Source organism: Caloenas nicobarica, chromosome 7, assembly GCF_036013445.1.
Source record: "Caloenas nicobarica isolate bCalNic1 chromosome 7, bCalNic1.hap1, whole genome shotgun sequence".
In the NCBI taxonomy this organism is placed as follows: domain Eukaryota; kingdom Metazoa; phylum Chordata; class Aves; order Columbiformes; family Columbidae; genus Caloenas; species Caloenas nicobarica.
This window is the reverse complement of record NC_088251.1, coordinates 27,430,048-27,544,033: the sequence shown is the minus strand read 5'-3', so window position 1 is coordinate 27,544,033 and position 113,986 is coordinate 27,430,048. Positions and strand designations below refer to the sequence as shown.

At 40.2% G+C, this 113,986-nt stretch overlaps 3 protein-coding genes across 4 annotated transcripts; 2 read left to right on the top strand and 1 right to left on the bottom strand.

The window, feature by feature from the left end:
- The first annotated feature begins 3,832 nt into the window (after positions 1 to 3,832).
- PRXL2A (peroxiredoxin like 2A) lies at positions 3,833 to 15,893 on the top strand. Its single transcript, XM_065638881.1, has 6 exons — positions 3,833 to 3,896; positions 9,944 to 10,123; positions 10,489 to 10,580; positions 13,880 to 14,020; positions 15,109 to 15,273; positions 15,411 to 15,893. Exons 2-6 carry the CDS (start codon positions 9,946 to 9,948, stop codon positions 15,507 to 15,509), a joined length of 675 nt encoding a protein of 224 aa, XP_065494953.1. The 5' UTR covers positions 3,833 to 3,896; positions 9,944 to 9,945; the 3' UTR covers positions 15,510 to 15,893.
- A 6,713-nt stretch (positions 15,894 to 22,606) lies between these two features.
- On the top strand, positions 22,607 to 60,665 carry TSPAN14 (tetraspanin 14). 2 transcript variants are annotated; one of them, XM_065639044.1, is made up of 9 exons: positions 22,607 to 22,874; positions 37,782 to 37,879; positions 46,416 to 46,466; positions 51,894 to 52,040; positions 52,936 to 53,037; positions 55,767 to 55,892; positions 56,887 to 56,931; positions 57,424 to 57,543; positions 59,458 to 60,665. In XM_065639044.1, exons 2-9 carry the CDS (start codon positions 37,799 to 37,801, stop codon positions 59,527 to 59,529), a joined length of 744 nt encoding a protein of 247 aa, XP_065495116.1. In that variant the 5' UTR covers positions 22,607 to 22,874; positions 37,782 to 37,798; the 3' UTR covers positions 59,530 to 60,665. The 2 variants fall into 2 exon arrangements, with proteins under 2 accessions (XP_065495116.1, XP_065495115.1); XM_065639043.1 differs by having other exon boundaries at positions 52,867 to 53,037.
- A 4,810-nt stretch (positions 60,666 to 65,475) lies between these two features.
- LOC135990830 (rap1 GTPase-GDP dissociation stimulator 1-like) lies at positions 65,476 to 87,298 on the bottom strand. Its single transcript, XM_065638925.1, has 12 exons — positions 87,190 to 87,298; positions 86,217 to 86,339; positions 85,933 to 86,058; positions 83,215 to 83,343; positions 81,424 to 81,549; positions 80,631 to 80,774; positions 76,215 to 76,349; positions 72,965 to 73,090; positions 69,032 to 69,171; positions 68,023 to 68,149; positions 66,824 to 66,952; positions 65,476 to 65,609 (listed from the first exon to the last, which is right to left on the bottom strand). Exons 3-12 carry the CDS (start codon positions 86,051 to 86,053, stop codon positions 65,476 to 65,478), a joined length of 1,311 nt encoding a protein of 436 aa, XP_065494997.1. The 5' UTR covers positions 86,054 to 86,058; positions 86,217 to 86,339; positions 87,190 to 87,298.
- Between the last annotated feature and the right edge of the window lie 26,688 nt (positions 87,299 to 113,986).

Sequence of the window (113,986 nt, the reverse complement as noted above, 5' to 3'; positions counted from 1 at the left end):
GATGTCCTGATCTTGCAGAAGTGCAGTTGCTGCCTTTTTAGTGCTATCAGTGGGTATTTGGGGATGTTAAACAGCCTGAAGCTTGGTCACTATTCTAGTGGCTTGAATTGTCATTAAGAAGATCTTTTTACTAGCCCTCAGTGTCCTACCTAGTATGAGAAAAACTAAAAAATTGGAGTAGAATAACAGTACCTATACTGCACTGCAGTAAATGAGACAAAGAGAGACTATAGGGCACCAAGATTGAATTTTGCTTTAATTACACTTAAATGATATAAAGATATTAAAGACTGAAGGACACATGGAAAGATTAATGGCCTCATCTGCTCTTTCCAAAGGCTTTGGTTATGTATTGTATTGTTGTAAATGGTAGGCTTTTCTGTGATTCAGCGTTTATTAGGGTATTGCCAAAAAGGATTTGTATAAACATCTGTATACCTGTTAAAAAGACTTGCTGATTTTTTTTTTCTTCCTGTTCTTGTCCAGGTGGAGGGTGTTGTACCAATCTGTTCTTGGTGTTCCATGGTGAACTGCTCCTATGGGTGAAACTGATTTCAAAAGGCCTGTAGGTCCTTTGGTATCTTCAGTGACTACTGCACCCTGATCTTAAGATAAATCTAAGATACTGTGTCCAGGCTGTCTGTAGACAAACAGGTGGTTTTATTTCCCGAGAATCAGGATGAGGTTGAAACCACCACCATGTGAGTAGGTATCACCCTACAGCCTCCAAACAAGAGAGAGTTTTTCCTGGTCTAGTTGAAACATATGTCTGAATCTGTGTAGATATGCCTTTAGAAGCACATGGGTGAAAAGTTCAAGCTGTATTTTTGCATATCTTCATCCAATCTTACTATCTCAATACCAAAATCTTAATTAATGTGGAAATCTTTCTACAGACATAGGGCCTAATCCTGCCTTAGCCCACCACTGTCTGTTTCCTCATTGCTTTTGAGATCTCCTGTTTCCTGATGGAAAAGACAGTTTGTTTAAGCCATTTGTCTAACAACGCCCTTGGTCTAAAGCTGGTCTATAGAAGCATGATCCAACAAGAAATAGAAATAATTAACTTCTGAAATAACACACAGCTTTGTCGTTCTGTACATGAATTGAAAGTTTCGTAATGCTAGATCATGTTTTAGCATAGGTACTGATACAGTTGCATGCTGGGTGACCTATGCACAGGCATGCTAGGGAAATTTAATTAACTGATATACAAGCAATTTGCAGACTGATACTTTTCAGTTTAGCTGCTATAAAACTGAATTATGAAAGCAGGAAGAGAAGGGCTCAATGTGCTTTTTAAGAGCACGATTCAAAACCCGAGAACTAGAAGTTTAAATGTTGGTGCCTGTTCATCTGTGGAATATTCTGTTCATGTGTTAGCAACTTTATTATATTTTTTAAACAGGAAAAATGTGTGAATAACATCTGAATAGGTATATGGAAAAGCTAACCTGTTACAGATCCATCATAATATGATTTTATCAAGAAACAAAAACAGAAAACCAGAGAAGTCAAATTAACGTTGAGCTTTCCTGCCAATATCTCACTACCTTTCTAAAGCAATAAAGCCGAAGAGTCTAGTAAGGACAAAGTGATTGTTGCTGCAACTCTACTTAACACAGTAGCTTTTCATGGAAAGCAAGCCTTTCTGGACATGTTGTCAGACAAAGTAGGATTCCAGTATTTTTGTTGGAACCACTGTTCTTTGGGTTCTGTGTCTACTAGAAGTGTGCATGCATTCAAGGGATTTTACTGCCTTATAAAGCAGGAAGATATTTTTGGGTGGAATCCAGATGTGCGGGCTCAGATTTTTCTGCTTTTTTCCTTTTTATGATAGGGACAAATGAAGTCAGTCACTTCTATTATTAACTACTTATTGTTCTTGCCTGACGCATTGTCATGGACTCCTACTTGGAGCAAAGAATAAATAAAAAGATGTTTTTGTCTTTGGGTGTTTTTTCCCCCTCAGAAATACTGGCTACCTTTGAATTGTGAAGGTCAGCTGCCAGATTGCTAGAGGTGTAATGTACGGAAGTATCATTAAGAAAAGTTTTTTTGGCTTGTGTGCTTACTATGGCAACAAAAATAATGGAGCTGCAATTCTATCATTGCCAAATGTTGACAGCTGGAGCCACAACCATTATAAAATTCAGAAGAAAGGAATTTTCACAGCCTGCAGAAATTAAGGATTTAATTACATGATGATGGCTGACAATGTTTCAATTTTTTTTTGGGGCATGTTTTTCTGAAGATTGCTGTGTCACAGTGGCGGAGATACATACATTCTAATGTTGATTGTGTTTCAGAAATGGTGAGAAAGCCACTTCAGAATATTATGGTTGGTGTTGACAGAGAACCTTCCCACACTGCTTAAGGAGAAAAGTAGAGATATTGTTTGGCTTCATGTATTTCCAAGGAAAAAAAAGTAGCGTCAAACCCTACAGTCCTCCCAGATTCCTCAGCTCTTTCAGGTAATCTGATAATGCTGTTTCTGCCATGAAGTCTCTTTAGGTTATTTAATTGCTGAGAGCTGAGTGACTTTAGTGCTTTTTTATAATCCATTTGATTTCTAAAAGCATGTGTATAGATAAAAGCATAGCTAATCACAACTTTGGTCAAGAAAACCCAAAATCTTTTCCCTGCAACTGCCTGAGACTGTGCTGCTCTGACATGTACTGAGCAAAATGTTTTGCAATGGGGCTCTGTCTTCTGAAGCAGCTGTTCTGTGTGGCTGGCCAGCAGCGGGGCTGCTGTGCTCCCTGGAGAAGATGGCCAGGGGACATGGTGTGGTCTTGTGCTGGAAGGGGCTCTGTAGAGTGCCTGAGGAGCCTTCCCAGTGGCACGTTGCCTTCAGTTTGATCTGTGCTGTGTTAGAACCACAATGCTGTTGTTGCTTCCAATTAGAAGAGACCTTATTTTGTGGTGAGATCTCCCTAAAAAAACCAAACCAAACAAAAAAATAACAACAAAACCACCTTCGCACTGAAGATAAACAGAAACTGCAAATTAAAGGATAAACCGAGCAGGTTTAACCAGAGTGGCTGGTGGCTCCCAGTTGGGAGATAGATAAGAAAGGGCCATTTGGTCTAGGTAAGTTTGGGACATGCTGCAAAACTGTGTCTCAGTCATTTGGAATGTAGACTCTGGGGCCACCATTGCAGAGGTTACGTTCATTCTTCTGAGCTGCTGTTGTGTTACTGGCCAGACTGTACTGTCATTGCTGCTACCTTTTTGTTTGGTTTTTGGTATTTGAAGTGCCAGGTTAACTGGAGACCTCAGGAAATAGTCCTAAGGTAGTGAAGACAAGTCCTCCTGAGTTTCTGTCTGGAGCAGCACCTAATGAGCACAAGCAACTGGGGAGTGTGTTCATTAACAGATGTTGTGACATGTTACTGGCTGGCTTATCTGAGCAAGTACATTCTTGAACGTCATACATCTGTAAGCACTCTTAAGTGCCCCATTGATCAGACTGCTTCAGTGATAAGCTCACTATATTATTGGACTTAAGTCGTTATGTTTGGGGTTTTTTTTTTGCCTTAAATATATTTAAGCACTGTACCTTCCACATATTTTGTTTCTTCCTTTGTTTAGCCAGAAACTAAAAAAATCCCAGTGACAGGAAAATGGGTTTTTATTTCTTTCAGCCTCTAACGGTGGGGATAATCAATCCCGGTCGGCGCAGCGGCCCCCTTGGACCCCGTGGGGGACGCGGCACAGAGTCCCGGGACCGCTGGTCGCAAGGACGCCCAGCGCTGCCGCCGCTCCCCGCTGCGCGGCGGGCGCGGTGCCTGAGCGGCGCGCACCGGGGGCGGTGCCTGCGCGCCGCACGTGCCCGGCGGCGGCCGCGGAGCCGGGCGCGGCGGTGCGGAGCGGCGGCGGTGCGGAGCGGCGCCGTGAGTGCGGGCGTGGGGGGCCGCCGGGCGGGGAGGGGCGCGGGAACCGCCGGCGCAGCGGCCGCGGCGGGGGGCTGTCCCACAGCGCCGCCGGGCCTGCGCCGCCCTCCCTGCACCGCCCTCCCGCTGGTGTGTTGCCCCGGCCCGGCCTGCCCGGCGGCAGCTCTTCTCTCCGTGCCCGCTGGTCTGCTGTGTCCCGGGCGCAGGACGTGCCGGCGGGCTGGCCCTGCCAGCGCAGCGGGGGAGGGGGCGCGCAGCCGTTACCGACCCCTGGGAGCTGAGCGGCTGGGGCGGCCGTGCGGGCAGCGGCAGCGCGGGGCAGGCGCCCGGGCGCTGCGGGGTGAGGGCTCCTCCCGCCCCAGCCGAGCGGCCGGGACGGCGGTGTGACCCGCTGCTTCCCCGCGGTGCTGCGGGGCCTGAAACTCCGTTTGTGCCCGACCTTGTGATTGAATCTGTTGGTTGATCCCAGCTTGCTTATGTAACTTAAGCTGGTGTAAGTAGGCACGACCGTGAAAGACAAAGAGACTCCCAGCTTGATCCCTCGTGTCATTCCTAACGCGCTGGTTTGGTTTCGGGTGCGATTGCAGTACTCCGACTTTACACGTCACTGAATGCACCTTCAGGCTGCTTGAAGCATCAGTGCAGGGTCCTCCCAGGCTTCTCTTCCAGAGCCACAGGGTCAGTTTCCCCATCAGACCTGGTTCAGAGCAGACAACAGAAAAGGCAAACCAGGTTGTGGGGAAATTGTTCTCACCTGGGCGTATCCACTGAGACTAATCTATTAGAGCCCAATTTATGCATAGAGCCGCCTCTGTGCTGTTGGTTGGAATTGAAGCATGTATTGATTATCTTGTATTTTTCCCTTTAGTAACACATAATTTTGTTGTTAGGAATTGTTTTACGTGAGGAATGTGAAAGTTAAAATACAAGCAAGGCCTAGGAATCCAAAAAAAGCGGTAAAATAATTCTTAATTTAAGCTTGAATCTGCAGGAGTCACGGCTGAATCGGAACAGGAGGGGCCACTTGCTGCCTAGCAAGTCGCTGTGTTTTTGATGATCACTGATTTGTGTTATTAGTGGGTCTGTTGGTGTTCCACTTCCCCCACCTCTGCGGATTGCCACAGCCACAGCTGTCCTGCTCTGGATCCCCAGCAGTGAGTTTAGCCTGTAGCATCTTCACATAAGTATTTTTGCAGTTCTGTGCTCCACTACTTCTATCTCTGTGGTATATCCACTTTGCTGATTGAGCAGAAATTTGGATTTTCCCTTGCACAATATCTAGCTGCCTGTTCCCTCTGAATACACTTAGAGAGTTGAAAAGTTTCCAGAGTGTTGTGCCAGAGCTCTTTGCTCTCCCTTGCTCAAAAGAAAAGGGTTGTTGAGCCAGTGCGTTTCTTTAAAACATTCTCAGAATGAGAGAGATTATTTGGTCTAACAACTAACTTCCTTTCGAAGGAAAGAGGTATGGTTTGCTAGCTTGACACAGCAACTAGACCCAAGTGCAGTGTTTTACTGAATTCAGTAATGAAACATGCGCTGGCTGGGAAGAAACCTAAAAAGATTAATGTTATTCTCAACACAAGGAGTTGTTTGTTACAGGATCTTTACAATGGCGAAAAAGAAAATCCCTCATGTTGTGAAAATTCCATAACATTCATGCCATAAAAAATGTTAGGAGGTTTCTTCGTGCATTGATTTTGACATTTAAAGGACAAATTATGTCGGAAGGGACCTCTGAAGTTTCTCCAGTCGAATCTCCACTTAAAGCAGGGTTAATTTTGAAGACTGGTCAGGTTGCTCTATTTTGTAATCCTTAATGGTATTTAAAAGCTCATGAAATCTTGATGAGCATGTTGCCAGTTTATTGTGAATTATAAATTTTCTTCATAGGTTTTAGGTTACAAAGATATTTGTAATCATATGACTCATTTCTGGGGGAATGTCTCATAAAAAAATCGTCAGCTCGATTTATATTTGGGATATACAAGTTGTGACAAAGCTCTGAAAGATTTTTAGGCTTAGTACAGAATGTCTTGGGAAAGTTGGGAGTGGGAGAGAAAGGAAGAATAAGCAACGGTCAGCACATACCCACTGGGGGTATGTGCTAGTGCAGTCAGTTTGTGAGAGCGCCCACTGAGCGTTTCCACTTTTGCTCAGCTGTCGTCTTAGGAAAAGTATGTAAGTAAATCTGTGTGTTACCCAGAGTTTTACTGACAACTTGAAACACGGATTCTCCAGTCTTTTTGACACAGCTGCAGCGGGTCCTGTTTACACTGTTAAAATAAATGTTTAAGGATAGCTGTCCTCTTAATGACAATTTTTTGTCTGGCTGTGGGTGGGAGGGAAGTGAGACATCTAGAAAACCATGTTTGAACTGGTCTTGACACAAAGTGAAGACCATCAACGGGCACTTTCAACAGGATTAAGACTAAGCTTGTTTAAATTCTGGTTAGCTGAGTACTGAAAGACCATGAAACAACTCACTGTTATGTTGGAGATCTCTTGTGGTCACCACAAAAACACACAAAAAGATGTTTTTCCCTTTTTCTTTGGCCTCTGCACTCTTTAAAGAGAAGTTTGTTCCCTTCTGGAGGTTTTAGCAGAGTTAGGAGCTTGCAGATCTGATAGTTCAGAGAAAATGATGCTCTTTCGTGAAGGGATGTTGCCACTAAAGCAGGTAGCTGAGCATAGAAGCACTGGGTTAATTCACCAGTGCAGCCTCTATACAGAAACATTTTTCTAACATTGTGCATTGTAATGGCTTTTTAATTGTTTCCAGGGCTGTTTGTATTGTGGCGTGCAGCATGAGTGCAGTTAGAAGTAGAATAGGCTGAAACTTAGGGAAAATATTACTTGTAAAAATGCGCAGTTCTACGGAAAAACACACTTTAGCATGCAGATCTTCAAGTTCAGCGCTGTGTTCCCAGCTTCAGAAAAGCTTTCCATAATTCCTGTTTGCTGTGCCCACCCACCCCATGTGCTCAGTTAAAAAAAAATTTAAAAAAAAAAAGCTGAATGATTAAGATATCTGTAAAACAATCTTGCCGTGGATTGGACAGCTGTTCTTTCGTCACCGCCGCTGGGGGAGGACTGTGGCAGGGGTTGCTGATAGACGCGAGAGTCAGGTCCTGGCTGCACGGCCAAGGCTCCAGAGCTGGGCTCCTGCCCAGTCCTGCCCACAGCCACCCGTGGCACAGCCCTTTGGCTTCTCTCCTGCCTGCGCTTGCGTCCGGGGAGCTGGCGGCGGCTGATGCTCTGCAGGCTGCATGGGTTCTGGTGAGTGTGAGCATGCACACGGTACGGGCTGATGGAATGTGCTGTTGTGTCTGCTCCTTGTGGATTATGGTTTACGGGATGCTTTGCTGTATCTTCTTATTGTGGATTGCTGTTCGATGTTTAAAAACTCTTAGAGTTCGATCACAAGGCAGTAGCGCTTCTATTTCAAGGTGGGGTGGAGGGTTATGAAGTTATTTTTGAGCTTCAGATTTCCTTAATAAACAGCAGCTAAACAGAAAGGAAGCTGCTAGTTGCAAGTGCTCAGCTGTTTTCCATTTAGTCTCTTCACTTGGGGTTCAATGACATAGATGTGGCAGGGCTCAGACTGTCTTGTTAGCAAATACTTTAATAATCCTGGCTGCTGTTTCCCGTATGTATTTTTCAAAGGAGCTCACTATGATGTTTGCTTAGCAGAGGAAGAATTTCAGTATTGCTCTGTAGAGCTGCTTCTTCAATTCTCCTATTTATTTAAATAGCAAAAGATTTGCGTATTTTAATAGCTTTTTTTTTTGTCACTGAGTGGAGACCAGAGTCCAATTAAACTAAAAAGGTGTGTTGACTAGGCTTAATGATCTCTTGTCTATCAACTACAACTGAGTGGAAGCTGGCTTTTAGCAATGCTAATAATGCTAATAAAAATAAAAAGCTATATGAGAACTACTCATTAATCAGTTGCCACAAGTTTGGCAACATTTTTGTACACAAATTACATGCAGAAGAGATTAATACTTAGGTTTTACTGCCTGCCCGCCCCCCCCCCGCCCCCCCCAGCCCCGTAAATAAGAATTAAGAGAAAAACAGTTCTTGACCAGGCGAGATTCAAGTCCGAAGAACAGCTGGATAACCAAACTCTAGGAGGGAGCAGGGCTATAGCCTTTTGGGTATGCCACAGAGATTTTAAGTCTTAGCACAAAGATGTTGCTGCGTTACAGCAATACATTTTGAGTTACAATTTGGTCATTCCACAGGTTAAGGTCAGAATGGTCTCTGATATGAGTCAGAGGCAGATATCAAAAAATTGTCATTGCAGTATGACTTTATGTTTGAAAAAAGTATGTAGAGAAAGCAGATAAGGTCAAGGAAGGTTTCACTTGGTTAGAAGTAAGTGGTGAAATGGGATAGAATCTGTTCTCATATCTGTGTTATGTTTGTGTAAACTGGCCTTGTTTCCTTCTCAGGATCAAGGATTACTCACGTTTCTAGATACTGTGATACCGTCTTCCTTGAAACCAAGTAAGCTGTTAAAAGAACAAAGCAATCTTTTTTCAAAATGTTTTCTAGCTATTTCTGCAGGTAGGCAGTTGGTTGTATTTGCTGCTCGGTATTCTGGAGCTAGTTTTAAGGATGGAAAGGGATTTTTTTCCCAGAAAATTCTGGGCACCATGGCTCTGACACAAAAGTGAGGAGCTACTCCTAGTTCTTACTTTCTGAATTCTGGCAACAGCTAGCTGTGGGGATAAAGATGATGTGTGTCTCCGGTTTATTGCCAGTCACAGTTCAAAACAGTAATATTTTCCCATATTTATGAGAGGGAAAAAGCCTTTCCCATAAAGAGGTGTACACAGACAGCAATATTTACCAAAACTTTCTCTCAGGGAATAGTGTTTTGCAGATGGCTCTGGGAAAAATTTGGATCTCCGTATTGTGTAATACTAAAGTTGGGTGACTGCACATGTACAGCCCTTTGTAACACAGAACTGTTGTGTTGGAAGTGTACAGTGACTTCTTACACTGCCAAAACTCCAGTGACTCTTGTACCAGTTATTGCTTGGAGCTGGGTCTTGAATTTTGTCCATGAGGCAGGGCTAAGTGTGCTTTCCTGCATCCTCAAAACTGATACTGCCCCACATGTGAAACATGTGCAAGGGTCAGGACCGAGGTTGTGGATGGGTGGTGGTTAAATACAATTGCCACCGAACTACAATCACTGGTAACAAAAAGCAGTGTTTGTACTTTACCACTTGAGCAAGCATTTGCAATGGCTTCCATTGCAATGTTATCAGTTCTGAGTGATGGGTGTGAGTGTAAGTTGTTTGTTCCTGATGTCATTTCTGCTTCAGCAAGAGTGGATATTGGTTAAAATATAGAAGGTGCTGTCCAGGGCATGTTCATAATGTTGGATCACTCTGTCTAACAAAATGCTTGCAAGTCTACGTATTTCTGTCTGCAGGCATGACCGATAAGCTCCAGTTTTGGCTTGGTGCCTTCTTTGGTTCTAGTGTGCAACTGTAAGGAACAGGAAAGGTTCCCAGTTGTGGTGAGCCAGATATGGCTTTTTTTTTTACGAAGTCTTCTGTGGTATATTTGTAAAATTGACTGTTTAATATAGATTAGTGGGGAAAAAAACCAAAACCAAACAATTTAATCTACAAACATGTTTCTTTTGAAAGAAACCACTGTCTTACTGTAATAATTTAAGTTACTGGCTCACACAGAAGCGATCTTATTAGAGGCACTTTATTACACACATATACTTCAGTCATCTTTCTCCCCATTGCATCTCAGCACTTTAATCATGAATGCTTTTGTCAGTCCAACAGTAGGAAAGGTACGAATATCTTGTTAATAGTTTTGTTGTGGATGAGGTGCAGAACTGGAACGTAATCTAGATCTTCTAAAACCCACTTCAGTACATTAATAAATATACAGATGATCTCCAGTCGAACCAAAAATATCCATGTGAGCTTTTAGTTTTTGTTTTAATCCAGTTCCTCCTTGTCTGGCATCATTGATGTCCAGTGTTAGAGCTGCTTTCTTCTTTCTCTTTCCAGAAATGTCCTTCCTGCCTGACTTCGGGATCTTCACCATGGGCATATGGTCTATTGGTCTTGGAGCCATTGGCGCAGCTGTGACAGGGATCGTCCTTGCTAACACTGACTTTTTTTTGTCCAAGCCAGAAAAGGCTACATTGGAGTTTTTGGAGGAGATACAGCTGAAAACTTTGGGAACAGGTAAGATTCTGGATGTTTCAGCCCACATTCTTTGATAATTGGGCTTTTATAAGAACCTTTGGAAGGCCGAGGTCAGAAGAATTTTTATTAGTCTTTCCTAGTTATAACATGTAGTTGAGTGTCCTTGATAGCAGATAATTCTGGTGAAGGAAAAGCAACCAAAACTGATGTTTCTGAATGAAACATGACACACTTCTAAAAATCAAAGCAATAATACACTGTTATGCATATAGAATTCTTTTCTGATAGAACTGTATTTGAATGTGGAATTCTCTGCAGTGCTTTGTGTTAGTCCTTAAAGCATTAACCATTATAAACAACAATGGCTGATATTATTGTTGATGCTGTTTCTCCTCTCTAAACAGAACAAAGAACATTCAAAGCAGGTGAACTATGGAAGAAGAATGGTGCAGTGATCATGGCTGTGCGAAGACCTGGATGTTTTTTGTGCAGAGAGGTACTTGCTGGCCTTGGGGATTAATTAGGAAGAGTTGAGCTCTACTTACATATATTCCCTTTAAATAAAGGGAGGGAGTGACTAGGACAGTCATCAGATACATCTGAAGTATCTGAAGGGTGTTGTTTTCTAGCCCAGACTGGTCACCAGCTAACAGCACGCTTAGTTTTCTTTGCAGCTGGTTTGTATAGTCTAGGTCCTGAGCATTTTCCTTCTGAAGGCAATGGTTATGTTATTTTAACATCCGCCAGGGACCTAGCTCATGGTAATTAGAAAGGGAGATTACACCAAATCCAATTGGTATTGAGTCTTATGAACTAGTTGTATTCCATATGTCCAAAATAAATCTGTGTGAGCCAGGTAGTCTCTGGTCAAAAGCAGCCCAAGACTGGGCTGGCAGAAAGCCATCAGATAAAGCTCTTCAGCAAAAAAGAGATGTGCATAAAGGGGAGTCCCTCACTGTTCTGGATGCTGTACGTGAGGCAGAAAGGTAAGGAGCCTGAAGACAAGGAGTTACTGTTTCATAACAAGGTGGGTTGGAAAACAAAATTTGATCCTTAGGCTCCTTGGGTGGGCGTGGGAGGACACACTTGAAATATGATTTGAATGCACCATGTGCCTGGGAACAGCCATAACTTGCATCTTGCCCATTATTTCTCCCATAGCTATGGGGAAAAATAGCTGTTATGTTGTTACTCACTACTGGATAACATGGAGTGATTAATACTGCAACCACTTACGTAAGGGATCTGCTCCCATCAGTAGTAACTGCCTAAGTATGTGTAGAATTCATGGAAGGTTAAAGTATTTTGCTCTCTGAACAGGTGTAGCATAGGCAGGAGGAGAATGTGCTACGTGCCTGGCTCTGCCTTTTGCATGCATTCAGACAAGAATTCTTTTTTTTTTTTTTTTAGTGCTGACTTCATAAGTAGAAGTAAAGAGCCCAATTCAAAGAATTGTGGGGTTTTTTTGTCTTTCAGGAAAAAAATCAAGGAGAGAGCAATTTAATTTAATTTTTTAATTCTTATTTTTGGTTCAAAACTTCAAATTTTTAATAGAGGGAGTCACATTACTGATCAGCTAATTAGAGCAATGAATTATTTTATATTTTAACTGTCAAAGTGTTTGAAAAAGCTTTTAAATTGTCTAAACGGAAGTTATTTTTTATTGTTGTATACTCAAGGCATTTTCGTGAGTTGACTCTTGCCTTTCTCCTAAGAAGAGTTCAGTTGCCCTTTACTATGACGGCTGCTTCTTTCCCCGCTGTCACTGACTCTGAGCTGGTGGAATGGTTCAATAAAGGTGACTTGCCGTATCTGTTAACCTGCAGGCAGAAGGTTTTTATTTTTTTGCAAAAGACAAAATACACTTGCTTCCCACTATCTTACACCTTGGAAATGATGTTGAACTTTGCCGTTGTTGACACCACCAAGAAGGAACATCTATTTCCCTGGACACAGTGGTGGGGTTGAAAAGTGGCCATTGTACCTCGAATCATGGCCCTGATACCACTGGTGAGGACGTGTGCTTCCATTATCCACTGCAAAAGATGTCACAAATCCTACTGGAACGATGCCTTTGGATCCTTGAAAACTGAGGCGTGTAGACTTAAGAAATACAGAGTCTTTTATCTATGTCATCTGCATCCCAAATCATCAGATTCCTTTCTTGTTATTTAAGATAGACTTGTGTTTAACAGGACTGCACTTCTACATCTCATAGTCTGGATCTGGCCACGTAGTGATCCAATGCTTCAGTCATCATGAAGTGCCTTGGGCTTGCCCAAGATTGTAGGTATCAACTCAAGCAGTCTAAAGTAGAAGAGCCATAGTTGAACTATCAGAGGGACAAACTGAAATGGGTTTTTGGGTGGAGAGAGAAGTATTCTGCTAGGCTGTGCTTGTCTGCTTTTACAAAAACAAAAGAACATTTTCACAGACTTGATGAAATAGTCACAGCCCCATGGTAAGGCTGTACAGATGTTATGTGCTGTAACTTGCCCACAAGAATAGACTTCTTTGCTTTCTCTTATTGTATAATTTTAAAATAGCAATAAAGAAAAACAAATCGAGGCTAGTCCCAAGATGCTGCTTCAAGTCTAATCTCTTGAGAATTGTAAAACTTAACTATGCTTTCCTGCTCTCTTCCTTCCCAAAAGCCAAGCAAGGAGACACAAAATAAACCCCACCAAATTGCTGAAGTGCCTTTCTCCAAAAGGCTAATCAAGGTTTGATGGTATCGCTGTCTCTCCAGAGATAGCGTAAGCGATGGTCCTTTAACTCTCACCACTCACTACTCAGTGTTTCCATGCGATGCTGATTCATCCTTTTTCATTTCCTCTGAAGATGAGTGAAGTAGTGAACTGGAAAGCTGCCCTTACCCTTTCACCTACTGATGTCTTTCTCTAATGTCTTTTCTCCTGTCTGTTCAACCCATCTGTCTGCTACTTCATATGCAGTAAATTCTAGATGTCCTGCAAGCCTTTGAGTTAAGACGTTATGGTTTAGTGGCTGAGGGTGTTCATGTAAAGTGTGTCCATTTTTTAAAGTGTGGAGTTCCTTGTGGGAGTTTTGTCCAGTGAAAATGACCTTTCTCCATTGGAGGTGAGAAAAAAAACATTTTCAGTGTGCACTTGGATCTGTTGGAAGCCTCAGAGGTCTTTGTACAAACTGTGGGAGCTGGGATTCCTTCAGCAGAACAAAAAACCCAGCACATGAGTGGTGACACACCAGAAAAAGCAGTATTGCTTCTGATACTGAAGGTGTTTGAAGAAATTCCCTGATTATTTTCACTGGAGAATCTAGGAAGGAGAGTGCATCTTCATTACTTAGCCTGCTTCTTCACAGAGTGCTCGAAATGCTTCGCAAAAGGGCTGATAATGATGTGTTACTGCTTGGAAAAAAAGTATTGGAAATTCTGGCCTGGGAAAGTGAAGTGTTGTGCAGGCAGGTTTTTTTTCTTTACTGTTCTGTAAATGTTTTAAAATATAGATAAAGGGCACAGGCAAGGTCTGTCTACAGCTTTGAGTTAAAAATATGATTTCTCCAGGATTTTAATATTTTGTCCGGTAAATGCTCAAAAAATCTCCTTCCTCTGTGCTTAATGAAGAAAATTTTAGGTAATCTAATGAAGACCTGCCTAGGAGTAGAGCTAGCTTAAATGTCTGATTTACAGGTCTGTTTCTCTTTTGCCCCTCAAGCTAGAATTTACATACAATTTCTGATGCTCTTGAACTTCAGGGTGAAGCTTTCCAACCTCCATTTACTGCCTGAAATGTTTGGATTTTTTTCCTTCCTTAGGAGGCTTCTGAGCTCTCCTCTCTGAAACCTCAGCTGTCCAAGTTGGGCGTCCCTCTCTATGCTGTTGTGAAAGAGAAGATAGGGACTGAAGTGGAGGATTTTCAGCATTATTTCAAAGGAGAAATCTTTCTGGATGAAAAGGTATAGTCAAGTCGGTGTACTCCTTTTGTTTAAAAACAAGCTTATGAATGTCCTCTTTGAAGAGCTTGTATAAATAATATAGATAGAATGTGGTCTGAATGAAAAAGGATTTAGTAGCATTGTAGTTTAAGAAGTTAATTAGCTTTGCTTTTATATATATATATATATATATCCTGCTCAGCTTACAAACTGCTCTGTAGCTATGCATTAATAACATGCTCTTGTAGGATTATTCTTCCCTTCCCCTTTAACAGGTAAACAATATGGCCTATTGATATTTATTCCTTCTTCCACTGGCCGTGTGACTTGCTGATGTGTTTGATGTATGAATCAAGGTCTGAAGGTGACAGACACAATTAATTCAAGATATACAGGCCACATTGCAGTGATGTGGCCTGTCTCAGTACACTGGCTGTACCGTACACATGCTGTATTGCCAGTCTCATGTACTGCAAAACCACAGCCCTGCTTACTCCTTCTTAACCCAGAAGGCACATTTAGAAATCATTTGGCTTTGGAAGGAAAAAGAATATGTGATACTCAAAATCAACTAGAAGATACCTTTATTTTGTGTCCCCACTCTGCCTGTGTGAAAGAATCAGACTCATTATTTAAAAAACAAACAAACAAAGACAAAACCCAAACAACACCACCAGAAAACAAAACAAAACCAACAAAACAAAAAAGAAACAGATGGCTAATAAAAGTTTCAGGACTTGGCACCACTGTTACCTCTTTACCAGCATCTTTATTGCCATGCTTCCAAAATAAGAAAAAGAAATGTTTTTCACAAAAGACTCTTGTTGTCAGCAATAGGGATGTAGGTGTATATGGAGCTTAAATACCTGTGGATCAGCCTAAAATCCACCTGAATGGTGGCAGTATGACTAGCTGGCTGTGTGGAGGTGAGTGATCAGGTAGTGTGCTAAAGAGGTTAGTTCAGGTGCAAATTCTTTTTAGCTCTGCCTGGTGAGCTTTTGTGTGTTGTGACCTTTCTTGGATACAGAGTTGGCTAGTTTCTTGAATTTCATTTGGGAGGAAAAGTCCTTTTCACTTCGTTTGCTGAGATATTTTCTATTTCCCTGTAGAAAGGCTTCTATGGTCCACACAGACGGAAGATGATGATGTCAGGCTTCTTCCGCTTTGGAGTCTGGCAAAATTTCTTCCGTGCTTGGAAAAATGGATATAGTGGTAACCTGGAAGGAGAAGGATTCACCCTGGGAGGAGTGTTTGTGATTGGAGCAGGAAGACAGGTACTGCAGGCAATCTAGGAGGCTTTCATGTCTCCTGTGAGACCAAAAGTTTATTTTCCGTAATTGTTTAGTTGCTGGTCAGTTCATCTCCCATAGGGAGACTAATGTATGAACTTCTCTCTTGTGTCTTTGACTAGGGTGTTTTATTGGAACATCGTGAGAAAGAATTTGGAGACAAAGTCAGCCTTCCGTCTGTTCTCGAAGCTGCTGAGAAGATAAAACCACAAGCTTCATAAGCAGAAAAATAGTTGCACATGTTTCTGATCACAGCTTGAAATGTAGAATGCATCTGTTTCTTGAATGTGCAGTTTAATTGCTTCTTAACTATTTAGTGATCAATGCAGAGGAAACATTCTCTGTTCAAACAAAGAAAATGATGAAAATCCTTGTGGACAGTTTTTTAGTTGCTTTGCAGCCTTTCAGGTGGTCAGGATTTCAACTGCTCTTTTGTGTCTGACTGTATTAATGAAAGGCTGGGTCTAAAATCTGACCTAGCCTAGATGTTTTCAGTCAGAGGCAGCGAGTTGAAAACCTGTCTACCTAGAGGAGCAAAACTGCCAAGGCTGTAGTCATGGAGTACCAGCTGAGGTTGAAGGATAATAAATCTTTATGTAAATGAAGGGCCTTTGCTTTTTACTTTATCATTACCATGTAAAAACATCTGTGTTTCTAGAAGACTAACTCCTGTCAGTCTTAGATTCTGCATTCAAGACATGCCACTCTATCTGCCCAGTAAGTTTCTTGTTAGTTAACTACTGCCTCTAGATTTTCCAGCTCTTTATTTGATTACCTGCAAGGAAGATTGGAAACTTCTAATGTTCACTTCGGAAAAAAGTTGTGGCTTGAGGGCAAGTTCCTTCTTGTGGTTAAGATTCTTAAAAAAAGGGAACAATATCAGAGAGCAGATTAGGTAGAGTTTCCATCCTGGCTTGAGTTCTGCAGTAGAATGGCTGGGCTCTTACTCCTCAAAATAGATGTAGTGTTGCACAGTATGATCCATGAGAGCCAGTACCATACACAGCCATATATATGTACGTAAACTGATATAGGAACAGGACAGCATGAATAATTTTCCAAATGTGCTGATGTTTCAAAGTCTAAAAAAAATGTTAACATTGCACTTCAAGAGGATTATCAAGTGTTGCGTATCCTTCATTAGCTGGTGTATATAGAAGGCTTGGAAACTTTGGAAAAATGTGCGGACTAGAACATAGTAAGCTAGCAAAAGCACTAAAGGGAAGGATTCTTTTGTCCTGACAGCAGATCAATATGAACTGTTGTTCTGCTTTCTTCTGGCCTTAAAATTAATTAAACCTTCATGTATTGTCAGTCTGTTCTTCACAGTTCCTTGAAACAACACTAGCAGTGAGGATTTTGAGTGATTCAGATGTTCACCAAGATGTTTCATTTGAAAACTAAATGGAAATTGGGCTCACGTATGCTACTATCAGCTGAAATTTCTGTTTGACTGTTTTGGAGGATGGAGGAAGGACCAGGAGTTTGGAGAGTACAGCAGCAAAAACTACAGCAAATTGACTCCCTGATGCAGATCTTCTCTATAAAGGCTCTCCTAGGAGTGATGGACGGGTGCAGAGAACCGTGTATTGTCTCTATCTGTGTTCTGAGCTGCCTGGGGAAGTATGTCCATAAGATGGTGTCAAAAAGCTCTTGGGTGCTCAAAGACATGAGATGACTGACTGGAGGTGGGCTCCCCAGAATGGCAGCCAGAGCAGCCAGACAGCTGCCAAGAGTTTGCTGCATGAAATAAGGAATTGTGCCTGAGGGCTTTTTGTCCTGGGTTTTACTACTGAAAAGAAGTGCCGGTATCTTGAGTGCTTGCCTGACACAAGGCGCCTAAAACTCTTCTACAGACCTGCAAAGTTGAAAGCCTTGTGTAAGTGGTCACTTGTCTGCAGTAGGCGTATTGTTATTTCAGAGTGCAAGTGGTAGAAAATACAAAAGAGTTGCTAAAAAAGGTGGGTGTGAGCTATGGTTTCTTATGGTTGCAAGATGCTATTAATTACCGTTATTTCTTACAAGAGGAGGAGAATTCTGGATCATGGCTCCTAAAGACCTTTTTGAGGTTTCTTTCTAGTGGGAACTAGAAAGCTTTGCCATTTGCAGAGGACAGATCTTGCACAGAGACAGGCAAAGAAGGTACTGATCTTAGGCATGGATTTCAGGCCTTGTTCCGAGGGCTGTTTATGCATTTCACATAAACATGAAACGTAAAAGGCATAAACAGTCCTTGGAGAATGGGGTGGAAGCCAGATAAATTCCAAGAAGTTTAAGATAAAGCAAAGTGCCTTTAGAGCCTGCTAAATCTGGAGAGCATCTACTTACAATTTTGCGTACGTGCAGTTGAATTCCACCCACTCCAACAGAGCTGGCCCCTGGTCCTTTCAGTGGGACTGCAGAAGGTCCTAGATGGTAAGGATGCCACCGAGTAGCAGCCCTGCTGTTTAGGCCGCCCAGAGGGACTGTGTTTTGTGATCTTGGAAGTGGAAACAGAAGACATCACGTCCAGCATTTAGAATGTTTAGCTGAAGTGTAATGGCTGTTAAACATAAAAATCACTAATGCTACAACATGATGAAATGCTCCTTTAGTGTAGAAACATTTTTAGAAACACCCATGAAGTCTTTTTGAGGGTGTTTATTAAAATACTTACAGACACTCTGTCAGCTTCAGCAAAGTGACATGTACATTAACCACAACAGACCTCGGCCTGGGAGTGTGTTTTGCTGCTGTTCACAGTGATAGTTCCCATAAACAGCCAGCGGGACAGCGAACTTCTTGATTTGAAAGTTGTGTAAGCTTATCCACATTTCAAAGTTTTCTAACTCCATCTTTCAGAGATCAAGTCAAAATTTGGAGCCACAAAAGGTCCAAATGATATGTGAAAATATTCTGAATAATTATTATTGATAAATCTGGTTTTTTTAAGCCAGCCTTGGGATTATTTGGAGTTGAGTCATCCTTTCTAAACTCCATGTTGACAAAACACAAATGGAGAGGATAAAAAATATGCAGTGCCAAGGAGCTAGGAACAGTTAATGGGAATTGGAAATGGGCAGTCTTGAAGAAATAAAAATGACAGCAAAATAGTAAAGGAGGAACAAACGAATTCTGAGTGAATTTCTAATGCTGGAGACTGCAAGGTCTGAATATCTGTTTTTTAAAAATGTTTAAATGTAGAATGTTCATTGAAAAAATTTTTTCATAGTTGATTTTGTTGTACCAACAGCTACCTCTGCTGGCCCAGTTCCTTATATGCATTTAATTTTTTTTTCTAACACAAAATGTAGACAAAATCTAAATCTCTTCTCAGTGCATCAAATTTCACATCACAGTTCAACACTCAGATGGTTACTGGAAATTCTTTTTTATTCATTTTTTTTTAATTCTGGGCTTGAAAAACAAAACTCCCCTGTAGTAATTTCAATCAACTCTCCCTTGTTTGTAAGCCTGTTCATGGTTTTTTTTCAGTACAAAACCAGGGTTAATAGAGAAAAAATTAAGGAAAATGCTGTGAAGTCAATGGGGTAGGTGTAATATAGGAAGGTGCTTTTTACTTGAACTTTTAAAAATACCAATTACATTTCTTACCTGCAGTGCTCCTTCAAAACCACTAGAAAGATGGTCTGCCTCAGAGGGTGTTTTCTGTTTTTTTCCTGTTCTGCATTTGTGATGCCCCGTGTGGTTTATCCATTCCCACGCCTGCCAAACCGCCTGCAGTTGGTGCCATTTGCAAATGTCTACAGAGACAAGGGTGCCCAGGCATCCCTGCGGTTTTCTGATGCGTTTCCTGTAACGCACCGTGGCAGAAAGAAAAGAATGAGCGAATTTCTTTTTCTCTCTGAACCGCTGGATGTCACTGCTGCCCCAGCTGAAATGAAGGTCAGGCGCAAACCCGAGTTTTTTTCTGCAGTAAAAGATTTGCATAACAAAGATGCCAGGGAGAGACCACTGTAGATTCTGATTAGTTTAGGGGAAAGCTGTTAGAAAATACATCTACTCCTGCCATCTTTTTACTTGTGTGGACAAAAAGTCCTTTTTAAAATAAGAAACTTAAAGGAAGGACATTCTGTGTTCAATGATAGAGTCTGTGGTATACTGATATTTCTAAATGAGTGTGGAGGGAATAAATTATTAACACACTCGATGTAATCCTTACTAATGTCTTATTGTTCAGTAATGTATCTTTTAGATACTGCCAGTGCCTGAGTGGCTTCCCTTATCCTGCAGACTTGGGCCCGAGGCTGCTGCAGCGGAGCTGGAGCAGATGGGGGCAACAGCCCTTTGGTAACCACACGGGGAGCTGGCGAGATGGACAAAATACTGTGGAAACATGATGGATATGGTTAAATCACTGTTTTGGTCTAATGCACTCTTATTTTATTTAAGTTCCATCCTAATTTATTTTTCTTGTTCTAATTGATCTTGAAAATGTTACCCAGGTTTTCTCTAAAATATTTCTACTTTCTGTTTTAGGTCCAGCTACTGATTTCTTAGGATTTGAAGTTACTTAAAGTCTCTCAGTAGCTTCTGTGGGCTTTTTTCCTTGCCCACTCCTGTCTCTCTTTACCTCATAATTATCAAAACCACATGGTAAATCCAACTTGGACTCTGATTTCCAGAAACCTCCCTGCATAAATACAAATTTCTTCTCTGAAAAGTTGTGTTTGATGACAATGCTAACGCTGAACAGATACGGTGGAATTGGTGAAGAGCTCTGGTCATGACATTTTCCACCAGCTACTCCTCATAATGGATCACTCATTAATTTCAGGAAAAGTTTTGTAGTCGTCGGGGGAAACAGCATTGACAAACATCAGCCTGCACAAGTTCACTAAAAAATCGGATTTTCCGTTTTCATTCCTGCAGTATTGCTACACCCTTTTACTGCTGAAGTGGCTGTCTTTTAAAAGCCTTCCAATTTGCCCTAGCACTTAGTTGATGTTTCTGTGATGGATGAGATTTTTACCATAATTTTCTTGGCAACACGGTGAAGCACACAGAACAGAGATAATGTCAAAGGCAAATAAATGGGACGTAGAGAGTCTGTTTGAACTATTTCCATGCTAATAGGGAACATGGTCCATTCAACTGCTCTGCAAACTGCTAACACTAACCATTTTATGCGACTATTTTAAATTGCAAGAGAATGTTATTCTACTGCAGAATGCCCTTCCTGATTCCACAGTCCTTACATCCCGAAGCTCCTGAATTTCCCTGAAATTTCTCATTTCCCCTGGTGAATCTCAGCATTTACTATTGTATTCCCTATCTTCCCATCTCTTACAGAAGCAGCACACTGGAGCTTTCTGCGTTGGCTCTGGACTTTCTGGAGATGTGACTCATAAAGATGACTTAAGTACTTCTGAGATGGAGAAAGGATCTCTTCTAGTTCTTTTTACCACCTGATAATCCCATGGCCTTTCCTATTGCCCCTTCCTCTCTTAGATCCTCCCTAAAATTCAGGTGATTCTTCTTCTAGCATCTTCTTTCAGCTTTACCAGTCAATTTAACCTTACTTTGGTGTCTAAGAAGCCTCGAGCGAGCTCAGGAAACCCTGAAAACCCCTGGCTTTTTTTTTTTTTTTTAAAAAAAACCAACACAACAAAACAAAACCAAAAAAACCCCAAAAAACAAACACATGTCTTTGAAGAACTGTGTGTATGGGATGAGAAGGAATCTTGATAACATGACCAGCAGGTGGGTCACACACTGGTGTGTACCCTCTTTCTCTGACTTCAGATGGGTGTGGGTGAGGGGAACTGTGTGTTTATGCCATATGAATTCTAGCATGGTTTTGGTTGTCAGCCTTGATCTAGTGCAGAATTATCACACAAGAGAAGCACTAAGCTCACTCTGTTTAACTGCTCAACTGCTCCTTTCACCCTTTAGCCGAACGCTCAGTGGGGTTGTTGTCATCTTTGCGAGTGGCGCTTGCTCCTGATCTAGGAGGAATAAGGAAGTCTGCAAAGTCCAAGCCCTGGAGCAGGTAATAATGCTGCTGGTGTTGAACCACCTTCCTTAGCTTTGCTTTCCTGTGCACAAATATATTATCATAGTTAGTGAGGCACCAAAGAAAATAGTTTTGCTCTGTATATGAGGAAGAGAATGAAGATGACGTGTGTTTCCCTGTGTCAAGAGAGATCATAAGGTACAGAAAGGAGGGAACAGGAACAGTGCATGGCAGTTAGAAGCTAAGCTAGACACTGGCGTACAAAGAGCTACTGCTGAGGAAAGCTTTGGTTTCCTGTCCGTGTCCTTATCGCTGTTACTCAGCATACACCCCCAGCCTGCTTCCCGAAATCCTCGTACCTATCTGCCCTATCTGCGTTTGATCTACGCACCAGAAAGGCAGGAACACCTTTCTGCCGTAATTTCGGAGGACGGGGAGGACAAGATGCAAAACTTTGATGGGTCCAGCAAAGCGGCGGGGGCCCGCGGGCAGCGGCCCCCCCGCGGGCAGCCGCCCCCCCGCGGCGGCAGCGGCCCCCCCGCAGCGGCAGGCCGGCCCGCAGCGGCAGAGGCCCCCCCGCAGCGGCAGCCCGGCCCGCAGCGGCAGCGGCCCCCCCGCAGCGGCAGGCCGGCCCGCAGCGGCAGCGGCCCCCCCGCAGCGGCAGGCCGGCCCGCAGGCGCCCGTGTGAGGGCAGCGCTCAGCGCGGCGAGCGGCCGGTGGCGGTGGGGAGGGCGCGCCCGCACCTGCCAGGCGATGGCTGCCGCAGGTGTGAGCTATCGCTTGCTCTCCACACGGGTTTAAAAAGCGCGGGTCAGCCCCTCCTTTCCCTCCCGCCTCAAAACAGATTTAAAAGCCCTGGGACGTCTGGAGACTCAAAATACTCTTCGGGGTCGTTTTATTTTTTACCTCGCCTCCTGGCTTTCCAGGTAACACTCGATTCTACCTTCAATATTACCCCCGAAAGTGCTGTTCCTGGCACGCTGGTTCTCGCCCCGAAAGCCCCGGCCGGGGAGGACGAGGGGCCGGGCCCGCCGCGGGGCCGCCTTTCCCAGCCGCTTCCGCGGCGCGGGGACGCGGCCATCTCGGCCAGAAAACTGGTCTGAAATACAAGAGCTGAGAGCCGTACCGAGCGGCACGGATCTGCCTCCAGCCCAGCGGCCTGCGGGGGCTCGCCCGCTGGGAAGGGGCGGCAGGGAGGTGAGGGGCGGCCGTTCCCGCTGCTGGGGCGGGGCGGGGGCCGCCGGCTCCGCCCGGCTCGGAGGTGCCCGGGGGACGCCTGTGGGGGCCACACCCGGCGAGGCCGCCCGGGGCCCCGCAGAGCGCGGCAGGCCTCCTGCGCCTTCCCTTTGTGTGCAGCACGGCTGCGTGCGGGCAGCGGGCGTGGCCGGAGGGACGGGCGCGCATTTCCGCGCTGCCTCGGCCCCCAGCGGGAGCGCGGCGGCGGGGCGGGCCGCTGGAGCGGGAGCCTGGGAGCTGGTGAGCGGCCGCGCTAAGGCGGAGAGGGTCCGGGAGCGCCGCCGAGCCATGTCCATGGACTAGCCGAGGCAGCGCAGGGATCCCCGAGTACGCCGGCCGCCGCCTCGCCCTCCTCCCAACTTGGCGAAACTTGGCGAGCAGGCTGCTGCCCCCGGTGAGTCTCCGCCCCGCCGCCGGCCCGGGCATCCCTCCCAGCCGCCTGCCCCGGGGGTCGCGCTGCGTCCCCGCCGTGCGGATGCCCCTTTCCCCCCGCCTTTGAGCGCCGGAATATTGACCTCCCCGGGAGAACGGCTCGTCCCTGCGAGCTGGCAGCCGTTGAACCGGGCGGGAGCCAGCGCTGCCCGGCTGCCGTCCCTCGGGGCGGGCAGGAGCGCCCGGGCTGCCTGAGCTTCCCGAAAACGCGGGGCCGCGGCGAGCCGCTGCCATTGTCCTTGGCCATTAAAGGAAGCGGCGAGGCCGGGCGAGGTTTCCTCTGGGAGTTCACGCAAAGTTAGTTCGTTGAGTGAGGTGCCGCAAGGAAAAAAAAAAAATATATATATATATATTTTTTTTTTTTTTTAGAAAAAGGCGTTTCGGGGTGCTGCAGCCGCGGGGCGGCGTTTGGCCGCTCCTTGCTCCGCTGTAGCACCGGTTGCTCCAGCCCCTGCCCTCAGTCCGGGCGTTGCTGTTGGCAGAAGCAACTTCCCTGTGTGTGCGCGAAGATCGAGGCCTGGGACTTTCTTTCTCTCTCTTTTTTTTTTTTTAATTTTAACTGTAATTGCTTGTAATGTATGTTAGCGAGGGAGCTCTGTGACACCCTTTCAGCTCCCTGCCGAAGCTGAGGTGACGCTGCGCTCGGCGCCTGTTTCGGCTCCTGTGGGGTCCTGGGGTGGGTGTTTGCAAATTGACACATCACCACTTCCCGTTGGGTCATTTACCTTTTACCTGGTTGTCTGTGTAGTTTCAGGTGAATCTTTTATTTCTGGTCGGTGACTGCTACAGAGCAGTGCTGAGAAGCTGCTGCACGGAGATCCTATGAGGAGAGTCCGAATAAAATGCATTGTGCATGGTTAAAGTGGCAAACGTGTGGAGTGGTTGTTTTTTGTGTTTGTGGTTTGTTTTTTTTTTTTCCCTCTTCATGAACTTTTTTTTTTTAAGAAAGGGAATAGCTCTTCTGTATTTCTAGAGAGAAGGTTTAAGCCAAGCTGGAAAAGTCTTGGTGGTATTCTTGTCTAACTTCAGTACTGGCTTTTTTTTTGTCTGTGTCTGTAGAACAGACCAGTTTTACACTTGCAGAGTGTCTGCATAAGACTGATAAGCATGTGTCTGACTTTATCTCACATACTCAATGTAGACTTAGTGTTTTCATTTCGAGCCTTTCTGAATAAACAAACCACTGTAAAAATAAGTTACTCGTGTTGGGTTTTCCTTTCCTTAGCAGGTCATCAAAGGTGGTGGTGGAGGGAAGGATATCTTAAGATAACTGTCAGGGTAGGATTTTTCCAGCGCTGCTTTTATTTTATTTATTAATTTTTTTAATAGGGACATAAAGCTTGTGACCTGGAGCTCTGGCTAAAATACTCCAGCTCCTAGAGAATGGAAGTACAGGGTATATCTTGTTAATAAATGTTCTGTGGGGTGACGATCTTCTCTCTGGCTGTCTCTGTCGGTGAGTTAGGCATCAGTACTCGTGTGCTCTTATGACTTCCTGGGCTGCTTTATAGTTACAATAAATGTGTGAAAGTTTAAATGCTTAGGTATGGATGGGTATATATTTGGCATATGGATATATACCACTATCTGCTTGATGGAGGCATTGTGTGAGGGGAGAAGGGGTCAGGTGGGACTTCTAGTAATTGGTGTGAAGTAGGAATGAGCTGGAGGGGAAATGACTTCGCAGTTTTTGGTTGTCTTTTTAAACAAATCAAATACACTTGTTGAAATGGTGTTCTTTATCTATCCTCTGGCTAATGACACTCGAAGAAGGTACTTTTAGGTGATATATGTCTTTTAGCTCTGTTTTTGCAGAGTAGGGAAGGATGAGCATAGTGATGTTGCCTGTCCTTAGTTGCCTGTCCTTAGTTTCCTATGCAAAATTGCAATGCCACTGAAACAGCGGTTTTTAGAAATAGCTTTCCCAAAGTTTGGAAATGCATTTATGATAGTGTTGAAAAACAATGTGCAAGTTAGTTACACAGTTGGCTTTTTGCTTTATTTTTGTTGACCTTGCTCATAGATGGATCAGACCCTGCTAAAAGTGAGGCCGAGAACTAAATCAAAATCACTTGAAGTTGCTCTTCTCTGTTGTGTGCTCTGTGTGATTTTTATTTAGTGTAAGTTGATCCAGTTAGCTCCCTTTGTAGCTTCCTTTATGTCAAAGCATTGTTTCCAGTCCCCAGGTAAGACGACCAAATCAGAAAAACTCGCACTTGAGTCTTGAGTCTTGTTCTTGTCTGTGGGCATAGGCTTTGCCTGACTTTTAGTGCATTGCAGAATAATTTGGTTTATGCTGTTTTCCTGTTTAAAGCCTCTTTCCTCTCTTCCCTGCCCCCTTGTGAGATGGGATGAAGGGAGGTAGGTGCAGAAAAGAAAGAAAAAAATTATCTTTCGTGAGTACTATGTTAGAAGCAATGGCTGTGCAAGAGCCTTCATGTAGGTAACTTACCTGACAGGACTGAAATTGGGTATGTTCTGGGCTACCTTTTGCTAGATTTGGGCCTCGTAGTACTTAATGAAAGGATCATAAAAAGCTCTTGCTCTAAGCCCTGAAATGCAATCTAATTGGGGCACTTTCCTTGGTCTAGAAGATATGACTTTTTTTCTCTTAAATGTTGCAAGAAAATTGTTGACATGATGTGTTATGAATTTGATCCTGTGTGGGATGCAAATGTCTAGATAATCTGGATGAAGAAGTTTAAATTGTAGATTAACTTGTAACGAAACAACTGAAGAGTAAGCTTTTTGATCCCCTATAGGTTGTTTTGTCTTGAGGCTGACCTCTGAGTTTCTTAGAGGGTAGTTATACTTAATTGATGAAGATTTGATGTGCGGCTACCAGTTGGCCATTACCTGTAAATGGATGTTTGGAAATAAAGGGGAAGGGGGGGAGTTTTTCTGCTGACAAACTCCTCCAGTTAATGCTCAGTCTTCCGTCAAGTTTCCCATCATGTGTGGCACAGTTTGAACACTGCTGAGTGTGAATAAATTAAACTCTTGTTCTAATCTTACTGTGTTAAATTAGAAATGCTATTGAGGTGTGTGTGGGGGGGAAGTGGACTTCATAGAGCTATTGTCAAAACTGTTCCTACGGATTGTCCCTTTCTGTAATTTTCTGCTTTTACAAAAGCAAATGCCGCTTGGATGGGGTATGGTGAAATATGTGGGTTTCAGACACCAGACAAAGGAGACACTTAGTGCCTCATATGTGAGTCGAGAATGCCTTTACTTGTGGGCTTTTTGTGCCATGCTGCTTTGCACTGTGGCTTCCTGGGTCACAACTTCCTGTTTCTGGTAGAACAGACTTTTGTACTTTGGCATCTGTGGTGCATTTCCAAGGCTAACAGGCTGCAATTCGCAAAATCCACGAACGTGCAACAGTTCTCACGTTGTTTCAAGCCCTTTCACTGAAGTACCTAAGAGAAAGTATATCAAATCCTCAAACAAGAATTTTCTTTACTTCTGAGTAAATGTTGCAGGCTGCTGCTAAAGGGGAATTAAGAAATGGTCCTTTTTGCAGGTGGCTTCTGATTGTATGTCCGAAAGATGGTCACGTGTCTTCCTCACTAGCATTGCACAGTCCTAAAATCGATGGCTCTCCTAGAGCTGTGGTGTTGGGAGCTCGTGCGAGGGTATTGATGGGCAGCTTGGGCAGGAACCTGATCCTTTGCCTTGACCCTTTGGCTCATGCTCAGCCAAAAGCATCTGATAAAGGAAAGGTTAAGAACAATGTCAGAGATTATCAGACTCAAGCTCATCAGGTTTAGATACGTGTGGGTTTTAAAGTGTAATAGTTTGGGCCCCCCCCCCGGAAAGACTGAGATCTGATTTTTAATCGAGCAGTAAAAAAAAACACAAGAGGGTAAAAAACCTGAAGCGTCTAGATTCAGATGACTTCATTTTGAAAACAGCCACAATTTAATTACTTAAATATAGTTGAATGTCTTGTATTTCACTTTTTTTTTTGCATTGTAAAACAGCTTCTCTTTATTCTGGATGACTAAACAAAACCTGTTTTCAGTATGGTCAGTGAGCTGAAAAAGCATCATTGGGTAAATTTACCTGTTTTAGTCATATCACAAGTGAGGGTTACAGCAAAGGACTTAACCTGCGGAAAATGGTGGTTGCCAAATATTGACAGGATAACAGATTTATTTTCTTTTCTCATTCAAAGTGTGCCTTGGCCCCTGTTTCGAAGGGAAGACCAGCGCTTGTGCTTCAGTGCTTCCTGTCTCTGTTCCTTTTTGGGGAACAAAGCAACAGTATTTTATCCCTTTCCTTGTAGTAAAGCTTGTATGTGAAATGTGCAAGTGAATGAATTTCTGTTCTTATTTAGAGTGCCTACTTGCACGCGTTTCATCTGAGAGCTGTTTTAGTGCCTTTGTCTTTAGAAGTCTGTGCAAAAGCTGAAAATTTTAGGGCTGTCTTCATCCTTAATCTGAACCTGAATGTGAAGGGCAAAGGTGTAATAAACAGAGCTTTGCTCCCTCTTGTTCTTTGCAGCAAGTGTTGTTGAATGTTGTCCTGGTATTACAACGGAGCTTTTCTGTTTTGCGCTCCCAGTCTAGAGAGCAGGCATTTATAACAGACTGATAAAGTCTTCCATGTGCAGCCCCTGATGTAGTTGGGGCTCTTCCTTTAGCACTGACATGCTCAGGCACTTACTGAGCTTGTGCGTGCCTATAAGCTTTGACTTTTTTTAATGGGTTGTTTTATTTTGGTGTTTCCATTCTGTTTCTGACAGGTTGCTAGTGTACAACCCCAAATTTGTTTAAGTGGCCTAACAGCCCTTTCCAGAAATCTCTTCTCCTGTTATAAAGGTTTCTGTTTCCTGCTCAAACACTAAATAATGGATAATTGAGTCTCTCTGGAAAGGTGTTTTCTCTACATAATTGATGGATTTGGAGGTAACAAGGCAGTTTCTAGTTGCTGCAGTTGCAGCTACAGGAAGCAGTAGGAAGCCCGGTATTCAGAGGCAGCTGAATGTTGTGAATTGTAATATTTCAAAAAAGCATGATTTGTTCTACTTCAAGAGCTGTCTGCTCTTGCTTCAGGCTATGAAATCAGTGCTGAAACATGAGCAGTGACATCTAGAAACTCCTGGAATAGAAAACAAAGGGAATAGCCTCAAGTAACTTGCATCTGAAGGAAGACACCTGAGATGCTGGACTTCTGTCTCTTTTGCAACAGCAGGCTTCTGGCTGCCAGGATAAGGAGCTGATTCTCTTGATGCACATTTCTTTTCCCTCAACAATTTGTTATTAAATGGTGCTCAGGGAAATACTTCCTGTTGTGTAGAATATGAATGCAGTAGTATAGCTACACATAATAAAGGCTAGAAAACAGCAAAGCTTTCTACCCTGCCCTAAGTATTCAGTTACTTCGGCTTGACTGTGTGGCAAACCTGTGGAGGAGGAAGGTTCATCTAAAAAGTTGTCTGACTTGAAACTAATAGGCAATTAGTGAAATGAATTTCATAAGACAACAAAGTGGCTTTCTTTGCAAAGTGTACAGTGTGCTGGTGTTGCAAAGGATATTTTGATGAAGCAGTCATAGCAGTGGTTTGCATCTGCAGAGCAGAAGAGAGTTTGGCTGAAAGACCTTGTCCAGCTGAGACAATCGAGAAGGGAAGGTGGTGCTCAGCTCTGTTTTTTTTCCTGAGGTGTGCTGCTTGTGTCACCAGTCATGCTGTCAGCCTGTTAAGATGGTAGTTTCCTGTGCTCTCTTTTTTTTTCCCTCTGGAGATTTGTGTTTTTTCCCCCTTTTATTAAAGGCAGAGATTTGGAAGTGTTTGTGTCTAACCTCTGCACCTTCCAATTCTGCTGGTGCATTTCCTGTTAGCTATTGCAGAGACTGATGTCTGCATTGGAAGGAGCTCTGACAGTGTCACTTCATGGCCTTTGCTGCCTTGATCTCTGTGGTGTTCTTGGCATACTCCTGAGAGGTGGAAAGCCTGTTTTCCCTCCTTCCCCTGGGGTGGATGCAGAGTTTTTCCAGGGAGATGGTAGAGGGTTTCTCACGACCTGCACAGTCACTGGTTCTGGGGGAAGGGCTGGTGCTGTTCAAGCATGGGCTGGGCAGCCTGGGGCAGCTTTGGTTTTTGTCTTTTTTATTCTTTTTCCTTGTGTTGTGGTAGCGTGTGCAGGGTGCTCTGTGAACCTACCTGTCACGTCTCCTGAAGCATTGGCTTATTTCTGTGTCTTTGGGCTGAGACATCTAGTCTGCTGAAGAGCTGGCAGAGGTTGGGATCACGGGGTGTTCGGTGAATGCCATTTTGTCACGTCTCTAATGTTTTCCTGTGTTGTGTTAGAGGCTTACCTGCTAGCTGGTTTTTGGAAGTCACAAGTGTATTTCTTTATGGGAAAGTCCGTTGGTAAGGAGAACAATTACATGATGATTAAGCTGTCTATGTGGCCACAAAGAGCTATTTTCTTTTGTGGCTTGTGAGCTGGTGATTATCCTGGTCAGCGTGTAAATAAGGTTCTCCTGGGTGTGTTGTGAATGCGATTGGTGCATGAGGGGGAGGGCAGCAAAAGAAAGCAAGCTTCGAAAGTGTTGCCCCTAAACCCAACATGCATTAGCACCCCATCCCCCCAATAAGTAGGTTCTGTGGTGCAGGAAAGGTGCCTCGTTTGGAATGAGTGTTCCTCTGGCGTTTGAAAGTGTGGGTCCTGTTACTTGGGTTGAGAAGGGAGAAAAATCTGAGTTTTTTGAATTGATTCAGCTCCACATCATTGCTTAGCCGGGACAAGTGATGGGGGTGGGAAGAAAACACCAAAACAAACCGCCACAAATTATATGCTTACTTCTTTAGTGTATATTACTATAATCAGTCTCCTGTTTTTCTCTCTTGTGAAAAAAAGAAAATGAAGGGGTATCCTTTTTGACTGAAATGTAAGTGGAGACTTGAACAAGTGGCATTCCTGGAAACAGAAGAAAGCCACAATATGTCTGAAAGTTTAGGATGTTCTCTGAAGAAAGAGTGGATTTGTTAGCAAAGAAGGTTTGTGGTTTCCTGTCTTCTCTAAGTTGTAACTTATTTTGTGATATAAAGTGTTATAGCAAATGGAGGACCTGTTTTGTTCTTGAAACATTTTGGTCTGTATGGAGATGTGGGAGGGAGCAGACAACGTGTATGGAATAGGTTCTGTTGCTGTTGAGTCACTAAATAGAAATAAAATTCCCCGATCACTAAATAAAGATAAAATTATTCCCTAAACTGGAAGTTCTGGCTCCTCAAATTATTTACTTTGTAAGGGTTCCAAAACCTTCTGTTGGAAGGAGAAAAAGTCGAATTACATGCTTGCTTTAATTTGAGACCTTGAGTTTTGCCACGCTGCTGTTGGTGTTATAGGGAGTGCGTGTGTATCTGCCCTCATGAAAGCAGTAAAAAGCAGCTAGGGAGTTTTGATCAGCTAAGATTGTTGTGGCTACTTGTTCTAGCAGGCTTTGCTCCATAGAGTGAATAAACTCCTGGTTGAAATGACTGACACACTTCTATGTGTTTCACAATACCTGGACTTTCTGTAAAGTCAAAGGAAAATGTAGCATGTGGTTTGTGTATACTGTGTAAGTTACAACACGGGCAAGCTCTTATTCAGGTGAAACTGGTCAATGGCTTTGTTAAAATTTTTGTAGGCATGAAAGATTTTTTCTAGACTTTCCCAAGATGTTGATGAGCCATCCATTGAACTGTAGTGGTGGTATCTAGTGCTGGTTTTGCTTATCCTGGTGTAATCTGACTGCGTTTTAACTTGCATGAGCAAGGGTTATCCCTTAGTGCTTCTGATGATAAGGTCAGTGAAGGCCCTATGTGCTGTACTCTGCTGCTTCCTGCAATTCTTAAATACTTATGAAGAGCCTGGCAGTTTACAGGAAGACCCTTCTCTCCTAATGTCTTTCAGTCTTCTGCTCATGTCTGGAAAATTGGAGCTTTTAGAGATGGTTTACTTGTGACATTTCCTTTTCTTTCCGTTTCCTGTGCTATCTCCTACTTTAAGTTAGAATACGGAGTATACACTTTATTTTTGGTCAGCTACTTTCCCTTAAACTAGGTAAGAGATCCATGGCTTTCAGTCAGTGCCTTTGTTAAGTGCTGCTCTATGTTGGAGCAGAAAGTCTCTATGTGGTGTTCACTTACTACTTTAGTGAACCTGAGGTCAGTGGAGCAGAAGTAGCTTAAACTTAATAAAATTCAGTGGATAGCTGAGTAGAGTTGTACCTCTCCTCAGTGTCAATTACTAAAAATATTTGCTGTTTGAATTTACATGGTCAATACTTGCATTCTACAGTGTCATTAGTTTTCATTCTGACTAGTTTGTATAAGAGAAAAAATATGGAAGTTTAGAAGATGCTTTTGTTTTGTGGATTTTTTTTTTAGCATTACTAGTAGCTTATATAGCTAAGTAGGAAGAAAGACTTTACCACGTGAAAGCAAGGCCAGCCAGCTGTATCTTTTGGTAGCTTCTATGTGGAGAACAGTGAAAAGTGAAATTGTTACAGCCACTCTTGTGCTCTGTCACTGCTCTTTAATTGCTGTGGGGGCAATCCCTAATTCTGCTTGCCTTTTTCCAGCTCCTTCTTTAGTGTGTTTCTGTTAGTTTAAGAAATCAAGTGGAGCTGAAAATATCCCATGAATGGCGGCTTGATGAGCTGCTTGAATGGCAGTTTTGTGGTGCGGAGCTCTTATGCCATAGTATTGGTGATATTAGTCAAGTGGGCAGTTCAGAAGAGGTTAAAAGATGGCACTTATTGATGCCCATGAGGATTATTTTTCAGAATTTAAAGTGCCTACATTCTGAATGTTAGTCTAAGTTCAGAGTACTTTTATATTTCAGATGCAACTACTCACCCACATGGAAGTAGTGGCTTGGCCAAAAGCATGTGCATAACTTCAATGTGAATTATCTGTAGAGCTTCAGTGGAGCTCTTCTGAATCACTGCTTCCCCCCTTTGGGTTTAGGAACACTGGTGCATGTTCATTACAGGTTTTCTGAAGTTGCAATTTGTGCTGTAGTGAGTAAAACCTGGTCACTGAAACCTGAAACTCTTCCTGTTTTATAGGAAACTGGATCAGCTCAGAGGGATTGTTTTGTAGAATTTGTATTGGAGCAACTTGTGCTTGAAATACTCTTCAAATAATTTGAGGACTTTGAGTCTTCAGCACACTGCAAAAATAAGAGCCCCAGAACATGGTATCGTAAGAAATCTGGCTCTGGTCATGTTTTCCATTGAGTTCAGAGATCTGTTATCTGCCATTACTTTTCCTAGTAAAAGAGGGGTAACCTATTAGCAATATCTGTCTTGCTTCATGAGTCTTTCAGGTTACAAAATACTCTTTTGTTGAATAAACTTAGGTTTCCTCTAAGAATGAGCAAGGATTTCTCTGCTCTTCTGGACTGCAGCGGAAATAAATACATTGTACTTGTATTCCTTAAGAGAAGCTTGTATTTTCTTTATGGGGCCCTGGTCAGAGTTCCTTGGAGACAAAATTACAAATACGAAGATGACACATGCTTGCAGGGAGTTCCTGAATCATTGGCAGGGCTACTGCCTCTGTCTCTAGGAACAGATTAGCCTGTGAGAGCTTGAAATCCTGTCAGTTTTTCTTGCCTTTCTTGCACCAGCTCAGTCCTTACAGGTGAAGATTTGGTGCCCAGCACCCAAATGTTGTACTCACACTGCACTGGTGGTCAGCTTCTCTCTGGGATGTGGAAAGAGCAATTTGTAGGTGCCTCTTAGTAGCTCTGTTTTCAGAAGATCCTAAGAAAAAAATCTCAGAACTATCCCTGGTTAGGGATAAGTCTTTCTTTCAACTTCACACACACACACAAACGCTATTGATTGAGCACCTCCAAAGAATATGACAATTATTTTTAATAGCACCGTGTCTTGAATGAATGAACTAATGCTTTTTTATATAGATTTGGTGTTGTTGGAGTAATGAAATTAAGTAGTCGTATCAAAACAAATGATAGGTTGAAGTGCGTCTCTTGCAGCATTTAAAAAAATTCTTTTTGCTCTTCAGAGTGTTCTTTTGACTGTTCATTTGCTTCACCAGCTTCATACAGACTTGATGCTTTGTATTGAAGAATGATGGGGGCAGCAGCTGACAGCTTACAAAATGAATTTTTTTTCTTTTTCCTTTTTTTTTTTTTTTTTTTTTGCATTGGTTCTGTCCCTTTTCCCCAAGCTTCATCCATTTGTGCATTAGCTTCAAGTGTGGTGCTGGTGTAGGCTGGCATTGCAGGGCTGCTACATTTCCATGAGTATTTTCAGAAGCTAGCACTGCTTCTGGCTTCCCATCCTTGTTCTTCTGCAGCCTCCTGACTGTCGCCACGCTGGCATTTGGATGGCTCTAGGGAGGTAGATTGGAAGGCTTAAAACTCTTTTCTTCTTGGTGTGTGGTATGAGATCACAGGATCAGTCTGAGGATTTGCTGTTTGATTGCTTGCGCTACTGAGTAGGATGATTAATGGTTGTAGATTTGGGGGTCGGGCGCAGGACTATGAGTGGTGGCAGTACTGGCTGAACCTGGAGTTTGAGTGTGCTTTAGGTCTGCCTTGTAAAGTTAAAGGATCGAAAGAATTTGTGGACCTAAATCTAGAGATGTGCAGTAGTGTTCTGGGTGTTCTTGTTCTAGATTTAACATATTGTGAGGATCTCCCTGCATATCCAAATTAGATTGTTTAATATATCACAGCTTCTGTTTTATGAGAGTTAAAAATCTATAGACTATGAATATCACTACTGTAGCATTTTGAAGGTAAGAGTGGAATCTGTGGGTGTAGAAATGCTTTGGAAATGGCAGTAGCCTCTTAATGAATGACTACATTTTTTTTTTCCCCTCGCTAAAGCTGTAAACACAGAGGAAAATTATATATTCTGCTAAAGCAGCAGTGCTCTGTATTTAATTTTTAGAAATTCCTCTTGTCGTGAGTGGGTGCTGTCAGCTGACACAATGTGACTTGCTTTGTCTGAAACACAGTAGAGAAAGTTACTAGTCTGCACTGCCCACATACTACTTTAATCTTACTAGTGTTTTGTAGTATTGCCTAACCATACTTATGTAGCTTTTGATGTAAATTAGATAAAATACTGATGCAGCAGATTTCTAGACTGCTAACAGATGTCTCCTGCATTAGGAAACATGACTGCTTTTAGTGTAAACATGGGGAAGGTGGCTGTGTGGCCTTGAGTGGATTGCTTGGTCTGTTTGTAGGGTTAGGGGAAAAAGTCAGATGCACCTACACTTTAATTATGTCAGAATGTAACTCCCACATCAGTAGTGATTAGATTGCTCCATATGGTCTTTGGTGATCTGTCAAGAAAGAACCAAAAGACTCTTGATGAGGATAAGCAGAGAGTAAGTCGAATCTGCTCTTAATATAGGCAGGTGTTCCAGCAGGTAACATCTGTCTGGGGAGCCGCATGCTATTATAGGACAACGTTTTGCAACAAGGAACCGGTACTGGCAGTACTAGACCTCCTGTCATTTCAGAGGAAAAAAGGCAGCATTTTGCTTTTTCATTCTGTGAAAATGCTGTGATTGGTATTGACTGAGGCATCTTGCCAGTTGTATGGGGAAGTGGGGAGAAATACCTTACAAACTGGTGGTCAAAATGAGGAGGTAGGGAATGGTGCTTATCAGTAAGGGTACTTTTGATGCTCTTATTCCTGTGAATAGTTTCTCTGGAGTTGGGACTTGAACAGTTGGGTGCAAGTCTCAGTGCCAGGGAGGGCAACCTAACAAAAAGTAAGACTTGATACTGTGTATTTTAAGTCCTGAAATGTTATGCTTGCCTTTCTGCCTCAGATTATATTTTAAGGTGCTTTGTCTAGTAGAACCCGATTTTTATGGAATTTAACGACGTGCTAGCTAAATGCCACCTGCTGCCTTCTCTTTTGTAGTGGTAGCAGCAGCAAAAGCAGTGTTTCTTAGTAGTATCAGCGTTTTACAGTTGCTGGTTCTGTCTTACCAGGATACTGATTTTTCACGGGACGGAGGGCAGAATGGTGATGGAAGCCTCCATGTGCCTGCACGGAATGTGTTTGTGCTGACAGCCAACGTGTTGCTGTAATACAGGCTCACACTGATGCATGAGGAGGCTTGGACTCTGCGCAGATTAGTGGGGTTCTGCTGTTGTTTCCTAGTGTCCCCTATTTTCTCTCTCTTCACAAGACCCATCAGACTTACTGACTTGGACTAGTGCATGACTATTGTTTGCAGAAAGATAAATTTTCATTTGGAGCTAGACCGAAATGAAGTTGAGAAACCCAAGTGTTTGCTCCTTCTCTTGTTTTATCTCAGCTGCAGGCATAAAAAAGCATGTCAGGAGAGTGGTGTTTAAACAGGTTTTCTTTACTATACCTCATAATAGTAAAATTCTTAAATGTAATCTGTGAAGTTGGATGCGTTGAAAAGATCAGTAACTGAAGCTGAGCCACGGCGTGAGGAAACAAAACCGTCTACTCTTTAGGAATGTATATTGCAAAACTCAGCTTGTGTAAATGATTGGGTCACATGTAGGAAGGTCCTTTCCAGTCAATGCCTGGACTGCCATAAGTACAATATTCTTTGTTTTAAGAAAGGGTAAGTGTGTTTTGGTATAAGTGAACCGTTGGCATTAGAACGTAGTTGCAAGGTGAGGTTTTGGAAGGCAAAACAACTTCTCTTTGTTATTTGGTCAAAACCATATATATACCATTTAATCTTTCTTCAGACTCTGCCATTTCTCTGAAACCAGTTAAGCAGTTTCATCCTGTGTGTTCAGCCCCTTTACTGGGCCTATTGAGGAAAAAGTGTTTTATAGTTTCGACTTAATTCAGTTTTACTCATATGGAATCAGGAAGAGTAATTCCTTCCTTTAATGATTTTTCTGTTGCTACTCTGTCCAGATGCACTAAAGTTGACTGTGAGCAATGTATATTAAGCAATCTGCATAGGTAGCAAATGTGTGAAGCTATTTAGGTGATGTCTGTCTTTATTACATACAAATTTTTCTACTTCATGTCAAGAGGATCAGTTATGACTTGTGTGACACTGACCAACTTTCAGTAGGATCTGAACATTTATATTATGCACATGTAGACCACCTTAGCTTGAAAAAAGCGGAAATTATTCTCTTTCCATAGGTCTTGTAATCTTACTTTAGTATGCCAAGTCACATGATTTTCCAACTGTTTTTTCTGTAACTACTTACAACTATGGAGCTTTTCTACATGGTCTCCGAATTTGTGAAGACTGTTTGATTTGGTTGGGCAGCAAAGAAACTTCCTGGCTGGGGTTGAAGAGGAGCGGTGGATGCGTCTGAACCAAGGAGGGACTCTGCTTCCAGGTGGAAGCGAAGCCTGGCATGAGGAGCCCTCTGTAAGGAAAATCAAAGACTTTTGGGGATCTCTGTCCATAGTCTCCTGGGCTGGAGATGTCTGTTGTGTGTCCTTGATGTGTTTGTGTGTGGTTTTAGCTTCAGGGGAAAAAATGTTTAAGGCAAGGTTTGAAATATTTGTGCTGAGACTTCAAAAAAATAAGCTCCTCCAATTAGGCAATGATGGGTAGTACTCTGTAGTTGTACTGTAAAATAATAAATATTTCACTTAAAAGCTAAAGCAAGCTGTTTATTGTATTGAATGGGACTATCAAAGCTGACAGGTATTTAGTTCTGTTCCTTCTTTCAGTAGTATTAATTTTTTTTATACCCAGGTGCAGACTGCCTTCTAAAACAAACAAAAAAAACCAACCAAAACCAAACCAAAGTTTCCCTTTTCGCAGCTGTGGATGGTGTGGAAAATCTTCAGTTTTGTGTTTGGTGGTGCTTGGTTTCAGGCTTCACTGCGTAGGCTTGGCTTTTGCACGCTCCGTGTGAATATCCAGGTCAGAATAGTCCTTGAAGTCTTTCTCTTCGTTACGAGGTGGTTGAAAATTCTCTATGCTTGCTTCCCTGTTGCGTGCTTTTCACTGACATCTTGTGGGAGAAGAAAACATTTACTTCAAACAAGTGGAGGGTCAAAATGCGGAACTGCTTATTGTCTGTCACAGGCAGCACTCATGCGGTCAGTCCTCTAGAATGCGAGGGCTGTGTGAGTCCTTTGTCTTCCCTGCTCCAGCTCTCAATTTAACAGCTTGTCCTCTGTTTGTGGCTTTAGTTTTTTCTATGCATGGCATTTCTGCAGAGGTGGTTCAGTTATGATACTCTGAAAAGCTGTAGTTCTCTGCAATACTTGAGGAACAGTTGCAGTTGAACCTTATCTCTAGTATGAAAGGAAGCAAGAAAACCAAATGCTGCAAAGCAGATCAGCTTTTTCATGGTCGGGCTTTTGTTCTTGTGAATAAAACCTCTTATGGGGTACTGATTTGGTAAAGAAACATAAAAGTATGGAAAAGACGGAGTACAACTGCCTATTGTAATTAGCAATCTGTAGACACTGAGATTTTCCAGGTTTTCCACTTCTAACGTCTTGCTAGCTGGATCGTTGGATGTGTAATCCACAGGGTGCGTGTTTAGGCTTTTGCGTAAGTCCAAGCAGCTGTCTGTGTAAGTAAAATGGTTTTGAAAGAGTGAGAAAGCGGATGAATGTCAGCTTGATGATGCAGATCTTCCTAGGCTAACTGTATAGCTAGTTTCCTTTTTGGGTGTCCCTCCCTGTTACCACATAAGGGTGCTTAAAGAAGACAGGATTATTAAGCAACAAATACTTAGAGGGAGTTTAGGGTCAGTAGAAGTTTCTGAGCTGACTTTGAACATATATCTGAATGGCATACGGTGCAGGTTACTATAGTTTCTTTTCTCAACAGAGCAAAAGAAAAAAAATCCTCTACTGAAATATTTCACTGCCTAATTCTTCTCATTCTTATTATTCTGTGCAGACGCTGTGCTATAGAAGATGCACTATTACCGATATTCTAGTGCAGAAGTCAGCTGTTGGTACAAATACCTGCTCTTCAGCTACAACATTATCTTTTGGGTGAGTACAAATTGTAGACACTGAAGCAGTTTAGTCATACCTCAGTTTTTTTAACTTCCTGCATATTTCTTCAAGAGAACAGGCTGAAGTGTTTACCTGAAAGCAGGAAGCTGATGTATGGTATGTCCTGGGTGTTTTGGAATTGAAGAAGCCTGTCCCATGTAAGAAAGTAATTATTAATGAAAATGATGTGGATCTTCACAATCTTTCCCTTGCCCCTTCCTCCTATCTTACCTTCTAAGTGAAGATAAAGGAGTGAAGCAGATAAAACTGTTTTTCTTATTGTGTGGTTTGGTTGTGGTGGTTTTTTTTTTTCCGATGGAGAAAGGGAATATCTACTTAAAGGATTTGTCAAAAGAAAATAGTATCATCTCTACTGTTGCTGACAAGGCTTCTGTCTTTTGAATGATGGAGGCCAATAAATGCTGATTGTGTTCTGGCACAGGTTAAAGCTACCTTTAAGTGCACTTAAGTGGTATGTTAAGTTGCTTCTCTGTTAAGAGAAGTCTCTGCTCCTTTCAAATAATCTCCTTTCAGATAATCTTTGATCTCTGTGTTGGGGTGGTGTAGCTGTAAATACACTATGCAGAAGAAAGGAGCTACCTCAGAGATGTCTCAACAGCTGGAATTAAAACATAGTCAGGATCTTAAATGTCATGCTCTGTGGGCAGCAAAATTGTCTGATACTGTCTTGAAATACTTAGCTAGGGTCTAGCCTACCTATAATGTTTGTTTAGAATTTTGAATGCAAGAAGGGTGCAAAACCAGGCATGTACATGCTTTTGGATGTGTACATTGATCAAGATCGTTGAATCAACTACCTCAGAAAATGGGTATTCAAAGTTTGATGCGTAATGTTGTACTAGAAATAGTTAACATGTCTGTGAGGGGGAGCGGAAGGTTAGGATGCAGTTCAGATATAAACTTGATAATTCTTTTCAGGACTTGCAGGTCAAATGTTAGGGGTTTGCACATGCGGTCATGGAGAAATGCAGATACAGTGACTTGCCCGGTGCTAGCAGCTTAGTTTAATGTTCTGAATCAGAGTTTAAATATTTCTTAGTATGGATAGCATCTTCTAAAGATGTTTACATTTTTTCAAAGCCGAAAGGATCAGATAGTAAGAGTGAAAGTCTGATATGTGGTTGAAGCAACTTATTTAAGCTAAGAGTAAAAATTGATTCTCCTGATCCTGGCTTGTCTGCGATCAGTAGACATGCTAGAGATGACTATATTAATTCCGTTTACTTACTGTGATTTCTTAAACCACGTCAACTTTTTACTACCTAAAATTTAAGATATACAGAATTATTACCCGAATCTGTATTTAACTTCGGTAAAAAGAGGGGTTTAGTATCTGCACATAAATTGCAGGCTGCAGAATCTTGTTTGTACTCGTCAGTGAGTACTTGGTATTTTGCTTGATTAACCCACATAAGCTTCTGGTAAACTAGGTTTGCGTTTCTGCACATTTTGTCTGCTTTGGCAGTATTTAAAGTAGAAAGTAAACTTTTTTGAAAGCTGTATGTATGATGGACAGAAGTCTGAACTAATTTAGAATAACAGAAAAGTCTCTGATTGGAACTTCTGGAGGTCATCTGGTCCAATTTTCTGTTGAAAGGATGACTTGTAGGATGGGAAATAACTGAAGAGAAGAGCTGGGAGTCTGTGCACTTCTTACTCATCAATTTTTCTTCCGTCTTCAACCTAATAAAAATGTAAGAAGGCCAGGTAATACTGAAACTGCAATGTCTGGGTATTGCTGTTGAAAACTGCAGAAATCTGCTACTGTTGCTACTTCTTGTTTACTAGTGCCATGTTTTAACATGATATGCAGCATTGAGCCACAGGAGAGTTTATCCTTGTGTGGATAACAAGGCGGAAAAGATGTGTGTGGTTTGTGTAGAAGCTTTTTTCTAGTGAGGGTTAATTTACCATAGTATTGCCATAGTGCAAATGTTTGTTAGTGATGTTGTGTTGGTTTTTTTTTTCTTCTCTCCCTGCTAGCAATTGAGTATTCCCCTCATGGCCTCATGTGTCAAAAAGTATGTGCTCAAATAACTACAGAGCTGGTGGCCTTTATCTTCTTCTATTATATATAGTAGAGCTCCCATGTCCATGTAGTGGAGTGTGGTGCAATGAGAAGTGATGTTTGTCAAGCTGTTCTGCTTTTCAGAGAAATGACTGTGTATGTGGGTGGCTGCTCTTCACATAGTGTGGGGGACATGTGAGAAAGTGACGGGCTCTTGTTCATGCATATATTAGGATTGTTCTAGACCTTTGCTTTCTTTCTAGTGACTGTCTCTTGAAGTGGGTTCTATTACTGGTTTTGATGGGTAAACAACCTTTGAAAAACTGAAATTTTTTTTGTCTTTACTGGGAAGACAGTAAAGAATTTGCTTGTGCCTTTTCACAGGAATTAATTTGATCTCTTCTTTTTTATTCTCTGCAGAGTCATTACATTCCACTTTTTTCAAATTTCTTTTTTTACTGTATTCTCTTTAAATTAATGATGAAAATCCAATGATTTTTTTTTCTTTTCCTTAAATAAACATTGTTGAATAGATTCCAAAAAAAATGGGGAGTTTGAAATGCAGCTTGTGTGTTTCAGCTGATCTGTTGGCTGAAAGAATTGGTGTTCTGAGCGGGTACTAGCAGTCTTGGTAGCTTGCTCAATGAACGGTCTGAGGCTTTTGCAGAAAAGTTATCATTAAGCTGACCTAGTAAATTATGTGTAACTACAGGTCTTTTGATAAGAGAGTGGCACCTGTAGTTGTGGAACAAACGATGTCAATGCAGAGTGGGAGGGCAGACACTCCCGTGAGCAATGCATAAATCATTTAGCTCACAGTGATTCAGGAGCCTATAACATCTGGCTGGGGTGACTCGTCTGTAACAATCTCTTTAATTGGACAAATCCATAGTGTATAGAGCAAAGTAAATTTTCTATGTGCCTTGAACTGAAGAACTACAAAATCAGAAGGGAAATGGAACTGGGTCTCAAAAAAGCAGCATTTAAGGAGGGAACATTAGTCTTGCTTTGCTTTTCTTGGCTTGTAGGACAGGTGCTTGTGGGAGCTTGTTTTGTGTTTGTGTCAGTGAGGGTGGCTGCTGTATGCTGAGTATGAGGGGTGGTGTTCAGCTAGGTGTGCAGACAGCCTGTAGCCACTTTGAGCTGTTACTGGAGGTATGATGGTAACTCACCCCTATATCAACTCATGGCAGTTTATTCAGAAGCCAGGTAATTTGCATGTAAATAGAGTTGTATTTGTTCTTCTGTCAGGCTTACTAGAGATGCATATGTTGACTGTTGACTACCCTGTCGTAACTCTAAAGATAATATCGGTGACTGTATAAAAGCTAAAGTGTGTAAGTTAAAGCACATAGTGACTTAGTGAGTGGCGTACAGAATATTTAGACTAAAGTGGGTTGTTCCTCTTCAGTTTGTGTCATGTTTCAAATACAGTTCACATAGATTGGGGTACAACAAACTGCTGAACTTGGAGGACAAATATGACTATTTTGGTAATGGCAAGCTCACAGTTTAATCAGCCCTTAGAAATCTGTAAATCTTCATTATTTGGAAGACTTCTTTTTTTTTTTCTTTTTTCAGGTTGGAAACTTGGCAACAGAAGGTTGAGTTCTGCTGGCTACTTGTGTATGACCAGCTTGAAAAACCACTGTTCTTTGTGCTTGGCTTTCCCTTGTAAGAAAGGGAAGGGAGGTCATAGTCAGACTCTGTCTTCCTAGGCATGATTTTAATGTGGGATTACTTTATTTTCATCTTTATGTTTAAGCACGCTAATAAGATTGAACTTCTCCAAGTACGCTTGTTTTACTGAGTAGTGATGAGGCAGTGTTGGAACCATTAAGACAGCCCTGCAGGGAGTGCTCAGAATTTTAAGTGAAATTGCCTTATTATAGCAAGGCTGGACCTCCTTTGGAGTTTTAAAGCTTTTTTTTTTTTTTTTTTTTTGGCAAAATAGCTTCATTGTCATAATGAAATCAAAAGACTGCAGTAATGCAAGGCGAAGAGCTTGATTTGTGCACCTTTCTGTTCTGAGTCATTTTGTGGTTGAGCCTGTGAAAGCCCCAGCGGAGGGAGGAGGTGGGGGTGACAGCTGCCCCGGGGGGAACACAGAGGTGCCCTCTCTGGGGGTGCTGCACTGCCCTGTGCCTTCCAGCCTGCACTTGGCAAGGCACATGGAATAAAAGGAGGTGTTCTCAGTCATCTGCTTTTGGTGCTTGCTTCTTTGTTTACCGTTGAAGGGGTTTTTTTAGGGTAGTCCAAGAATTGCACCTCAGCCAGGACGTGGCTATTTCAATGAATTGTGAAGGATTGCACGTGTGCTCTGCCAGAGCCGTTTAGATTGTGTATGAGATCACTGTCTCGGATGAATTGAGAGAAGGTGATAAAATAGCTTTTAGCTGCTGTCATCTTGATTTGTCTTCTAATGCTCTGTAGCTTTGTGTGTGGCTCCTAAGGATTTTTTTTTTTTTTTTTTTTGAGGGGAAAAAAGCTTCGCTCGTGTTCTCAGAGATGTGGCATCTTTGCTCTGAATGTGATGATGAAGGGCAAAAATTCTCTTAAGCTCTGGAAAAGAACTCTGAGCTCTTTTTCTTTTTTTTTACAGTGAAGACGCAGGTTAGGATAAGATCTTCTTGGCTTTGCAGTGTGTGGTGTTTTTCAGGAACATCTAAAACAGAAAGGCTGTTGCAGGAAGAGGAAAGAATCCACTACCATGTGGTTTCCTGACCCTGAGAGGAAAAATCTGGGAAAAAACAAGGGCAGGAAGGAAGTGCTGTTGGCTACTCCAGCATGGGTGGAGCTACAATGTAAAATAGGATTGTCCAGGGGATGGAAAAAGCATTCTCTGTAAGAATAACATTTTTGTGCTTACAAAAACTGAGCACAAGAGGAATACATTCCCATTGCTTCTAATCAGACCTTGAAGCAGGCTAACCCCAAATCAGTTTGTGTGCAAGGGCTGTCTTGCAAGAATTATGTTTAACCGCAACCTAGATTTGATAAACAAATTTGATCTGTTTTCTCAGTTAGTAGGGTGATTCTAATAGCATAGACAAAGGAATTTTAAGTGTAATTGGGAACAGATAATGCTTAAGCTAAGTGGTCTTGTTCACGGTGTCTGTGAGTTGGCGTCACTAGTGTACATCTCCTGAGCAGGGCCGCAGCTTGATGCAATATGTTAATAATGTCGAATTTTCAGTTCTAAAGCAGGAAATGACCAAATGCTGGTTGCTAGTTTTAGTTTCCTGTTCAAAGAGGTACAGTTGAGCTGCTTTGTGTATATTTCTGTCTAATCTTTCATGAAGTATATGGTGTGAATGACTGGCGTAGAAGTGAGTTTGTTCTTGCTTATATGTCATCCAGATTCTGGTGAAAGGCGAATTTCAAAATGCCTCTTTTGGAATAGCTGGCTTGCTCACTTCCCATGGAAACGCTTTCAGTTAGCATTGCTACTTCTCAGCTGCCTGTTATGCCATCCATGTGGCCCGTCAGTTCAGTAAGCTGATGAAGGTTAAAATGTTCAGTTCAGGCTGGATCGGTTCCCTGGTTTGCCGCATAGCTGTCACTTGAACGTCTCCGTGCAAGAGTGGGAAAGAGAATATTTTCCTGGTGGTCGTTATCTGCAGGACTCTGGGTATACTCCAGTCATGCTAGCTTCTGAGGTGGTTTTATGACCACGGTGCATTTTACAATAGTTTTCAATAAGATTCTTTAAAGTATCTTGCACGTGGTGTTGAAAGCAGAGAGATCTCATTTGGCTAGGTAACTATGTAATTGTGCCTGTAAATGTAGTAGCTGATGGCTTTGTTTCTTCAAGTACATCATACTTCACTGTTTTTTGCTACAGAAACCTAATGTATGTGGTTTGGCTGCTTCTAGTGAGAATTATGAATCACTTGTCCTAGCTAAGTTTTAGATTTATCCATGTTGATTCTATGAGACTAAGTTTATTTTTCTGCTGATTAAGCTGGTTGACTTGTAGATAGCTTGCATAGGCGGTCATGGAAATAACTTTGCAAAAGTAGTGTAGTTTCGCGAAACCGAATGCTTTATAAAAACATGAGAGCAGTGTCCATGTTCAGAGGTGAGAATGAAGCATGCTAGTGAAAAATCTACTTAATCAAGAATCTATTACAATTTAATTAAGATGACAATTATAATAAAAGGCAGCCAGTCTGAAGAGGCCACCTTATTTGTATATTCAACAGCACAGTAATAGTGTTACACTAATGTTACTTTGCTATATAGAATGTGGAAGATGTGTGTCTTCCCAGTTCTTTTTTTTTTTTTCCCCGATTTGTTTAGAAAAAGTTCCTAAAGATCCAGCTGTGCCTACTGTGTAATTTACCCTGATTACTGCAAATTATACCAGCTGTCTTCACCTGTCTCACAACATTCCTGGAGCATTTGGAATAAGAAAGGGTGAAAGATGTATCAATTGCACTCACTGTGTAACTTAATGACATACGCATTTGATTATTTATGTACATATATACTTGTTTTTTTCCATGTTGCTGCTTAATCTGAAAATCACTGGGTTAAGATTTAGGGGGTAATCTGGGTAAATATTATGTTTAAATCCATGTGGGTTTTAATGGCATTTTTAAAGTTGTGCTTTGATCCAAATCATCACTTTAAAGGTACTTAGCTTTTTGAGAGTCTGAGATGAGTAGTCATTGTGCTGTTGCTTATTAAGCAGTATCTGGAAATTTAGCTTAGCACTGCTTTGCCCAGTTGTAACTCTTTCCATGTATTAGTAGTGGGTTTGGTTAGTTAATCTGCGTGCTTAAATCCTAAAATATGGTATGTAATACTTCATGCCTAGAGGGAAGTGTCTAACATCATTTGAGTAATGTTTACAAAATGACATGAATGACACTTGCAGCCCTTCTTTGCTTTCCTTTCCCCGACTCCCCCCAGCAGAGTAAACCAAGAACAACTTCATTTGCCCTGGGTGCAGTGTAGGATAAGCAGGCGGTGAACCCAGCAGTTGTTAAAATCTACACTTATATTTTCCTGTGTGTCCGTAAGAAAGTCCCGTTTTTGCTTCTTACCTGTGCTGGGGGGAATTGCTTATAATGCTCGTTTAGTTCGTGGGAGGTGCTGCGTTTCCTAGAGGAAAGGACCCTGTTTTCAAGCTGTTTTTTCAGTTGTTGGGATTTACTTGCCAATGTGTATAAGGCCTTGGAGTGGGGAACAACCTCAGTCCTTTATGTAGAATCATAGAATAATTTATGTTGGAAAACACCGTTAAGCTTGAGTCCAACTGTAAACCTGGCGCTGCCAATTCCACCACTGAACCGTGTTCCGAAGCCCACATCTACTTGTCTTAAAAGATACCTCCAGGGATGGTGACTCAACCACTTCCCTAGGCAGCCTGTTCCAGTGCGTGTTAACTCTTTCAGTGAAAAATTTGTCCTAATATCCCATCTAAACCTCCCTGGCACAACCTGCAGCCATTTCCTCTTGTCCTATCACTTCTTACTTGGGAGAAGAGACCAACACCCTCCATGCTACACCCTCCTTTCAGGTAGTTGTAGACAGCAATAAGGTCTCCCCTCAGCCTCCTTTTCTCCAGGCTGAACAGCCCCAGTTCCCTCAGCCGCTCCTCATCAGACTTGCGCTCCAGGCCCCTCACCAGTTTCTTTGCTGTTCTTTGGACACACTCCAGGATCTCACTGTCTCAAGGTTACATGGCCACAGCAGGGTGGAATGCCATTTTAAGTAATGAGGGGGAGTTGCCCTCAGTTTGTAAAGAGGTCATTTTAGTCTGATTATTGAAATTGGATATTAAAGACCAACAGCCTGAGAATGGAGAAAGGGAGTAAAAGGCTAGAACAAGGAACTCTTGCTTCATTTGGATGATCATAATTTGAAATATTTATTATTCAAACATGAATTTGTGTAGGGTTTGTATGCTGTCAATTAGATTTGTTGTTTATTGAAAGTTTATTGGGTGGACCATTACTTCAGCTTAATTCAAAATGGCTTAAACAAGGCAAGGATTCAGAACACAAACTGCATCTAATTAGAGAAGAGGCTAATGTAATGAGCCAAGACACTGTGATGTTACGAAGAGCCAAGCATGGCTACTGTCAGGGTAATACTATAAAATGCCTAAATAGGGAGTAAGCTCAAAATGCATTAAATATCCCGAAAACTTCATTGGTGTGCAGGCAAAAAGTTTAGAGCAAGTCCTTGGGACAAGGATAACTTCCACTTGCACAGTACTGTGTGGAATTGTTAATTTAGTACTGTGTGCTTCTTCAGTAATTATGAATGATCAAATGGAATACTTCTTCAAAGTAGTTTATAAAATGCAAGAATGCTATAGAATAAAACCACCTTTTTCAAAGAGATTCACTCATGGGGAGGAATGTCCCCCATTACTGTTGTCTGAGATTACAGGCAATATTTGTTTTACTTAAGCAACAGTGTTACTCACTAAGTGTTTGAGAATGTGTTGATTAGTATATGTAATTCTGTCTGTTTGTTTGTTTGTTTTAGTTAGCTGGGGTGGCCTTCCTTGCCGCTGGACTGTGGGCGTGGAGTGAAAAGGTAAGGACAGAAATGACTGGTCTTACGCTGGTTGCTGCCCCCCCACCCCAGTAAAACTACTCCCTCAGGAAGCAGCAGAGGTTAAATGTAGCATCTGAGCTCAGGACTCTGTTCAAATGATCTAAGCTGAGCTCAGTTGGAGTTTCATTCTTGTCCCTGGTCAGGTGTTAAGCTGTAGCCCTTGATGTTTAGACCTTTTTTGTAAACTTGTAAGAGCAGGATGCCAGGGAGAATTTAATCTTTATGAATAGTCTTTATAAACAGATTCTCGTTTGAAAACATGCTTTCTAAAACATGCTTATCTACCCACCTCTTTTTATTAAAAACAAGAAGTATTTTGGAGGAATGTAAAAGACATCTCTTTTTATATTAAAATAAACCCCACATGCAACTCTGGACTACTTCAGAAAGTTGGTCCCAGTCTTCAGGCCATCTGTTGTCTTTCACTTCACTCCCCATGGAGTTGCTTGAGTGATTGTGTCTCCGTGTAGAAGAACAAAATTGGGGAATGTGATCTAGCTGAATAACACTCTTATTTTTGGCAAAGGCTTCTTTCAGCTGAATCGTTTCCTAAATCAGAGGAAGTTAGTGTGGGCATGTACCTACAGAGTTCTCTTGTTACACGAGAAAAGATGGTATAGGTATGGAAATGAATGGTTCATCCCCTTGCTATGAATGTAAAAGCATGGCTTTAATATGACTGCAAGCAGTAGGAAAATGTGACAATTACTAGCAGATTTAGTGATCTGCATCTTAATTAACAGCGGAGGGCAGGTGCTCACTATTCAGTTGTGCTGCTGGGTAGGGACACTTAAATTAGCATCGTAATGTAAGATTTCCTTCATCAGAGTGCTTATATGCAGCAGCTACCTGCGTAAAGAGAGATTCTGGGATTCCTCTATTTCTTGGAAGTGAAGGCGTTTTATGATGATCTTAACACTGGGGTATTTATTCTCCTTCTCCCTGCTCCCTATGTGTGTGCAGACATTCTCACAACTAGATTAGTGATACCATCGATATGTGGTAAGCAGTCTGTCTCCACACACAAATGCATTTACTTCCTATTCTGTTGTTATAATATTTTCTTTCTAACCCTTTAGGGCGGTTGTTTAACCTGTCTTGAATTTGTATTCTTGCTTTATCTTCTGTAAAGAAGCGCATAGGATCTGTGTAATTGGAAATGACGAGCTCACAACTACCTCCAGTTGCCAGATGGACTTTATGGTACACTGGAGTTACTAAAGATGAAGGCAGACTTGTTCTGTTATTTCTTAAGTTTTGCCTGAACTATTTCTGCTCTCTGTCCTATCTTGCAAATAAGTGCTTCAAAGCTTTTCCTGTGGTTTTGAACTTCTGAATGGCTCATGAAATCTGGACATTATTTTTCATGTCTGTTTTTCTTGTATGGACAGTCTCTCATGCTAGTGCCATTCTTCAGCCAAAGAGCCTGTATGGATCTGTCTGTTTACAGAGAGATGAACAATAGATGGGAAGTAAGGGAAAAACATTCCAGAAGCTGTGCTGCAGTGGGAGACCCAAAGATAAACTACAGGTGGTGGAAGAGTTTTAAATATCTTGTCTCTTAGTGCAACATGAAGTACATTGGCTCCCTTTAAATTCTCTGTTTATTCTTACATTCTTTTTTCCCCTAGGAGTACACTTTAGACTCATTCCTCAGCAGTCTTTTTTTGTAGGTAGATCATGCGGATCTCTTTTAGTTGATGGTATATTGAAATGAGAATGCTCATTTGTGAGAAATGTTGAAAGTAACTACTTGTAAAAATGTTACCCATCCTGGTTTACTTTACCTGTTTGAGGCAAATCCAGTCTCTTTCACTGGTATATCTAACCAGCCTATCCTTATAATCTTATAAATGGATTTTGTTATTCTGAATAGTAATGTAAAAGTTTAATTGCATAAAATCTTAGAAGTTTACACAATAAAAACTGGATAGATGTTAATCTCTCACCCAAGAGATATTGCAAAAATTACTAATAAGGTGAATTATAATAAACTGTTAATAGAAGCAAGGCAAATAACACTGCGCCCTTCAGGAAAACAGTTTTTATTGGTGAAATCATTTCAAAAAGCTTGCAAAGTAAGATCTGGGAAACTAGGGGCTAGTCAGCCTAACTTCATCCCAGCAAGTTTGTGGCTAATAACAAATGGAGAAGGGAGCAGGGCAGTCTGCTTCAAAACAAGACTGCTACTTAGAGAGACTTCAAGAGCATGGAGAAATGGGTTGACAAGAACCTTATGAAAGTTTATTTAAAAAAAAAAAGGTAAGTGCAAAATCCCATGCCTGAGGTGGAGCAACCCCATGCATCAGTATGGGTTGGGGGCTGACTGCCTAGAAAGCAGCTTTGTGAGGAAAAAACCTTGAGCTCGTGTTGATCAGTAAGTTGAACATCAAGTGCACCCTCATGTCAGCCAACAGCGCTCTGGGCTGTATTAGCACCAGTGTGGCCAGTGGTTGGGGAGGGAGCTTCTGTGTTCTTTAGACTGCTGATCTTCGTACACAGAGGTATGTAAACTGTCTCACTCTCTGTGCATCTAACTTGTTTTGTAATCGATGGCAGTGTGATATTGTGACAATCAACATCCAGTTTACAGAACTTCATTATGAGAAATCAGCTCTGTCCTTGAGATGTATTTGTAGTTTCCATACTAGTGTATCTCAAACCAGTCACTGGTTTGGCATTTGTTGGTGGGCTGTATTAGAGATTTTTTTTTTCTTTCTTTCTTTCTAAAGATAATCTGTGTTTGCCTTCTGTTGCCAACACACTTCTGATGAGATGGTGGCATAATGCTTACAAATGTTAAAAGAAAGTGGAAAACAAGTTAAGCATGTAGAGTTGAGCTCTTAATTCACTGTCCTAAGTGACTGAAAGGAAGACTTCAAGGCTGAGTTTTATTCTTTGATTTTTTTGACACTGACTTCAGGTATCAGACTTCATTGCTGTGTACCTGTAGGAAATCTGGGTGCCGTTGTAAAGGGCAGCCTGTACTTCAAAAAGCTTTTACCATCTTGCAGATGACACAACCAGAAGCATCCTTAGAGAGATGAGTAAGACAGAATGAGACAGTTCCCTGAATTAATTATCTTGTTTACTTCCTTCACTTAACATCTTTCGTTAGGCAGAACTCCCCCCCCACCCCCCGCCTTCTTGTTAAAAGAGAATGTTGTAAACATCAAATGTGAACATGAAGAAACTGTTGTGAACCAGCAACATCTGAGGGTGAATAAAAGAGCCCAGTTCCTGCTGACTTTTCTCCATGACATGCTTTGATCAGAGGAAGTTTTCTGCCAAGAGATGTTGCTTGAGCAAGTGACATTGTCTGAAAAAAAGCTTGAGTTTTGGCGTGGGAAGGAGATGGCTGCAAATAGTTGTGAAAGTTTCACCATCCTGGTCACACAGTGTTTGGTTTTATAGTGCATTGGTTCTGCAAAGGCACTGAATTAACCTGGCTAATCATGACATGTATTGACTGTGAGGTCTGAGCCAAGGTTTGATTAGGTGGAACTCTCATAATTATCCTAGTAGACAAGTTTGATAGTTAGCTGTGAGGTCTTATCATTTTAAGAACGGAAATGTGTCACTGGTGACACTAACTAGAAGTCTTTGCTTCCCAAGACTTTCTCAAAGTATAAACCACAACTGTTTTTAATAGGCTGTTTCAGCTGTTACTCACCAGCTATTGCAAAGTGATTCTGAATTCTACAGTTTGATTATTTTTTTTTTTTTTTTACCTTTTCATCCCTTCAGCTGGTTTTGGTTAAAACAGCCCTGTTGTCTTGCTGTTGCCAAATTAACAGCTCTAACAAGATCCATTATGGCACACATTATGAAAGGTGAACTTCTGTGTATAACTATAGTATTAGTAATTAGTGTCTTTTCATCAGTCGATGAAGCTTCTCCATGTGCACATTTTCTTCTAGTGCTGTATTTTGAAGATGTTATTTTTGTTAAGCAGACATTTAAACACAAATTGATACAGATTTTTCCAAAGTATTCTCTTAATACTTCTGTATTCTTTGTGCTTAACTCTAGCACAAATACCTCAGTAGAACGATAAGAGTTTACGTTCCCTTGACAGAGTTAAACTGCTGATATGAATTTACTTCACAAGTCTCTCTGGTATCTTTCCCTTACACTAAACGTAGTTAGCTTGAGAATATACATTATAAAGAAGAAGAACCAAAAGGCAGTAAACATATAATTATGGGATGTTGTACTGTGTTGATTTTTGTTTTTTCTCTCTTTTAAAGGGAACATATTTCCTTATTAAAATGTTCCGTGTGTTGCTGATGAGTCTATGAAGAACACTCAAGCTATTAAAAGGCTGCCTGGATATCCCTACAAATTGTTCTCCCTAACTTTGAGTTTCAGCTATTTGTCCCTTCTGTCTTCTGCATGTTGCATCTTGTTCTTGCACATTACGTGAGAGGCTTGTGTTATGTATATTTGATGGAATTTTAATCGTGGCTGGTATATAAACTTCTTTAAAACCTAATCTAGAAACAGTAAGGGCTTCACTGTGTTAGGATTACATTTACATAGACTGAGAAATTCTGCCCTAAGGTCTAGGCAGACAGGCTTAATAGGTAAGATTATAAGTGATGTCTCTGAATAGTTAACAGAAAAGAAAATATTGCTGCTAAATTAGGCAAATTGCAAGTATCTTGTAGGGAACAGATAGCTTCTGGTGCAAGAATGTTATCTGGGGTGAAAGGGATACTTTGATTATACTTCTGTATTTTTGCAAGATTTTGGAGGAGTGTTACTAAGACTACTCAGCACTAGAAGGGGTGTAACCAAAATATTGAGGAAAAATCTGCTTCCCTTGAAAACCAAAGCAAGATTTTGTTCCCCTAACTTAAAATGTCACCCATAACCTTTGTGGTTAGAATGTCTCACCCTTTCTGCCACCTAAACATTAGGGTTGCAAAAATGTCCTTTTTTATTTATTTATTTTTTTAAAAAACTCTGAAATTGGAGTGTCCTTCTGATGCATTTAAAGTTATTATAAAGTATTAATTCTTTTGCCTTGAAACTAAATGAATATTCAGTGATAGTACTGAGCTTTTGGCACCATCTTGTGGAAGCTCGTTTGGTAAATAGACCCAGGAGACTGTAATCTGAGAAGCTGACTGCACTGAATTTACTTACCAAAAGAATTAGTAGCTATAACTTTGCATTAATACTTCCTCCACTAGGGTGAAACAATCAATATCATCAATTACTATTTTTACAACAAGACTTTTCTGTCTGCGTTGCTGTTGTCAAGCTCAAGGGTTTGCAACCAATTCGTGTGAAATCATGTGGAAATCATGGGCACATGGAAGGAATGTTAAATGAAAACCATGCTTATAGCGCTCACCTCTTTCTGTTATCCTGTGTGTTTTTTTTTTTTTTTTCTTTCAGGGTGTATTGTCTGATCTGACAAAAGTGACTGGTCTTCATGGTCTGGACCCAGTGGTGCTTGTGTTAATGGTGGGAATAGTGATGTTTACTTTGGGATTTGCTGGTTGTGTAGGAGCACTGAGGGAAAACATCTGCCTTCTGAAGTTTGTAAGTGACATCATTACATGTGTGGATTACTATGCATATGGAAACTAGGAATGATAGGTGAAGAACTAGTAGAAAACCCAGATAAACCAAATTCTTTAAATTAGTTGTTACAATGTGTATGGTGAACTTACACCTGATGAGCCTCAGACTAATGATATTAAAAGCAGTGTAGGTTCAAACCTATATATATTTTCCCCTTTCTGGAAAATATTTCTACCCTTTTTCATTCATATTTATACCAGAATATAACATTGTGTATGTAATGTCACAAAATATGATGTTCTGGAACATACTTAGTCAGGAATTGCTGAGAGGAGTTGGTGTAGTGTCTTAGGGAGAACAAGTCCCTTAAAAACTTAAACATTTCTTCTAAATATTTGGTGGTCAAAATCTGGGGACTTCGGTGACTGAGATGAAATTTTTTAAACAACTGATTTTCTACTTAGGCTTCTTGACTCTAGCTCTGCAAACAGTTAATCTGGACAAAAAAATTACAAAACCAAAACAATCTAGGAAGTAACATCAGGACTACTTTAGCCCTATATTTTGCAGATTCTCATTTATTAATATTTTCACTGCTGTGCATAATGACTGTAATATGGTGCTCATCTTACTGTTAAGTTCAGGTGACCGAAACAAAAAGATAACTCTACCTCTTGGGTGTTTCTTTACACTGTATTCTGATTTAACAGGCTGTGTTCTCATGGCATCTGTACTGAGTGAGAATTTTAACTTAATTCTTTGTGTCTATTTCTGGTGGAGTTGGAGTAGGGATGTATTAAAAACGAATGGATATTTTCCAATTTGAGACTTTTTTTTTTTACAGTTCTGTGGAACAATTGTATTTATATTCCTGCTGGAGCTGGCAGTGGCAGTTCTGGCTTTTCTGTTCCAGGACTGGGTGAGGGACAGGGTCAAGGAATTCTTTGAGAACAACATTAAATCCTACCGAGACGATATTGACCTCCAGAACCTCATTGATTCGCTACAGAAAATCGTAAGTTTGTATCCTGTCACGCCTTTCGTGCATTCTAGGAGAAATGTAGATTTGGAAGTTTTTTCCTCTTTGTTACAGATTTATCATATTCTTTAGCCGATAGAACCATGTTACAGATGCGTAACATGTTACAGGCACAGGGCCTTTAATCTTCCAAAATTCACCTCATCTTGCAGTATAAGATGATTTTTAACGGGGGTAGGTTTGTCTCTAGTCAGGCAGTTGTCAAGGAAGGTTGAAACAATTTCGCACTCTTATGGTCCTAAAATGTTCAGTTACCAGCAGACAGCGATGAACACCTGGAGATGACAAGGCTCATTCTGGTAAGGGCCCGGTGACTTTAATTCAATTAGTTGCTTTTGTAATCATGCCCAGGAAATAACTGGTGAGGGTGACTCTACTGACTTTTGTTTATTTTTGTGTGGTTAAAAAAAAAATGCGTGTAGAGAAACAATATGTGAGTACTTCACAAAGAGGCAGAGCGGTGTTGTCTCCGTTATGTATTTTTCCACTTACGAAAGAAGGTTGTTTTTGTCTGTCTTCCATCTTCTAGGCCAGGGGTGTCAAACTCATTTTCAATGGGGGCCACATCAGCCTCACCGTTGCCTTTGAAGGGCCGAATGTAATTTTAGTCCTAAAATTACATTTAGACAGTCCTAAAATTACATTAGGCTCTTTGAAGGCAACCACGAGGCTGATGTGGCCCCTGGTGAAAATGAGTTTGACACCCCTGGTCTAGAAGATTGTTTAGAAATCCCTGCTCACAGCTCAGTTTGATAGCAAAAGCACATTTTAAGGTGGATACTAGCTTGATCAGCTGTATATTACCAGCAGCTTACCTATACTGTTCACTCAGACGTGTGTGCATTGATATGGAAACATCCTCTGAGTAACCCGCCTGGATGGATTTCACTACCATTTTGGTTTAGCTTTTGGTGCCAAGGGCACATTTTTTTTAAGGTAGGACTCTTCCTGGCCACGGCCAACACCAGTAATTGTCTCAGTGTTGGTCCACTCTGCTCTTTCTGTTGATCTAGTTTCGTTGCAGTCAGCCAGGCTAATACACTAAGCTGATTTACAGTTGAACTCCAGTTAAATACTTTTCAGTGTAAACTTAAGGCTGATCTTAAAAGGAGTTCACTAGCCAGATTAACAAGCTAATAAACCTGAAAAAAGACAGACCAGAAAAATCTCTGAATCAGCCCGTCACTGATCATGCCTGAAAGCCCTGAGCAAGGAAGGGCAGTGTGCAATGGGAATTAGCAAGTGTAGTTCTGCAAGGGTTAAACAATGAAGTGCAGCAATGTGTTCAAATGCCTCACTGAAGCTCATGTTCTAAGGAGCTGTGCTCCTTAGGCTGACTTGCTCTGTTCTCTGTGTGTGCCTTGGGACCTGGAGGTTTTTTTTAGGCAGTTCCTTGCTCTGGCTAATTACATTACTTTCAGGCCTGTAGGTGACCTCATAGTCTGTACCTTATTAAGGCAGATTAGCATGTTTCATAGTTGTATGGCTTTTTACTGAGGCATAGTTGTGTGAGGGAGGAGGGACTATAAAGATAAAAATGAACCTCTTTTGCTTTCTTCATGGTAAATGTGTTAGTGACTTTAAATGTTTTCTTTTTTTTTTTTTCTCCTATTCTGACCATTCTGTTCAGCTCTCTTTAGTCATATTTCTGGTGAAAATGATGTGCAGACAATTCTGCGCTCTGTTCACATCCTCGTCTGTCATAACTTTAACTTTTGAATCCATGTACTGACTTAAAGTTCTAGTGATCCCGCAGACAGCTAGGTCAATACAAGTTTTGTGAAGAAAGGCAGTGGACAGAGGAGCTAGAGAGATCCCAGGAGGATGGAACTTCATGAGGTACCAGGAGAATCTGTGTGATGGCATAACATTTCAATTACTCAAATTATAGAGAAAGATTTGTGCCCTTAAATATCCAGACCAGTAAACTGCAAGGGATAACTTAATAAGAAACCAGCTTTCATTAGTTCCAGGAATTGAACATTCATTGAAATGGTGGGATTTCCCTAACAGGCAATTATGGTAATTACATTAGACTGTTTAGGTCAAGAAACTTATGTGGAATGCTTCTAGAGTTGACTTACCTTTGAGCCAGTGAGATTCTACCAGTTAATTCGTTTGGATATGAAAACCTTCTCATTTAAAGGAAAGGAAGTACAGGGTGCTTCAAAAACATGAACCAAATTTCAAAGCAGCAGTGATTTCAAATTGGGTCTCTCTTTTTGAAACATCCTGTCTATTCACAACTGTCTGGATCCCCTTTTTACAGTAAACGAGGAGAAGAAAACTTGTTGATTCATGAAGATTCAAGGATGGAGTCACAAATTTAAAGAAACATTTTTTCATAGTTTTTCTGGTTTTGGTTAACTTGGAAATAATGGAGTACAAAGCTTTTGTGTAAACTACTTTGTGGCACCATTTATGGATGTACACTGGTTCCGTCTAGCAATTACATCTAAAGTGATAATTTTTATGATTTTGCTTGTCGTGCTGGCACCTATTTCCAGGAGCAGTATGCCAAATGTATAGCTTTGTTTTCATAGAGCCACAGTATTTATTACTCATTTTTTGTTTTTACTCTGTTGCCATTTGATTCTGCATAGCCTTAGAGCAAGTGAAGATGATGAACAAATATAATGCCAGAGAGTTTGTTCAATTGTGTCTAAAATACTCCCGAATGCTAAATGTGTGTTTATCTGTTGCAGAACCATTGCTGTGGTGCCCAAGGTCCAGAGGACTGGGACTTCAACATATACTTTAACTGCAGCAGTGAAAGCAAAAGTCGTGAGAAGTGTGGTGTTCCTTTTTCCTGTTGTATACCTGATCCTGCTGTAAGTTATTTCCTGGCTTTGTATTGCTCTGTTGTTATTGGAGAGTTATGAGAGGATGTGCTTCCTGAACACACTGTGGTGACTAAGGCTTTAGAAGTTCTTCTAAAGATCAAAAATTACTCTTGCACAAACTCTTCATGTTTCTGTTCTGTCCTTTTTAGAGTCCAAATGTGGCAGCCTGTTATACAGCTGAAAATTTATTATCACCAGTAATTCAAGCTATTTTTGTATGGCTTGAGTCTGCAAGTATTGGTGGCTGATATTTTTCTATTCCCAATGCATTGTTTCCTGGAATTCCCAGCCTCTGTTATCTAGCTTTTAAGGACTTGAGAGTACAGCAGTGTGTTTGTGCCAGTTAAAATTAACATTATACCACCTCTCTGCCAGGCAAGTAGGAGTAACTCCATTTGATTGTTTATCAGCAATTAGTGAAGAGCTCATGCACAAACTCACTTTAAAGCATTTGAGTCGATACTCTGTTTTTGTCAAGATTAGGTTCTTATTGGTTAGTTCTATTTACTAAAATTTAGGAATCTGACCCTTTCGCTTTTAACTGATTGGGATAGCAAGTTGTATGCTACTTGAAATGATGGAGTTGCAAGGCATGTTTCTCCACTGCAGGTGTAGTAAATCAGCCTGGTACCTTTATTGCTACCTCAGTGTTTAGGTGTTACATGAAGTAGGTAACATGAAACGGATCCTGGACATGCAGATATCCTATCTGTCTGCTGGCAGTACAGTTGCTATGCTTCACGTTAAGAAATCCTTGCTGGTTGAAAGTCAGGCGATAGGTGAAGCTGGGATTTCTCATGGAGAGTGTTTCCCTGCTGGTATTCACTTCTGCTTTGTCATTACTTTTCTTGTGTTCTATTAGTGCTTGGTCAGAGCCAACTATTTTGGTTTGTTTGTGCATCGAAAATACAGAAAATCTTACTGTGAGTAGAATTCAATTGATTTATTTTAATTTTTTTTTTTTTTTTTTTTTGCTTTGCAGCAAAAAGTTGTGAATACACAGTGTGGCTATGATGTCAGAAAGAAGGTAAGGTGCGGGGATCTTGCTGTCTGCATAGGCAAAACTTTAAAAATGGTGGAAGTACTGGTAGATACGCCTGCTTAAAGTTCTGGGAACTGACTGACTATGCTACATCATACTACAAGTAGTGTGTGTGAGATTTTTCCCTTGCTTAAAGTAAACTTTTACTGTGGGAAGGTGCAGAAAACAAGTGATTGAACAGGTAAAGGGAAAGTGTGCTGGGTGTGCTTGCATTTCAAATGTGTATTTCAGTTATAAGTTCTAATAGTCTAACTCTGAATACTATTGTCTGCTAATTGTAAAGTATTCAAATAACAGGTCTTGCAGGAAGACACTTATCCCTGATTTAATCTGGGCATATATGTATTTCTGGTATCTGGTCAAAAACATTACTGCATGAATGGCAAATCATTAGTTTAGCTGTATCATGTGATTGACTGATCTTGCAATAAACTTGAGCAGAAAAGTAATGTTATTGTTCTTTTTCTCTACGTTCAGAACAAGAATCAATGGGATGATCAGATTTTTGTCAAAGGATGTATCGTTGCTCTTGAAGCTTGGTTACCCCAAAATATCTACATTGTTGCAGGTGTCTTCATAGCTATCTCACTGCTGCAGGTTAGTTGTTTTTGTTACCCTACTTGGAAAAAAGGTTTCAAGTTTGCAGGTACAGACCCACTGAAGGTAAAAGTAGTTATGGAGGGGGTAAATATTTTGACACTGTGGATTTTTTAACTGTGAGAATAATATGGAAAAAAAATTATAGGAATGGGGACTTTAAAATGATCTGGTATCAACTAACTTAATTCTGTTGAAATTATGTTTCTCAGAGCAATGAAGGTCACTATAAAAATACAATACAATTGTAATACGAACAGTATATTATGATTGAGATGTATATTGTTATATATTAATAGATAAATATGCTACTGTATGACTATTATATAAAATAATGTGCTATGTGATACAATAATATATTTCTTGTATTTCAATATGCCATGAGGGAGGGGAGACCTTATGGTCATTTTTCCAGTAGGTCTGAACTACAGCCTTCTATCAAAAATGCGAAATGACTAAAATACAGTTCTGCCCTTCATGCTAAAATTACCACTGAGCTGGTTGTATGCGACGTGTAGTGTACTGCTCAAAAATGTTGAGAACGGAAGAGCAGGCAAATTGGTGAACAGGTTGCAAATGTGATGTTAGCAGAACCAGATGAAGGAGTTGCTGTGACTTCTTCCAATACCCTGTTGGTGCTTGGTACGTCAAAGAAAAAGAACTACAATTCTCAGCAAAATGTATCAAATAACTTTTTTCAAGGTAGATCCTGCTTTCCTTATGTCAGTTGTTTACACCTGCCTAAAATTTTTGCTATGGTACTGCTTCACTTCAGTGGGAAATAACAAACTTGTAAATCTACTACAGAATGTATTTTCTATTTAACTGAAAATAGTTGAGCATAGAATGCTGGCAAAAACTTTTTCCCAGCCATGGCAGTACTGCACTCTCTGGCTTGGTTTTTGATATTCCTTCACCATCTCATGATAGTGTTTCCATGGCTTTGAGAGATGCTGTCCTGAGAGCAACACCTTCAGTTAGGTAGATGTTAAAGATATGAAGCCCAATCTTTGGAGATGTGTTGACTGACAATAACTTCATGTTGTTGTTCTTTTTATGTCCTGAGTGACTGTGAAACCACTTTCACAGTCACTTGTATTTTCAAATTGGGTCTTTCTTGTGCACTAAACCATTTCATGGTGAGACAGAGGCTTAGACAAAACCTGTCTACTTCTAAAATAAATCTTTTGGCTTTTGCAAAACTTTGCCCAGTCTTTTGTTATTTTTCTAAGAATGTTTCAGGAAATATGCTCAGTTATGAGTTTATTTTTGGTTTTCAAAGAAAGAGTTCCCTGAGAACTTGAGTCTTAATTTCAAATTTAATGTCTTAGAATAATCTGGGACTTTTCTCACGACTCTTTGTCTACTCATTTTAGTACAGGTAGTTGTACATTCTGTATATATTTTAAAAAAATTATCAGAAAATTTATTGGATTATCCAAAGTTGTAGAATGAATGAAAATGCTTGGTTTGTAACTTTACCAATAGGTAAGTGTGAGTGGTGTAAGACTCACATAAACTTGGCTAAGCGGATGTTTTCCAGCTCCAGGGCATCTAGAAGCTGCTTATTTTGAATGTTCCTTGAAGTGTTACATGAAAGCATCTTTTTCTCATGAGTTTTATTTCCTGCAAGATTCTGCTGCCTTTATTACTTTTTAGTAGTGGCCATGTTTTGAAGGATGTTCTTGGTTATGAAATAGTATCTGAACCTGCAAACACTTCATGAATGCATGTCTTCACAAGAGTAATTGCACTGACACCAGTACAGTGTAATAGGAACACATAAGAAGTAGGTTCCCATTCTGCAAATAATGACTAATGGTAATATGCTCTAATTTTTAGGAACACTTTGCAGACTGGTACATTACAAGTGTTTCATCTCAAAAATGGTTTGTGTTCTTTTTGTCTTTTTAGATTTTTGGGATTTTCCTAGCCAGGACGTTGATTTCTGATATTGAAGCTGTAAAGGCAAGTAATGCCTTCTGAATATAAAAGCAGACGTGTGTTGCAAAGAAGTATGTTTTACGGTTATTGGCAGGACACCAAGGTGGAAGAAACACACAGACCATGAGATACTCCTGCTATTAAAAGCCTTATGTGGATTTTACCCCCTCACGCTTTTTGTTAGAAGCTGAACAAAAAAAAAAATCTCTGAATGCACACACCTGTCTACATTTTTTTCTAATGAGACAACTTGGTGCACCAGCATTGATCTGAGGAAGAAAGGAAGAAATGGAATTTCCCAAGACATTGGCAGAACACATTTTAAAGATCGTGGCAAGGAGACATGAAACTGCTGTAAACTCTTTCCTTGAAGGATTACAGTGAAGATTGTTCTGTTTTCACTCCCAACTGGCATCAATCTCAAAATGTAATATTTTCAGAAGGCATTCTGATTTCTTCAGAATCTTGAAATTATTTTAATCTCTACAGTAGACTCGTGCAGTCATTTTTGGTGAGATACCAAGAAACCACCATAATCATCATGGTGTTGGAAATGCGAGCCTTTTCTCAAGAGGGGAAAAATCTGACTCTCTGTAGCATTATAGGTTAAATCTCAATTTCAGGCAAGAGGGTGTGAATCCCTGATGCTGTTTCCTGTCTGAAAAAAATGTAAATATTCTTTATTTATAGAAAAAAAAAAAAACCCAACTCTCTTAAAATGCTGAGCTTTTTATTGATCTGTTATATCTTTAGCAGAAATCTCAAAATGCAGCTTGTTTCAGTAGGTAGCAAGCATGCTGTGCTAGCTGTTGATGGTTTTTACCTTTCCTGTAGTTTATCTCATAACTGTTATATTGATCTTCACAAGTCCTAACTGCTAATATCAGAACTGATGAAAAACATTTCAATTCAGCGTTCATCCCTACTGAAATCTGTTTTTAATGAGGAAGTACACACTTAGTAAAAGAGTTGTTGAATTTTTAAATCTTCTGGAAAGCTATTGAATCATCAGTTCTGCTTGTATTCTGATACACGGTTCAAATGCCAGTCACTATGGTGAACCAGAATGATTTCTTCACAGTAGTTTTCTGCATCAAACTGAACTATTCCTGCTGAAGGTTTTTTTCCTTTTCTTTTTTTTTTTGTTTTGTGGTTTTTTGTTTGTGGTGTTTTTTGGTTTGGGGTTTTTTTTGGGGGGGGGGGGGGTTTGTTTGTGTGGTTTTGGGTTTATGTGGGTTTTTTTAACAGAAGAAAACTGAACTCTCTTCTTCCTGTTCTCTTGGACTTCTTGAGGGTTCAGTAGATGGATCTGTAGTTCAGTAACAGTTCCAGTCTTCTCTAACAGACTTTGACATAGTATTTTTAGCTTTAAGATAGAAGCATTGACTGAGAATTTCTTGGAAATAGCTGTCAGTTTTACTGTGGGCCATATAACTAATATTGTTTACTGCTTCCAGTGACACCAATTTTTTTCAGGGAGAGCAGGTTTATTTACAGTGCCTAACATAGTGTAAATTTTAGAAAAGTATATATTTTTATAATTGTATTTTACTACATGTAGTCTGCCTGAAGGATTTAATACTTGTATTTCTAAAGTATAATGGCTTTCTTTGGAAGCCAAACTTTTAAATATCTTCTCTAATGTCCTTTTTTCTATTATGCATTTATTAACAATCATTTCACTGGCAAAATCTGATCAACAGTAAGAATCTTTGTATTGATCGTCCAGACATCTTACTAGCTTTTAATCTGTGAAGCACTTCACAGACAATGCTGTAATTCTCATGTGTACTTCAGTTTGGCTTCCATAGTTCTATTTCTGGCCAGTGACTGAGAGACAACAGGAAAAGGAAGCCTGTCTAAGGATGGCTGATTTCCTTACGGTAGCAGAGAACAGTCTTCTATCACTCATCTGAAAAACCTAAAAGTAAAATTGCTAGAAGTGCAACATGGATTTTTTTTTTTTTTTTTTTTGGTAAGCTTTGGTATACAACAAGGAAACAGCAGCAGTAAATCGTTGAGGGGAGAGCAAGAGGCATTTCTTCTGTAGAGTCTTGAATTTTAAGTCTGTATTACTTATTTGTTGAATCTAGTCCATTAGAAGCAGCCAAAAACTTGCTGCTGTTATTGTTACTTCGCAAGCAGCAGTGTCCAGCAACCTTTGCTTTAAACTCTGGTGCTTGAAACTTTACAGCACCTCATCAACCAACTCACTCTGTTAAGGTTATGTGTAATAATCTGATGTATGTAAAATTGGGGAAGGATGCTTTCCATTTGTAACTTTTTATTCTTAAAATATTGCATTGAAAACTGTGTCTAAGAAGTACATTTCCCTTTGCCACTTTTTGATGCACAAAACTCCCAATGCTGGGAAGTAATTTCAGCAGTTGGTGAAAATCATCATGGTGTCAAAGAGATCTGCAGAGTTCATACACTGAAATCAGCTGCTGGCAAGAGCCAGCGTCACAGATCAGGAGTCCAGTGTCTGCAAATCTTGCCAATTTGCCTGACGACAAATGAGTACTTGGTTTCTTTTTGAAGTACTGTTTGTATGCAAAACAGTGTCTTTCCACAGTTTGTTCTTATTGGCTTTGGCCATATTAACACCAGCTTTGTATCAATGCTCCAGTTATTTGGAACCGAATGCAAGAAAGCAAGTTCAACCTATTTGAGGATCTCTACATTCATGGAGTGATTTGTTTTCACTGAGGGTAAACTTCTCTGTGCTTATTCAGTATCACTTTTAAAACGCTGGGGCTCTAGGCTGGTTTACTCCTAGACATTGTGAAGTGCCGCCCTCATTGCTGGTACACATGGCTTGTGTAATTTCAGACTTGGAATGGGAATACTTTCTTACCGTGTTCTGCTTAATTATATTTAGCACCTTCTCTGTGGACCTGCAGCAACTCCATGGATAAAGATTTAGGTTATGGTTTAAAGATTTTCAGCAAAAGCAGTTGGGTGTGAGACTGCTGCTAAAGCCTTGAAGGAGAAGCAATTCAATGATCTCACCAAGAGAGGTTTGATAAATTGTTGCGACTCCAGTGGTTGCATTTGAAACAACTCCACAAACACTACAATGGAAACAAGTTTTTTAATGATGATGTCAAATATGAGATCAGACTTGAATAACTAGACTGAGAGAAGGAAACTTTTCAGCATGATCACTTTTATTTCTCAGAAATGAGCACAATTTATTTCTGTGAAGCAATGTATTTATTTGTCAGTATGTTTGACGGTGCAACTGCCCTTTTGTTTCTATTAATATACCTGCATTTGCACAGTTTCCCTGTGTGTGAAGAAGATGAATATAAGCACTGACAAAGTGCAGTGACCAAAGGAGCATCAGTCACCTCCTGAAAACCTGAATATTTCTTTCCAAGAGGTCTTTAGTTTTGGTGACCCTCATATGGTGCCATATGGATAGACTTGTACCTCCAGTCCATTGAGGAGGTTGATGTGGCAATTGGTTTATACGTAGAATTGCTTTGGTTTTTGTCTCTCCATTCCATCCTTGTCTCTTCTTTCCCACTGCCACCTGTGGATTATCATGCAGCTTGAACATTGTTTAGCCAGTGGAAGAGGAGGTTCTGTCTCCTGAGATGGCTTTTCTGAGTGACTGTCAGTATATTTTTTTTTTTTCTCAAGCCTTAAATTTGATTAAATAAAATTTAATGTTTTTTACTCTTGGAGTTTGATTTCTAAAATTTGTTGTTTCTGGTCACCAGTATTTCCCTCTCTAAGGTTTAGACTGGCTACTGAGGCTGCGATTTGTGGATTACTACAGAAATGGTAAAAGTCTGTCTGTGTGTGTATTTTGCTGAAATTAATTATTTTTTTTTTTTTCAGTCCAGGCTGTTGAATAATAGATGGTACTGCTTTTCTCTCCGTTGTTAATGGCAAGCCATGTACAAGTGTAGAGCTGCAGAATGGTGTAGAGAAATTATTAAATCTCTGGACACTCAAAAAGTTGGAACTGTTATTTGCACTTTGAGTGCTGTTACCCACAGTTATTGCTCCTGTGATTTGCAGTCTGTAGTTTGTCAGGTCTGAGCAATGTTCCTGAAACTACTCTTAAGAGAGCAGAAGGGAAGTAACTTCCAGGTTTAAAGATCTTTGCAGAAATTTTGTCTGCTGCTTTGACCATTGTAACATTTCTATAATGCATTAAAACCTGATTTTAGTTTTAATAAGGTCAGAGAAACGTTTAACCAATAACTAATGGCTACATTAGAATAATGCAATATCTGGAATTAGATACTCTGGAATGCTGAGGCTGGATCATTTCTGGTAAGAATGATGTAACTTGAATGTGGCTATTTGGTGTGGGTATATAGAACTTGTAATACATCCTGATACATCTCATACTAATGCCTGGTTTAAGCACAGCCCCAGATCTTATTCTGAAATTGTCTGAAGCTATTTCTCATTTTGACATTGGAAATGTATAGGATGCCCATATCACTGTGCTTAAAGCTAGAGGAAACTGCACATGGTTCAGCTCTTGTTTTTCTTTTCTCCTACTATGTGGTCAAAGCCAGCTTGCGTGTTACCAAGTGTCTTGTCTGGGGGCATTTTGTGAAATCCCCTTTCTTGAGAATACTCCTGAAAGGGATACTTGGTGGTGAATGTAGTGGGCTAAGCAGTGTTACAAGTTTTGCAAGTGGGAAAGTATGTGCAGGAACAAAGTTGTAATGTTTGTTGCAGACATAAGCTGGTGATACTCAAATTGTTTGAGAACAGGAGGCCTTGTTGACTTTTAAGTATTCCCTGTCCAAGAAAATTTTTTTTAAAGGTTAGTACTTCTCTTTCTTTTTTTCTCAGTAGCTTTTACTGCTGGCTGGGGAAAAAAAAAAAAGTCATTGTTCCATAGCTCTTCAGTATCTACCACTACAGGGTTTTGAATTTGATCTCCTAGGTCTTGGCAACATGATTCTGCAACATACTTGGAAGTGCTTTAAAAAGTTCCTACAAGAACAAGTCGTGCGATAGATCGTGTTCTTTTTATCAAGTGACCGTTGCTAAATATGAAAGATTTCTGTAGAAATACTCAGAGACATTTGTTTTACTACAATTTTAATAATCTGAAGTTAAACTCAGGCTCTCTTATTAGAGATAATTTAATGAAATTCCAGCTGCCTCCAAATCTTCACACATGCCCACTTGTAATTTCTAACTAGCTTTAATTAAGTACATTGTCCAAGCTCTGTATGGACATTGCATTTTCTTGGGAAGCTTGCTTCTACCGAGTCTCTTTTTAGGTTACAATAGCTGCAACTCTGAAATCAGGGCAAGACTGTGACCTCAAATACTTAAGAATATAGATTGTGACACTAGCAGGTAAAAACTCAGACATGTTTTAAAATTGGAAATTGAAGGGGGAATTGGTTTAAAGGTACAGTTTTGTGGTGGTTTTGACATTTTCAGTTGACAGATGGGCTCACAGTTTGATTCCCAGTGTGCAGAGATTGAACTGGTACCAGTTAGCCCTTTGTATTGTTTTAAGCTACAATCCTCACCTAATCTAAAACCTCATTCTTTCAGATTGCATGATATAAGCTTGAGGTTTCTTTGGTAATGATTTTGAAGTCCTGTTGGTATAAGAAAAAGTTGCAAGTGATATCCTGATTTGACAAAACCAAGCAGGTTAAAATTGTTTTACAGAAGTGGTAATTGATGCTTCTCATATGATGATTTCTAAGACTACTTGCTTGACAGGCCCTGTTCCTACTGCTGTGTGTTAGTAGCTCAGTGAGGAGCAGCAGTGATGCAAGTACCTGCAGGCCAATTAGATGAGCAAATGAGGTTTGTGTTTTGTTTTGTTTTGTTTTTTTTTTTTGGATGAACAGCTTTAAAAGCGGGAGCCGTACCAGTGCTTTAGTAGTGTCATGTAGCAGCATGACAAATGCAAGCTGGTGTTGGAAAAGCTGGTGTTGGATTGTGTTTGCCGCAGCAGCAGCGCAGGGTTGCTATGGAGAAGAAGGGAGGCTAGTGGGGTGTCTCTTCTCTCAAAACCTGTAACGTCGTGACTGCTTCCTTGACCACATTTACATTGCTGTGACTGCAGAGTTGTTCGAGGGTTTCTTTAATCTTGTCCTCTTCTATTTCTTGTCTCAGATCACCTGAATGGGAGATGAAATGCTGACTTAGTGCCATGACATGGCATAGTGGCTCCTAACAGTTGTAAGATAAAAGTTCAGAGTACTTGCTGTTTAAAATGAGCTGCTGTAATTTAAATAAATTTCAATAGATACCCTTTTACCCTTTGAAAGCATTGAACAGGTAAAGACTTTTTTTTTTTTTTTCCTCCTGTTTGACTTCCAAGAACTGATTGAATAGAAGAAGAGCACTTTGAAAATACAATACAGGACAAGTTCCAGCTTTTTTTAGCCTGTGTGCTTTTTGTTAGCCTTTCGTATTAGTAAGACTCAGCTCTTAATGCTACAGTTAGTCTATGAAGTGCTCTGGAAAAAAGTCCTATTGATCACACCGGTTGTATCATTACTCTGTATTAGCACTGAAGGATGCAAATGCTTATTGGTATTCCTGTGTTGCTACAGGGTAAAAATAGGGCAAAATCCAGCTTGCCTGCCAATGACAGGGTGGCTCCAGGATTTGAAAGGCAGCTCCCCTTGTGGCAGATCCTTGCCTGAGCACAAGCATTTTCAATTTACATGATTTATGTATTAAGATGTGAGAAACTGGCATGAGATTTTGGACTCCTGGTTTCAAGGTGGTGTTTTGAGTGGTGCCACACCTCCAGTATGATCTTGCTTGAAGCATTTGAAGTCTTCCCTCACCATGGAGTGAGAAAAACTGAAATCGTATCCTTTAGGTGTTTTACTAAAAGTTGCTGTGCAAAGGCAGCATTGCTAAAATTTATCTTGGCTGCTTATTTGCTTACAGCTTAAGGCAGAACAAACATGTGCCTGCCTGTGGAAGATGGTACAGACTCTTTATTTTTTTGAACACAAAAATGCTGTGGTACGCACAGGACTGGGGACTGGCAGACATCCGTGCATGGTGAATTTGGACAAAGATGTCTTTATTCCAAGGCTCTAATTTTGCTATTTCAGGAATTGATTATGCCACTGACTCACTAGAATAAAGCCTTTTTTTTTTTTTTTTTTTATTCAACTGATGGTTTAGTCAACTTTTCATAAAGAAACAAACTACTTGACTGGGATTTCTGATGATCAGTAAAGAATGAACCTCTTCAATATCCTTTACTACTCACTGACTGCACATCGCAAGGAGCATATTTCGGTAACAGAAAACACTTGTTTTCATCACAAATATCCATTTTAAATTGTCTGTGATGAACGGATGAAATTACCTGAATTAAGAAGACTGCACAAAAGACCCATTGAATTATATTTCACCTCAGGACTTGTATTATCGTCTTGCAGAAGTTTGTGTAAGCTTTGAACTAGCTGTGATTCCTTAAAAGATTCTTCAAGGGTTTCTGAAAATAAACAAAAAATACTTGAGTTGTTGCCTGAAAAGAAGCTAGAAAGTGAACGTGCTTGCTTTTTAAAAGTAAAATTCCTGACTGGCTTCATTTCAAATTGGCTGTACAGGGATGTCTTGGGCATCTGTTTTCTGTACTGGAGAACTTCTATATTTTCTTTACAGTGTTTTTTCACTGGCCCCATTCTGGAAGACAAAACCTGTGTACTATAGATTATATAAGATCACTTCATAATAGATTAAAATTTGCAATGATCAGTGCTAGAAATGTTGATTCACATTAGTTGCCCAGTTGAGTTTGGGAGCCTTAATGGTTGACCAAAGAGTAAAATGGACTCTTTACTGTCTTACTTGATGGTATAGGAAATTCCAAATTTCCAGGTGACTATTTCTTTTCAATTTATCTTTTGATGTATGTAGATTTCTGTGGTTTCTGTCTTTATTTTTAATAAATTGAGACCTATTTTCAAATGTGATCAATCACATGGGAAAAATGTGAAAACAAATGACACTCAATCTCTCTGAAAACTAGCTCAGTAGAAGTAGTTCAAACCTTTATCGTTTTCTCACTTGTTTCATTTTCAGCTTCTACAAGACCATTTTGTATATGCTTCTGCTTTTAAACATCTGCTTTCTGAAGATTATTTCTTCCATTTATAGTCTTCATTGACCATTCAATCCATCATTTGTCCTTAATGTTGTCTTCATTTAGACTTTCTCATCCTTTTCTCTAGTCTTTACCTTTATTTTCCTTCTGTGGTGTTTGGAGTTTTGTTTGTTTGTTTTGGTAGGTTTCTAGCATCGTATCATGCTATTTAACAGATTGTGCTTGTCTATACAACCTAATCATTTGACTCTACCTTAAACAAAAAAAATCTTCAGGCTATTCCTGAAGCCTGTTGCTTTTGTGATCTTCTGGGTGGCTGACCTTTGTTTCATGGTGAAGAGCTGAATCTAGATGAGAATCATGCTTTTTTCTTAGATGTTATGTGGAATTAGCAGCATTACAATGTTTGTTAATAATTGAGGATCTAGCACAGATAAATGGTTTTAGGGAAAAAATACCTAAATCGATTGCAGATGCTATTGCCAGGGCATCCAGAGCCTCATTCTGCAAGGCAGCGTGTTTGCTTGTTGTCATGGAAACCAGATGCTTCACTCCTTGTGCCTCTTGGATGGCTTTGACCACTTCCTGTTAAAGGAAAGGTAAAATATCACAGATGGAAATCTGAGCTATGAATGAAGACAGAAATGAGATTGCACTCTTAATCCTCTGAATTAATGGAAATTTGCCCGCTGCAATGCAAACCGAAATTTGAAGACTAGAGATAACATTTCTTTTGGCAATACACATCTGTGTAGGGCTGGTCTAGTTTACTTGGAATATCAATACTTACAATTATGTGTATGCACGTCTATAAGATAAAATAGATATATTTTTGTCTCAAGAGTTTTAGTTTTACCTTATTCCTACTTTCATTTCTAGTCTTCAAACTAGCAGAGATTCATCGAAGCCTATGCAGATGGTATCTACTTTTTTATCACTCCCTCAAAGTAAAGCACAGTTGGGATGCCTTGTGATTAATAGCAGGATTTATGAGAAACAGCAGCCTGTTGTAACATGCCAGCAGATACAGATCACCCCAGATTCATCAATCACTAGGTAGGTAAGTGCATTCTTGGAGCTCCTGCAGCACTGACATTTGCGACAGGTCTGGGTGGGTTTTGCCATTTTAATTTGAAACTTGAAACTAACATTTATGGAAATAGAAAAGCTTTATCTGCTTAGTGTTTGTCAAGCCTTACTCAAGCAGAGTAGGAGTTGCCAAGTGATAGTAAGCAACCATGTTGCTCCCTTCTGGGCAATATCTGTGCCTATGGAGAGCACTGCTTTCCTGCTCACCTCGCTCTTACTGGTATTGAGGCAGACTAGAGGGGTTTTTAGTGTGAACTTTCATGTTTTTAATGATAAAGCTGTATGTGCTATTTAATATTTAATCCCCAGCTATATCAACAAGCTTTAAAAATTACACAAGGATAAAGCAGGAACATCTCAGACCAATAGCTCTCGTACTTGGGATCTGTTGTGACGCAGGATGGATGCCAGCAGCCGATGTGCTTCTCCACAAACACCGGTGTGGTCATTAGCATTGCACCACTGCACCAGTCTGTTGAGCAGCATGGGGTCTTGGCCCAAGATTTCGGCTGCGTCAGCTGAAGAGAAAAGCATCATCAGGAGACATTCAAAGTCAGACTTCTCAGTCTTTGTCACAGAAATGTGAATGTAGAAGTGGCCAGGACCACTGGACTGAGCTCATTATCCTTTAAGAGCTGTAACTAAAGCATCGGGCTTTTAAGGGATCTTGGAAATCTTTACCTGAGGAATGCCAGTTGTGTTAGGGCAACTCTTGGAGGTGAAGAACAAAGTAAGTTGTTCTGATAGACCTATCTGTTTTAAGAGGCTGCTGAAGCAGGGCTTAAAATGACCAGCTTGATGTTTTTGAAAGCAAAATTTCTGTTGCTATATCGAAGTCTTCATGAGGATAGTCCCTTTCCAGTTTGGCTTCTTGCACTTTGAGCCCTGCACAAATATAATCTTGGGCTCTTCAGAGTCTGTTCTTGCTGTCTCAGTGCTATTGTGGTTTAACCTGGCAGGCAGGTGAACACCACACAACCTATTTGCTCACCTTCCCCTTCCTCCCTGCCCTTAATGGTGATAATTACTGTTGGTAGCACATAGGAAGCTAGATCTTACTACAGAATTGTAGTGTGGCTGTAATTGCATGTCTCAAGTCTTAAAAAGGTGTGTTGAACTGTGTATTAGGCATCATGGAATCTTTCAGTTATTTGATTCTGTTCAATAGTTAAGAATTTGAAATTCTGCATCTTGGTTCAACTGGAATTTTCTTTGGAGTGAAGGGTACCAGGAAAAAGATTAAAAAAATAGTAATGTGCACAACTTAAGCTGTCTTTTTGTAGGAAGGGAGTGCTCACCCATTTGGCTTTGAGCACAGAAGAGCTGTTTAGTAAACTGCTGAACCGTTGTTCCAACGTGTTCCAGTTGATCATGGACCGAGGGTATAAATGCACAGCACTGCCAGCTGGGCACCAGAGGTAGCAACTGAGAGGCGAGAGTAGTCATAGGACAGATGCTCACTTTGGATATAAAATTATTCTATTTGCGAACATATACCATGGTTATAAGATTTAATTCAGCTTTAGGAGTATCATCTAGTTATGTTTAATTAAGGGGTTTTCTTGTTGACTTCATTTTGGTCGTCTTGAGTCCTGGCCCATGCCTGCCTTCCATCCCTTGATGCTGGAGGACAAGAGCAGATGAGCATCAAGTGTGTGTTGTGTGCTCTGAAGAAGGAAAGATGTGGTAGGGGCCTTCATGGGAAGTGTACTTTGCCTGGGAACAGTTATAAAGGCTTTTTCCAGTCTTTTATCTCTCTCTTTTAAAATAATTACAGGCCTGAAAGAACCAGGGGGATCCCTGCTCCTTTGGAAGTGAGTTCAGAAACAGAGAAGCGTGGGGAAAGGCCTGTATGGTTTTAAGATACTGAGAAGTTTGTCTCTTGGAGCTTTGCTGACTTAGGGAAGAACCAACATTAACATCTGGAACAGAAGGGATAGGTTTGGCCGATCAGGGCATCACCCTGCTCCTGTTTCTTTACCTGTCCCTTTCTGTGTGTATTGCATTTATTTTGGGATATTCTGGAAAGAGTCAAATAGAGTGTGCATTCTTTCTCTTCTGGGGAGGGAGATGAGGAAGGACAGATGCTTCCTTTATTTTATTTGTCCAGTACACTAAGGAACACTCCACAGGTCAAAATCCCACAAGGAATCTGGGATTCTAGCCTAGTTGAACATGTTTGTTTTGAGATAAGAGTTACTTGTTGTTGCACAACCACCTACATACTGCCTCCTGTAACAGAAAGGCTTTTGTTTCTAGGTCAGATGTTACATGTTAGTCTGAGGAGATCATGGTAATCCAGTTTAGTACAGAAAGCTGGAAGAGGTAAGAGGGTGGTGAGTGGGACCAGTGTAAGATGTTTGTTCAGAGGAGGCATCTTGACCTGATTTGACGGGGACTTCCTGATGTCTACCAGCAATAGAGCTCTTTGAGATAAAACCCAATTAGTTGTTATTAACAGGAACAGGAGGACCTTTTAACTTAGGGAACACCAAATTTGAATAAATTCTGTGTATTGAACTTTTAGTTGAACTGAAAGTCTTTTGGCTGTTCACAAGTTCTTCTGTTCCTTTGAAGCAAAATAGTGGAAAACCAGGAGTTAACGTTAATGTCTCTTTAGTGTAATTAAGGTAATGGATCTGACTGCAGTTTTCTGTAGTTAGAAAGAAACCCACTTCTTCTAGTCTGTAGGCCTCAGCATGCCCCGTGATTGTTAGAGTAATTAATTTATGCTAGATAATGCAATTAACTAATTTAGTGTGGACTTCTTAGTAGATGTGTATTCGTAAGATTTTCAGGCTGAGTTAATTAAGGGCAATGTTAGCTCATGGGTAAACAGAGTCAAAAGTAGTTAAAGGTGGGAGAGTTGTGTGCTCATTGGGAGGAATGGATGAACACTGAATATCTCCTACATCTTGTTTTTCTAATTTACACTTTGATATCTCTGTTTTCTGATTCAGAAGTTGTAACTTCTTGTGCCAAATTCTAATTTCATACTAGGGCTGGTAAATAACATTGAGTTAAAAAAAAAAAGCCACAAAAAAACTCCCCAAACTCTACAACAATTTAGTGTTTGATAACTCAAATCTGTGTTATTATGATGTCTCAATTTTAAAAGCTAAATGGTCTCCCCTGTCACAGTTCAGCTATAACTTCAGAGAAGTTTTATTACTTCCTTCAAAATCTGAGAGGAAGAAGAGGTGAAGTTCCTGTATATCTTCCAATGTCCATTTCCTGCCACGGTGAAATAGGTGAAACCAGCTTTTTACTGGACTGGAATCAGTGCAGATTAATGAGTGCTAGATCTAAATTTTATATCGTGCATATTTATTTGGAAAAGGATGCAAGCAGCTGCCATATCAAAGTGATGTCTGCAGTGGTGTAAATGAGGGCAGCATGAAATGTAGGAGAGCGGGGCTTTTTTCTGCTTCTGTATAACTAATGAGTCTATGATTGTCATTGATCTGTACCAGCTGTCAGTTCCCATCACAAAAATGGTCATAACTTTTCTGGTCTTGTCCTATTTCTTGTCATTCCTGCACGACAAGGTGGTCTATACTGATCGGTGTTTTAGAGCAGCTGCTCTATGGTGATACGAAAGAATTAAAGTTCTTGTTAAAAGAACAAAACCCCGCAACACTCTGGTAAGAAGCTAGGTAAGTTTAAGGATAAATTAAGATGTTGTAATAAATCTTAATTCTGATGTTGTGCACTTTGTCTCTCAAAACTCAACTCTATGTATAGAGTATTGTTGTCTTTGCATACCCACCTCTGTGTAAAACTGCATGAAGTGCAAGTAGATAATTCTATATTTCAACATGCAAAGTAAATTCAACATGTGAGCCACAACAAGAAGATAAATCTGGCTGTGTGTATAGAGAGACTGGGTGACTGGTAGAAACTAATTTCTCCAGCCTCTCTCCACCCCAGCTCCCTTTGATCCTTTTATATTCGCCAGTTCTTCTATTGGTTTATGATCTGGCACTGTAAATCCTTAGCCTGTTTCTTTTCCATCATGCTCATACCTTGCTGGTGTATCTCTGGTGGAAAACATCTTCCTTTTAGGCCTTTGCCATTTCTCACTGAGGATTCTGACACTGGTTTATTTTCCATCTACCTCCATGGCTGACTGGGTCACTATGGAAGGCTTGCAGCCTCCGGCAATTATCCGTGTTGGAACCTCTCCGGATTGAATGGAATTAGGTTAGCAGGACACTTAGCCTGTAGTCTCCTTGCATATCCGTTGACTTGCAAGAGGAGGGGAGGAATGGGGTGTACAGTTGACATCAGGAAACATGATGAATTCCCTACCTTGACCATCTGCTAACATCCGTAGTGTTTCAAGAAGTTTAAACTGTACAGGAGGCATCTCTGACCTTAGAAGTGCCTGAATCCGTTCTGCCAGACTTTCCTCCAGCATTTGAACCTTGTTAACAACTAGAAAATGGGGAAAAAAAAACCAAAACGATGTGAAGCTTAGTAACTATAAAGCATCTGAAAATGCAGATATGACGTAACAGTTGCTCTGTTATGCTCTTAGCAAAAGGTCCAACTTGTTAAAGTGCTCAGAAGTGAAGCTGAGACTACCCAACTATTTAGGCTGCTTTTTTTGAGCTAAAAACTTCCTAGGAATGGCTGTTATGCTCTTTGAGTTACTTTGGATCTGTCCTGCCTGGAGTGAAGTACATAAAAGAGGATGAACACAGCATTATTGTTTCTTTTCCTCTTTCTAGTTGTAATAGATTATCCATCCACTTGCCTACTCACATGAGCAAGCCTGTTTGCTCATCTTAACCGGGTGGCAGAAGTGATTTATTTAGCCATATTTCTTGAGAATGAATTTTCTTCTTGTGTTTGAGCTCACTGATCCCCTGTTGTTAATGCCTTTGTTTCTGTGCTTTCCTCTTCTAATTCTTGTGTATTTGCTCCAGTCACTAGAGCAGTAATCCCTGGTAATAATCAGAGGCTTGTCTGGAAAGAGTCCTAATGCTGTTTAACTGTACTAGCAAAAGCTGCTTCCTCCAGAGCAATTTTCTTCCCATCTTGTGCGTGCCTTTTTGTGGGGGGGCGGAATGACAGGACAGTGACATTAGGGAGACAACTGTCCTATCCCTTCCTCCTGTTGGGCAAATTGAGAAGCAGCCACTGTTAAGTAAGTTGCTCTTAATGGCCTTGTTTTTCAGTGGCACAGGCTGCCTACACTCACTAGAGCATAATCACCTTTTTCAAATTTTTTTTATAAGCACCCGTTCTCTTTTAAGATCACTACTTGAACTGAAGACTTTCCCTGTGCCCCTTTTCAAGTGTTGGCCTGTATTTAATTAATTTTATAATTTATTTGGATTTGCACTCAGTATTTTTTTACAGGTAGCAGACTATATTGTTGAAAGTGATAGTTTGTGTATTTCTGTAAATAATGTAGTATTGTGAGGGACTGTCTAACAGCTTCCATATTCTCATATGTTTGCAAATTGAAGAGGAAAAAAGCACAGTGTAGGAATAGCGTTTTAAGTGCTGTGCATTGCCCACACATTTAAAAAGATCCAAGATGGTTTGTAATAGACTTGAACGGAACAGATAATCAAAGCAGACTCTGTATTGATACACTGATACTTTATAATTCAGAGTTAAGCCTTTTGAAGTACAGCTGCAAAGAGTATTAAGATCTGCTTGTACTATGTGTAGCCGGCAATGATATAGGGGTGAACTTGTACGTTGCAACCACATTTTTCTGGAGTTTTAGATCCTGTCATCTTTGCAAGATCATCTGCATTCATTGCTTTGTTAAGGAGCTCCCAAGGAACGCCTGGGCTCGGCACTGCAAAAAGTGGCCTGTGGTATCTGAGGAATGGGTTCTGTTGTGAGTTAGAATGTGATCGTCTCTGCTTGTTGTCGAGGGAAGCCATATCGAAGTTGCTGTCTTTCAAATGAGATTAATTGGTATCTCTGCTGCTTGTGATCATTAAGTCCTATTGTACATATTGCAGGAGTGAAGTTAATGAGAATTAAGCCTGGGACACACCAAGGCTTATAGGAAAAAAGATCTTTTTCATTCTAATAAAGATAGTTACGTTTTGCCCACTTAATTACTCTCCTAATTTCAGCAGGATGGTTCTCTGTGATTTTTCATGATTCTGTGATTATATTCTAATAGCTCTGTGTTAGGTCGTAACTGATGTGAGATAGCTGGCATGCATGTTTGAAATGCTGTGCACTCCATTAGCACCAAAAAGGAACTTGCATCTCTTCACAGAGAAATAAAATATACATAAAAGCAGTGAGGGGCTTATGGTGTGAAATATGATTATTAAAATACTGAATAGACAGACATGGCTGGCATGATCCATAGAGTGTGATAAAACTATAAGCCATACTAAATAAATTGAGAGCATATCAAAAATAAGTTAAAAGAAATAGGTGAAGTTCTGAAGAGAGCTATCTGCAAGAAGAAATTAGGGCGTATTGGGCTTTAAAAGGAAGTAGTGGAGGCAAAGTATTATAACAACTAGTATATTCTGGGGCTCCCACTTGTTCAAAACAATGGTTGTGTATAAAACTGTTCAACCAAGCATGCTGGCTAGCTTATGTAATAAAACTGGCAGATGACTTCAAGTTATTTTCAGAAAAGAGCATTGCCGTCATGCTCTTCTCTGGAATCCTGTATAGCAGTGTAAGGACTGCATTGCAGGGTGCTGTGCTGTTAAGTTTCTAGCAAAACATTTTTGTCCTGAATTGCACTTTCACATGGAAACAGTAAATTTGAGATGAGAAGCAGCACAGTTTTCTGATTGTATATTAACAAAAGATCACAAGAGTAGAATTGTAGAATAGAATAGTTTGTGTGGGCAGGGACCTTCAAAGGTCATCTAGTCCAACCCCCTGCCGTGAGCAGGGACATCTTGAGCTAGATCAGGTTGCTCAGAGCCCTGTCCAGCCTGGCCTTGGATGTCTCCAGGGATGGGGCATCTACCACCTCTCTGGGCAACCTGGGCCAGTGTTTTACCATCCTCATTGTAAAAAGTTTCTTCCTTACACCTAGTCAAAATCTCCCCTCGTTAGTTTAAAACCATTACCCCTTGTCTGTCGCAACAGGCCCTACTAAAAAGTCTGTCCTTATCTTTCATACACGCCCCTTCTAAGTATAGTAATTTTTAAGTGTGTTAAAAAAGGCCAAATTTGCAATTAATATTTGCTTTATAGAAGGGGAACAGATTTGTGAAATCCCTACCAGCTGTGATGTGATAGCTCCACCCCATACTCTGTATCTTAAGTTAATAACCCTGTTCTGCATTTTTGTCTTGAACTGCTGTGTGCTGTTAATATGAAACCATTTCAGTAGCTGGCAATGAGATCACACTTTATTATGTTTAGTCCCTTTATGTAGATAAGAAGTCCTGATGAATTATTCAAATATATGTCTCTGCAGGGGGAAAAAAGGTCAGTTGCCCCTCAAAATACAAGGAACTGGAACTGGTGACTTGGACAGAGCTGCACAGATCTCCCTTAAATGACCCATCTTTACAAAGAAGCACAGCAAGTCAATTGTCCTCAAACTCTGTACCTGGTATAGCAAGGTTTCGAAGTGCACTGAGTGCAGCATGTTGAACAGAGACGTCTCCACTCTCTACATGTTTCTCCAAAAGATCCAGAAGCTGATGTATGACTCCCAGCTGTACCATTCGTACACAGTTGCCATCTGAAGAAAGAGGCAAAACCAAGCAGGTGAGACAAGAAACACAATGATAGAAATTAATCATGCAAATTGAGAATTGAAGGAGTTTTTGCCTTGACTGTTTTAATGGCTTGATAAGATTGAGACTGTAGCTTCAAATCTCTAGAGACAAGTGGGCATGAGCCCCCTATGAACCAATGCTGAGACACCTTCTATTAAAGCTTAGCTTAAGAGAGCTTTCCAGGGACAGTCACTGTCAAATTCAAAACCATGTGTTCTCCGGTCAATTTCTTCCTCAATACTGCTTTATTTTCCACTATATATGTGGTGGAATACTGGTGGCATTTTCTGTTTCTCCACAGGATAGACTTAATCCTCCAGTTTTCCTATTCTACTAGTTTAAGAGACTATTGCAAGACCAGTGATCTTATCCAGCAGTGGTGAGTCTGATTACTAGTTTTATGCTGCTGTTTTTCCTTGTATTCAATCAAGTAACTTCTCATTAAGTAATCAGCAAAAGAATCAGGCCTAGGTTTTTATTACCTGTTCTGAGAAACTCAGTTTCTGAAATGAGAAGTCTAATTGTGGTACCCTCATATGAAGCTAGGAAAACATGAGCTGACCTAGAGAATTCTGATCTGTTTAATGCTGATGAAGGAGCGAATTTGTATATTCCAACAACTGCCATTTTGCCCAATACATGCTCTGCAGTATTTTGTCAGTGCATGTCTGGTATGTCCCCCTCTCTCTTTGAGAACTTGCTCTGCAGAGGTGACAGCCCTTTTGTTACCAGAAATTACATAGCTCACCTTGATGGGAAATGGGAAAGGGTTCTCCTAAAGAACGAAAGGAAACCTAGCGTATTATGGTCTGCCTTCTTCATGAAGGAAGTGTTTTGAAGATGCCATTTGGCAAATATTTTTCTGTATTCTATGCAGTTTATTATACCTCAAAAGAAGCATATTCCTGACACCAATCAACATTTCCTTATTGCTATGCTGTTACCATGTGAACGCTGTTTGTTAAAACTTGGCAAAACAATGTGAATGCTATATAGGAAGACCACATCTTCATCTGGTGTAAACAGTTATCCGTGGAACTATACAGACTTCATACAAATAGAGAATCTGGCCAAAAGTAGCTTTAGGTGCTTCTCATGGCACTAACTGCATGCCTAAGATGTACAGACTTCTAATTTTTTTGTGTATACCACTTAAATGGCTCTAGGAATTTTAACACTCTTGCTGGTTTGAATGTTATATCCACCCCAAAGCAGCAGAAACCTTCATGATGTCTTTTGAACCAATGCCCTCTATTCCTTTAGTCCCTTAGCATTTCCATTAGTAGAATATTTTTTCATCTGTATCACTACATATGTTGAATAAGAATTTGTCAAATGCTTATAAAATGTAAGTAGATGTTTTCGTAAGAGAACTGTCAGTCTGAAATAGTTTGAATTCTACTCACGGGAAAATCTTTTGATATCAATTTATGCATATGCTTCCTCTAAAACTGATGTGCTTGCTTGTGATTCTTCAAATGTTCTCCTGCCTTTTCCTAATCTTTGGGGTTCAGAGTACATGATGAAAATTGCCCAGTCCTCTCTTAGGAACAGATTCTCTAGGAACAGACAATCTCTTTTAGTCTGACAAAATTTTACAGCAAAAATACTTTGATCTTCATATAGACTAACCTTAATTTAACTTAATTTCTCTCTTCCCCTCACCTTTCAAGCCAAAGAATGGCAGAGCATTTTCCTTTTGTAGTAAAGCACAAATAGGCAGAAACCATTAGTGGTTGCCTTGCTTTGATTGTCACAGAGCTCCAAATTGGTTCTCTCTCCTATGGATTTTTGCTTGGATAGCAGCAGAACCTACAATTTAATGGCTCATAGTTAACGTCTGATAGGAATAGCCACTTTCAGAGCTGCAAAAGCTGTCTGTCATCTTTTCACTGCCTCAGAAGTCATTTGATGCTGAGATCAGATTTCTATAGGATTTTTTTTTCCTACTAGATTAAAGGCTGTGCATATATCAGTGGTACATCCTGCGGCCTGAAAGAGATTTTTCATTTTTTCCATATGAAACATCTAATGGGGTTGTGGGGGAGTTGGAGGGAGAACAGTGAGTGACAAAGCAAGCCATTCAGCTGAATAAATTGAACACAGCCAGTTTAAAGGCACCAAGGGCATTTCTGTGGCCTTTGTAGAACTGTGGTGCACAATGACTGATTCAGAGCAAGGTATAACACCCAGAAGAAAGGGAGTCTGGAAAGGATGGGAAGGATAGGTGGGAGATGGAGAGATGTGTGTATGATAGTTTGCTTTGGGGGAAAAAAATTATATATATATATATATATATATTTATATATATATATATATATATATATATTTATATATATATATTTATATATATATATATATATATATATATATATTTTTATATATATATATATATATATATATATATATATAAAAGAAAAGGCAGACAAAAACCTTCCGAACCCGAACAAAAAGTAATAAACAGATACCACAAAAACAAAACAGGTGAGACTGACTAGACCAGCTAAACATTCAGGCAGATGTGAGGAGATCTTTTATGATAATTAGTACATATTAAGGTAATTAGGCACATACTAATGCAGAAAGGTGAGCAGTGTTGAAAAAGCTCCTTTGTGTTGATTGAATTTGAACGCAGTACAGTAGCTGTCAGTAAGAAAGGACAGAAAACATGGTGGAGTATCTTGTGCTGAGAGATTCAGCACAGTATGCCTTCCAGGAGTCTGTTTGTAATAGTCTCTCTCTGCTTCTGTCTGCATAGTAGTATTAAGGCTGATTGCTTTGTATAATAGGAAAATGTGAAAGATAAAATAGCTGTCTTGAGACTTCTTTTTACCTCGATGTGTCTGAGTAACCCTCCCTTTCTAAAAGTGACTTAAAACCTAAAACATCAATACCTGTATGTTGGGTTTTTTTTATATTTCTGACAAATGTATTTGCCATGAAACACTTCCAGAGTCTCCCCTCTAATAATGTGTGACTTAGGAAACAACAACAAAAAAAAGAAAACAGTGTGAAAACTTGCGTACCTGACCAACCCATTTTTCACAACTTTGTCACTCAAGCTACTTCAATATTATTAGCATCTCTAAGGTATGCAAATCTCCAATCTGCAGAAAAGCAAGAATGTCACTGGTTCAGAGCCAGGGAGCAATGAAATCTAATAGTGTTTCCTGTTCTCCACTCACAAACAGTGGCTTTCCATCTTTGAGGGGTAGAGAATAACCAACCTCACCATTTTTTTGTAAAATTAGCAACAACCATTCATCCTGTCTCTGTAGCTGTGTGTGTTTGGATGTGATGCAAGTACCAGCATTCTGGGAGATGATGCCACATCCCTTAGCAAAAATCTTCTGCATGTACTTATTTGTAGCATGATAAACGGAGAGAACGTCTCGTATCTGTTTATAATTAGCTCTGAACTGTTCTGTCTGTCTCTAGGGAGATTTGAATCAGTGACTTAAAGATTTTTTTTTTTCCCGTTAATAATTTAAGACCTTTAAGTTGTTGATTCCTTTGGGATTTGGGATGGTGGGATGTAGTATAAGTGTCCAGCTCTTGATGTTTGATTCTTTAATCTGTATTGCCCAAAATACAACATAGCAGGGCAACCTAAACTAAGTTACTATTAGGTCTAGCCTTTTGTGTTCTTCCTGAAGTCAAATACTTGGTGAAAAATCTAGGTCACCAATATGTGTAGTCTGTTTCTAATAGATATGTAGATAGATGCAGAACTTGCATTACAAGGAAATTCTTGCATTTAATTTGTTAATCCAAATACTCAAAGTATGTGCATAGGTTTGGAATAGTGAATGAGGAAACATGAGTAGTTCAATACGATGTGAACTTAATCAGATGATTAGCTTTAAATTTAAAACTGGCTCTTAGGCCAGCTTTGAAAGTAGACTGGGTGTGAACTGACAACCACAGGTACAGTTACGATGGCCTGAAGTTCTTGTGCTTGTGTTTGTGTTCTGTGCAGGAGCAGTCACAGTGGTTATTACATGACTTGAGACAACATATGTATATGCTTGAAGGGAAACATGGCAACATGAGCACTAGGGTCCTATAAAAAGTGAAAGTGTGGTGTCTGAGAAGAATTCCCCTAAGAATTATGAAACAGGTTGCAGATGTGTCCCTGTTAAGGAAATGAAAGCAACAGAAGCAGATGACAAGTCCTCTGCTAAGGGGACTTTTTAACGTTGTTTCTTTATGTATTTGGACCATCAGTATTCCCTTTTTTTTACCTCCAAGAAGCAGAGAGACAATGAGATCTGATGCAGCTTTCACAATGCATGTATCTTCAGCTTGTGAACTACCCTGGAGCCTCAGCAGGATCTCGGACAGCACCTCTTGCACACCTGCCTCTACCAACTGCACTTTCAGAGCATCTGTAGGGATCAAAGTAAAAGCACACAAAAAGCTTCTTCGGTCTTTGTTCAAGTGTTTCAAACTAGGAAGTTAAATCATTAAACTTTAGGCAGTGTTTTTTCCAGGTACAGTCACTCTTTTTAGTTTTGTTTTAAGAGACTATCTGATGCTAGGATAACACCAAGGCAGAGTGAGCAAAGCTTCTGCTTTGTTCTTTGACTTTTCTTGTATTGCCAGTCAGGAGTTTTCACGTGTTTAAAATCTGTATTGGGCATCTAGATATTTTTAGCATATTAATTTCAGTTCTTGTTACACCACTGCTTAAAGTAGACATCTTCTGTGATGTTTGATTGTCTCTTTCTTTTTTTTTTAATTAAAAAGACCCAATCTGTCTAGTCTGGTTTCCTGTTACACAGCATAGAGAATGAGTTTGAATCTGCTGTCTTATAGATGTGGAATGTTACTCTCTCCCTTCTGTCTTTGGTGCCTCACCTATTAAGCTTCCAAGTCTTGCTCAGACCAGGAGTTCTTACGTTCTTGTGACTTCTTTTGACTGGAAGGATTGCTGGCTCCATTAGTAGAATCCCATGGCAAACTCAGAACCCAGAGCTTAGGCTAACTACCAGTACCTTGTCTCCCCTCATTCCCTGAGGCTGAAAGGAGCCTTACCGTTTTCTGCAAGTGCTTGGAGGACCTCAAAGACCATTTCTAATCTCTCATGGTTGTCTGCTCTTCTCAGTTGTTTCACCAGCTGTTCAGCAACTTTTGTCTTGCTTAGAGCTTCCTTGGCAGTATCTGTATATGTGATAGTCAGGAGTTTGAATGTGTGGTGGTTTTTTTTATCTGATTGAATGTTAAAAGCATATCTTACCATAATCTGAAATGAGTAGACACTGCTTTGTTTTTGACACTGCTTTGCTGCTTCTGTTATTATAGTGCTGTCCAAAGGGATGGAAGTGTCTGAGACAGCAAAACTCTACTCCATTCCTTCTCCCCTCTACTACTTTCTTTAACACTATTTTTGTGTAACTCCTGTAGCTATGACCCTGTAATGAAATTGCCCCAGTGGCCAAGAAGGCCAACAGCATCCTGGCTTGTATCAGAAATTATGTGGCCAGCAGGACGAGGCAAGTGATTGTCCCACTGTACTTGGCACTGGTGAGGCCCCACCTCAAAAATGAACACAGGATTTGGGCCCCTCACGACAAGAAAGACACTGAGCTGCTGGAGAGAGCGCAGAGGAGGTTGACAAAGCTGGTGAGGGGTCTGGAGCACAAGTCTGGGGAGTGGCTGAGGGAGCTGGGGCTGTTTATCCTGGAGAAAAGGAGGCTGAGGGGAGACCTGATCGCTGTCTACAACTGCCTGAAAGGAGGTTGTAGCATGGAGGGTGTTGGTCTCTTCTCCCAAGAAGACTTGGCAGTGTTAGGTTTACGGTTGAACTTGATGATCTTTAAGTTCTCTTCCAACCTAAATGATTCTGTGATTTGAATAGCTGTCAAAATAATCCTGACTTAATTACATTTGTAGTATGATTATTTGATATATCAAATGGGGGTGTGCTGGTTTGTAGTAGTAGTATGTTTTCTGCCCTGATTAGATGGTCCTAGTCCTTCTGGGATCTGCAAGATGTATGTTAAAAAGATCAAATTCTTTTAAAGCTCACTGTGGTCTGGCATAGAACGCATTTTAATGGAATATGGTATTAAGGTAAGAGATCTATAAAGGGGAGACCTCACTGGAGGATGATGTAACAGTGTGATACCATACCCCCTACCCTGCCTCTCCCCCTAAATGCAGGAAGCCTTAGATCAAATTATACAGTCAGACCATATACAAAGTGTGGTAATATTTTTATACCCATCTTTTTCTTCCATCAATACTTACAACTTGTCTAAAGTAGGAAAGATGTATTCTAAATCAGTGGAGATGCCTTTGGTTTGAAAATTGTGTAAGTGAAAAGGGAAGATGTTTCATTAAGGTATATAAACTTAATTGTTAAATAGAAATACATTTTTCATAAATGAGTATTTAATGTAGCATCTGAAATAGCTGATACTGTCAGTTTACAACATGAAGTTTTGCCCTCTATACTTTTTTTCTGTGTCAAAAGCTGTCTATTAAATATTAATTGTTTTAATATAGTACCAGCAATTGTTAGTACTCCAGGAAAGAGTAGTTACTTCTCCAACACAGATGCTGTGGGCAGTCCTTGATTAGATATTAGTGTTTAGAAAACAACATAAAACCAAACAAAACCAAAACCAAACAAAAATCCCCCAACAAAACAAAACCCACAAAAAATCCAACCCCCTCACCCTGCAAATAACCCAACAAAAATAACAAACCCGCCTCCTCCAAAAACACCACCACCATCATCTGTGGGTATTCTGCATGTACATGGAGAGGCAGTGACAGTTTGAAGATGATACTTTGCTCCAAGATACAAAAACATTTACTTACCAAGGTCTGCAAGATTACATAAGGCCAATAGATCAACATGGACAAGCGGTTCACTCTCTGCATAATCGGTTAATATTCGGACTAGTGATGTGATTACTCCTACCTTCACCAGCTGTTCCTGAAGATCCCCTGGTAACAGTAAGCATAGAAGTTTAAAGGTGTTTCAATAACAAGCAGTTAAATCGGTAAAAAGGGTCCAACTGAGATGCTTTGCAGCCAGATAATCTGCTGCTTTTTCACACTCTTAGAATTTGTACAGCTTTTGTGCTGTGGGTTCAGGCTAATGCACGTGTGTAGGAAATGCAGGTTCAGGACAGAGTTTTGCTAAACCTCCTGGTTCTAATCTGACTTGAGGAATTAAGCCACTGTAAAAAAAAAAAAAAAAAAAAAAAAAAAAGTGGGGGCAATTGCATGAGCATATCATGCAAAAGGAGGCTGAGGGGAGACCTGATCGCTGTCTACAACTACCTGAAGGGAGGTTGTAGCATGGAGGGCGTTGGTCTCTTCTCCCAAGTGACAAGTGATAGGACAAGAGGAAATGGCCTCAAGTTGCACCAGGGGAAGTTTAGATTGGATATTGGGAAAAATTTCTTCATGGAAAGGGTTGTCAGGTATTGGAACAGACTGCCCAGGGAAGTGGTTGAGTTGCCATCCCTGGAGGTGTTTCGAAGACAAGTAGATGTGGTGCTTAGTGACATGGTTTAGTGGGACTTGGCAGTATTAGATTTATGGTTGAACTTGATGATATTAAAGTTCTTTTCCAACCTACGTGATTCCACGATTCTATCTCTACTACTAGTGTGACTTCTAAAGCAAATTCTGATGGACTATAGCTCTTGGTATGTATCTGAAAATTGAGCAAGGAACAGACAGTCGGCTTATTTCTTTCAGGGAATGGGAATCTTAGCCTTATTATCCTATGGCTTCGTTTGTTCTAAAGGGCAAGGAGATGGAAGGGACTGGAGACTCAAGATAAAGCAAAGCCTAGTGACAAGTCCGCTTTCGGAGATCAAATGTTCTGCCTTGTATAGCAAATGTCCCTATACCTGCTTTTTGCATGTTAGAATAATGACTTTTTTTCCTTAAAAATTTTTTTTTTTGCAAAACAAGGCATTTTACCAATACCTGCGCTATTACAAGATACCACTGAGAGAGAGCGATGACTTTAAAGTTGATATAGGGGAATCATCCTCTTCCAGTTTTTTGAATGTTAGTTGCTCAGCATGTAGGGAATCTTCAATTCTTGAACTCAAGGTATCTTTGGAATTTTCATAGGCTGAGTAAGGTTGTTAGGCAGGTATAAATTCATGTTACTTAAGGGGAAAGTAAACAAACTACAGTAAGTAAAAATTCATTTGGTCCTGGTTCTAGTATACTAACTACAGCTGTCTCTATCCACATGCAGAATTGCTGAGGGAAACACTGGTAACTTTTCTTTCTGTAGTTTGTCGTGTAATGAACAAAAGCTTAATCTCTAAAATGATTTTGTGAATGCTAAGAACTATCAAACGCAAAGTTGGACAGTGGAGGTTGCTAACAGTGCAGTGACCTTGCTTTTGCTGAAAGTGAGACTGCAACTTGGATGACAGCATGTGTGACAGACACCGGAAAGCGTCTGGGTGCTATTGTGGCATATACAACTGTAATTCAGTCAGGGAATCACTGAAGTTAATTTTTCTGTGATGTATTTATTGCTCTGTTTAGTAATATAAACCATGAAAGCGTGCATCTCAGTCACAGCCATCTTGTCAAATCTGTGCTGGGCCCACCTTCTGGCAGAAGTGAAGCACGTTTGCAGTAGGGCCATGTGCTGCATTAATGCTGGCGTACGGGAGTTGCATGACCCTTGCATGTGATTGTGTGGAGAAGTTGTTTTTTAAACTATTAAGTGACATTCCTTGGCAGATACATCTACTTTGCGGGGCAATAGTAGAATCTATATCGGGTACCTATCGTGTTTGGATTTCATAGGAACAGTGCAGGGAGGCAAACCCATAGCTTTCCAGATAAAGCTACACAGGTCCGCACTGGAAAGATAAGGGAAGGTCGATTGAAGTTAGAGGGGAAACGGAGAGAAGATGCTGGGGGAAAAGTTATGCATTACATCCAGTATGCAATAAATATTTTTGTTCAGTCTTAAACTGTTGATGCAAGTAAATGAAGAGGGTTTAATTTGTGAGACCAGAAAGCAAGGTGTAGCGTGTTGGCTTTATTGAAAAATCTGGAGCACAAACATCTCCTATATGCAAGGAATGGTCCTTGCAGAGGACCGTTCTTTGCATATATGGATATCTCAGTATTTTTTAAAGTATGTTTTCAACACACTTCTTCAACAACTTCTTCGCTTTATAGGTGCTGTTATTACTTTGGAAGAAGACTAAGCCGTTCAGGATTTGGGCCCAAGGCAGTTCTGCAAAATCAAGATATGTATGAAGCTCTGCTACTCTTGTAGTTGCAGAACAGTTCTGACAAAGATATATCACCTTGAAGTAAAAAAAAAAAAAAAAAAGAAAATAGGGGGAAATCCAGAGTTTAGGAAGTGCTTGGGATTCATTCAACCTGGTGTCTGTGAGCTATATGAATTGTATATCAAACTGGAGGGTGAAGTGCATTGGGTGCTCAGGTCTTATAAAAAAAATATGAGTTACAGGTTACAACGCCATGTAAAATAATACCTTATAGCTAGGGAAAATAGGACTCAATGAAGGCAATACTTACGATTATCGTAACAGATGCGGCCAATAGCCCTCCCAGCATGAAGCAACATTTCTTGGTCTGTGCTCTCCAGCAAAGGTATCAAAGTTAGAACCAAATTTGCTTCGATGCATGGTTTCTTCATTTCCTCTGTGTAGGTAAAGGACAGGGAGTTGTGCTTTTTTTTGCCATGTTGAAATAAAACAATTGCAAGACCAACAGCTGGTAGCCATGAAACAAAACTCAAGCGGAAACATGGAGCTAATGTATTGTAATATGCCCTGTAGTAACACTGTAGTACAACATACCATTCTTGGCTATCTCTGAAATCACGTGGGCTGCTTTCACTGCACATCGTGGATTGCCCTTCAGGATTTTTGCCAAGGTTGTGAAGATCCCACTCTCTCTGAGTAGGCTGAGGGATCGCTGCTCTGTAATGATAGGGGTGTTAACAATACCTGCAGTAGATTTGCTCCTGGTTTATTTACACGTTGCTTTATTTTCTAGTGTTCTGAGTGGATATCTGTGGGATCCAAGATTCTGATGCAACAAGGTACTTAAAGGCTGTCTCAGTCTAAATGTATGAGGATAGTCATCTGAATTGCAGCAAGCGTAGTTCCAGCTGATTATTCTGCTTTGTGCTGAATCAAAGCACAGGTGGCAAAGCAAAGAGGAAAGCAGTTTCATCTTCTCTGACTATAAAAGGATGCTTGCATAAGGGATGGGAAGTCAGGGATTAAGATTCTATTCCTGAGCTATAGCCTAGCAATTAATTTTGTACATAGGCACAACATCTTTTATTAGATCAGCAATTAGAACAGTCAATTCCCTTAGCTTTTCTTCATCAAAAATATGCCTAATTGTCCTTAAGGTAGTGAATCACCCTCTGCCAGGAGATTAAGATAAATGCAGGTTTATATCATTTCAGGAGAATGTGCAGAGACCTTAAAGACTTTCTTATAAGGAGACTAGGAACTACTTTTTAAATTTGTGACCTGATAAGGAAGGGTCACCGCAATTTAATCCTAGGAGTTTGTTTTGTAGTAAATAGAACATTAAATTTGAAATTTCCATGTAGCTTTGGTTGTTTTAGTGACCAGTAGCTTTATCTGGTCACAGGTAGATTTACAAGTATACAAAGAAAACAGAAAAAAGCAAAACAGGCTGAGGACAGCTATAGTACCAGCAGCAATCACTTCTTGTAATACAGATTATCATGATAGACAGAAACGCTTTCAGATTGTGCAAATGGTTAAATAGTGATGTGGAGTGATACTTAGCTATCTTCAGTAAGAGCCAGGAGAATCCCATTCAGACTTTCAAGGATCTGATCTTCAGCTTCTGTGCCATCGCCACAGAGCCCAAGGTACTCCAGGTGCTGACTCAGGGTTTCTAAACAGAATGGGATAGAAAACTGTGGTGAGCCAGTATGGAAAATATTTTGAGTTCTTTCTTGTATTTCTTTTCAGTGACAATGTCTGACCATAAGATCATCTACTGAAGGGTCCAGATCTAAATATGCTCGTTAAATAATTCTTTTAATCTAAGAGCATGAGGACAAAGGCTTGGGCCACTTCTCAGACAGCACATAGCTCTTGTACAGGCATAAATATGCAGAGAGAAATTCTGTCTGGAAAAATAAATTAACACAACTGTGGCAGAGTTTGAGGTGGGAGGAGAGAGAAATAATTAGAGAACCCAAATCAAGCCTGTCATTTCTAAATACCTCTTTATCATAACAATAGTACTTGCAGTTCGATAGTGGCTGGTAGCAGGCACTGAAAGAATGCGAGAATGAAATGGATACAGTAACATGCTTCTGCCTTAGTTTACTGCAACCCTGGCCTTTAGAATCTTACCTAGCATTTACATCAGTGTGTTTAATATTTTTTGATGGACTTTCGTTCCATGAATTTGTTTAATTACCTATTTAAGTTAATTCTTACTTCTTATCTCTACAGCACATTGTGACATTAAGTTCTACAGTCTCACTGTTGTAAGAGGAAGATACTTCCCTTTATTTTATAGTATCTACCAAAAAGCTCAAAGCTAATGGCCCGTGAGTTTCTGTAGTAAAAGAATGAACCCTCACTATTTGCCTTTCCCATGGTTGTCAGGATTAGATGGATTTTTATCATATCCCTCCTTTGTAATTCTTCTGCCAAAATTCATTTAATATTTCCTCTACAGAAGCTTTGGTAACTTACCTCAGCCTCTTCCCAGTTCACTTTTATTCTTTTTATTTTAGGTGAGGATTTAGAGTTCATAAGTGTTTTCAAGATACAGGTGGACTAGGGATTAAAACAGATTGTAATGTTGATTTTCTACTCTTTTAATCCTTTGTCTATTTGAGAATGAATTTTTTTCAGCTATTCAAAATGACTCAATCTCTTCTGAGCAGAGGGAGTTAACCTAGACCCTACCATTGTTCATAATTAGGCCATCTTTTTCTCATGTTGTTCTGCATTTGCAGCCACTGAATTTGATGTACCTCTTTGTCCCAAGTCTTACAGGATAAGATTTTTCTGCAACTCCTACAGTTGGTTTTAATTTTGAGTGCTCCAAATAATCCAAAAACTCTTACCATTCTGCTATTTCTGGATAGCGTATGAATATACTGAATGACAGGTTCCAGCAAAGGTAGCCTCTACTAATTATGGCTCTGTATTGCGAAGCAGTCTTTTTTCTGCCCTTCAGACTTCATCGGATAACCTTCTCTCATAGCCCAAGATACCTTGGATGATAAACCTTATTGAAGTTTATAGAAATCAAAATGCATTGTTAACAGTATCCCTTTTATTCATCTTCTTGCCAGCTCCTTAAAAATGTTTAAAGACAGAAGTTGAGCATTACTTGCCTGCTCATAGACACTCTCCTTCTTATTGTATCTCTGGTGAGTAATTCTGTGCTTTACTCTAGTCCTACAATTTACCTGTGCAGAGATCAGATTTCTGTACCTTAATTTCCTGCATTCCTTGAAACTGTTTTTGTAAACCCGCACTACTCCTAACTGCTTTCTGCCTTATCCTGAAGTTGATTTAAATGGCATTCTGCGTGTCACAGTTAATGATCTGGCAATTCGTTTTTAATTCCTTATAAATTCTGGGCAATAACATCCAGTCTTGACAATTGGTTACCATTTACTTTATTGATTTGTTCTAAATCAATCTTACGCCCTTTCAATCTGAGTATTCTTTCATCTACTTCCTGAACACAGAAGACCTAAAGTGGTTGAAATGAATGTAAGAAATAATGCTGGAAAACTGATGCCTGAAGTAGTTAACTTAAAGGAGAACATAATGTAAAGTGTTACCAAACTGTAATAAAATAGCATTTCTACTTCACAAATTGTTTCACTGGAAAAGATGAGTCATGAGTCTTGGCCGATAAATTCTTCAGCTGAGGATTAATAATTCATCGTTTCTTTTTGTCGTTTGATGGATTCGCTGTTTTCTCTTTCATTAACGTGTCCATTAGTTATTGTGAGATTTTTTTTTTTCAAATTAGAATGTATGAATTTAGTGCATGCAGGAATTTACTTCAGAGGAATCGGAATTATCTTGAGCTCTTTTGAAGAGAGGATGCATTAAAGGGTGGGGAAGTAGCATGTAGTTAAAGGCTGTTATTGTCCTTTGAGAAGAAAATTTCTTTGGCTTAGAAAGTTAAACGCAGTTATTTAAGAACAGCGACAATTTTGGTTTGGGGCTTCAAACAAGATGCCATATTTAGAAAAATCTCTGAATTAATCAGGTTAAAAGTCTATATGGGGTAACTTCAGTATTTTTCATTCTGAGTAAGAAACTGAGGCAGTCTGATGCCTCTTGTGAAGGCTTTGTAGTTGAAAGTAATTTTGTTTGTCTTTTCGTGGCCTCTTCAAAATCATGTGCTACAGGCAACACAGATATAAAATTGATAGGAGATCAATATTTTTTAAAAAATAGATGCCTTTGGATTTGCTGCTTTTTTTTAATTAATGAAAACACACTGAAAACTCACGGAGTAGAAACATCTACAAGAAGGATGATTTCCTTTGACCAGCTTTAAAAATTTAACATTAATCACTCCTTTCCATTTCTGTCCAGTTCTCCTGCTGCAGTTTGCTGAATAAATGATTTTGTACAAATGAAGTAAGTGTCGAATGCAATTTTCTTAAAAAAAAAAAAAAAAAGAGGAGGTTGTTTTACAAATAGCAGGGAACGGTCTACATTATTGGTCACTCCTTAGGTTTGTATAGTGGTAATTAGAAATCCAGGTGCTTTGTTATTTCTCCAGGGAACAGATCAGTAGAATAACACTGTATGCAGGATGACAGGCAAAGTTCTTGTAAAATGTCCCTCTGATTACAGTCTGTAATGTTGTGAACTGAGTACTAGGAGCAGCAGAATCAAACAAGCAGCTGAACTGAAGAGCTATTTTTATAAAAGTCTTGCAGAAGGCAGTATTTAAATGTAATGGTCTTAAGATACTGAACCCTTTCCTCAGATACTCAGGATTTTATCATGTTGTATGTTGTTTATAAAAACTTGATTAATTTAATACTCATTATCTTTTCAGTCCATGCTTCTGAAGTGGAATCAAAGCAGACACTGTAAGACACGATTATTTTCTGTGGAGATGCAATAAAAACAGCACATGTACAGATTGTGACTAAAATTATCCAGAAAAGGGTATTTCTGTTTAGTGGAAAATTCTGGGTTGCTGACATTTTTTCATCCCATGCTGGAACAAAATGCCAACGTGGTGGAACCTCGGGGAAAACAGAACAATTTGTTTCAGGGTTTTTTGCAAATGTGATTCTTCCCCAGCCGGGGGCTGCCCCGCCGGGCAAGCTGGAAAGAAGCCAGGCTGGCTCACCAGCTGGTGGGGCAGCAGGGAGTGCCTCCCCGCCTGGCTTCTCAGGAGGGGTTTAGCAGAATAAACATGTTCTCAAGGAATATTTTTTTTTTTTTTTCCATCCTCCTGAATCAGCATTTTTACCAGAATATTGTTGATCGGCTTTAGTAATTCACTGTAGAAGTGAGGGAAATGGACTTGAGCCTCTGGTCTGGAAAGCTCTAATTTTACTTTCTCGCCAATTACCTGCAAGGTCTGAATTTAGAAATCTCTAGAAACTGAAGTACAAAAGGCTTTTTTTCCTGAGCTGAAGAGCTAGATTATTAATTTGCATGTAAATCTGTGCATAAGCTACTGAGTAGAGGCATGGGAACCAGACTTTGCTGTGGGAGTTGGTTTATGATCATCCTAATGAGAGCAGAAACAGTAACGTGGAAAACATGCTGCGCCACGGAGATCTGATCTGGCCTGTGCAGTGGGGAAAGAGCCACGAGGTGTGACCTCTTCGGATCCCTTGGACCATTGCTATATCAATTCCCAGCACAAGTTTTGGCCTATAAAGTCCGCAGGGAGTGAGAAAGAAAGAATCCCACACATAGCTATATATTTCAGTGACTAATTATGCCCTCTCTAAAAAGGCAATGCCTTATCTGATTTCCACCCCCGCATCCCCCCCACACCTCTTTATAGCCTTTCACATGTGTAGGAACTTTATTTTTTTTAATTTCTGTTGTTGTTGTTGTTCTAGAGGAAATATAGACCCTGTCTTGCGATACCACATCCTGCATTTGGTATTATTTATTGCTATTTGGATCCTGAGCAGTGTGAATTCAGTAGGATCCAGTTTATTTGAGGGCTTGAAACAACTTACTCCAGTTGAATGCCTTGCCTTGTGTGTCTGCTGCTGCCTCTTCCTGCAGTAGTTTCACGTACTAAACTTATTCTTCTGCCACTTACCTTTAGTGTACTTTAGAAAATTTTTCCGTGAACTTTTATCATTATTACTATTTTTCAAAGCTGGAAAACAAGTTAATGTGTTTTTCCAGAACATAAAGATGTGATAATTGTTTGCAATAGCGGTCTATTTAGCTCATTTTAATGACTCTGATAATAGATGATTAAAGAACGGTCAAAGAAGACCATACGTATCCTTTCCCTGCTATATTTTCTTAATTTTTAGTAAGCAACTACTTAGGGATTTTATTTGCTGGAAGTTTCATCTTATTCAATTGCACTTAAATTCATGAAAGTATTTATTTTGAACTTTTTTGTAATTTAGCTTTCAGAACATAGACTTGTGATGAGTTCCAAAAAGTAATTTTGGATTTCAACAAGAGAAAACAACTCATTCTTGCTTTGTCTTGTTGAAATCATCATCTGGCCTTCTCTTGGTTCTGAATTTCTGAAAATGTACTGTATCACCATGCCATGGAACACAAGCCTCTATTAAATGCATCCTGTGTAACAGTTGAGGGATCAGAGTCCATGTCGATAAACTGCTAGAGTTCTGCAGGTCAAGAGTAGCTGGAAGGCTTAAGAGTCCTGAAGAAACTAAAATTTCAAGTCATAATACTGGAAAATAGCTGTCGGCTCTGTCTAGCAATTTAATAATAATAAAAAAGTTGACCTGCATTCTTATTTGTGTGCCTGCCCGCAAAATCTTGTAGCTGTAAACCCTCCCTTTCTCAGTGTGTTTTAGTGCTCTTCCCTGAAATAACAAAAATAATGCCTGGTCCATAGCATTTCCCATATAAGCCAGTAGTAACAAATGTGCCTGCATGCTGAGTGGAAGAATTAGTAGTACTAGTAGAAATAAGGCTTCAGATCTCCTCATCTATGCGTGTGATATATTTATTTCATAATGAAACATAAAAAGGTGTAAATTGGAGATGGAGAAACCCAGAAGGGCTGGTAAGTGTGTGTGTGTTAAGAGTAAATAAAGCCTGTAAGTTCCAATATTTAGATTGCTGCTGAGTGTGAATGGTGCACCAATGTGATTATAGAGGTTTTGCCATAACCAAGGGAAGCAAGAGCTACTTCTTTTGACTTTGGTGGCCCTACCAGGACAGGGAGGAGAAAGGTGCAATTCAATTTGAGGAGAGGGGTTTTAATTTCTCCAGCAGTGAATTATTATATTCTATCTCTAGAAAGGCTTGCAACTGTCTTGGGACTGGGATGGCTTATATTCTTTCCAATAGAAATATCTTATCTTGGTGCATGAAGTAGTGGAGGAACAGATCCTCCATCTCTTCAGACTTTCAAACCCATGGCAAGAAAATTGTTCTATAAATCAGATAAGCTATTATCTATATCTCCCTGAAAAGCCACTTGTGGCCGTGTTAAAAGTTATGTTTTGTGTCTTTGTCACTGCACTCAAGGGTGATGAGATGTAGGAGAAAAATCATTAGATTAAAAATGAGCTGGGGAGAGAATTTAAAACCAATATCCTAAGGATGACAGGGATATAATTATGAACAGCTCCTCACCTGACTTTTTCTAGTTGTTTCTCTAGAAAGTATTTTACTCATGTGTCTTCAGCCTGGAGAAGACTGAAAGGGGATCTCATCAATGGTTGTAAATATCTCAATGGTGGGTGTCAAGAGGATGGGACCAGACTCCTTTCAGTGGTGTCCAACGATAGGGTGAGGGGCAACGGGCACAGACTGAAGCGCAAGAGATTCCATCTAAATACGAGGAGAAACTTCTTTACTTTGAGGTGCCAGAGCCCTGGAACAGGCTGCCCAGAGACATTGTGGAGTCTCCTTCTCTGGAGACATTCAAAACCCATTCCTGTGTGATCTTCTCTGGGTGAAGCTACTTTAGCAGGTGGGTTGGACTAGAAGATCTCCAGAGGTCCCTTCCAACCCCAGCCATTCTGTGATTCTGTATTTCTGTTTTGTAGCTGTTTATTTAACTTTTTCTGCATGTAGATTACTTGACAGAGAAAGTTTTTGGACAAAAAATGAATTCTACTTTGTGGACACTTTTTCTTTATTAAAATTAGCAAATGGGGAAGAAATATTTTGAAACATGTTTGAAAACTTGAAATGGCATTTTAATTTGCGGTTCTATTGGTGGATGTTCACTGGAATGTCCTTGGTTTAATTAAGCTGAACTGAGCTTAAGGCTTGATCTAGTGTTTTTATGGCAGCATGGGGTTAAAAGCTAAGATGTTAGGAAGGCCACCAGACACTACTCTAAATTAAGTCAACCTGGGCAGCTCTGTAGTTGATGATGATGTGGACATATATAGGCTTTGCATCTTTCTTGCCCCTACATCCCTCAGCAACCCTCTTCAAGGAGGAAAGGAGTAGGAATGGATGGCTGGTATGTGTTGTCCTAGAAGGCTGGAGCCATGTCATTATCTGGGACTTGATATCTCTCATTCCGCCCACTGCCAGAATCTGAAAAGGGCCATATTTTCCCCAATGTTATTTTCTCCTGGCGTAGACGATTGGTAAATATTCTCAATGTTAATGGCCAAATATGTACAGTTTCTAAGCATGGTTTAAAAATACCTATTGCCAAGAAGTGGAATATATAGAAAAGCCCACTGTGGTGTCTGCAAAACTGAACCTTTGACCAGTGCCTTCGCAACCTTTCTGGATTGCACTGACCCACCCCGAACTCTTCAGAGTGTTGTTCAGTGCCTGTGGTCCTGTGGGATGCACTTTGAACATTTTGCTATACAAAGAATATGAGAATGCAGTGGGTTTTTAAGGAATTTTTCACTGTTTAGCCTGAGCTGCAGGTTGAAAGGATAATGAAACCAGGAATTTAAGCCTGCCTGGCTAGTACTTATATTAATGATGTCTATACATTGCAAAGATTTAAGAACTTTATATAATCCATGTCTAAAATTTTCATAATTGTCATAGATCAACCAGGACAGACACAACGCTTTTCTATGTGGCGTTGTGTGTGGCATTATTTTTTTCAAAAAATCAGGTAGAGAATAGTAGGAACTACCTAGCAGTAAAGTAGAAAAAAGAAAATCGATAGAGAACATAAGTGGGTCAGCATCTGGTTGCCGTGGCTGGATACAGAGTGCTGAATTTTTAATGCCTGAATGTCAACCATTTGACAGAAGAGCATTGCAAGGGGATGGGGAATAGAAAGTATTAAAGGGAGTTTACTGTGGTGTTGCTGTGTCCACAATATGTGCATCAGCTTGGACCGTTCCTTAATATCTCAGCTGTTGATCACTGCTGCTCAGCCTTTATTTCTGCAGGGTTTCCTACCATTCATCTGCTGTTTGGCCTGCAGTTTGTCCAGAAAGCTTAGTTCTCCTTTGGCCTTTGATGCCAGGCTTGTTTGCAAGCACATTCAGCGCAGGTATCAGAGCAGATGGGTGGACAGAACCTTTTGCTTCTGAGCAAGAGCTTTACTAACAACATGACTGCCCTCAGTGGTGAAAGACAACTTTGTTATATGGCTGAGAGATTTAACACAAAGAGTGTTCTGATGCAAGAAGAGTTTTTAATTGAAAGCATTTATCCTTTGAGAACCTGTGCATAATTTTAACTTGAGCAAAATGTGAGTGAAAAACTTGGAAATGTAAGCAGTTAAAGGAGATATAGAAATGTAGCATTATTTGGGCGGGAATTACATGGTTGAAGCTTAGAGTTTCACAGTGCAATGACTGAAGTACAAAGTGGTAAGCGCATGAACAAAGGCTTTTTTCTTTGTTAACAGTAAGACTCAGCTGTGCTTCACATGATCAGAAGATATTTGCAGAACTAGTAGAGAAATTCAGGTTCAGGAGAAGAGGCCATGGTAAAAAATGATACTGATATTCCTACATTGTTGCTAGTGAGAAAAATGGCAATTGAATGTGAAATGGAGACTGGGAGGAGGGAAACAACTTTTTTTTTTTTTCCAGATTTTTTTGATAATTGAATTACACCAAGTAGGGATTGCAGGAAATAGTGTGTATGTGGGGCAAGCTAGGGGTAGAAATCAGATCCTACTGCCCTATTGCTGATGCTGTGCCCTGTGGAGTCAACAGAAAAAATGGTTGCAGAACCCCGAATGAAAAGAGATAAGAGGAGAAATATGATTATGCAAGGATAACCTAAAACAGGTCAGTGAGATAAGTTGGAAGAAAGCCAGCCAAGTGCAGTCAGAGAGAACATCTGTACTGAAGAGATGACCCATAGCATGAAAAGCTGCTTAATTGTATTCTGCTAAACTTATTTGTTTTATGACAGATGGAGAATAGGAATAAAATTCACTTTACTGTAAAGGAATCAAAATGTTGTAAACTTGTGTACGAGTATGCATCTTTTTATGGGCCTGATAATTTAACTATGACACTTAAACGGACCTATCCACAAGCATTGACATGTGCCAGGCTCATAGGCTAATGCTGAGCCTGAGCTCCTAGATGCTCTAATTCCTTATGCAAGGTAAGGGGAACACCAGCTTTCAGGTTTAGAAGTCAGACTTGCAGGAATAGCAAAAAAAAGAGTACTGTATTCAAAAGCAATGAGTAATGTATCTAAAATTACTTTCTTTTTCAATGAACAACACTGTTTAAGGTTTTTCTTTATAAAAAAAGAGGTCAGGAAATCTGATGGTTTAAATCAAACTTCAGCTTTTTCCATAGTTGTTTAGTTCCAGGAGGTATTGATTTCACCAAGTATCGTGAAACATGGGGGTAAATTCTGAGAGCTGGCAAAGCTACACGCTGACTACAACAGTGTGAGCAGATAAGTAATTGGATAAATTGTGACAGCTGGGTATAAATTGACTGCCTTCATTTGTGGAAATGGATAAAATTCCTCTGTCTTGCTCACTGGAGACCTTGTGTTCTGCATTTGTTACGAGTGCGCCTTTGATCACATGGTTAATATACCTCTTAAGTATATTATCCTTTTTTAATGATGGGCTTGCTATCTGCTCACATTCTGTAGTTTTTAAGCAAAAAAGTGAATTAAAGGAACCCTTCCCTTTGGTCATTACATGTGTCTGGGAAGTAGGCCATAGTCTCAGCCAAACAGTATTCAGTCTAATTTCCCTGTTTCCCTAAATTTAGCTTGAAGGGCTGTCAGTGGAGGAAAAGCCAAGTAGACTCCATAGCAGAGAAAACATTAATTTCCTTTGGCTGACTACTCCCGCAAGGGTTTTTTCAGCCAAGTAAAAGAACAGCTGTAGAAACAAACAAAAAAAAAGCTTTGTGCTGATATCAAAGCACCAGCCCAGTCCTCAACTATCCCTGCTAAACAGTCTCTTGAGATCATAGGTCGATGTTAGGGACTATAGACTATACACAATAAAGCTGGTGGTGTCCAGACTACAGCATGTGTTGTCATCAGAAAAGATGTTGACAGTTGTTGGAGGGAGACCACAGAACGGTGGGCTGGATAGCCTGGAAGAGGTGCCATCCATGACCTTCAGTTGTGGAGGAGTCTCATCCCTGGCCATGGCAGTGCATGGAATCTAGTTTTCCACAGGGACTTGTTGCAAAGCCATCTGGTTGGCTGGCGATGTTTTGATTGGTGTATAGGTATCGCTGGGCTGGAGTGTGGCGATGCACAATTGGAGCCAGAATGTGTCTCTGCAGTGAAGAGAGCATCACCAAGGGAAATCCAGAGAACAGGACTGGCTGCACTGGGAAACCCAGCCATGTGGTGGGGCTGGGGGAGCAGGGGGGCCCTGCCAGAGAGCCCAGTACTGTGAGAGCTACATGGACAGATGACAAGGAATGAGGCAAATGCACTTATTGGCCTTGTGTGCCTTGACTCCAGCTAAATAGGCAGGGCACAATGGTCCTACAGTCCAGACTAAAACTCTTGAACTTCTAGGGTTTAAATAACAATTGCTGTCTGTGCAAGGAAACTCATAGGCCTGAGCATTTGTCCGTTCCACTTGTGTGACAAATGCTGTTTGAGGTAGGTGCATCAGGAAGTTTAGGAGGCTACAGTACAAAGCTCTGTTGTCAGACTTGAAAGGACATTCCTTTCTTCTTTGCTTCTCTGTTACAATGCCAAAAAAAGTATGTTTCTGCAATTCTTGAAAGGACAGAGCTTTTGTCTGCAACTCATCCTCCACCTGCACCTGTCTTGTCCTTGCTAATTGCTTGTATGACTCCACTCAAGATCTGGAAAAAGCCACTGAGAGAGGAAGATCTTGTCTCTTCACTGTTGAAGAAGATAAAGGTGTCACATGATCTGCAGTACAGATCTGAAGTTCCTTATTAATCACAGAAGTTTCCAGAATAAAGTGGACTGTAGTGGGAACTTGTGTAAATCCTGGCAATTTTTTCTGTGGACACAGACTGAAGCTTTTGTAGTGCTCAGTATTATAGTGTCAATTCTGACATGTGTTAGACCCGTTTTATGACTTCATGGGGTGAGAAGATGATCCTTGGAAGATAGCCTCAAAGTTGATTGCATAATGGATGTGCTAGGAATATTTTTCCTAGTTAGTAGGGGGATGTGTTTGGCTATTTTAATGTAGGATAAGATACCTCATACTGAAAAGGTATCATTCCGAAGTCTGATGCACATTTTAAAAGTTATGGCTTTAAAAGATCTGTCAGTGTTTAATACAAGTAACGTGTTCCTGTAATATATGAGCTGTATTTTAGAGTTCTACTCTAAAACCTGAGTTGCTCAGCAGAGTCTGCCTATTGGTACATCACTTTATTGATACCTATAAAGTGTTACTTTTGTGCTCATTCTCGGCGGAGCAAGAAAGTTCAGATTTTAAAGGTGTGTAGGCAGGCACAGGTGTCCTGACACTTCTGAAAATTTGATTTGGTTATTTTTTTCTTATTCGTTTTAACTTAAACATGTTGACCTAGTGTTACTTGTGCTGTGTGCATAGGTTTGAGCTCTGCTGCACAAGTGGGTTGGCGTTGCCTCGGCATTGAAGGGGGGTACACAGGAGGACTTGCTTCTGGGACTGTAGCTGTTTTCTGCTGCCAGGGTAAGATGGTGATTATATCGAACAGAACTCTTGAAAGGGAGCAGGCTTACAGAGAGAGACATCTTGAGAAAACCCGGGCTGTGTTGGTGTAATAAATTCAATGAAGCAGTTAGTACACACTCAGTTGTAAAGCATTTTAGACAGAGTTCATGTCTACAATAGCTTCAGCCTATGCAGCGTAACATGAATAACTTCTATCTTGGGTATCTTTTCCTGGACTGAAAATTGCAATAAGGTTTTCATGCACAAACCTATGTTTACGTAATGCTAAACAAGCTTTTGTGAGAGCACCTTGAAGAGTTTCAAAACTCTTTGCAGGTTCTCTCACTTTTATTTGCCTGGAATAAATGCTTACAATCATTAGAAATAGATATCTAAGTCAGTTTTTCAATATCAGAATGTGTATCAAAGTGTATGGGGGGATTTGGAGAAAGGAAAAAAGGAGACATTTAATAAAGGAGGGGAACAAATGTCTGTAAACAAGTCATAACATTCTTTTGCTGTGGTGAGCTGGTACATTTTGGGTCAAGTACTTTGTGACTAGATTACTTCCTATTGTTCTACTTGCACGGATAAGTTAAAGAATGGTAAAATAGTTTTGGGGTGCTAGATGTTTCAACAAATGGGTTGAACAGTATTCATTCCAAATACTTATTTCAGCTATTTCTTACTGTGTTAGGAATAAAACATTCTCTAATTTGTAACATGGGCTACTTTCTCTTAAGTGGATAAGTATTTACTCTTTTCTTCTGGAATTGGTGTCCTTGAAGGAGTTTCTAGAGGTCTTTCAGTAAAGCTGAGCATTTTTATCCCCAAATATTTTTAAACTAAACAGGACAGTAATGTTATAGTCCAATCTACAAAGGACCCTAGCAAAGTCCTCGTACCAGTTTGTAAGTAGGAAAATAACTATACTTGTGCTGGACTGAGTCCTGAATGAAATACTTATTGTGTATCAATTTTATTTTAAATCAGCTCTTCCTTAGAAAGAAAGCTCTCCAAATAATCGGTTTTTGATATTAGAGTAAAGAAAAGATAATTCAGTGGCAAGTGGCACTGTATTTTATGTACTTAATTTAGTTTTTTAATGAATGGGGTGGGGCAGATCCCAGAGCATAGGAATGATAGTTTTGGGTGAATGGGTATTAAAAGTTACTTGGGTTGTCACAGGGCAGAAAGAGGGGTTTTTTCAGAGACAACCTTGTGATGCAAACAAGCATTTAGAAACAAAGAAGGCAAGATGGAACTGCAGATAGTGAAGTGCTGCCTGGTATGGGCCTTCAACAACTTTCCTCAACTGCAAGAGATTTGCTTCACAAATCTGGCTCAAGTGATGCTGAGAGACACTGAGGAGTGTTCTCAAAACCGTGCTGTTTGGGGCCCTGTCTGTCCTTCAGCCCACACAGGTTACCATGGCTTTATTGACTTCAGTGCAGTCTAGATTCTGATTGGACAGAACAAGAGTGGCTGAATTTCCATTAGGTACTGGAAAGCAACAAGCTTTGATTGCAATTGCTTTAAGTGCATCTGACACAATGCTTTAAAAATCTATAAGGGACCAAAAAAAGCTTGAATTAAAAGCAGCAGCTGTGGGATTTCCCTATGGTTTTGATGCTTTAAGAGTGTAATGCTGTTGATCAAATGGCAAGATGCTGGGGAACGCTGAGAACCCCCCACACAAGGAATTTGTAATCTCATCCAGGCTGGTTTTAATATTTTGAGTTGTAAGGAAGGTAACACAGTTTACATCTAAAAATGGCCTGAATTGTTACATGGTTTTCTATGAATGAATGCTTCTTTGAAAGGGAAAGTTTGACAAATCTATGCTTAGAAGTATGAGTTTGTTTGTCAGTTATTATTATTTTATCCAAAGTTTCATACTTGGGGAGGAGAAACAGTGCTGTGTGACCAGATGCATGCTGTGAAGGGCACTAACAAAAGCAGAAATAAAAACTTGGAGCCACAATCAGCAAATATCTCAGAAGAATAAGCCTTCTGAACAGAAAGTTCAAAAGTAGGACAGGTACATGTGAACAATGTAGGAATGGAAGAAGAAACAATCCACCAAGTTCAGTTATCTCCACCCACACTGCAGTAGAAAGTCAGTCCTCGAGAAATCATTCTGTAGAAATAGAGCTGGTTTAGCCAGAAGCAATATCAAGATACCTGTGCAATACTGGTTTAGTCCACCTACATTTTGTGTCCATTTCTCTGACTGTTTAAGGTGCTTTTACATTAAATTTTGACCTGTTTTTTTTAATCAGTGTCCCAAAACTAGTGAGATGTTTAACTTCGCTTCAGTAATTATTTAATTGACTAGGAGGGTAATTACTCTAAGTTGCTGCTCAGTTGTCACACTCCACTTAGATTTCCACCTTTAAACATATTGAGTAATACTGAGATTAGTTCCACTGATGTCATGAGGTCTAACTGTAGAGTAAGTCACCATCATGTGAATGCAGGCAGAAGGCTGAACCCTTTGATCCGGTTACCTGATACCTTTGAATCATCTGGAGAACAATGGGAACTAAAATCTCAAAGTTGTATTTTAAATCCAGTATAAATGTCATTCCTTTCACATGGAACAATCATAGCTAAGGGCTCACACTCCAGCTTTACCTAGGCTAAGAGTTGAGTCCTAGAGAAACATATTCAAAGGTCAGACCACTTAAATGCAGTTCTAGTCTTTTCAGTAGCGCTTGACAAAGTAAAATAAGTATGCAGAGGCATATGTGAGCAGCTTTGGAGTACATTGTATTGTCAATAGAGAACAATTAAGTTCTCTTTGAAATACTCAAATTCATGAGAATTCATAATTTTCTAATGCTCTAAGTTCATTTTTCATTGTCATTCTCATAATTTGCTAGTGTTCTTCAAAGAAACCTTAATTTTCTTGTGACTTTGAGTGTTAAGCATTGTTTGAAGTAGGACACACAAGAATTTCAGGTCACCTATAGTAGTGCATTTATCATAGAACTACACTTCCGTATGTAAATGATCCTAGATTAGTTTTCTATTTCTATCAGATACATTTGCAATTCCTATGAGAGAGAGAATTAATTGTGTATTAGAGATCATATCTATCTATAGTTAACAAGAGCTTTACTTACCCATAAAAGCTGTAACTCTCCAGAATGGAGACAATAAAGAATAGCTGATCTATACTGTGAGCCTTTGTCCTTTACAGCCAGCAAGCTGTGAATAAGGGGGGTTATTTTATAGCTTTCAGGCTGATGAGCAGCCCACAGCATGCTCACTCTCTCTTCTCCTTCTGTCTTACTTCTGTGACCCTGTGCTTCAAATGCATCTAATACTCCATAATTACTTAATCCTCCACCACTGCTTCTGTTTCCAGTTCTTAGATGTCATTAGCAGAAATGGAAACACAGTAATTATCATGCTGGGAGAGAATCTTTCAGATCTTCAAAAGAATTTATATTGGATTTCCCTCTGCTCTCATTCAGGAGAGTGATTATTGAATCTAATAAGGGGCAGATTTCCAAGAGAGCAGATCTCTCATTGGCATCTAGGCACACCACTCAGGTTTAATAAGTGTTTGGCTCCTAGAAGCTACTTCTAAAATTTAGCCAAAATGTATCAATGCCTGAATCTTACCTGGTGGGTGCTAAGCGCTTGAGAAAGTCTGATCCGAACGCATTCTGCCTCACACTCACCTTTTGAAGGTGTGTGACTGAAACATATGGGAGTATTCTCTTCCATAAAGATAGTGTTAGAGCTTGAAGCTGTCATCATTGACTTACTATATTTGATCAAGTAGAATTTTTTTTAATGTTCTCTTTTTTTTTTTTTTTTGCAATTGTTATAAAAATATGCTGGGTTTCAAGCAGTATTTTCAAAAATATACATTATTTTTTTTCTGTTGCTTTTTTCAACCCACTTTACTCTGTTGGAGGGTTGAACCACTAACAAATAAGACCCAGTTATAGGATGGGTTGCAAAGTAAGTGCTGTGTTCTCTTTGGGGTGCATTACAACCCCCTAGTGTTGCTGCAATACGAGTTAGAGAAAACACTGTCTGCCAGTTAATACTATTTAAAGACTGTTCCAGCAAGCGGATTGAGCTTCCCAGTGTGGTGCTGCCCAGCAGTGTGTGTATCACCCTGTTTCTGGTAGCAGCAGTGGGCTTCAAGCCTGTAGCATTCTAAAGCTTCGCTGCACCGTGAAGCTGTAATTGCTGTGGTGATTATAACACTGGAGGGAGTTTAAATCACTGACTCTTAAAGATAAAAAGCGATCTGATAATGAGTTTGGAGCCTGAGGATCCAGTTAAGGAGGCTGGGATGTTTTACTGACTCTCTTGCTAGATAATTAAAAAGCTGGTCCCTTTGGCTGGGCTTATGGAAAGGGAAGGTGAGCTGAATGCTTTTGGCAGTTTTTTGTCAATTTTAATGGCATGTTTTGCAAAGTTGCAAATGAATTCAAAAATAAAAGTCCTATGGTAAAGATTGTTACGTTACATCTTGTAAAGGGGAAAATAGCTTATGTCTATATCAGTCGTTTGTGTTGTTCCATTCAGAAGAAGGGTGTTCTATATATACTGGAGAAATATCTAGTATGTATACTTGACTGTTGAAAAGGGGCCATGATCAGTCATTGATTAAGCTGCATGTCATGAAATGGTGAGACCTTCCTGCCAGTTCAGAGATTGATGAGGTGAATTGGTTCTTGGCCACATTTAGGTATCGAAGGTGCTGCTGTTGAGGTTGGTGTGCAGACTGAGTCTTAACCAGGATTGTTGCGTGCTGTCAGCATGGGCAGAGGTGGTTAATGTTTCTGAAATGCAAGCAAGAGGGGTAAATGTTAGCATTTTATGGGCAGATATGGTAAACTGTGAAGCCCCAAACCAGGCAAAGTATAGAGGGGAGGGGTAGGTGGTGTTACTGAGTTATTGGATATACCAGAAGCATCCAGCCAGTTCCAGTGTCTTTTGAAGTCAATGGGAATTTTTTCAAATGAACACTGGAGCAGACTCATGGATATGTAGAAAACGGTAATAATGGAAAAAAAATGACTTTCCCTCGTAAAGCACTGAAGACAGCAAAGGAAACAAAATGAGGTATGCAGTAAGTGGGTGAAGACAAGTAAGAAATCACATCAGATAAACTCATCCTCCGTGTCATTCATCTTCTTGCTGCAGTGAATACTAATGGGAAAACACAGGCTCATAATATTGCACAAAGCACTGACAAGGAGCCAGGTATGGAAATCCCGTGCTAAATGAACTGTGATTTTTATATGCAAACTAATCAGTTACAAAGATTCTAGCAAAATAAGATGATATGGGAATCCAAATTTATAGAACAGCAAGGTCAAGCTGAAATGTTCTCTCTGGTTGAATATAATCCTGCAAACCTGTTGTAAGAGGCACTGCACAAGGTTCTTACCAGCATCAGGTGCTGGTTGTGCTAGGTGTTGTGCAAACACACAGTGAGCATTTTTTTTTCATCTGGGAAAAGTTTACAACCAAACCGAAAAATCTGAAAATACCTCATCAGTAACCTGGTGGAGAGTCAGTAGCAGAGGCAGCGAGAGGACCCAGCAGTGCTGCTCAGCTGGAGGAGGCCCAGGCTCTGCTCTGGTGAAGCATTAGCTGGTCAATGCTGCTGAGAGGGACGATGTGCTTGGTCTGAGACTGACCGTGTACCTGCACAGCTGCTGAAATAAAGCTTGGTCATCAGGGACTCTGCCTGGGGGACCTGAGGTACATTCATGCTCCTCTTCTAGGTGCATTCCGGGACTGACAGACATGGAGAAACTATTTTCTCTGCAGATGCTAATGAGAAAACTTCATTTCAGCAAAAGAAATTATCTAGAATAAATGGAGGAGTGTTTCTTTCTTTCTTAGTTGATGGATTGCTTTGTTAAGTTAATCTAATATTCTGCATTGTGATGCATCTCTCATCTGAAGGTTAATTTATTGTTTTAGTTTTTTACAAGGTGAAAATGTGATTTATTTCATTGTGGCTTCAAGTAAACTGGCCTCTTCAGGAAAAAAAAAAAAGGCAGCCAGTGGATACCTGTGGTGATCTGAGCAGTAAAATACCAAAAAAGACACATTCCAAAGGATTCTTTACAGCAGGGAATATACAGTGATTCCATATATGGTTTTGATTTTCTTCTCTGCCTTTGAACGCTAGTGAAAGGATATTTTAGTCTGTTTCACAGGTCTAGTAGATGCAGTTATTTTGGGGAAATCAAAAGATTTTTAGGAAAGGAACTATCATCAGCTCACTTGCTCAGCATGAAATTTCTGTAACTGATGAAAATAAACCTAACAGAACAGAAGGGAAAGCGGAGGAGTTAGAGCAGAGGGTGAGCGTATCGGAGAGTAGAGCTAGGGCCTGTGATCGTGCTTCAGCAAACTTTTTTGGGGAAAGAATTGGAAATAAGCTGATCTATAATGTCCTATTAAGATCCACAGAGAGTTCCAGTCTTCATGGGGACACACCATCACACAGGGAGGGTGCCCAACATCACAGTGCCATGAGAGACGTGGCTGCAGCTCTCCCAGCGTGCTGCAGTCCTGCTCTAGCTGCCTAGAGGGCATTAAAGATCTGTTATTTTCTGTGATTTATATTACTCCGAAGTGCTTGGATGGAGAACCCATATTGGCAAACACCATTACTGGGCTTACAGGTACACTTCTGATTTATTATGAAAATTATTATTCTTATCTGTAAAAACCAACAAATAACCACACTGACCAGAGTTCTGTCCAAGGTTTCCTGGCAAGAGGCGCACACATCTGTGTTCTGGATTTACTGTACACACTCCTGTGCATGTTGGACGTGACCTGAGCATGCTGTTTGTCTTGGATTTCGTGATGTTTTACAATACTCTTGTAACTCCAGCCCTGAGTGGGCTGCAGATATCCTCAAATCCAGGATAAATTGTCATTATCTGGAGCACTCTGGTTGTAATTGCATGTGCCGGGGACCCTATTTGTGCATATTTAGGGTCCATGTTTGGAGTTCTGGTGATTTGGTCAGGGTTGTATTGGAATGTACCCAATGGTCATGTTCTCAAATTAAGTACAGTATTTCCTGGCGGCAAAAAGGGACTTGTCAATGAAAGAGTGTATGAATTGCTGCTGTCACTGCTACTTCTTTTCAAGCAGGTTTTACCAGTACACCTTCAATATTATGAGAAGAATTTGGCCACCCAGAGCTTGTTTACCCATTAAAAAGTGATCACTTTATGAAACTGAGGCAGTGGGCCATCTGAATACTCTTATTTCACTTTCAGGCTGACTTAGGTTGGTATTCCTAATTAATTAAAAGCAGCAACTCCTATGCTCGTAATGGCAACATTCCTACCAAAGATTTTAAATGAATTGCTTAAGAATAGATTACATTAAGTTGGAACCATGGTCCAGTGCAAACAAGTTCAACTGCCCATGGCATCTCTTTGGACCTTTTTTGTCTTCCTTGGCTGCCAAAAAAGCCCTAGGTGATTAGGTGATTGGCTTTTCTTCTGTAGGTGTAATTAAGCATCCCGTTCACTTCAGAGATATGCTCTTTAAACTTTGGGTTGTTGAAGTTTTACTCTGGTTAGTTTCAAGTTGTGTTTGTTGGGTTTTTGGGTGTGTGGGGGGGTTTTTGTGTTTGGTGGTTTTTTTTTTTTTTGGTCGTATGTCTGTTGTAAATTTTATCTTTCTTTGGAATAGGGTCTTCCCATCATATGAAAATGTAGAGGTAATAGATTCTGTAGTAATATGGTTTCATCTTGTGTTATACGACTGTACTTTTTGCACAAAGCATCATCCAGGGTCCAGAATGCATTTAATGCCCTGCAATTTGAAGCAGGTCAGTAATCATATTTACTTGGAAAAGGTAGCGTCTGTACCTACTATAAACTGCCTGAAAACCTTAGAGAATACTTCTAGGCAACATCTCTGCTGGAGATTGAATTACTTTTGAAAGTTTGCTTATGAGTATCTACTGATACCTCTAGTAAGGACTGATGTTATAAACTCTTCTCTAATCCTTTCAAGGGTTCGTGTTTTGACAATGAATAATCAGGGAACTCTACAAGGAAAAGTGTGCTGACCAAAAGGGTGAAAAATAAGATGTAGAAAAGGATGATATCTTTTAGTGAATAATATGTTAAGTGTGAAAAGCTGGATTTACTACTCAAGTCAGTCTTTTTTTTCCTGTCCCGTCTTCACTACCTGAGTGCAATCTGTAGTACTTCAGAGACAGGACTTTTCCTTTTCCGGGCATTCATGAAGTACCAAGATCCTTCAAGCCTATTCATTTTTTTCCAACGGTTTTGTCAGTCTTTGTTCTCTCTTGCTGCAGTTTTTATGTACAACTTTTTGCTTCCTGTTTAGTGTGGTGCTGCTGCAATAAAAATATACATACATCCACAGATTTTTAGGCTTTTTAGTACAGAATAAAAATATCAAAATAAAATAAAAAAGCATCAAGCAGATGCCTTTCCGTTAACCTGAATATCTTCAGCTGAGAGAACACCAACATTATCATCCCTTCCCCTTGACTTGCATTTCAAAGCAGCTGATGTAGAGTTTTTCTGGTAGACAGAGACCTTGAAGGAATTGAAGTCTGTGACTTAGGGGACCAGAAAGAAACATCTCTTTTTAAGAAAAGGGAGATGAAAAATACGAGTCGTAGCAGTCCTCATTTTTAAGAAGTGCTTCTGGAAGGCAAAGACTTACAGGAATAGATGCGATAGTTTGTGATCCTGGCTGCATTTCACTTCAGTCAGGACACTTGCATGTGAAGATGCAAGTTGGTGGTAATGATGTAATGCTCTGGTTTCTTGTTCTGCGTGAGAGGCCCACATACTAATGTTTCTCAGAGTTGTCAAAACACTATTCCTAGCCTTGTTTCGTGCTTTAGCACTGTCACAGAAAAAACTGGGATTAGCTCTAAGTCATAAGCACCATTAGTTTTGGGATGATGGCCAAATTACTGTGTGCTAAAAAGGCGCTCTATCCTGTGCATGCTGGATTTGGATTTCTTATCCTTCACTCCCCGTAGTATTTTAAGGAGTGGTGTTGGGACAAAATGGTTGCTGTTGCTTCAATCCAGAAGGTCGTTCACCCTATTGAGTTTCACTTCTAATTTGACAGTCTCATGCTTCTGTTACAGTGGGCCAGCACAACCCTTTGTGATACTGTTTCTTGTGATTGCATATGTTTATTTGGAAGTCTGGTGGTTTTGCAGAGGGGCTGCTGGTGGAGATCCTCCAGCTGCTTGAAAGGCCATTGCATAGACTTGTACGTATGGAGTTGCTTCTCACCTGCAGTGTGAAAAGATGTATAAGATGCATTTCCTTGCGTTTTTAGTTAAAGGGGTTAAAACAGGGTTAATGCTTCCCTCTCTCCCTGGAATATTGAGGTGTTACTAATTAGGCAGTGAATAAACTCACTTGTAGTGAGTTAGAAGTCTGTGAATTGCATTGGGGCAGTAAAATGTACACAATCCTAATGTGCACGCTCCTGCGCTCTGCTCAGTGGGGCAAGAACTGTGGATCTGTGACCAAAGGACAAGTATAACTAACTAGTACAACCTTCTTTACTTAAGAATCCTTTGTTGTCATGAATACAGGTCGGATTTCCATTCCTTAATTCTCTGGCTATAATGTATAGCATAGGTGAAATCCTAAGTTGTCATTGGTTCACACAAAAAAGAAAGGGGGAAAAAAAAAGGAGAGGAAGAGTGATATTAACTTTTCTACAAGTTCCCTAGCTTCTTTGAGGCTGGGAGATGTCATGTCCATCCATATAACTCACTTTTAAGTCCTTTTTCCTTCAGGTTATTAGTCAAAAAACTTTCTGAGAGAAAATTAATGAACTCTGTAATTCCTTTTCACAGACTAAGGGAAGAATCTCACTGATCTGGAGGGTAGCTGAGCAAATCCCTTGTTTAGGAGAACTGTTCTGCCACTATGCATTTGCGAAATATTCTAGGTGTTGTGTGTACCAGGCAGATTTTAAATTAGCTATAGATTTTCTGTTCTTCCCATCTGATTCAGTAAAAAGACAATTTGCCTCATATGTGTTACAACAGCACCAACTTGGTTTCAGAGAAGTTTTTTTAGGTTTTGACGTTTCATTTCTTCTACATTGGGAAGATTTTGGCTTCATTTTTGTATTTCCACAAGCCCAGAGCTGTAGTGGGATGTCATCTCTTGAACTGAAACCTTAGGATTTCAGTTAGAAGACTGTGCGTACATATCAAGCTAGGCTGGTAAAGCTGGTTTGGGAATGGGGAAATGCACAGCTCTGTCCTGCCTGCTGTCTGCTGAGAGTAGGTTTTAAATGAGAATTCATCCAGGCATGACAAAGATTTCAATATCTGGGTCTGGGCGATGAGAATGTCTCTGTTTCATGCTTAAACCTTGCCCCAACCACCCTGTCCTAATGAAATGCTTATTGATAAGTCTCTGAAATATTTAGGCTTTCACAGAACTTTTTTTAGTCAAAGCCATTCTGATAATCGCTAATTATTTCCACCCATGTGTGACAGCATGTACAGCACAAAAGGAAAGCGAGATCCTGTGCTCTACGATTAGTATATTTATTGCTCAAGGAAAAGGTTTAAAAGCAGGTATTAGATTCAGTTGTTTGTCCTTATCTCTGTCAGGCTCGGAGGACTCATAAATTTGACTCCAGAATTCAAAAATCACTGTAATAAGTAATATTAGTGAAATATTCAGTATCTTCCGTGCCGGTTTTAATTACTTATTATATAAATCCTCATGTTCTTTTTCATTTTATAGTGGAGATCAGAGGAACTTCTTTACTGCTGAGATAAATTTTTTTGTGCCATTTCTTAAGTCCCTGAGCATTTGAGAGTTTGCTTCCTTTAGTTTTCATTAATATCTGGGGTATTTCTTCAACCAGTTCCCCTTCAGTTGCATGAGCTGAGGCTCAAGAGACAGATTCAAAGCCCACTAAACGAATTCTGACTGGAGAGGCTCTGTTCCCAGCTCTCCGCCTCATGAGGCGGTGAATATTGTAACATCAAGAGAAAGAAGCAGATCGCTCCTCCAGCTCAGCTGTACAAGAAGTGACCAGAGTCCTTGCTAGGGATGTTGGAGGATCATTCCAGCTGCCCTTTGGAGGAGCTCTACAAGATACAGAGAACCTAACCATGCTTGTTCCGGGTGATATCTTCCTGCATCTTTTCATGAAGTACTCTTCTAAATCCTTTGAGAGAGGAATTTCCTATTCTTAAATAGATACCTGAAGAGCAGTAAAGCAATCTGGTAGCTGCTTTCTTCAGAGAAAAAGGGCTGGTACATTATGCTTATGGTATTATAAACTTGCTTGGAAATTTTAAAAATTGCATTTGTATATATATTATTTTTTCAAAAAGAAAGCATGTGAAATGATTGAAACTACCTGAACCTCTGACTTCAGGGCATAGAAGAGCTTGTAAAATGCATTGTAAATCCACAAAAAAGATTTGTTGCTTGTACACATGAACTTAAAAAGAAAAAAGGCAAAGGGAGGATGTATGCAAGTATTTTTGATGCTCAGAACTGCTTATATTCTTCTGAGATTTTGTATTGTCTTCATCTCGTTCTACTTCAGTGATGATAATATATCATTAGACATAAAAAGTTATGAGATTAGCGTTTTTTTCTTTTACAGTGGAGTTGCATATATAATTTTTAAAAATACATGTATGATAAAAGATTGTGTAAACACAGAAACATATCCTTATGTATGATTTTGCTCATTGAATATCTCTGCTCACAAGAAGGTCAGGTATCATTAATGGCACAATCTATTTTGTTGAAATATAACTTCTGCAAAATACAGTGATGTGTCAGTAACCAAGAGCCACCCTTTTGTTCAACCCATTGTGGAATTAAAAAAAAGAGAACTTGTTCGTAACGAAGAATAGGCCACAGTAAGTCTAGAAGTTAATTAATTTCTGGGACGCAAACATTGTGGAAGTCTGGATCTTGGTTGCAATTTCAGAATTTCCACCTGTCCAGTGCCTGTAGTCCTTAAGCCACATAGAAATCCCTGTAGCAGAAAAGTTTCTGATTACAGATCCAGATTACAATATTATTTCTGTGGTTAAAATCTGGGATTTTTCTTTATTAAGCTAAGGTATAGTCTGTTTCCTTTATTTTCAGTTCATAATACTGTTAGCTCTTGCTTTGTCTCTTTTCTTTTTAGTGCACATCTGACTTTACAATGACTTCCTATATCAACCATCTGCATCTTCCTGCAGCTTTTTTTTCTTTTTTTCTAAATAGGCTATTTAGTCCCTGTTCTACATAATGAATGTCTGTAGTGTCACTCCTAGAGAATGCAAATATTGTCCGTCTTGCTCTACATTGGATTTTATTTCCGGAAACTAAAAAAGTTTTAGTGTAGCATTTTTGTAATGGAACAATAACAGCTAAAGAAAGAGTCTTTGAATATTTCTGTAGAATCGTATGAAAAGAGGCTGAAATAGAAATGAAGAAAATGCAATAAATTGGCAGTCTTAAGGACCTAGTCTTTAGTTTAGCTCAGCTGAACTCTGTGTATAGCCTTGGGGTCTGTGGGAAAGGCCTGGAGTGAAGTTGGGGAAGTTCAAATTCCTATGTAGCTTAGAGAAGCCTCAAGGTGGTTGTAGTGCTCTACCTACTTTTTCTTGGCCCAGGGGGACCTTGGATATCTGCATTTCTTCTCTAAAGAAGCCACTTGTTGTATAGCATGCTGCTGATGCCTTCTAGCTTGCCTTTCAGCTGCTATGTTTGCATGTTTGTGTGGGCTGCTGTATAGACTATAGGGAGCATCACAAGCTGTGGAATGGGGAGTCCTTTGGAAACTGGCTAAGCTGGTTGTATGGTTCCTGTTGCTTCCAAAGAAAAGTGTCAGGGTTAAGAAATGTGGCCAGTATTTCCCTGTTCCCCTACATATTGCATAATACTCCTGTGTACTTATTAGGCATTTTTCATGGAAGATGCAGTGTCTGATCCCGTTTCTTCAGTGACCTACAAAGCTTTTCAATATTACATACTCCAGCTAGTCCCATTGTTTTTACTAGAGCTGACTATACAGCATAAAATTAAGTGCTTGCTGCAGTCTGCATTTTCATTAACAGCTGGGCCAACAAAGGAGGATTCTCTGCTGGAGACAAATCTGCAGGCAAATCCAATATATTTTAGAGAGGGATAGAAAGCTGCTTTGTTTTCATTTCTACAATAGTTATGGTTGTAGGGATTATTACTTTATATGATCAAAGGAAAAATTAAATAAAATTATCAGTACAAGTACTGCATTACTCCAGTGCCTTTTGGTAGTTACCATGTTTAAGTGCAAACTCGTTTGTGCTATTTGGTGACAACTCCACTTGGGAAGCGTCTGTCTTGCTCTTGGGTGAGTTTATAGATTCATAGTAAATAAGCCAGAAGGGACTATTAGATCATTTCGATCATCACAGGCCTTTAAAACTTCACTCCGTTATCCATGTAGCATTTGTTCTTAAGGCTGGATGTGACAGATCTATGACCTTTCTGAATTCCTTAAGAGAAAAGCTGGCTTCACAGGGATTGCCAAAGCACTTTAGCACTCAGAATTGATTTAGTTTGCAAAGAACTGTTTGCGGTCCCAGTAGAGAAAGATTGAACACTTCCCACCCCACTAACCTGGACCTTCAGCTTTGTGTTAGTGTACAACTAGTCTCACTGTGAGACTAATGATTATCAGTATCAGTTAATCAAAGGAGCTGCTTTTATCCATGAGATGTAACCTACTGGATGACTCACTTGGAACTCCCAACAGTATTAATGTAAAAATTCCCTCCTCTAGTAAATAAATCACATTTTGCCAGTCAAATCAGAGTGACCAGGTCTCCCTCCATAGTTCAGACTGAGCCAGATGGCAGTTTGTTATGCAGACTGTGAGAACTTAAGAATGACTAAATTCCCTGATGCCTCACCTTTGCTTCCATAAACTGATCTGATCTACTTGCTTGCTCTTGTCAGGAGCAAACAATGGGAGCACATTTTGATAACTGAAGTGCAGTAGCTAACTGAGCTCTACTCTGGATTTCTGAGAATAGCTGGCAGCAGTGTGTCATTCAGTGCTTTGCAGAGAATGGAAGAGGTCGGAGCTGCTGCTCATCCATACAGGTAGCAGTGAGAGAGGAGAAAAATGTGAAGCAGCAGTATTATACCGTCTCCCACCTGGATGGCACACCATGGCCTGATGGTATGCTAAAGAGATGCTTAAAGAATTCTAAGATGAGCACGTGAAAATAACGTTGTTTGGCAATTGGAGATAATCTTATTTTTGGAAGTCTCAGAATATCCTCTCGAGGCCATATAGGTGGCTTAAGGTGAACAAAAGACCCGGAGCAGTAGCCGTAACCTGCTTGAATCCATTGTTACTCAAGAAGAGTTAGAAAGTTTGGCCAACATATGATAGGTGTCTCTTTGCAGGAACTAGTTGTATAGGACAGTGGCAGTCTTTTCAAAGCAATAGTTTCTGTAGGAAGAAATTCCTCATTCAGCTGAGTAGCTGAGTAATTTAGTGGCCATATTGTGTAATGTATTTAGTGTAATAAATTGTATTGCCTCCGCATATTTGGGTCATGGGGAATGTAGAGGGGCTCATCGTCCCGTTGGGAGAGGGGAAAGGTGGGATGCCACAGGGACAGTGGTCTTCTGTTGCAGTGAGAGGAGCAGGGATGAATTTACTTGAGCTGATCCTCTTTCTCAGGAGGCAGTTATTGGCAGTGAGTAGAAGCTTAGTGCAGGAAGCAGCAGGAGAAATCTGAAATGCAGAAGCTTTGAAGAAAGCTGAAAATAAACAAAAGCATGAAGAACTACACTGCATGGCACTGTTGGAAAAGAATGAGGAGGTGACTCATGACTAAGGGTATGACAAAAGAGAAAGAGGAGAAATAGAGCTGCTCTTACTTCGTAAGTCCACCATAAAGGATTGATAGGGGCACATCCCTATTGTGAAACTTGGATCTGTCATGATTTTGCAAATAGCTCTGAAGAGCGTATTTTCTGTCAGGTGAATGGAGCACATAGATGAATGCCAAAGCTGCTAAGGCTCGTATTGTGAAAATGAGTCAGCGGGCTTAATCCAGGTTTTGTGGTTTGAAGCTGTGAAGGTGATTAGAGTAAAAAGAAGAAAAATCAAGTAAGTGTCAACAATGTCCCGAACTGTTCTTTGTCCCACAATATGTGACAGGAGTGCAGAAAGTCTTAAAAAGGCTATGAAGTAAAAAGGAAGGATTTTCAGAATACTTTAGGTATCGCTTTTTAAACCTTTTGAACAGCACCTCAATGTCAAGACATGGAAAGTT

Bases quoted from the DNA above. Each gene is read 5' to 3' on its own strand.
- PRXL2A (XM_065638881.1), top strand. From the start codon at position 9,946: ATGTCCTTCCTGCCTGACTTCGGGATCTTCACCATGGGCATATGGTCT. The intron at 10,124-10,488 runs GTAAGATTCTGG...CTCTCTAAACAG, and splicing joins GCTGAAAACTTTGGGAACAG to AACAAAGAACATTCAAAGCA. The intron at 14,021-15,108 runs GTATAGTCAAGT...ATTTCCCTGTAG, and splicing joins AAATCTTTCTGGATGAAAAG to AAAGGCTTCTATGGTCCACA.
- TSPAN14 (XM_065639043.1), top strand. From the start codon at position 37,799: ATGCACTATTACCGATATTCTAGTGCAGAAGTCAGCTGTTGGTACAAA. The intron at 46,467-51,893 runs GTAAGGACAGAA...TTTTTCTTTCAG, and splicing joins TGTGGGCGTGGAGTGAAAAG to GGTGTATTGTCTGATCTGAC. The intron at 53,038-55,766 runs GTAAGTTTGTAT...TATCTGTTGCAG, and splicing joins TTGATTCGCTACAGAAAATC to AACCATTGCTGTGGTGCCCA.
- LOC135990830 (XM_065638925.1), bottom strand. From the start codon at position 86,053: ATGAAGAAACCATGCATCGAAGCAAATTTGGTTCTAACTTTGATACCT. The intron at 69,172-72,964 runs GTAGGGAATTCA...TTTTCTCTTCAG, and splicing joins GATGTTAGCAGATGGTCAAG to CTGACGCAGCCGAAATCTTG. The intron at 65,610-66,823 runs GTAATTTCATCC...TCTCCCATTCAG, and splicing joins GTGCAGTCTTCTTAATTCAG to GTGATCTGAGACAAGAAATA.